The 144,179-nt window shown below is 39.9% G+C and overlaps 1 protein-coding gene across 3 annotated transcripts; it reads left to right on the top strand.

Annotated features, from left to right (window-relative positions):
- Positions 1-77,324: 77,324 nt before the first annotated feature.
- SYT9 (synaptotagmin 9) lies at positions 77,325-142,529 on the top strand. Of its 3 annotated transcripts, XR_008840645.1 has the most exons (9): positions 77,325-77,665; positions 107,077-107,428; positions 110,112-110,658; positions 133,084-133,204; positions 134,204-134,375; positions 134,920-135,049; positions 136,744-140,936; positions 141,202-141,605; positions 141,790-142,529. XR_008840645.1 is itself a non-coding variant. In XM_056493368.1 (7 exons), the coding sequence occupies exons 1-7, from the start codon at positions 77,518-77,520 to the stop codon at positions 135,727-135,729; spliced, it is 1,578 nt and encodes a 525-aa protein (XP_056349343.1). In that variant the 5' UTR covers positions 77,325-77,517; the 3' UTR covers positions 135,730-135,778. The 3 variants fall into 3 exon arrangements, 2 of the variants coding, with proteins under 2 accessions (XP_056349343.1, XP_056349345.1); XM_056493368.1 differs by lacking the exons at positions 136,744-140,936; positions 141,202-141,605; positions 141,790-142,529 and adding an exon at positions 135,622-135,778; XM_056493370.1 differs by lacking the exons at positions 136,744-140,936; positions 141,202-141,605; positions 141,790-142,529 and having other exon boundaries at positions 134,925-135,016.
- Positions 142,530-144,179: the final 1,650 nt, after the last annotated feature.

Below are 144,179 nucleotides of genomic sequence, written 5' to 3'. Positions count from 1 at the left end.
TGTTCTACAGCATTCTTAAAAAAAAAATTTAAAAAAAACAACCAAAAAAAAAAACACCCCCCCAAAAAACCCCCAAAAACCAAAACAAAACAAACCTCCCCAAAAAAAAATTTAAAAAAAGCAAACACATAACTTTATATGAGTTGTAAATCCAAGCTGGATCCCACAAAAACTAAATTATAAAAGGAGGAATTATGTAAAACCCCACGAATCCTGATATGGGCTGTCATTCTGAGGTGGATCAGCTACAGCTTTTTTTTTGCCTGAGATTTCAAAAGTCCTATTTTCATTTGGATCACCCCAGGACAACAGAAATACTTTTTTCTTCTCCTCTGGTTCAACTGTTCCTACTTGTCTTCCCAGAGCTAAACAAAGTGCAAAAACTGGACCTTCCTCATTAAAAATAAACAGGAATTCTCTACAATATTGGAATTTCCCTTAGAATAAAACCAGGAGAGGATTGCTCCTTCCTGTGAGCTGATGCTGCTTTGAGCACCCTGCTCTGGTGGAAGGTGGAGTGAAAAAAAGTGAATTTTTAGGTCTCTTCCAATCCAAGCCATTCTGTGATTCTGCTAAGAATTAGAGAAATGATACACTACATCCATTTCTGGTTTTTTGCCAGCTCTGCTCAGTCTGTGTTTTGACCCTGTATATTTTATAAACATGTGAATTTGTGAGCAAATGTGAATAATTTAATGGTCCAATAGGAACAAAATCAGCCATCCCAAAAAAAAAAAAAAAAAAAAAAAAAAAAAAAAAAAAAAAAAAAAAAAAAAAAAAAAAGGGAAGTGGAAAGAAGAAGGAAGAGAGTCTGAGGTGGTGAAGATGCTCTGCTTTTAGATGATGGAACCACAACAAAAAGTCAACATTTCAGGCCACCCACTCCCTGTCTGTGACCTGCCCTGTGTGACACCAGCCTGCATCTGTGTCAGGATGTATTTTTGAGCTGTCCTAGAATGATGTCATGCAATACCCAGCCCCCTGCAAATATGGTTCTTGGCATCACCAATGAAACAAAATTAGCTTTTATCCCAGACAAGAGCTTTTAACCCAGTGATGTGATCAGAGGGGAAAGGAGAGAATAAATCTTGGGCTCTTCAAATGCAGCACAGGTTGAAGTGCAAATCTTGAGTGCCTTAAAGGCAGAACCACAGCTCATATACTGCTAGAAAAAGAGTTGGGAGGAGGGAGAATTCTTTTCCCAAAACAACATCAGCATGGAGACAGTATTATCCTGGAAAAGGTAATGGGGAAGCACTGAAGGAATGGCTCATGGTTCTATCAAAAAAAAAAAAAAAAAAAAAAAAAAAAAAAAAAAAAAAGGCAGGTAAGTTATTCTTTTGGTGTCAAATCCTGGATGAAACTGGATTCTATCCATTTGTTTCCTGGCATACTCAGTGGGTTCATCTACTTCAGTTTCCATCACTTATAGCAAAATTTTCTCCTCTTGCAAAGAATTCAGGTGCTGCAAGGGCAGGGGGGGAGAAGGGAAGGATTATGCTAAGGGGAGCACAGGAAGTTGTAAAGATTTTATTTTTGTATCCATAGAAGAGCATAAAACAAGCACTGGAAAACACCAGAATCTAAACCACAGGAGCATAAAACAAGCACTGGAAAACACCAGAATCTAAACCACAGCAGCTTTACACACACCCTGGTGTTGTTTCTCCTCTGAGGGTGGTCCTGATGTACTCCTCATCTGCTCCACAGATCATTTTAATTAGAGCAGTCATAGATTTCAGACTGTCAAAGCCAGAGGGTCTACATCCAGCCCCTGTCAAATCCAGAAAAGTGGATTTTGTAGCTGTCAAAAAATACCCAGCTGCTCTGTTGTGTTCCCCCAGCTGCTGTTCCAAGGAAGTTGTGTTTTCTCTCTAACCCTGGAATGTCTCTTGCAGTGCTACAGTACAACATGCTCAGATGATTATTCTCATATTTCCAAGCACATGGGAATCCTCACATTCTGCACATTTCCCCCATTTCCAGCACAATTGGATTTTGGTGGGTGATTCATAGAACAGTGGCTTCAGCTTAACCCCTTTGAGTGCATCCATCATTCTGGGCAGGATCATGAGCAATGGAGCCTCTCAAAACCTAAATAACATCCTTGAGTGAGACACTCATCTGCTGTGTACATGTTTTCCACCCAAATAGCTTCACCTAATAACTCATGAAAGCCTTTAGAAGAGGGAAATGATGAGATTAAACATGATGCTTTTTGATACACTTGCTCCCTCCCATCTCAGAGGAGCAGTATTAGCTGAAGCCATTCGTTTTGTCTAAAGGGATCTCCACAATGCTTCATCTGCTAAACAATTTCATTAAATTCTCCATCTCCTGGGAGAAATGAGGTGCAATTTAAAGCAGCCAGGGAGTTTTAGCTGCCCTTATCACTACAGGGGTGCAGCAAATCCATATGTGCTCAGTCTGCCAGCAGTGGGATGATCTGTGGGTTACAGAACCTCCCAGGATGTGACTCATGAGGTGCAGAACAAAGTGCTGTCCTCTCCCCAGTTCCATTTCTCACAGCACTGGCAAAATGCTGCTGCCACACAAGCACCAGCAATAATTCCAGCTGCATAAATGAAAAACCATTTCAAACCAACAGGGCCATGCCAGCACTGAATCTCCAGCCCCATTACAGGGTTTGCTCTTTTCCAGACACTGGTTCCAGAAGGCTGGGGAAGGGATGAGGCAGCTTTCATCACACCAAGCAAATTAGGGAATATTTCTCCTGCCAAACTGAGAACGTGGAGGTGGAAATCTCTCTGCTGTGGTACTTCCAGAATTCTGGCATCACCAACCTTTTCAGAGCTTTTCAGAGGTTATAATGTTGGGTAAGGAAGGCCCAGGAGGCACTTGCTGATGGTTTTGGGGACAGTGTTAAATACTGAGACTTCCATAGACAACAGGAGTAAACAAGTAACCCTACTCCAAAAATCAAGGTGTGCTGTGCATGCATCAGGAGTTAAATCTTACTTGACTGTGAAGATACTGCATCCTTCAGCTCATAAAGCAGCAGGAAACAAAATGTTCTGGAAAAAAAAAAAAAAAAACAAAAAAACAAACTAAACATTTGTTGGAAACCTGTGTGCCTTGCATAGAATGGGTTCCACAGACACCCATGAGTGCCACAGGCAGGATTTGCACAAACCAGGGGCAGTTTTGGAGTCAGGACAGTTCACACTCCTCTCATCAGATCCTCTCAAGCCAGCTCATTCTCCTGGTGCTCTGTGTGCACCACTTTGGGAGGCAGCAGAGGGATCAGCTCCCCACCAGGACAGAGTAGCTGTGGATCAGAGGAGGGAAAAAAAATAACTCTGCTCCCAAGTTAAAATCCCTGCAGGGTCTAGAGCTGCTCAAATATTCTCATACCATTGCTGCAGGGCCTGTTTTGGGTTTGGGGTTTGCTTTTTTTTTTTTTTTTTTCCCTTTTTTTCTTTCTCTCTGTAAATCAAATGCATGTTTTCATCTCTGCTTCCAGCCTGAAGTGCACAGAAAGTTTTCATGCTGCCCAGACAAACGTTTCCATACTGAATATTTAAATACAAGGAGCTGCACATCCACATCAGTTACTGCAGCAAATCCCTCCTGAGGATGCACAGCACTTTAGAATCCAGCAAACAAAGTTTCTGCCACCTTTTATAAAGGATGGAAATGCCACACCAGAACAGAGAGTGATTTTATTCTAATTCTGTGCCTCAGGGAGAGCACCCACATTTCCCTGAGTGGAGGAACCCCCTCCCATCCAGCCATGGACAAAGATTTCTTGCATTTGAAATGCAATGTGGCTGCACAGCTGAGCAAGAGCCACTCCTGAGAGCTCCTGAAGGTGCTGAAGATAAATAATTCCAAACAGGGATTAGCCATGGAAGCTTCTGTGTGTTTCTCAGTGGCTGAGTACAGCTGGTAAAAAGTAGGTTTGGGGGAGGGGGGAGTAAATCCTGAAATAACAGAATAAGGAAGTCTTTAGAAAGGCTGAAGATATGACTGAAAAGGATTCTGAAAATACTGAAAATAACAGAGTTCAAGGAAAGGGGAACAGCAAGTGTGGTGCCATGCATTTGCACACACATTTTCTTTTTTGGAACCCTCAATCTGGGGAGAAAAAACTATTCTCAGTAAATAGTGTTGACCACTGTCCTGCCCTGATTTTTAGGATGCTGGGTGGAGGTCAGCACTAAGCAGGGCCAAAGGACATCCCCACTGTGCAACTCATGGAATCAAATTTGTAATTCCATGCAACATGTGTTATGATATTATGGTGCCATTTTCTATCTGCAGCACTCCTGGAGCATTATTTGACATAGTTCTCCTTGTTTTTTATCTGTCCAGGATCACTCTCTCTTTCCTCTTTTCCTCATCTTGCAGAATGGGTTTCAGAACCAAATTCTGGTCTCAGCATGGGTGTGTCATTACTCTGTACAGAGCAGAGATGCTGTTTGAGAATAAAGGAATCTGTACCACCTTCATATCCTGACTGATCCTTTTGATCAGGAAAACCTGCAGAAACAGCTTTTCTTATCCAGGTGCTCCTATTTCCCTGAGATCCCATTTCCTGAACCTGACCCACCCCGTCACAAGGATGAGCCCCAAAAACATTCCTGGTCCTACAGGAAACCCTTCCACTCAGCAGCATTTTCTCTCTTGTTTCTGAAAACTTTCAGACCCAAATTCATCCTCCCCACCACCAGACACCACAAATCACCCACCTGAGAAGAGCCAGGGAGCCCAGAAGTGTCCAGCAGGGAACAGGGCATGTTCTGGGATCAGCTCATCCCAAAACCCCCAGCCCTGGAGTGAGGAATGTTCTGCCAAAGGTCACAGAGCCACCAGAGATGCCCTTTCTGCACCATTCCTGCATCCCTGTGCCCAGCCCCTCTCTGGATCTTCTCTTCTGCTGTTTTTAACATCTTCTTGCCTTTCTGCTTTGTTCCTCTCCCATTCTGTGTTTCTGTGTCCAGCTGAAGGAGGAAAAAACCCCCAAAACACTCTGAACCAGGACAGTGTCTTCCAAGCTGTGGGGTGTGTTTTCCTGGACCAGATTTAATTATAAATATAAGATAGTTATAAATATAAGATAGTTATAAATATAAGATAGTTACACGTTTGGTGTAATACAGAAATGAAACACCCCTTCTACTCTTTCTGCTTTCCTTCCCACTCTAGGTGGAGGAAGGAAACTGTTCTGGGGATTTTTTTTTTTTCCTCCTAGAGAAATCCAGGTTCTACCTGCATAATGCTTCTGCCATTTTTTTTTTTTTTTTTTTTTTGGCAGATACTTAAGAGAGCAGAATTAATATCAGCCAAAGTTGAACGAGAATTCAAATTTTCTTATGTGAAAGAATCCCATCCAAATGGAAGCCCACCATGTAAATCTTCAGGGCAGTAGGATTTTAACCTTTTAACCATTTTAAACACTGAGTGTTTTCTGAAAGCTTTCCTCTCCTTGGCCAGAACTCTCAGAAATTGTTGAATTTCCAGAAATGAAGCTAAAACACTTCATTATTCCTCCTGGGCACTGTTCAAACACCAGTATTTACCTCTGAGGCTGTAGCAAAATTGCATCTTTCTGCCCTGGCAGGAGGAACATTCCAGAGTCAATATTCATATTGCTGTAGGGAAACACATTTAATCTCCACACAAGCTCTCTGTGATTTTATTATACTTATTTATAAGACAATGTGTTGGGTAAATAGCAGCAGCTCCATCTATGTGGGGGGCTAGCAGGAAGCTGCTGCACCAAGTTGTTACTTCTCTCACATATTTTTATTTCAATTTTTTCATGTTTTATTTCAAAATATTATTTATTTTAAAAATTATAGAACATAATTTTTACTGAATTCAATATCAACTCCAAGCAAGGATGGGAGGGGGTTTTAATTTAGGAACTGGACAGAGCTGGAAGAAAAGACATTTTTCAGAATTAACCAGGCCAAAAAACCTGGGAAAGAACTGGAGGGAAGAGTGGTGCCACCCAATTCACTCACACAAATGTAAAAAGGTGAAGTTTGCTAATAGTTTTACAGACTTCTCCAGAGAAAACACTGATTTATTGACTCTTCCTGATGGTGATATCATATTAATCATATCCTCCTCCAATTAAAGGTTTTGTATTGCAACAACACTGTAATCACAAGTAAAAAAGAAAAAAAAAAAAATAGAAAATTAAGGCCAGCCTGCTTGGAATGCACAAGAAGATAAGCACTCATTATATCAATTTTATATAGTGGGAGTTATTAATTTGGCAATTCAATTGCTCAGGGGCTGTGTCATTAATAATCAGGGGATTATTATGAAACAAACACTCTCACTTGTGGAGTTACACAATGAAACAGCCCTGAAGTGGAAAAGCAGAATTATAATGTTTATATTTTCCTCAAATTTCTGTGATAAAGTCAGTGTGTGGACTAAACTTTGGTAGTAATTTCTTCTTTTATATCTGTTTCAGATATGCCTGTCTTCACTTTTTATTATTACTGTTAAAACTACATTACAAATAGGACAGAGGAGAAAAAAAGCTGGAAAATTTGATGAAGCACAAATGACATAATTTTGCTTTCAATGTCTTATCCTCTTTAAAGTTAAGCTCTGCCATTAAACTAACAGTGCCCTGTCATTGCACTGCCTTAGAATAATAAAAATATGCAGAGGAGCCATATCTACTTAATTACCCCACTTTCCAAAAAGCAGCCATGGTGAATTTAAAGAGCAGTAAAACTACAGCAGGATTGGTCCCCATACTTAGAGGGATGAGGGATTTTCTCCTGCTGTGATGTCTCAGAGCATCTCTGGTTTGGAAACTCCTCTTTCTTTTCAGATGTGACCAAAAAAAAAAAAAAAGTTGGAAGCCCCAGAGATTCAATGCACTTTCTAAATATGTCAGGTGGAGTATTAAAATATAGAATCTGTCATTAGTCACAAATCCTCAATAAATCAATAAATCTGACCCATCCCTACAGCCTTCCCTGCTCCTGGATCCTTTGACAATATATGAAACAGAAATATTTTATATATATATATTATATACATATATCTATATCTATATCTATATCTATATCTAATATATATCTATATCTATATCTATATCTATATCTATATCTATATCTATATCTATATCTATATCTAATCTATAATTTATTTATTTATTTATTCTCTACTGGTACAGTGAAGGAACACTTTAAAATTCCAGATTAAAATGAAAGAAATCTTAAACAAACTTTTTTTTCCCCCACACATACATAAGGAATTAAAAAATAAACAAAACCAAACCCTAATGAAGAAGCTGAAAGAGCAGTGCCCTATGATATTTTATAATATGTTATAAATATAATCTATGTTATATATATTTCTAATAATACATAAATATAATATCCATATATTTAAATATAATATATTTTATAATATAATATAATGTATATTTATTATATAAATACTTTTTATTAAAAATATAACCTTAAGCTAGCTAAGATTTCAACAAATAATATTAAAATCAAATATATTTATGAGCCTTTTCCATCACTACTGTCTGCCTCTTTCTTTATGGAATAGAGACATATTCTTCCAGTTTAAAAATGCAAAACTTCAAGGGAAACCACTTCAAGAGCAAAACTTCTGGATTTTTGACTTAATTCAGCTCATTTTTACTGGGTAAGGGGCAAAAAGGAGGTGTCCCTCTAGAAAAAAAAAACAAAACAGCCATCTCTTTTTATGTTTTTTCATCTCTTTATTAATAAATCCAGCATAAACTGAGCAGCTCAGCAGAAATTAAAATTTTATACAAAAAAAAAAAAAAAAGTATTTGGATCATAGCTCCAGACTTTTGTCAGATGACAAATGAACCAGTTTCTGCAGCCTGGAAGAGCAGAGGGAAACACAAATGCTGAACAATCCCTGAGACAAAGGAAGCTAAACTCAGATTCCTTCAATTTTCTGAAAGGTTTCAGCAAAGGTTACACAGGATTTCAAATACAGAAAGTAAACAGGACAAGAGCTGGCATTAGTGCTGGCATTTCCAGCATTTGCTAATTTGGGTGTGTAAACACTGGGAAGTCTCTGCATAATTTCACTATTTCAATCCATTGATGGAAGGTGAATTGACATTTTTGGTCAGTCAATTTGCTTTTAGGTCAGAAATAAGGTTTATTCAAATTCTGCTAAGAACTGCAAGGGGAAAAATGGAGGAAGAACAGATGATTTCTGATTCTGCCTTCTGTTGAGCATGGGGGATTTTTTTTTCCTACTCTGAAAGAAAAAGAGAAGATGAAATAATGCTTAGAGCACACAGTGCCAAGGTCCTTTTCCTAAATTTATTTGGTTGGTTTTTTGGGTATTTATTTGTGTTTTTTTTTAGTTTGATTTTGTTTTGTTTGTTTGCTTGTTTGTTTTGTTTTTTGTTTTGTTTTGTTTTTGTTTTTGTTCAGTTTGGTGTTTTAGGTTTTTTGTTTGTCTGGTTTTAGGTTTTGCTTTCATTTTTTGGTTTTTTTTTTTTTTTTTTTTTTTTTTTTTTTTTGTGTTTGTTTGTTTGTGGCCTTGAGCAAGTCACCATTGTGGTGCAGTTCAGATACTTTTTATTCCCATATGAGAGGTCTTAAATAGGGCACCCAAATACAAGAGAACTCTTGGAATAAGAGCTCCAAAACCCCCCAAAATCTATTTGTTTATTACATTATTTCTAAAGGCTATAGCTCACAATACATGAAAACAAAGTGGAACTAAAATTCCCTTGATGCTAAGGAAAAACAGGCAATGCTATTAAATTGTTATTAAAAAAAATAACCCAGCAAAACCAAAATTCTGCCAAACCCTATTACTTATACAGAATGAGGCAAGTTTTGTGAAGTTTGGAGATCAGTTGTGTCAGTAATGCAGAATTCATTGTCTCTCCAGCTCATAATTTAAAAAGATAATTTTTATGATTTCCTTAAGATTGTCCCTCTTTCTGTCAGAGCCTACTGGAAATTTCACTGATGAGATAATTGTAGAATTAATAGATTCAACATGAAACTTGATTAAAAACTGCCCACTGGATTTCAAGAGCAGGAACACAAGAAATACTCATTTGTCTGGATGGAATTCATCTAATTTGAGGGGGATATACTTTGTACCAAGACTCAGGAAATTCTGTTCAGTTCACACAAGGAAATTTCTGTTCAAGGAACCCATGAGAGTCTGGACTGGAGGAAAATCCCAAAAGAGACAGGGTATGTGGAAAAATATAATTTTCAGGCTTTTAGGAAAGGAAAGGAAAGGAAAGGAAAGGAAAGGAAAGGAAAGGAAAGGAAAGGAAAGGAAAGGAAAGGAAAGGAAAGGAAAGGAAAGGAAAGGAAAGGAAAGGAAAGGAAAGGAAAGGAAAGGAAAGGAAAGGAAAGGAAAGGAAAGGAAAGGAAAGGAAAGGAAAGGAAAGGAAAGGAAAGGAAAGGAAAGGAAAGGAAAGGAAAGGAAAGGAAAGGAAAGGAAAGGAAAGGAAAGGAAAGGAAAGGACTAAAATTTGAAGCAATGCCTCTACACTTTCATTCTAATTTGTCAATTATCTTGGCACAAAGCAGATAATAAATCATGACCCAGAAGTTCTTTTTCACTGAAGATGCCTCTTCTGAAGGGCTCTTCCCTTCTGATTAAGGATCTGCAAGTTTCAATTGCCCTGATTACGAGCTGCCAAGGGCACCAGAGCATCCTCCAGAAGTTCATCAGCACAGCCACAACCCTGCAGGAGGTGACAAAGGCATGGGGCAGCAAAACCCAGAAGAGGCAGTGCCCATTTCCCCTCCCACAGCCAAAGGAGCATCTGAGTTAATTCACATTTAGCTTTAAATCACACAGCCTGCTCTTTTCCAGATCATCCCTGTGTGCTCTGTGCAAGCTGGATTCTGTGAGGCAGCTCTGACACTGATGGCAACCAAGACAATAAATCCATTTTTCTTCAAAAAACACTTTTGGGAAAATTAAGAGAGGCTGTTTCTGCTGGCTGCAGCCCCCTGTCCATGAGCTTTTCCCTTCTGCTGGCTCTTTACAGCAGGAATCACACTGGGAGCAGTCTGACTGCTGCAAGTCTGCTCTGCATGTTCATACCAAAAATACAAATTACCATGTGATTCTTCCATACACAATGGAAGCAAATTGCCTGGAAGAAATCCTGCAGCTACCCACTTTACAATTTACTTAAGACAAACATTTATTTCCTGTCAGAAACAACACAGTGATTTTTTGACAAGGGTGACTGTGGGACTGCTGGAATCTGGAAAAAGGAAATGCTGGAACCAAGGAAAACAAACACACATTTACAGAAGGAACCCTGATTTTACAGCTATGTGAATTATGGAGTCTCAGTATCTGGGTTTAAGTGTTGTAATACTTTTGAACCACAGCAACACTTGAAGAAGCCCTGTTTTATTAAGGAAAGAACCAAAATCATTTTAGTCCCTGAAACAAAATTAAAATCCCTTCCCAAGCAAAGTTTTTTTGGAATGAAAAGGAGAACAAAAGGCTCCATAAACCCTCTCAGAGATCCTGTTTCTGCCAGCCTGACTTGCAGAAAAGCCTTCAGACACACCAGGCAGGCACAGACAGCAGAGGGGAGGCAAAGATTAAGGGAGTCCTGGTGAGTTTTCTCCCAGATCCCAGCAGGAAAAGCACAGCACAGTCAGGACATTGTGTGTGCACAGCCACAAGGCTTTGTGCATCTGGTCTTTGATCAAGTAGGTTTACTCTGAGTTCAGACCATTTGAGCCACACAAAAAATAAATTAAAAAAATAAAAATTTAAACCCCAGCCAACCCCAAAACCTTAAAAAAAAACCCACTCAAACTCATTTCATATTTTCACATATGACTCTCCTACTAATAAATACATTTTTAAAGGGACAGTTAGGGTAAATATTACCAACCTTCATCTCTCTATGTGCTGAATCATAGACTCCATTTTTTAGATTGAATTCAAGTGCAGATCTATAAGGGAAAATTGGTAAACACAATTAGCTATACAGAAGCAAAGAGGAAAAGGGGTTACAGTTTACTGTCACATTAGCACCATCTAAGCACAAGCACATTAGGAAAACTCTATTCCATTAGATCCTAAACCCATCCCCTCCTGTCTCCTGCCCCCAGGAATGGGAAAAAAGTTCAATTTCTCCAGCACACCCTGCCAGCCTTGCCTGTGCAACAAAGAAAAGAATAATGGCATTAGCTGGGTTTTCCCTGCACTGAAAAGTGGCATCTTGGCTTTAAAATGGGAATATTATCCCTGGGCTTTAACAGTGCCTGGTTTTTGCATTTCACACCTATCCTCCCATGCATACACTTGGAGCAGGGTCCCAAAGAGATGTGAGCTGTGAGTTGTTAGAACAGAACCCAATTTTTGGATGAAGGTCAGTATCTACTCACAGGCTGAGCTTCAGCTGGAGGTACAAAGGTGTTTAAAATAAAGAGTTGATCAATTCAGCTGTCAGTCTCAGGTTTCAGCCATGTAAAGGTTAGTATGTTAACAAGGGCCAAGTAGTAAAGATGAAACCCCCCTTGCCCAAAAAAAAGCAACATCAGTCTCACTAAACCAGGAGAAAACCCTGCTTTTTCAACTTGCCTGATTCTCTTTGGCTCATTTTCAGTTTTAAGACACTGTAACTGAAATTTATACATCATGTCACATCACTTCATCTCAGGGAACCTGAGAGGAAGAATGAACATTAGGAAGTTTGTGCATTTACTCATGCATCTCTGAAGCACTGAAAAGCTGAACAATTATTGAGATATACACAGGCAGAGGGGTGAATTTTTACTTATTTTCTCCTGCTCACTCATCCCATGGGAATCTCCAGCAAATTACAGATAGGGGGATGGACACACCCCAGCAGGAGAAAAGCTGGAAGCTCAGAAATCAGGGTAATTCTGAACACAACTGGCCAGCACAAGTTTTGCACAGGATGAAAAGTTCCCACCTGCTGAACGAGCCAGCAGCCTGGCCAGGGCTGCTGCTGACAATTCTCAGCAGCAAAAGCAGCTGTTAAATCTTGAATTGGTTTGAAGACAGCCTCATTAAATTCAGAAATGAGCTACAAAGATGTTTTCAAAGAGGATGAGCAAGTGAGTAAATTTTTAATTACTTATCAAGGAGGGGTTTTCAGCAGAGGTCGTCTATGCAACTATGCAAAGCAATAAATAGAACAGATTTACAGCTGGTTTTGTTTTCATGGCAAACACCCAGGATTTGATGGGAGCACAGAGATCAAAAATGGCTTGCTTTGACCAATATTTCTGTAATATTCTGCCTTCAACCACACAGACAGAAAAAGACACGAACATAACATTCTCTCCTTCTTAAAGGAAATAATCCGTGTATTTACATTCAAACAAAAATAACAAGACCTTCTGTTCAGGCCATCTTAAAACTTCACTCCAACCTTAGAAAGACAGGCTTTGATCCAATTCTGGCACTGGCACAGTGAGTTCAACTGCTGGAAGATTCTTCAAGTCATTACTTGTAGCTCTCCTTGTTCATTCTCACATTTAATCTGCTGCATCCACCCAGTGGGTCCATGGGGACAAAGAGATGGACTGAAATCACCACTGGGGCCACCCAGTGCTGCAGGGTCTGCCCTGCCTTGGCCTGGAGTGATGCCTGGAGGGGCTGCCTGGAGCAGAGGGTACACAGAGTTAAAGGAATAAAGCAGGGATTTATTAAAAACCTTCCAAGGATTCACCTTGGGCAGTGCAAGAGCCCAAGATGGACAACCAGCCACAAATTTTTACACTTGTATAAGTTTGGGCCATTCCCATATTTGGGGTTAATTGTCCAATTCCAGGTTCTGCAGTCCCATATTCCCAGATTCTCTCCTCAATTCCCTGCTGTTTGCACTTTTTGGGGCTGGAGCTGCAGTGGTGTTCTTGGTTCTGGGGCTGGGAAAGGATTGTTTTGTGTCACTGAGCTGTGAGGAGAACTTGCTAAAACTTCATATGAAGTTCAGAGTCACATACTAATGCAGAATCTGGAATATGAAAGCTAAAATTTGAGGCATCAGGAGTTCACCCTGCTCTGTAAGCAGAGGGCACTGCCTGGCAGGAGCAGCAGTGCTGGATGAGGCATGAGTGATGTCCACACCACCTCCAGTGAATTTTGGGGTGTGATTTCCTCCTCCCACCACCAGGCAATTCCCCATTTTATGCCATGGACAATCCAGCAATCCTTTACCTCTGAAATCCCACCAGCTGTCTCTGTGATCAGGAGACTTCAATGCACCCTGAAATGCAAATAAAGCACATCACACAAACACCTTCCCTCAAAACTTCAGGTCTGGCTTTATCAAGGGCCTCCAGGACACCACAAATAGCTTTAAATGCATTTTAGTGTGGCCAGAGCAGCCACTAAGCCCTTCACACACTCTTGACCTCCAGCACCAAACCTGCTCTGCACAGGCAGCAGAATAAACCAGACCCAGCACAGGGCAGCCCTGGGTGGCTGCTTTCAGCAGATGACAGGCTGTTTTCATTTCCACTACAGCAGGAAATGGAGATTTTGAGGCTGAGAGAAAGCATGTCAAAATGAGAACCTTTTGCTTCTGAATAACTCTTTCTGCTAAAGCTAGATCAGCTTCAATAACAAATAACCAGGGAAAAGAGACTTCCAGCAAAACCTAGGAAAGATGAGACATGACACCCCAGCAGAGGGAAAGAAGTGATCTGTGAGAGAATGGAGAAGGGAACATTTTACATTATTGCATGTTATTATGGTACACATATTATAAATCCTTATCCTGTTACACAGCTGAGCTCCCTGACTGTGCCAAAGTGTGGTTGAACCCCAAATCTCAGTCCTTCCCTCTTCTGGACATGCAAAGGATTGGAATCTTTACTCCAGAGCATGAGATCTGGGTGCAAATGCACATATTCAGCAGAGAGATTGCAGAACATGTCAGCACCAACAATGTTGTCTGCCACCCTGGTGAAACATCCCTGAATATTCTGAAATGCTCTTCCACGACAGACTGGCTTGGCAGGGCCAAAACCAGTTTAGTTGATTATTTTCAGTATATTCCCCCAGCACTCAAAAGATTTCAAAACCTGACAAGCCTTTACTGAGAAGTATATCCTTTCTGATGGGAAGATCTAAGGCTCTGCATTTGGAATTTTTTTCTGCTTTGCTAAAATTAAAAGCATCGCGAACGAAACATTTCGATTAAGTCAATCCCCAGTTTAACATTTCACATTGTCAATTTTTATACTCTGAACCAAAAAAATGTGACAAAATGACTGAAAAGAAAATAAGAAAATAGTTAACTAGCAGAACTTAGATGTAAATGCCACACCAATATGCAATGCTCCTGTGGCTTGGCAAATATAATCTGTTGTTTAAATTCTCCCTTATGGAGTAGTCTGTCTGAAAAAAAAAATCGTGGGATGATCAATTGAAAAACATATCAATAAATAACTTTAAAAATATTCTAATTTGAAAACTAAGTACTGATCATATTGCTCCTCACTGATAGAAGAAGTTGCCAGAAATCAAACACACTTTTACCCCTTTGAAGGTGAGTTCTGCCATAAAGAAAAGTCATCAGGAGCAATTGTTTTTAATTTTACTCAAGTATTTTTAATATAAAGCCTCAAACTTGGAGTATTTAAAATTCCATTCTAAATGCTTACCAGGATTCTGAGATTTCTGAGTTCAACTTCAAAGACCAGCACCAGTTTTTAAAGCTTTATAAAGCACCATGAAGCTGCATGATTTGGGTGGGTGAGGGAAGACCCCAGTAAAAAACCATCAGCAGCTCCCAGCTGGAATTTCAAATTTCCCAGGTATCTAAACTTGCAGCCTCCCCACATTCCCAGCACTTCGCATTTTTTGGGAAAAGCAACTCGACTATTTCTTGGGAAGCACACAAACAGGGAGCTGAGGCACAGGACTTGCTCAGTCCTGGGGGATGCTTTGAGCAAAACTCTCTCTCTGTAGGATGCATTTTCCCACTTCAGGTCTTTTGATCCTGCCTTGCCGTGAGGACACAGCCCCAAGAGCTGTAACACAAAATTCCTTCCCCAGCCCCTCCATCCCTCCCACTCCTGCAGGTGGTGGAGGGAGGGAGGATTATCTCCAGAGGAGCCTGCTGCTGTTCCACTGCCTGCACCCAGCTCAAACCACCCAGCTGCTACATCAAAGACCATCCCACTCCCTCCACTCTCACTCAATTTATGGAGAGTGCACTCTGTGCACTTTTTAAACACAGACCAAAGGTACCAAGCTCCAGCAGGTGGCACAGAGATATGTGCACTCCCAGAGCACAGAGCCAGGCTCCTGCAGCTCTGATTCCATGGCAATGAGATAATTTTCATTCCTGCTCCCTCTCAACTCGTTCAAAGTCGGTGCTCACAGGCTGCTCTGCGCTCCTGCTGCCTTGAAATGCTCTTCAGATGTGCCTCACCTCATTCTCTTCCACCATCATTTCAGTTCATGTAGAAACCATCTCATAGTCTGTGTTCTAAACCTGCATTCTGGATTGCTTCTACAAGCAACACTTAAATTCAGGATAACCTGGATTTTTATTTTGCCTCGTTTTGTGGTCAGCTCCTAATCCATGTAATATAAAATTCTTAATTTAAAGTACAAGAGAAAAAAAAAAAAAAAAAAAGGCATCTCAGTTAAAAAGAAAATAGTTTACCTATGCTTCTTAAGTAATTCATAAATAACTAATATATGCTGACCAAATAAATAAATAAATAAATAAATAATGCTGTTGTAATTTTTCCAAACGTATCCAGGAATGTGTCGATTCAATTTCTAATCCCAAATCCACCAGGATATTTAAAGAACTGCACTCCAGCGTTGCAGAGCACTCTGGATACAGGAGCCCTTGTGCAGAGACTGTTCATTTAGTTCTGGTTTGGAAGACTCACTGGAGAGAAAAGCAAAGTCATGCCAGGGTGTGGTTGGTTTGATAAACAATGGAAGGAGATTTCCTGTTACAGAGCTCTGTTATTCCTTCAGCATACAGTGCAGCACAGCTGAAAACACAGGGAAATAAGTTTTTCCTGGTGGAGAGACAGGCAGATTGTCTCCTCCAAGGGCAGGACTGAGGTTTGCAGCAGGGCTCACAGTGCCCTGGCCAGCCCTGCACTCCAACACAGCACACAGCTGAGTCATTTCATCTTGAAAAACATTTTTCTTTTTTTCTGATTTCATCTGAAAAACAAACCAATGGGTGAAATGGCATTGCTCTTCTGCAGGCTCTGAGGTTCAGCTGCTTTCAGAGCACCACCCTGCTGGGCAAGGAGCTGGAAAAGGAGTTTTTGATGGGAATGAAATGCATTGAAGACCTTTAAAAACTTTCCTTCATTCAGTTCTGGTTTTGTAACCCCCCCCAGGGTTCAAGCACTTTGTGTTTTGCCAGTTCTACCTCTCCAGCCATCCACCACTGTCACCAGCTTCATTCTTGAGGTGGGGGGTGTGATGGAATCACACACTGGAGCTCTTTGAACAGCTCAGTGTTGTCTGGGTTTCCCTTTGCCATCCATCATCCAGAAATTTATACTGCTTTTCAGATCAATCAAAGGAATTAAAGCTCTTCAGGACATAATTTCTTTCCCTGCAATTTCTTTTCCTGGCAAAAGAAAGAAGGAATTCAATCTGTTTTCACTGAAAGTCCAAAAAAATATTGCACTACATGCTCATGCTCAGACAGCTCAACATAAAGGTGTCTGGCTCTATAAATCTTAATTTTCCTCTGCTGGAATCAAGAACAATTGTTGCATGGATATGGTGTAGCTGTAAAAGCAAGTTCAAAGCCAGCCTGGGCTGAGGCAGAGATCATTTCCTTTTGATGCACTACAATGCAATCAACATCTGTGGGAAACAAAAGCCTCTGTCAGGGCTTACAGAGTTTAAAAAAAGGAGCAGATAATCAGTTTCCACAGAACCCACTGCACCCCTGTTATGGGGATGGGAAGCAGCAGGAATCAGGCTGAAGGGAAATTCCATTTTGGGATTGCTAAATGCAGGACCCCAGGGGGCACACTGCACCCAAAACCTGGTGCCACTTGTCACCTGGGCAGGAAAAGGGCTGAGCAGGCACTGCCAGGTCCCTCCTGTGTCACTTGAGCTGCCACAGAGTCCCCCAGGAGAATCTGGTAGCAGCTAAAAGGACCTGGAGGATGAAAACTGCCTGCAAACTGTAATTTGAAGCATTCCTAAATAATCTCCTGCCTGCTGCCACCTGGGTCTGTCACCAGCCTGGCCTGGTGACACTGATGCCTAAAGAGGACACCTGGAACAGAGGCTGGACAGAGTTAAAGGAATAAAGCAGGGATTTATTGAAAACCCTTCCAAGGATTCACCTTGGGCAGTGCAAGAGCCTGGCCAGGGCTACACCCAAGATGGACCCAACTCATGAATTTTCACACTTTTATAAGTTTTGGTCCATTTCCATATTTGGGGTTAATTGTCCAATTCCAGCTCCAGGTTCTGCAGTCCCATCCTCCCAGATTCTCTCCTCAATTCCCTGCTGTTTGCACTTTTTGGGGCTGAAGCTGCTCCTTGGATCTGGGGCTGGAAAAGGATTGTTTTGTGTCACTGAGCTGTGAGGAGAACTTGCTAAAACTTTCTATGAAGTCCAGAGTCACACACTAATGCAGTGCAGAATCTGGAAAGTATGAAAGCTGAAACTCAAGGCACCAGCACAGGGACAGCAGAAGCAGGGATGGGCAGGGAAGGAGCTGGAAGTGCTGGAGCAGCAGCAGGTGATGGATGGAGAGCACTGAGCCCTGCTGGGAAGAATTCTCCCATCCACAACACCCAAAACCAGCAGGGGAGGGGCAGTGGCAGGCTGGCCCTGCCTTTGGCTCCACAGAAATGCAGCTCTTTGGCCAAAAACTGGAAAAGTAACTTGGAGTACTTTTAATACCCTAACCCAAACTCTATACTAACCCATTTTTTTTTTTTCTCCAAATAGAAAGCTCTGTTCCATCTGAAATGTAGAATTTATCTACAAATCTCATTTTGTCTTTTCACCTTTAAAGCCTAATTTTGGGAGTTTTAAAAATGAAGCACAACTCAAAAGGGAAAAAAAATTGCATCTTTATCCCCATTTGTGAATAATTTTGGTTTAATAACAATGGGTTTTGTTATGACCTAAGCATACCTTGTTTAGTTAACTATTTATCCAAAATAACTTCCCTGGGTCTAGTCCTGGTCCCAGGGTACTTCTGTGCTGTGTAGAGCTCTAAAGTACCATCCTCAGCCTGTCCCAATAGCATCACATCATAAAAACACAAAACTTTCTACTACATTTTCAGTGCTCAGCCATTTTTTCCAAACCATAACATGAAGCATCTTTTATTGCACCAGTCATAAAAGACCTCAGAGATTTGTAACAGATCCAATGTTACTAACCCAGTCTGACATCAGAGGACTGAGGTCTAAAATGTTTCCTCAGAGGAACAAATGTCTGTAAATAACTGTATTGTGTTAGAAGGTCTGAGAGCAACCACTTTATGACCTGTCCAGTGCCTGCTTTGAATGTGCTTCCCTGTAGAGACTCCAACAGCATTTTATATATTTAAGAGTTACTATGAAAAGAGATTTTTATCCTGAAGTAACTGCTGTCTGGAAGTATTTGTTTGGAATATATTTAATTTAAAAAAAAAAAACAAACAGGCTTATGAGAAATAGCCCCATTATATTTCAAACCAAATTATTCCTGTTGTAATTCTGCTGATCTTTACCATGGGTTGCCTTTCACCATGACAAAATCTTCACTCCCCACACTTGGTATTCTCTGTTGCTACCACCAAAGTAATGAAGCATCTGAGATGAAAGACAGAAAAAAATTCAGTCTCACCACTATGGATTCTCTATTCCAGCTGCTTTGCTTCTTGTTTCAAGTCACAATCCTCTGCATAGCCACAATATCCTGAGCAATTGCATCAGAAGTGATTAAGATATTACACAAAAATGAAGGATTGTCAAACTGAGGGAATCCTGGCTGGAGGACAGAGATGAGCAGATGAGTAACTCTGATCCTGCATGGAAAATAAAGAAATAAAATACATGTTCAACGAAATAAACTACCAGCTGTGACACAAATTAGTATTCCTCTCTTGGCTTTCCTGGAGCTATGAAGATTTACATCAGGCAAAGATCAGTTCCATGCTTTTGCCTTGTCATGTATCATCAGTAACTCCTTTGCAAATGATGAGCTGTGTGCTGGAGGCCAATGGTGTCCTGGGGTGCATCAGGGGGAGCAGTGCCAGCAGGTCAGGGAGTGGCTCCAGGGCAGGGGAACAAAGATGGCAAAGGGACAGGAGCATCTTTTATCAGGAAAGGCTGAGGGAGCTGGGTCTGCTCAGCCTGGAGAAGAGAGCAGAGAGGGGACATCATCCCTGTCTGTCAGTGTCTGCAGGGAGGGGCCAGAGGATTGCCTTGGTTTGAAAGACAGGTGTTAAGAAAGGCAGGAGCCTCTCTTGAAATGGGCAGTGTAAACCCCCTCCCTCCAAATTATTATAATTTTGAAATTAAGGGGCTCTCAGGCAAAGATATGGGAAGAGGAATAACAGTTCTTTACTAGGAAAATTAAAATAGAAATGCAGTATTACACAGAACAATCCCAGCCCTGCCAGAGTCAGAATCCAAGCTGACACCCGTCAGTCAGTCAGGGTGTTGGCACAGTCCCATTCAATGGTGGCTGCATCCTCCTGCAGGGGCAGATGTGGTTCAGCTGGAGCAGTGCTCCTGGAGAAGGTGCAGTTTCCTCTGAAGCTCCAGGGATGATGTGGAAAGGTCTGGTTTTCCTCTGGAATCCAGTGGAAAGAAGGTGCCTTGGTGTCCAAAATCTCAGTTTTTATCTGGGTAGGAAAGGCTTGGCTCCTCCCCTGGCTGGAGCATCTCCCAGTGGGATGATGGAATTTTATCAGTCATGCCCTGGGACTCACTGGCCATTAACAGGAGATATCTCCTGGAGGGAGGATGGGCTGTGGGAAGATAAAGATGATTGCCCAGCTGGTTTAAAGATGGCCCATTAGCAGATAATATGTGCCAGGAGATCAGGGTCACTGCCCCACCTGGTTTAAAGATGGTGATAGAACACAAACTTTTGGTTTCATCCTGTGTTGCAAGCCAAGACAAGGATGGACCAGGCACTTCTCAGTGGTGCCCATCAATGGGACACAAAGCAATGAGCAGAAACTGATGCACAGAAGTTCCACCTGAACATGAGGAAGAACTTCTTCCCTTTGCCTTCCAGATTGCCCAGAGAGGAGTGTGGCTCCCTCACTGAGATATCCCAGACCCTCTGGACACAATCCTGTGCTGGGTGCTCTGGGATGGCCCAAGAGAGGCTGGACCTGGTGTCCACTGTGGGCCCTTCCAGCCTGACCCACCTGGGATGATTTTCTGTGTTATTTCAGTTGTCTCTTCACTGCTTCAGCACCAACACTCTTCAACACACACACAGCCTCCTCCCTGACGTCCTCGATTTCAGCCTTATCTCACAGTGACTGTCACAGCAGACAGTCCTCCTCAAAAAACAAAACACTTCCAAAACAGAAGTTATTTAGAGTTGTACCAGTCATTCGCTGAGGATCTGACGTATTTGCTTTAAATAACTGTTCTCCCTCTTCTAAACCATTTTGGGGTTTGACACATTCAGCATTGAATACATTTTCAAAATTCTCAGACTCCAGTTTCAGCCCTTTTACCTTCCTGTGTCTACCAGTTCATGCTGCCACACAATGAGGCTGAAAATGCTCTGAACAGCAAATGACAGCCTTTCATCTCTCTCATGTGGCTACCAGACTTCAGTGTGCTAGCCAAAAAAATGACTGCACATTTACCACACACATTGAACCTTGGCCTGTGTGTTTTTCTCTCCAGGTTGACTGGAGAAACCACAAGGCAAGGAGAGAGGACAGCTGTAAGGTAATAAACAAGGAATTGCTTAAAACTTAGAGATCAAAGTCACCTTTTTTAGTTCACATGTTCAGCATTCTAATCTAAGTAGCTGCCTGCACACACAATCTTCTCAGGAGATCATGCTCCTAAAAATCATCTAACACATGCTAGGGGGACAAGGGGCCACCTTGAAATTTTATACATATTCACTGTGACTGGCACAAAATAATTTTGGTCATCTACCAGCCGGAATTACTCCACGTAGACTTTTGAAAACATGCTTCCTATACTGCCTAAATTGTTGCCAGAATAAATAAAATAAATTAAGTAAGCAAAAGTGACAGAAACTCCCCTGCTCCCTGGTATGAATTTCTGTGCAGAAAGTGTGAGAGGATGAGAAGGAGCAGCAAAGGGAGTCACTTGTGTGCAGTCAGACTGGGCTGGGTTTCTGTAGATTCAAAAAAGTACAACATGATGCTTGGATTGGTTTTCCCCTTGCTTTCCAGCAGGCTGACATGTGCTGAGCTTTATTGCTTCTGAAAGCACCCTTGCAGCCATTCCATGAGACCTCACAGCCTCCAGGGATGCAATCCTCACTGCTCTGGGAGTCTCTGATGTGTGCTTGGCCTGTCTTTGAGCAATGCTAAATGTGGCTAAAAAGTCACTGCAGTGCTGATAGGGACATGGTTCACACCCCAGCTGTACCCACAGACCCTGCCAGGCTGGGCTGGACACTCCAGCCTGGACACCACACTAATGGACAGTGCAGAAGAAACAGGAGGGAGGAAAAATGAAGTTACAAAGCCTTGCTTAAAGCTCAAAACATCTTTGGAATGGTGAGCCAGCACCTTTTACCAAACCTGGTCCCTCAGCCTGCATTGAGCAGATTTCTAGTAGAAATCAAAGCAAGGCATTCCTCAGTGCTGCACCACCTGAACACCCCACATTTTACCATGAAACCCAAATACCACTCAGCAAAAAGCTGCTTTAAATCACACCCCAAAGATTCCTCCAGTGCTTGAGGGCTCTCAGAGCCATTGTCTTGGTTCTGCATCCACCACTTTCAGCCCTCACCAGTGCCAGGTTCTGCAGGGGGACAAACCCAAGGTGCAGCTCATCTCAGAGCCCCTCTGTGAACAGAACCTGCCAAATCCTCCCTGCTCCCACTTGTTTCAGACCCAAAGTGGAAAGCTGGGGAAACTGAAGGTCCATGCTTGTTTTCTTATTTCATTCCTCAGGACCTGAGGAAGTTAATCCACTTCCATTGGGGTAAAGCCACTCACTCAACTGTATCCTGTGATGTTTCATCCACACTTCTGTTTTTAAGGGCAGCAAAATCCCATGATGAAAAAAATGGGTGAGTGCTCCCATCCCATTCTTCCCACTGGAAAACAGAGGCTGACTGAAACACATGGAAAGTAAATTCCTGCATATTATCAGACAAAGCTGAGTCCCACAACAAACAAGCATTAAATCTGCTTCCTTGCTGCCTAAACCCTGAACCTCTGAGAAAGAAATAACAAAAAAAAAAAAAAATATCTAGGTAGGGAATGCTTGGCTCCTCCCCCTGGGTGGAGCATCTCCCAGTGGGATGATATAATTTTATCAGTCATGCCCTGGGACTCAATGGCCCATTAACAGGAGATATCTCTCTAGAGAAGGATGGGCTGTGGAAAGATAAAGCTGAATTACAGCCTGTTTAGAGGCCTACTGTGCAAGGGGCTGCCACACAAATAAATATGATCAAACCTACCCAGAAAATATTTTTTCTCTGTTTTCAGAGTGGGCTGAGGTAAATGAGACTATTTTATCCCGTTCTGAGCTGAAATGACCTGTCTCAACAATTCCTTCAGAAATGTCTTGCTTTTGTCCATTACCTTCACCTGCAGCAGAGCTCCCTCCTACCCATGTTTGCAAGGGAAATGAGGTGTGTTACTGTGGTTTAAAAATGACAGAATTCTGCAATGTCATCACCCCTGATGGAAACTTTGAGGAATTTCTGCCTTTTCCTCCACTGAGCACAATGCTCACATTGTGTGCTGTATGTACATGGCAGTGCTGCCATCCCAAACTCTGAATATTTACTGTGCTTTTGGCTCCCACTTTGGCTGTGTCTTCAACCCCCCACTCATCCACTTCTCAGCAGCTGAGCAGGCAAACACACCCCAGCTCTTCTGGATCATCACTTCAGCCCCCAATTCACCAGCTAGCTCCTCCTGCTGATTTACAGGCTTAAACCTCAGCAACTACCACTGGGTTTGCAATTTCTGAAGCAATCTAATATCAAAGGGAGTCATTACATGGAAAAAAAAAAAACAAAACAAACCTGTGCTTCCTACAAATAAAACCTGAGGTTATTCAAAGGTACATAAATACAAACTTGCTCCTGGAGGAAGCAGAAAATTAATTTCTGATATACACATAGTTTACCTAAGCTGCAGGATGGCAATTTACACTGGTACAAGATTGGACATTCACCCATTATTGTTGCTGCTTCCAGAATCTGATAATTTCCTCCTCAGCTTGTGCTGATGGTATCCATGGCAGCTGAGCATCCCACCAGGGGCCTGCCAAAAACACCCTCCCAGAAGGGACACACAGAAAGTACAGTCAGAGGGCAGAGGAAAGGAAATAACACAGGGTTTGGAAGGCAAAAGGGCTGCACTTTGACATTTAATCAGGAAAAGAAGCGTGTTAATTAGAGATTTCCAGGAGTGAAATAAGTCAGAATACATATCTGTAAGTGATAATTAATGTACCACTAAAATAAATGCTGGAAGGCAAAATGAAAGCAATCCAAACAGTAATTCTGTCAATAATGAGTAAACAGTGAATCCTGCATAGTTTTTATGTCCTTTTCCCTGCATTCTCCTCACATACAGGCAATTAAGATCCAGTCCAAAGGAATTTTGCCACTGCTGCCCAGAAGTGACAAAATCCCAGGTGTTTTTCCCAGAGACTCCTTTCTTTATTCTAGCCACTACCAGCTTTCTCTGAATACATTTCAGTCATACAGAAGGAACACAAAATTTTGCAGAAATGTCACATCAGGGTTCTGCCAGTGAAGCCAATAATTTAAAAGTCAATATCTCATGTAGGGACACAGGGGTCAGGGCTGGCTGGGAGCAAGGGGCAAGGCCAGACTTCAAGCATCACAAAATTGAGGATTTTTTAAATCTAAGGAAATCCTACTATGTGCAACTAAAACATTTAACAATAGCATGTAAAACTCCCAGGGACATTTCTAGTACAAATCAAAACAAGGCATTCCTCAGTGCTGCACCACCTGAACACCTGTGCTATTCATGCTAAAGGATAAAAAGCTTTCCCTAAAACTAAATTTTATCATGAAACCCAAATACTCTTCTCCTAAACCTCCTCTTGCAGAAAAATCTAGTGGAAGTAAAATCTAGCCATCTAATAAAAGGCCATTCAAAACCTTCCTTTAAAACCTTTAAAGTTTAGGTTCAAAAAAACATTTTAAACCCTGCCTAGTTCATAGAAAGAGTCCTATGGATTAGAATATGTGATTGATCAGGGCCTAAACCAAAGCCTTGTAGGGATATTTCTGCCAGACATCTATTTTTAAATTTTCCACTGGAATAAACTGCAATGGGAAAATTCAAGTTCTGCATTTCACATATGAGGTGATTGAGGAGTTCCAATCAACAAAACCCTTAAAAACCACTGAAAACTTGCCACTAACTGGGAACTTCTGAGAAAATAAAACTGGGTACAGCAATTACTGGTGCCACTACTCAGATGCAAAGCAGGAATTTATTGGAGATTATTAATAACAAAACAAAGCAAACATGTTATCACAATGTTTGAGGGAGTGAATTTCTCTCCACTGTCTTATTTCTATTAATAAACAAGACCAGAGAGAAAAATGCACTGTTTGAGAAATTATCCTGATCATCCAGCTACTTTTAAACTCTGAAGAAAAATGCAGTTCTTCTCATCAATGCTAATTAATTTTCTGTAGCAAATCTCAACAGATCTATGGGATCCAGGAGCAACTTGAACCTTTTGAGCTGGGGCAGGCTGTAAACCCAAATTCTTGTCAAATTCTTGTTCTGGAAACCCCCACATCCACCCAGGGATGGATCTGGTGCAGTCCCAAGGTCCAGGAGTCCTTGAGTCCTGCTCTTCTTTCCATTTCATTAGAAAATGTTAATCCTATTTATGGGGAGGCAGCAAAGTAAAAGGAGAGCCATTACTTTGCTGCTTCCAACAGCTTTACTACTAATTTTTGCATTCCCTTTTCTCCTATTTTATTTTTATCTGTTTTGAATTGCCCATGATTAAAGCAGTGAGATCTAAAAAAAAAAAAAAAAAACCAAAAACTTAATTCTGTTACAGAAAACAAACAAACAAAAAAATTCACAGCTCAAGCAAACAAAAATAAACCCTTGCCTGAGAGGAAAACTTAGAACTTTTTACTTCTGCTTGGTAACTCTTGGAATACAGTAGATGATTAGCCATTAATTATCCATCAATAACAAAATCTTTTTATCATCTTAAGTGGGATGGGTGCTTAAACTTGGGAAAAACAGAAAGTTTGGGTTTGCAATTTATAACTTATTAAACTAAGGCCAGATTTTCTGCACTCAAAATGAGAGAAAATAGATTTTTTTTGTTCCCCCTGTTATTTCAGATTCTGAGATTGTAGCTCCTCTTTTATCTAAAGCTCTCCCTTCAATATTTGAATGGGCAGGGCTTTGGCCTGCTTGGAGTATAAACCAATCAATAGCAATGTTTCTGCACCTTAACCAGAAAAGAAAAAACTCCACAGTGAAGCCCCTAGGGCAAAAATCCAGTATAAAGCAAATTTTAAATCCACTCCCATTAGGGCTGAATGTACAAGCCAAAAAGTTCCTTTTCTATGAGCTTTTCTGACTGAGCTGAAATGTTCAATGAGTGTGGACACATAAGAATATGTTGAAACAAACTTATTTTGAATTCAGACAGATGAACAAAACCCTGAATCTTATGTGGCTTTTTCCTACCTGATTTGTGCCCCAAGAAGTTCAAGCCTCCTGGGAGAGGAGATCTTTAATAAATTAAACTTGAGTAATTCATGTCTCTGAAACATCTAGAAATTATTATGCAACAAACTGAGCTGCATCCTTAGGTTAAGTTACTTGGATTGTATTTAATATTAAAAAGCAGCACAGCTGGAGTTATTGCAGCCTGAGGTAACAGATAAACAATCAGTATTTCACCTAAACAAATGTACTCTGCTAGAATTACTGAAATTACAGGTTCTTTGGAGAGAACTTTACTGCTAGAGAAAATCTTTTTTACACAAGCACTGCCTTGTCTATAAAGTTAACACAAACAGCCTGCTCAAATACATCACCAAATATTTTAATCAGATTCTCCAGCAAACACCCCCTCAGCCATGTACATTATACCCAGAGACAGCACTGATAAGTGCTCATCACAAAATGCTAATTGCTTTCCATTAAAAATACTCAATCAGCCTATATGGTTGCAAATACTGCATGCCATTTTCTCTCTAATTGGTCTAAAAGGAATATTTTCCTTTACCTTTGGTTTCCATGTGAACTTCAGAATTGTTCTGGAACTTGACAAAGACAAACACTTTGATGTTTCTTTGCACTAGGAAAATCTTTACCCAATAAATTACAATTATGTAAATATTAGCCCCCCTGGGGTATAAGTTCCTCTTTGAGGCATAAGATGATTAGAGCAGAAAAATTATTAGATTTGTCCATGACCACACTATACTTTCCTTCCTCAGGAAATTCTGTTATCAAAGACTTTAATCCTATTCCCACTAAAGCAAGTAAATTTGACCACGGAGTTAAATGGAAAAAGAATTAATTTCACCCATTCAGGCAGTCCCCTAAAAGCCTGGATGATAGTAACATCCCCAGCATGAATATTCAGCTCCAGTTTTTAACACTGTGCTTCCACAGTCCTGAATGATTCCACTCATTCTCCTTTGTACTGACAGGAAATCTCAAGTTTTTCCAAAAAAAACTGCAGAATGCTGCTGGAGGCAGCTGGAGAGGCAGCAGGGAACAATCCCATCCCTTGGGAGGAGCAGGGGGATTGCACACAGCACTGCTTTTGGCATGAGCTGGTTGGGGGATGGCCTGGAGGGAAACAGGCTGGTTCCTGCAACCCTGGTTACATTCACAGCATCACAGAATCACATAATTCACAGAATTCACAGAATTCACAGAATTCACAGCATCACAGAATTTACAGAATCCACAGAATGCTCAGAATCATAGAATTCACAGAATCACAGAATCACAAAATCACAGAATTCTCAGAATTTTCAGAATCACAGAATTCACAGCATCACAGAATTCACAGAGTTCACAGAATTCTCAGAATTTTCAGAATCACAGAATTCACAGAACCCACAGAATCCACAGAATTCACAGCATCACAGAATTCACAGAATGCTCAGAATCACAGAATCTCAGAAGCACAGAATTCACAGAATCCACAGAATTCACAGAATTCACAGTATTCACAGAATCCACAGAATTCACAGCATTCACAGAATTCACAGACTCACAGCATCACAGCATCCACAGAATCCACAGAATTCACAGCATTACAGAATCACAGAATTCACAGAATTCACAGAATTCACAGAATTCACAGAATCACAGAATGACTGGGTTGGAAGAGACCTTTAAGACCAGAGTCCTAACCCCTCAATAAACCATGGCACTGAGTGCCACATCCAGGGTTTTTTAAACACATCCAGGGGTGGTGACTCCACCACCTCCCTGGGCAGACAATTCCAGTACTTTATCACCCTTTCCATAAAAACCAACCCTCACCTGCTGGAACCCAGGAACTGGGAGTTTGGAGCTTTTGACCCCCAGGAGAACACTGCTCTTGACTTAAAGACTTAGAGAAGGCTTCCAAATTTGAGTGATGGAATTAAAATCACAGGTGTGCAGTGTCACATGGTGAAGGGTTTGGAATTATGGAGTTTTTAATAAATATGGAACATCATGGAAGTGATTGGGTGTTGCCCCATCTTCCTTTTCTTGTTCCTTGTTCTTTCTTCTTCACAAGTTTCCAGCAGTAATTTTTATTTAAATAATTAGTATTGCACTGTGAGTTACAAGTGTTGAGTTATTGGATCAAAAGTAGAATTAACATAAGTGTTAGCTCTTTATTAGACAGTTTAACTTTAAAGGACCATATAACTAACTAAATTCACCTCACTTTTAGCTGGCAGTGTTGCAAAACTCTCTGTATTTTAAATAAGATTTTAAAACAACCAAGTCCAAATGAAAAATTTTTCTGCTTCACATTTCTAATCCTGACCCTAAGTAAAGACAAAAAAAAAATGAAAACAAGCCACTAATAAGTGGTGCAAATAAACCACCACAAGTCTCCAGGAATGCAAAGGAGGACAGAGCCTCTTACCAGCAAGTGGATTTGGGATGGATTGTGACACACCAGGCTCCAGTGAGGGGAGGAGGAAGCATTATCTAAAATTTAAGGATTTATATTCAGAACCCAAGGCCAGAGAATACAGCCTCCTGAATTATTCACACATGAATGTTCTGAAACACATTTAGGAGAATGCATTAGGCTAGAGATCAGGGTGCAATTTTTAAGAAAGCTTTTTTTTTTTTTTTTTTTTCCTATACATAGAATAAAAGAGAAAGAGAATGGTGTTTCAAGTTCATGTTATAACACAGAGCATACCCACTGTGCCAAAGGGTAACTGGAGTGTCTGGCACAGAAATTAAACAACATCCAGATCCCAAACATGTTGAGAAGCTTTTGAACTATTTTCCAGGAGGGAGATTTCTATCCCATAGGTCTGAGGCCTTGTCACCTGCTCTCAGCCCATAGCACCTGCTTAAAATACTTTTATACATACAAGCCTGCATGAAAACAACATATTTCTTTAAAAAAAAAAAAAATCTAGAACTTTGGGCAGTGCTGATGGGCCTAGAAAAAGCATAAATTGTTATGGGAGTTGGGTTTTTTTGTTTTTACTACATCTGTCTTATGCTACACACACACACACACTAATTTGTGTATATTTGTGTTTATTAGGCTACAGAAAGGTTAATCTTGTTTCCCCCATTGCTGTATTATTTTTATACACAAAATTGGTATTTCTGAAGCTAATTAGAGCTCACCAATACTCACATGAGAAGATTAAGCCAGTGGTGTCTGCTGACTTTAAATGCAAGCCCTGGAACCTGGAACTCACCATTCCTATTACCTGAACAGAAAGTTACAAGTTTTGTCCTGGTTTTTTTGGGGAAAATTCCCTTTCAGCAGAGAGGGATAGCTGGACTCCCAGGGCTGCAGGATATTCAGGAGCAAGGATATTCTCCTGCTGCCAGTGATGGGCAGCTCTGGCTCTGCCCCAGCCCACAAGCTCAAGTGCCCATTGTGACTGATCCATGCTCTTGAGTACAAAGGAGATTAAATTTTCTTTCTGGTCTACTGAATATGACTCAGTCTCTCAGCTTCTTCTTATTTTTTTTTTTTTTTTTTTTTTAAGGTTTTGAAGAGAAGGAGTACAAAAGCTCTGCCAATCATGTTTGCTTTATCTTATGCCATACCCTCCTTTATACAAGAGAAGCTGCAGAATATCCTTTTCAGCTTGTTTACCTGAAGTTTCACAAAACCCAGACCATCTTGAAAGCCTAAAAAGCATTTAAGGAGAATTTCTTTGTACAGCATTGCTAAGAATGCAAATAAACTTGCACAGTGGCCTGTAAGTACCTTCCTTTACCAGGTAATGTTAGCATGACAAGTATGTTACAAAATTTGATTTCTTAGGTTTTTCACCTTTCCTGTGCTACAGAGGGAAAACACTATTCAACAGAACTCTTCTAACTTTGAGAAACATCCTGTAGGTACACTCAGACATTCATACACCATTCACACAGAGAATTTGTTCACTCTTATTACAGAGTGATAAATCTCTGACTGAGATTACAGCTCCAGACTTTGGCCCAATCAGCCCAGCACAGCAGAGAAATCCATTCCATGCACTAAAATAAACTCCACAATTGCTGCTGCAGCTTAACTCCATTCTGACTGAGGGTAATTCATTATTCTGTGACTGGTTTCAGCCCATTCCAGTGTGGCCATTGTATGTTAAGGCACATTTCAACAGGGTTAGGGGGAGAAAAATGAGGATCTGCTACTTATTTTGTGCCCTTCATTAGCATCTCAAAGAGAAGCAAAACAAAATGAGCAGCTCTAGCAAAATAAAATGTTTGAAAGTGTTTTTGTTCCTCCCATTTCTTCTGCTTGATGGGCATTGCACTCTAACTGCTTGAACATGGCCTCTATTAACAAACTGCCATTAATTTTAACTTTCTCAGCAATACTATCACATTTCTAAATTGCTTTGGAGGCTCTCCAGCTGATTTGAATGGTATCTGATCTTAATCAACTTTTCTTACCCTTATTCAAAGAATTGGTATTGCACCAATGTAAAAATTTGCAAATATTGTGGCAGCTGTTTGGACTTTTACAAAGAAGAAAAGGATGCAAATAGCCAGCACATATTTCTAATTTATGGTCTTCATCAAATCAGCTTCAAAAAATGCTAGTACAAAATCAAAATAAATAAAAATCAATGATCTCCTTTATGGCTATTCATCATTCCTAAGAAGTTACATCCTCACTTATCACTCACAAGGTTTGGGACCTACCTTCTAAATGTCAAGGCCATTCCTCCATAATTTTCCTCTCAGCACTGCAACTTTCCCTCTGGTGGTGATTTTCAGGTACAATTTCAAAACTACAAAACTAAGAACAGCTGGTTCAGACTCTCTTTTCCTCTTTACAGACAACAGAAGTTTGACTTACAGACAATTTTCTCTATCCTTATGTATCTAGTAGGAAATCTTTGTTACTATAATTATCTCAAGACAACTGACCAGTGTAGGGTAATGAAAGAAATAATTTAAGATCCTGCTGCAAGCAGACAAAACTCAATTCCCCAGTGCAGGCAGGTAGCTAAAAACCTGATAAATCCCAGCTGTATCACATATCTTTCTTAAAATTGGAAGAGAATGGAGCAAAAGCAGCACTAAGAGGGTTGTTGTGGTGCATGAGTTGGAAGGCAAAATAACTACATTAGAAATGTTCCAGATCCTATTCAGCAGTGGAAATTAATGGAACATTGTCAATTAGCCTGAAACACTTAGCTTAATGTATTTGGAATTTGCATGATGGATGGTTTATGTAACTCCATAACAAAGCTCAGCACGAGAAAATTGGTTTCTTCAGCTTCTGAAACTGTGCTCCTCACAAAGTGAAAAAAAAAAAAAAAATCCATATTTCCCAGGGGTAAAGTTGGGCATTTCCTCCTGCATTTAGGCTTTCAAATGTTATCCAGAAGTAAAGCCCAGGCTGAAAGCCCAAAGGAACAATGTGAGGAGCAGTTTCACCTCCCAGGTTTGCCTTACCCGGGTTGTAGGAGTCTGGGGAGTGGATTCCTGATTTCAGAGCTCCACACCTGGTGAGCTGCAGGTGCCCTCTGGCCATCACCATCCTGCTCTCTTCAGGCAGGGCAACAAGCTGCACTGGGGCTGCAGCCACTGGGCAAAGGGCCAGCATCCCACCCAGGAGCTGATCTGGAAAAGAAAGGAGAAAATTCCCCGTGCTTATAACCCTCCCTGAAAAACTGCAATAAGAGCCCACTTGGTGGTGGCTTCTCCTGGGCTAAAAATTGGTTTGTGCAAAGAAAACCACTTGTGAGTTTATGAAGAACATCTCATGACCCAAATGCAAACACCTCAACAGAGAGTTGTTTTGTTTTGTTTTGTTTTTTAAAAAATTTAGGATACAGGGAGCTTTAAAGAAATCCCTAATCATTGTAGCATCTCTAGATGAATTTAATATCAGCATATTCCCCTGATGCAAGTTCAGCCATCTGTCAAACTCCTCATGGAGTAGGATGTCAAATGTATAGAACATTTTAAAAGTACAAACTATTCATCAAGGCAAGACCTCCCTCAGGTTGCTCATTAGAAGCCTCACACTGGTACAGTTATAGAGTGGTAACTGCATGCCTTGTCTCCACTTTGTCAGGATTTACTTTAGCAAAAGATTAATTGGAATTAAACCAAAATTGCATTATTACACTTACTCCTGCTTCCTGTTGAAAAAAAAAAAAAAAAACACTTTCTTCTCTGACCTGAGCTTTATCACCTTTATCAAATCAAACTTATTGAGCATTTGGCATTTCTCACTGGTATAGCTCCTCCCTTTTTCATTAATCCTGTGTTAAGGGTAAGATGAATTCTGTGCAGTTTGTCCAGCTCAGACCTCCCCCACCAAAAGTGATCAGTGACCTGGAAAAATATTAGAAAACCTAGAGAGAGCTACAGATGGCATTTCTGTGGCAGTCCAAAGTGTTTAAAATCACCCTCCTGCCAGAGCCAAACCCAAAAAATTGAATAAAGCATCAGATGCCATTGCATCCATTGGAGCTGCACACTCAGTTTTCCACCTGTATTGATAAAACTGAGTCACAGTCAGCACTGGGAGTGTGTGGGGGGAAAGGGGCAAACACTGAACTCCAGCCAGCTTCAAATTCAAACATACAATCCTCTGTTCTTTTTATTTTCTTATCTGAATACAATTAAAACATCAATCATCTCACGTCCAAGGGAACTTCAGAATCATGGCTTACTCTGGACAAGAGCTTCCAAAGGTATTTAGACCAACATAAATTTGGGATGGCTGCTGAAAAATTCATTTTTATAAAACTTCACTCCATAACAAACATTCATAATGCACTCCTTCCAAATGGGCCCAAAGATGATGATGGTACTGTTTTCTCAGCTGTGGTTTTGAATTCCATATTTAATAGTGACATTTATTAAATATTAATTGGAAATTGCATAATTTATACCAGTGGCTGGCCTAGGTGAATAGTTCTGTCACTCATGACCTGCCCATTCTCACTTAGGTGAAGGTTTAATTTTATCTCTTCATTGTGCCCCAATTGATTTAACTCCCACTCATGCTGGCAATCAATTGGTGCCACTCTGACCTCACCTGGAAACCACCCAGAGCCCAGGGCAGAGGGAAACCTGCCTCTCCCATCCTTGGAGACTGAGTAGAGCAATGGAAAAACCTGCAGAAATTCATGGCTGAGCAGCAGTAAGAACAGTTTTTATTACAGAATTAACCAGAACTGGTTTTATGAATGCCCCAGGCCCATTTCTGTGCTGAGCCAGGCTGAACCATCATTGACAATAATTTATTTTAATCTATTTGATGCTGCACTGACAATGGTCACTCTGACAGCAGCTAACAAAGGAGTTGAAAAACTAGTTTTGCTTGAGCCAATTATTTCTTCTCACTTTGCAGTTACTGAGGTGTAGAAGACAATATGGGACATGGATTTTAGAAAGGAATTACCAGGAGGAGAATATGTAAGAATTGACTGGTGCAAAAGCACTTATTGAGCTGCAGATGTGCATCAGTAAGCCCAGAGCATTAACCTGAACAAAACAAGAGAGATCTGTGAGCAGCCTGGCCAGCAGGATCAGAGCAGTGCAGAAAATTCCCTGGCCTGCACAGACCCTGAATAACTGAGAGCTCCTGCCTTAGGTCCTATACACTAGAATAGAATAGAATAGAATAGAATAGAATAGAATAGAATAGAATAGAATAGAATAGAATAGAATAGAATAGAATAGAATAGAATAGAATAGAATAGAATAGAATAGAATAGAATAGAATAGAATAGAATAGAATAGAATAGAATAGAATAGAATAGAATAGAATAGAATAGAATAGAAATAATAAGTATAATACAATACAATACAATATAATATATACAATATTTGGTCTATAATCTATAATCTATAATATAATGACAAAGACAATATTATTTCCTTACATTAGCAGTTGATGCACAACATTCATATTTGATTGATGACTGAAGTCAATGTGAATTAAGAATTTCCAGTGTTTCATTAGGGTAAGATAACCTGAACATGTTGATTAAAATCTCATCTTTATAGTCTTGAGTGTATATATATATATGCAGCTCAAATACCAGAGAGTAACTGCCAAATGACCAGATTAAAATTGCACATTTTCCTCATTTAATCCCTTTCCTACAACAATCAAGGAAAACACCAGGAAAAAGCCCAGCAGCAGAGTTTCATTTACAATTCCCAGCCTTCAAACTCTGGTACCACAGACACATAACAAATCTCAAAAAGGGCCTGATTAATAACAAATTGTTGAAGTTTTCACATTTCAAATGTTGCTATCTCCCAACTGTAAGGGAATTATAAAAGGCAACTGAGAATATCTTTGCAAACACTGACATAAAACCAATGCAGTGCCCCTGAAATCAATTAAATTTGGTGGGCACAAAGTTGGAGAAGAATCACAATGCCAATGTCCAAAAGTTAGTATGAGTCTTCTTATCATCTTGTTCAGCAAATATCAATACCTTAAACCCTTTTGATTTCCATTTCCAAAATTTTTAAAATACTCTGTAGCATGTGGGAAATGATCAGCTACAAGAGCCTTGTTCCCAAGAAGCCAAACAGTTCAATTTCATAAACTCCTTCATTCAAAATTAACTATCAGTGAAAATGAATGTGTATTCTTAAATTCAACTGTCATAGAAAAATTCCTGTAATATCCACATCCAATGTTCTGGGGTCAGAAGGATTTGCTGGTGATTTCAGAGTCTCTTTCTTCAAGCTGAAATTGGAAAACCCCCAATAGCACCAATTTCCTTCTATTTTCTGTCTATAAAAGATTTCCATCAATACTGGATCAAGAAAATAATTAAAGTACATCCACAGTAAACCCTAAACTAGCTGAAATATGCAAATGAGTGCACAAGATAAAAACAATTTTCTTTTAGAGAGTGTCTGAATATGCTCCTTTAATTCCTATTCAACCCTTTTGAAACATCACAATTCTGAACTTCTGGCCTGTAGATTTTGGCCTGAATATTGGGCAAGACTTCTCAGAAAACTGAGAGCAGAAGGTGAGAGCAAGAGTTCAATATCCTCTTCCACTTCTGTCCTCTACATTACTAAGATACAAATAATAAAATTAAATATTTTGCTGAACAGTATGTAACAAGCAGAAATGGGTCCACCATCTCTGACATAATATTCCATAAACCTCCATAAATCTTCTCATCTAACACACAAAATATGTAATAGGCAAATGTAATAAGTGATGAAGATCAAGGGAATAGTAATTAGATTTTAGTGGAGATTATCTGCATGTAAAATTCCCAAGCAGAATGATCCTGGTGTTGAGTAGTATACAACATTTATTTGGAAATACAGACAGTATTGCTTTAGTCATGAAGGAGAAAGAAGAAGAGAAGAGAAGAGAAGAGAAGAGAAGAGAAGAGAAGAGAAGAGAAGAGAAGAGAAGAGAAGAGAAGAGAAGAGAAGAGAAGAGAAGAGAAGAGAAGAGAAGAGAAGAGAAGAGAAGAGAAGAGAAGAGAAGAGAAGAGAAGAGAAGAGAGAAGAGCTGTGTAAGTTTTCAGAATTTATGTCACCTTATTGGAAAGGTTTCCACTGCCTGATGACACAGGTGAAGAACACAGCAGTAAAAATGAAGATTAAGTTTCTACTGTGGGCTTATCTTCTCTGAGCATTCCTTCTGTGCCCTGATCATCTATCAGTTTTACTCTCTAGCTTATTAATTCTGATGTATTTGAAAAAAAAAATAAAATTATTATTCACCTTCTTTCCCCCTTCCCTCTCTTGCTCTTTCACATTTAACCTGCTGGAGTCCACCAGCCATAGTATCTTCCCCTTTGAACACAGGCTCACCTCTTGGCAGGGTATTTTCCTGCTTCTTACAGCCCCCTTATTCTGCTCTTTAACAATAACACTTTATTTTTTTTTTTTTTTTTTGCTTTTCAAAACATTTTGATAAGTAGGTTAACTCTGTTTTTCTGTTTCAGCCTCCTTGGATAGTCCCCATTCTGCCTACAAGATATTTACTTTGTTTTAAAAACACTTCCACATCCTTTTAACTGTTAAGTGTCAGCATTTTAATCACTTTTTTGAATTCAGATAAGCCTGTCCCTCCTGTGTAGACTCCCACCCCTCCAGGCAGTTCTTTAACCTGGATGAAATTGTTCCCCTCACCCTTGTGGGCTCCCTCCCACATTCCCAGCTGTACATGGAGTTTTTCCTGCTTCATCTCCTCACCTGTCTTTACTTCCAAAGGGAACCACAGGCTGAACTCTGCAGGAAAAAAGCCAAGTCCAGCATGGAAATCTCATTTCAATGCTCAAGGGGCCTGTGATTACAGGGATGATCCCAGATTAATCACCCCAGTGCAGAATTAGCATCATTTGGGTGAGTTTGGTCAAGCCACTGCACCAAGAATTGTGAACCTGTTAGTGAAAATTTCTGCCTGCCTTTGGAAGATTTGGAAGCAAATCTTAATCCTTGGTTTTTTTTTTAACCACCAAGCCACAACACCTTTATCTCAAAGGACTCAAAAGTCCAACAAATATGACACTGCCAACATCTCAACCTACCAGTTCTATGGGGAAAAAAAAGATAAAGCAGAGTAAAGAGCAGTTTGATGCCTTTAGAAACAAATCACACTCTGATTTACAGTTCATGCAACAATTTAATCATCAGGGAACATGATAAAATTAAGCCCCATGTGAATAAATATTAAGCAATCTTCCATTTTTTTCAAAACAGTGGCTTTACCATCACTTTTATAGAAGCAGATCATTATTAAAAATATTGCTCTGTATTTCTTTAAAACTTTAAAAATACACAGTGCTACAGGACTGGTCTAAAAAATATATTTTCTCACCTCTACACTATGAATTTTAGACATCCTCATCAACACTTTGTGCTGATTCAGCTGTTCCTAAACCAGAAGCTATCCCAAACTCATCCTGCAGCTTTGAACAGCATCTTCATATTAATATTCATTTCAAATGAGCTTTCCTTAAGCAATCATTACAAATGAAGGAAAAGATGGAAGAAAAGTTCAAGCTCTCACTGATTTTGATTTGATGTGCTAGAAAGTCTCTCAGGATACAGACAGTGTGTGAGGATCAGAACTGGAGTAAATTCTCCCAGCCAGATGCAACATTTGGGAGATACTGAAATGGCATTTGTGAGGTAGCACTATCAGAACAAAACACACACAAAGGAAAAAATGGGGGGAAATACATCAGGGTCCCTGCACTCAAAGTAATTCAATATATTTGTCCTCTCCATCTGCTTTACTACAGCAACAAGTAGCTGAGGAGGCAGAACTGTGCTGTGCTGCTCTTATCCTATTTTATTGTATATTTTATTTATTTTGCTGTGATTTAAAGGTCTCAGTTAGTGCACACAAGTAGCAGCAATGCCAGTAACACTTCCTGCCTGGTTTTAGTCCTGTCAAACAAGAAAATTCTTATAGTGGGTGCTCCAGATTTCCAAAACATTAAATTATGCTGAGTCTGTGCACAGCAGTGCCTTTCCCTCCATCCTCTCATGAGTTTCACAGCATCATTTTTGGAACATTTTTGTTACTATCAAGAGATTCACATTATTTTTCTGGAATAATACCAATAATACAGAAAGAATTCAAAATATCCTAAACCCAAAAGGACTTCTACAATGCTCAAAGAAATTCCACTTCCTAAAATTTACTTAGGCAGTTCTCAACAACATTAAAGGAATATAAAGGAAGCACAAGCAGATGTTGTGCTGGATTTTAGGATTCTGCAACAAATAAAATTTAAAATACCCAAAAATCAAAGATTAGATCATGTACAGCAAAATGCACTGCAGAAATAAGGACTCAGGTATTACACCCTAAATTAGAAGAGTAATCTTTGAGCTATTAATCCACTTAATGCCAAGTCTACTTTCTTGTTTTGTAATTTTTCCTGAACAAAATTCCTGTTGCCCCAATAAATCAAATAGCTTTGAGTCTGTTTTAATTCAGAACATTTTTTGCCTGTTTTTTTGATTCATACCTCAAGAAAACAGGTTTATTTTCATCATGAGGGCTAACAGCAGTCCCAAATAACTCAGCCTTTTATAGGCTAAATACAACTCTCTGCTGCCATTCAATATTATCTGTTCATTTCAAATAATGAATATAGCTCACCTAATGCTGAACAACTTTAAAATATTTTATTTCTCTAAAGGGTTTTGCAATGCACTTAGGAAAAAAAAATTAGAGTGGTAAAAATACATATATATATAAATGTGATGCTCCTTTCAATATGTATTTCTATTTAACAATTCCAATACTTCTAGCAGAAGAAACCCTTGATTATTTAATTAATAATAACTCAGAAAGTCAAAGCATTTTTATATGATAATATGTGCCATGCTGAAAAGATGATTAAGAAATTATTTCTCTTGCTCACCCTAATGGTTTCCATTGGAGATTCAGTCACACCTGCAGGTATTTTATTTATTTATAGAAAATATCAGCATGTAGTGGCATTGCACACAAAATGCATTTACATTTCTCTCTTTCTTAAAAAAAAAAAATATCAAAAAATAAAGATTCCTCCTGGACCTTTATCTTCTCCTTCTTTAGCTCTCTAACTCCACGGGATTTTAATATCAGGTTATTTACAGAAACAAGGTTTAATTGCTTTTCACCCAAACATTAAGAAAGCAAAACTGTTAATGAACAACAGGTTGAACAATTTTTATTATTCATAAGTAATATTCTTGAATATTGCACGTATTTGAGGCATAGGTAGGCTGTAATAGATCTGCTTCAAGTTAATAAAAGTGAGGGAAGCAGATGTCTTTGAGATTTTTGCAGATTTCCACTTCACTAATGCAACAATTAAGGCACAGCAGGGAACTCATGGGATAGGAGAATACTGTAAAATTAAATTTCAAGTGCCTACAAACTAATCATGCATTTAAAGCATACTCCACCAATCTAGTATTGAAATCATTGTTCTGGCTTTTTTTTTTTTTTTTTTTTTTTTTTTTTTCCAAAGAAAATACAGATATCTGATGAAGAGAGTTTTAATTAAAAAATCTTGGCAAGGCACCAAGGCTTAATCCTTCAAAAGAGTATTCTTTAAAATCTCAGTCTCAGGCCAAAAATGTCAGCACAGAAGGAAAAGAGCATACAAAGCTCTTAATATTTTAGGGAGAATCTGTGGGTGAAAGTGGGGAGTATTTTTAAAAAGCCCAAATTAAAAACGTGTTGTCTATGGGAGAGAAGCAGTCAGCAGTTCTCATATTCAGAGACCATTCAAAAATTCTACATTCAGAGCAGCCTTTGCTTTAAAAAACAATGCAAACAGTTGAAGATCCAGCAGTCTGATAGCAGAGCATCCCTGTTTTCTAGGAAAAAAACCAAACAAAAAGTCACTTTTGGGTCTGCTCTGCACTCCCAGCAGAGCTGTCAGTGGTGCTGAACTCATTTTCCCAAAAACTCTGGATCTCCAGTTGTCAAAATGAACTGAACTTCTACATGGGTCTCAACATAAAAAAAAAAAAAAAAAACAACAAAAAAAGTTGTCTTCAGATAATTTTGTCTCTCAGATGCTGGGAGCTTGTCAAGAGACTGGTTTCTTCTACACTAATGGACTTTCATCAACAGGATTATGCTGCCTGTTAATATTATAGAAAAAAAAAAAAAAAAGTCATATGGAGAATCACAACAGCCTTCTATAAATCCAGCATTTTGAGGATCACAAAGCCATGCAGCACTTCCATCAGAAATCTCCAGGAAAAAGAGCTAATTTAGCTAATTTCATTATAGGCTATGGGCACAGGAATTGGAATAACTGTATTTTACTTCAGTCTTCCATTTTGGATGCCATTCTTAAAGGGGAAATTGTCTTAGGAAGAATTCTTAAATGAATTTAAAATAAAATTCACCAAATGAGCTTTGTTGATATTCCTAAAAGAATTCCTAAACTGCCCAAAAGAAACCCCCAATGATCACTATCACCAAACATATAAAGAGCAATAACTAAGGGGATATTACCTGAATTAAAACCAACACCTCAATACAGGCCAGCACAGCCCTTCCTAAATGTTCTTTGGCACATTCCCCTGTTTCTGCCTTTATAACACATTGATTAACATAGTAGCTACTTTTATATTTCTGTTTAAAGCAAAACCCTTTGCACAATTTTAAACAAATGAGGCTCTACCTGAGCAGCAGGATTTGTTGCAGTGACAGTAATTGCTACTGCCATTTAAAGGAATCAGGCTCAGCTGGTGCTTTCTATTAAACTCTTACAAAAGAAAATCTTTTTCCCATTTAACCTTTAGCTCTTAAGGCACAGTGAAATTTGTTTCTTAGCCAGATCTTTTAAGGAAATGGGATTTATGCATTGAAACTGCATGACTTATCCATCTGCAATTTTTCCTTAAATGCAATGGAGATGTAAAAATCCCCAGGTGTTGGAAGTGTTTAAAAACTACATCACATGCTCAGGGAGAGAGACCTTTGCAGTCCCACTGATGGCAGGGAAGGCTGCACAATGAACTTGGCTCTCCAAAAACATGAGTTTAGTTTTCACACAGAAATTCTACAGAAATTAAGAAAGAAATTGTGTTTTTAAACTTACTGACCCTAAAAACTTCCATCACCAGATGAAAGGCTTAAAGAACATCACGTTTTACCACTCAGTCAGCAATTGAAACACAGCCTTCATTATTAATTCCAGGTATTTCCTGGAAGCAGCTATCCAAAAGTGTTCTGGCTGCCTGCCTGAGCAGCACTCATGGCTCCAGTTCAGCTCTCAAACTGCAGATTTCTGTCCTCAGTTAAACGTGGAACATCAATTCCCTTTGCTGCAGAGTGCTGAGGGGACCCAAATAAACTCACAGTTTTGTTAAATTCTATAGGTTAAAAGTTGTATATGGACCACCCAGAGCTTAGAGTGATCCACCAGGTATTTTTCTGGACAATCAGAAGACTTTTGCCTCCAAAGCTCCTTGCCCACCCCATCCATGAGCACTGGATGTATTTCATAGAAAGTTTCACCACCTTTGCAAACAGCCCAAGCTGAAACTTGAACAGGAGAGCAGGTCTCACATTTGAGGTAATTTCATCACAAGGAAGAAAATAAATGTTTAGTTGAATCAGGAATCCAGGGATCTACCCAGGTCCAAATCATCACCAGAAAGAAAATGTGGATCTCTTAAACAGCTGGATGCACTCTTCACCAAATAACCTCTTTACTATTTTTTTTTAAAGAATATAACTGAAATACCAATTTCCTTCAAATTCATCTTTGAGTAGAGTGAACAAATTCTGTCACAGACTGTACAAAGAAAAATCCCTTCAGTTTGCCCTCAAAAGTCAGAGGAATAAATGTGTGTTTTCACACGTGCACCCAGTACCAACACAAACACAAAATGGGAAAATGAAGACAAGAACCATCAGAACTGGTAAAGCAGCTCTTTGAATTTGCTTTGATTGCAGCACAGGTTAATTCATGGATGCCCACTTCTCAGTGGCTTCTCAGGATCCAAAAATCTGAACCTAAACATGCTGTAACACCTGCTGCCAAACCTGCTCTGCAGCAAAGCCACATCCAGCATGGCCATTTCCCCCCAGAAAATGCTGTCCCAAGCCCAAATGTCTTTGGAAAAGGAATTTAACATCCATATTGAGATTTTCAAAGGGATTTTTTTCCATTACAACCAGTAAAGAACAGACTTCAGAGTAAAAATAGCTGTGAGCATAATGAAGCCTGGAAGAATCACATTTTCTATAATATTGCAAGAATCACATTTTTTATAACATTCCCATACAGTAACTCACACTGCAATAGAGACTGAAATTGTATACTTAATGCAAATCTGCCTCCTAGAGTTATCAGTATCAATATTCAGGTTATTAATAATGTTCACAAGCTTCTGCTGACTCCTGATTTCCCCAGGAGCACTCACCATGGCAGCTCTGCATGCACAGGTTTGGATTTAGGCACATTAAACCTCAAATTAAGCAAATATTCCTGTACCACAAACTGCACCCCAGGGCAAAGTTCCCCACAAAAACTAGTTTTTGTTCTTAAGTAGCCTAGCACAGAAATAGAGAAGTTTGAGGCTTTAATTTCAAACACTTAGAGCTTTTCCTGTTCCATCAGCACTTCTAGATGATAACAAATATTTAGTTAATAAATAAATCTTGGAGGTCATCTATAAAAAGATTATATATGACACAGTGCAAATACATCTAATGGTTAAAGTTTCTTATGAATTGATAAAACTCGAAGAAATATAATTTACTTTAAAAAAAAATTAATAACAAAAATATTTCTGCAGCAGCAGCAAGGATTCAAAGGCTTAATACAGAAAAAATAAATGTTCAATATATCTGAAGCCAGGAACATTTACTGCAGGGTCGTTCAGAATACAAATTTAAAAATATATTCCTAGCAGCACTCCTTTAAGCCTAGACACTGTATTTTGCTCACTCTCTCTCACACAATTAACCTGAGAAAACATTAGTGGTTTTATAATCCACCACGGTTTCTTTATGTCCCAATCTATTTCTTGCTATTGGCAGTGTGTGAGGCCAGTAATGCATGTTCAAAGGAATAAAAGCTAAATTTAGAAGCCCAAAGGAACAAACTGACAAGGGGAAAAGCTGCAGCTACAAGAGAACTCACAAGAACATATGCAATGTGCAACAACAGAGGTCATCCTTGCTGGAGTGAGTGGTAAAGAGGAGAGCAGAGCTTCTAAGAAATTTGATGCCTCAAGTTTCAGCTTTTGTGTTTTCCAGATTCTGCCCTGCATTGGTGTGAGACTCTGAACTTTGTAGAAAGTGTTAAAAGTTCTCTTCAGCTCAGTCACACAAAACAATCCTTTTCCAGCCCCAAAAAGTGCAAACAGCAGGAAACTGAGGAGAGAATCTGCAGAACCTGGAGCTGGAATTGGACAATGAACCCCAAATATGGGAATGGACCAAAACTTATAACAGTGTGAAAATTCATGAGTTGGGTCCATCTTGGGTGTAGCCTTGGCCAAGGTGAATCCTTTTAGGGTTTTTGATAAATCTCTGCTTTATTCCTTTAATTCTGTCCCAGGCATCCACTAATTCCAGGGAACATGCAGACTGAGCTGCAAGATATCCATTTTTCACTTTTGGAAGTTTTACACACATCACAGGATTTTTAAAATTAATTCCCTTATTTCAAGCTGTTCTCCACAGCTCATTTTGATGCCTAACTACCACCTCTCTTTAGTTTTCTTTTCTGTTTTCAGGTGATTTCTTGAAACATCCTCAGTTCAATTTAATTTGATTTCTGCTTTATATTCTCTTCATTTTCATACTAATACCACATCTCTGTATTTACTCTTCCCCCAGCTGCCTACATTATCTCTTTTATCATGGAATTTATCTCTTCATCCCTAAATCTACTGATTTTCTCTCTAGCTGAATTCCTTTTTGCTTTCTGTGATGCAGCCTGACTCTTTTATCAGCTATGCCATCACTTTTCTATCATTCTTCTCTCTCTAAAATGACTCCTGAGGGGCTGCAGACCTGAAACAGAGATCCCCTGAAGATGATCAGTGTCTGGAAAAGAGAGAAATTGCATTTTTTGACATCAAAAAACATCCTGTTTCAAGGCTCTTCCCTCTTACAGAACCAAAAGTTTCCCAGCACCTTGACAGTGCTCTGCTGTCACATTTGATATTCTTTTGGGGGATGTGAGGACTTGAAAATCTAAGCAGTTAAATGATGAGGGGTGACTCCTTAGCCTGTCACAGGGCACAGGAGGATCACAGGAGGCTGGAAGAATAAGGAAGGACTCAAAGAAAGAATCCTCCAAAGGCAGGCTGCATGGACATGTGAAAACCTGCCACTCAAATGGGCATGAGGGATGTTAAACATGAGCTGAGAGTGGAATTGCAGTGCACAGCCATGTGAAAAGTGTTCCCAGCTACAACAAAGCCAAAATCCAATAACAAGCCTCACAAGTGCCTTTAAAGAGAGCACATATCTGAGATCACAGTGAGTTATGGCTATAGCCAAAGTACAGAGAGAACCTCTTTTGATGACTTAAGGTACATATTAAATTATAAATCTATGGATGTCAATGAATATTTTCAGAAAATACCTTCAGTATCAATCAAAGCAGTGCTGCCATTCTGAAGGGATGTTATTTCTCAGCACTGAGAAGAAAATCACTCTTAATCCCCACCAAAAGCTTCCACAGCTCAGCTGTTAATCACTGTGTTGTGACATACATCTCTCTATATGAAAGGCTGAAGTGTTGAAAGAAAACAAAATAAAAATCACAGTTAAATGCATAGCTGAGCAGAGATCTGCTTTGAAATATCCCCACTTGAGGTCTAAACACAACTGCATTTGTCAGTCAGCTTTTTTCTCTTGTTTCATGGCACATAATAGCTAAGAATCCAATCCTTTCAGTTTCTCCTCTGGCTGTTCACTGTAAAATATTTCAAAATGTCACTCATAGTGAACTAGGGGTACCAAGGTATCACTTGCTGCAGGGCCCAAAATACCATTTGGCTATTTTCAACTTCAAAGCAGATTCATCTTGGGCACTGGGAACTCTTACCAAAAAGTTAGGGGCCATTTTTAGTTATTATAAAACCAGGAAACCTAAAAATCAAGTGAAATGTTCACCCAAATGTGCTGGGGAGAATGAGGCTCTCCCAAAGCCAGAGCTTGCCAAGGAGCCTGGAAAGGAAAGAAAGCCTTAAAAATATAATCACAGGCTTTGTTGTACACCATGGAGTCTGGTACATCAGGCAGAAAAAAAGAGAATTCCTCTCCAAAAAAACAGAGATTCAACTCCACTTAGAGCTCCACAGTCTGAAACATCATCCAGTCTACCCCAAAAGCCATTGAAAGTGAATTTTAATGATGCTCACACACACAAAAATTAAACAGCCTTAAAATAAAAGCCCCATTAAAACTGCTTTCTCTAAACTTGTGAAGACAAACAGTTGCTAATACTTCCTTTATTCTATTAAACATCATCCTTAGTTTCTTCATCTTCCAAAATCTGACCCAGACCTTTCAGGTTATTCCACAATGGAATAAGGCAAAGCACCCACAGCACATCATGTCCACACCATGAAGTTGTCACTGTTAAATACTACTGACATTACACTGCTGGTCACACAAATATTAATTATTGAATGAGAAAATGCATGGATTTTATGGTATATGGTTACTATTTGCTTCAAATAAATGTTTTAGTATTGAGTGTTTCAGAAAAGGAAAATATGTAATGCTACTCTAACGTAATTTAGGATATGGGATTAACATATTACCTAGAAAAAAACCTTATTTCAGGAGTTTTTGCAGCAATTCCTGTCCCCAGGATCCATACCATGATTCTGGTTTTGCCTCTCAGGCTGCAGGGTGCTTTTAAACACCCTGTGAATTGGGAGAAAAGTTTCTACTGACTATTCTTTCAAACAGATGAAAACAATTCCTGCTAGAAGACAATTTTTGATCCATGCATAATTACCCACAGCACTCCCAAGGGGTCGAGTCTCTAACACTAACAAAAAAAAATTACATCTGTTTGCTAATATTGATTGAGTGCATACATTGATTTTTGGGTTGATTAACTGACAAACTGTTGGGTTAGACAATGGAGAAAAACACTGCAGCTATTTTTCTACAACAATTGAGCAGCTACAATCCTATAATTTCTATCCATAAATTTATCAGGATTAAGAATAATTATCTTGCAACATCTTGACACGATTTCCCCACTGTGCAGACAATCTTGGCACACTTGCAGCTAAAACATCTCTTCTCACGTGGACTTCTGTGTCACCACCTGTTTTGCAGCTAAACCAAGGAAAAAGAAAATGGTTATTTACATGAAAAGCCTCCTTGAAGTCTCATGATGAATAAGAGGAAGATGGTGTTGCTTCTTTTTTTTTCCCTCTTTGCATTCAAGCTCCTTAAGGTATCGTGTTTTGAAGAGGCTTTTAACCTTCAGCTGGGGTTTCATTTCTCAATTCTCTCAAAATATTCTATTTATTCATGCATTATTGCATCCTCTGAACACACAGAGCTCCTGACCCAGTGATCAGCTACAACAGAGCTAAAAGGACTGTAAAAACTCCCTGTAAAGCTGCCTGAAAATTTCACAAGGATTCCCTGTGCTCCCTCCTGGAGGAATATCTCCAGATACAACATTGTGGTGAGCAGAGCTTGTAGCACAAATCATTCCAGCTGCAGCGCTTAAAAAGTACACACAAAAAGGAAAAATCAAAAACCTGCCACCAAATTTCAAACATGAAAAACTGGAAGGTGTGAAACTGGAAGAATTAAGGGTAGGGATAGAGAAATCCACTGTATCTGGGATTTAAGGCTGGCAGAGCACCCAGGGAAGCTGCAGTAGCTGTGACAGAGAAATATCAGCACACTAACCACTAAAACTTAAATTATTTTACCTGTATCCTTTCTCACCTACAGCACTGAACTACTCATCCAGCATAAAACCATGGTGCAGCTTAGGAATTTTTTTCCTACTTTTCCCTATCAGCCTCCCAAAGAAAGAAGCATAACCCCCTAAAAGCATGGTTTTTGTACATTCATAAATACTGAAAAGTTGATTTCTACCCTTGGGGCTGCCAAGAGATTTCAAGTGTGTGGTGCCTCTCTCACTTCATTTCACTTCTTTCATTTCATTTTACAGCATTACCTGTTCTCAGAGTGTCTCTTAAAGGTATTTAAGTTTCAGCATGCTTTGCCACAGCCAAGTGACAGCCTGGCAGAGGATTAGCTGTTCTCTCTGCTGGTTCTTTCTCCTCCTTGCAGCCCTCCTGGACCCATCTGACACAGGAATTCAAACACTGCACAGCAATGCAGGAAGCCATCTGCCCCTTCCTACCCCTAAACAAAGGACATGATCATTTTCAAAAAGCCCTTTCCCAAACCTGCCTGGCTGCTGGATGAGCAATCAGTGATGGGGAACTTCTGGATGCTCACAAAAGCATCAGAGAGCTGCAGAGTTCTGTGTGAAGCCCATAATTAAGCAAGTTAATGATCTGAGATGATGATCCATGGCAGAGCTGGCTTGACTTTATTTTGAACTGGCTTTAGGATTTGCAAAGAAATGTTTTCCATTAGTGGATAAAAGGCCCTGGTAAGTAATTTGTGCTTGCTGATAGATGTTAAATGGCCCTCAGAAAGCATATAAGAAGTCCCTGAAATGCTACAGATTATTACAGCCAGCACTTCTTCCAGCTCTTCCAACCAACAGCAAAAACCAGAGAATAATTTTAAGCTTGAAAGGGACCTTTGGGCTTTCTCTGATCAAACCCCTTACTTCAAAGCAAACAAAAGTTTGTCAGTCAGGACCCTGGAGCAGCATTTTCACTCCAGCCACATTCTGGCAGGACTGCAAACAGTGATGTGCACAAATCTCAACCATGGGCTTAAAGGCATGAGATTTTCAAACCCTAAAAGGGCTTTGCCACATTTTGTGTAGCCCTTACAGCCAAAAAACAGGATGTGGAGAGCAGCTGACATTTTTGCTCACACATTTAGCATCACTCAGAACTTCTAAAAGTCTTGAAAAGTCCCAGCTGTACCTCAGCCTCCCCCTGGGAGGTGAACTGTGCCTGTCCCAGGTTAAAAACCAACACAGCCACACTGCACCCACCCAGCAAAAATATCTGTTCTTTCCAAGGATTCATTTCTGTGCAGCATTTCTGCAGTGAACAAACACTCCTGATGGAAACTGTGTCAATGGTGCTGTTGAAAAATATTAGACCTGATTTTCCAACTCCTTTATGTTCTTTTTCTACAAAAAAAAAAAAAAAAAAAAAAAAAGAGCAGCTGTCAGGATTTATTTGCCATCTGATTGTTACCTCTGTGTTAATTTTTACTCCTTATTTGGCTTAGTTTTAAATTTTTGTTTCCACCTATTCTAGGTGGAAACATTGCCCTTTGAATAGTTATAATCCTGAGGCAGAATATAAAATAATGTTTTTTCTACCATCTCCCTTTCCCACCTGGATTCTCCTAAGCAGCCTTTACTTCCATTAGAATATTCATGGGGTATAAATAATAAAAAAAGCATGAAAGCTGCTGAGTGTAGGTAGAAAATTTACTCTCCTTGCTGGTTCTTAACTTTCACCTAACTTCCTTACAGCTGGTACAATAACTTGAAGCAAAATCTGTCCTTTGAGAGGAACTTCTAAGCAGCTAACAATGTACTCCATCTTCTAAATCCACACACTGCCACAGGATATTAATGCAACACTCCCATCTCTGATAATGTACACTGCTGCCTGTAAAGAGCAGCTAAAGAAATGTTTTTCAAAATTAAGCAAAGGAATTTTTTTTTTTTGTGCTTAAGCAGATAGGATGCACAGAAATTTTTAAAACAAACTTATTTCCAGGCTCTCCCAGGACAGTTCTCTCCCCACCAAACATAACCTATTTTCCAAAAGATCTTTCTCATTTACCTTTCATTAACTGAGTAGTTTTCCACAGGCTCTTTAATTTCCTTTGAGCCTCTACAGATATTGTGCATGTAGCAGACAAAGTCTTGAGTTAAAAAACCCAAAATCACAACAGCAAGAAATTAATATTTATGTTCTAAAAGCTGTGGCTCATTATTAGACAGTGTTTCCCCCCAAACTGTTGAGGTTTATTTTAGTAACTAATCAGCAGACATATATTGCCTCATAAAGCATAATTAATCTGCATAATTAATAGTATACACTGCATTCCTGAAAAAGAACAACCCAAGGTGCATTCACTAACATTCTGTGAACCATTTAAGCATAGACCCTTTTTCATTGTAGGTTTGCTATTTATAGAAACAGGAATTGAAATAACACAGCTTTGTTTGAAGTTTAATGGCTCTGGCTCCTCTACTAGCCACAGAGTTTTCAAAGCAGCTACCAAACACTTTAATGAAGATCTGAAAGAACTGGAATATTTCAAAATTCCTCTTTCTGAACTTATTTTGCTTCATGAAACTTTGATCAATGTACCCTCTTCAAAGTCCCAAAGCCTGGCTTTCAGAAGTAGCTGTTAGCAATTTACTGAGGTTTTTTATGTTGTGGATATTCTTCCTGGGAGATTTTGGAAGTTGACTGTACATCTAATTCACAAAACTTCCTTTGCAAGGCTGCTGGTGAATGTTTTTGCCACGTTTGACTCTTGCCTGGCAGATCCAGCACAGCAGGACATGCTGTTTAGTAAGTTAGTCATCTTGAACATCTTTGCCTTCCAGAGCACAGAACATTAAGCTAAACTGAGCTTGCACTGAAAAAGACACCAGGGTTTCACCAAAAGAGTTTTATAAGATGCAGTCAACACTTCACATCATTTGTCCTTTCTTCAGCTCATGTTTTCACACTATATTGCTACAACACAATCAGTCACCCACACCTATTTTTAAGCCACCCAGGTTTAGAACCAAATGACTCTTCCATTTCTACAGACTCTCTTAAACATAGCAACAAGCAAGTGTATTATTAATTCATTCCAATAAAACAAATCTGCTTTCAAAGCAGTGACCCAAATTAATCGGGTAAATGGGAGAGAATGGTAAAAAAAAAAAAAAAAGAGAAACCAAAACCACAAGATCTGCAATGGGTTTGTCACTTCTTCTAAATGCTTTGGGCCAGCCATGAGGCCTTGTCTGACCCAACTGGGCTGATTAAAGTCCCCAAGGCACTGAATTTGACAGATTTAGCACAATTCTGGCAGCTCTGCTATGCCCCAAAGCACTCCAAGATGCCCCAGGTTCAGGTTAATATCCATCTGGAGAGAACCATCCAGCTATCCTGCTCCATGCCACCCAAGAAAGAAAGGCAACAAACCCCAACCATCCTTGTTAGCAAGGTTTTGGGTTGTGTTTAAGTGTTAGAGCTAAAATATTTCATTTTGTAGAGTCCCAAACCCATCACTTATTGTGGGTTGTGTTGGCAAGTCCAGGTTGCTCACAGTCCCATCTCCTTGTTCCTGTTTTTCACCCCCCTCATTGTACAAAATTTCCTCTTCCAGTTTGAAACCATCACCCCTTGTCCCAACACAACATGCAGCCCTAAAATATCTGTGCCCACCTTTCAGCCACCCCTTAGGTACTGAAAGGTTTACTGAAATTGAGTTGGGATCCTACATTTGTACTGCAGTACAAACACACATCATTGCTAAACCTTCAAAAACACATTATTTGAAGTAAAGCTGCAGTTTGTAATTAATATGAGCACTTACATCAACAAAAACACATAGAAGGCAATGAGAAAAATCCAACAGACAAAAGACTGAGCAGCTTTTTCCTCTTGGGCTTAGTCTTTAATAAGAGAACCAGTCAATCATTCTTTGAAATTCTGCTATCAGGACGAACAGAGCATGTCTCCAGGAAATTTAGGATGATGGTGTCTGGAAAACAAACAAAAAAAAAGAGCATTTCCAAAGCATTCATATCTCCATCCAGCATTTAACAGATGCCTTTACAAGCCTTGAGCTGCAAGGATGGAACAAGATGCTCTGTGCATTATTCCCTCACCTCTCCTGTTGAAATCCCTGCCTGTGTTCATACAGGTAACACAGATTTTATGTTCTTACACTGAAACAAAGGGGTTGAAATACAATGGTAGCTTCTGCAATGTTTATACCTCAGAGGAAGTTCTGCTGCCTTGAGGCAGAAGCAGAAGTAAAATGTGGTTTAACAACATTTAGTATTTGCTGACCATTAAACCATTCCACCCACCACAAATTCATATTTTTGAGACTTGGGCCCAGTGTCCTCATCGGTTTCAGCACCAAAAGTGGGCTGTGCACAAGTAAAAATATACAAAAAATATGAATTACTAAATTATTCCTAGTCACATTATAAAGTTTTAATGGTTTTTGATGGTTCAGCAGGTCATTGTTGGACTCTAAAGACACTGAAGATTCCTGTGCAAGTCAGCCTCAAAGGCAAATCTTCCTTGCTAATCCAAGTGAAAATAGTGAGGGGCAAGAAGAGACAGAAATTTCAATGTAGAACAGAGGACAGTGTAGAATAGAATGGACAAGACTCCATAACATAGTTCTAATTATATTTATTCAGAAATAATGCAGGTATTTAGAGTGATAACAAAATTACAAAGGCAGCACATTGCAAAAAGCATTTCCACAGCTATTGCAGTGTTCCTTCCCAAGATGAATTAACATTGGCATCGCATTTCTGAAGTCAGGGATGTGGAATCATGAATTCACCACCACCAAGACAAGAGATGCTGCACACATTTTCAAGGAACAGTGTTAAAATTGTGGCCAAAAAAGCAGCAGCATCTCTTGTTTGCTATTTTGAAGTTTTGCCTCATCCTATCAAGGAAGAGCAACACATGATTTTATTTCCTCCTAACCCAGGCAGCTCAAACTTGCAATGAGAAACCCTGTCATGGCTTATTTACAGGTGGGCTGCACAGAATTTCCCCTGCCAAAATTATCCAGCAGGTAAGTGAATAATTTGGAAAAGCATCTGGCTCAAAGTCAGCAGGTTTGGCAGGCTGATGTCAAATCACTCCTAAACACATCAGGGTGTTTCAAAATAAGGCAGAGCAGTGGGCAAACTGTTCCAGCTCAGCCAGCTGTGGCAGATGGCAGCATGCAGGATGTCTGCAGCCTGCCAGATCTGTGCCTTCATCTGGAGAGGCGTGGCACAAAACCATTATTTCCTTCCCCATCACCATCCTTTTCTCTTTATTCTTTCCACATCCAAATCCAGTAAGGGTTAAACACATTGAGGTGTGAAAAAAGACCCAGCCAGATAGTTAAATACCTCAGTACAGAGTTATAATACGTATTTTCATCATTCTCCAACAGAGATAGAGCATCTTTGAGGGGAAAAAATTTACAAAAACCAAGGTGGGTTTTCTTGTCTAGGACAACTTGCTTCTGGAAATCTGCTTTTGGAAGCCTTTTGAATTTCAGCCTAGGGTTTTAAATTTACTTTCTGAACTCCTAGTTCTGTTCCCTATTGCATCCTGCAAAAGAAAATTAATTGTTTTAGAGGAAAACCAAAACAAAACATCCCCAAGAGCTCAAAACTTTTTGTTGCAACAGCATTGCCCAGAAATTTGATAGCAAAACCCAGGAAAAGCAGCACTGCCACACACACACACACACACACAAAAAGTATTATAAATTAACACAGAACTTCTCAAATTGGAAGGATCATCAGGCCAAACTCCCTGCTGCTTTCAGAACCACACAAAACTAAACCACAAAAGTCAGAGCAGCCCAGACACTGAATTCTGGTTTTATTCCACATTTACACTGCACATCTGTACAGAACTACTTCAGCCTTGAGCAGAGGACAAAAAACTCCAGATATTGACTCCAGAGACAGAAACTTTGTAGCTAGAGCCCAAAAATTATGCTCTTTTCCAATTTTAATTGTATTTTTCCCCACATGCACTCAAATGATGCATATTTCTAAAATAAATACTGTAAGATTCCAGCACAGCACTGATGTATTAAAAAAACCCCACACTTAGAACCTTTTAGGTTCTCATTCCATGGTTCAGTATATTGCAGTACAGATTAAAAATTATAGAATTAAGAGGGATAATAAAGAAAGAAAAAAATTCAGTCAGCATTGAGTAGTTACCTCCCAGCAGAGATTTTCAGCTTGCATCCCACACAGCTGGTGCCAACAGCTCAAGAGGGACTTGGGTAAAATGAAATTTTTCCAAGGATTTGTGTACTTTGATGTTAACACAGCTGTAATATTCTAATTCTTCATTCCTTCTTTTGAATGTCTGGGAGCAGCCACTTCTGTTTGATTCAGAAATTGCCTTAAAGAAAGAGGGAAAAATACAAAAAAAATAAAAAGAGACTAATTTCATTGTAATGGAGAGCAGCACTTCAATCTGATGACTTTCAACTTTCACCACCCATTTACTGCACACTGCACCCAACTGCATGGGGAGGTTTAATCTTGATTTTACAGCATATCTCATGAATATGTCCTTTTTTAATGAATTAAAAAAACAGTAAATTGTCCAAGTATTTTAGGTATTTCTCCTGACTCTTCAGGAAATGCTGTAATATTTGATTACTTTTCATATTTATGTTTTCCTAATGGTGGTTTATCTGCATATAAATCTCTACTGGGGGTCTTCTATTGGGTTCCAGGCATGCAACTGCTCAGATTTGGTCTAAGTAAAACCCAAATAACATCATCCAAAGGACATTTCTCATCTAATGATTCCTGACTAGTCATGATAAATTATAAAAAGTCACAAAACAAACTGACTCTAGGAGATTGGTGTCAAACAGCAACATTAACTGCACTTGTTGCCACATTTATTTGGCAAGGCAAAAGAAGAAGCTGGATGCTATGTTCTCAACATCCTCTTGAACATTTGTTGTGTCTTTCCCCCATAAAAATAAAAGCAATAATAAAATTATTATAAATAAATAAAACTAAATAAATAAATAAATAAATAAAATTTATTTAATTTATCTAAATAAAAGTAGAATCAGCACTTCCATTGCCTCCCACAACTTAATCTAGCACTTTTATTACCCAAAAAATGGATTCCAGCAAACAGCACCAATATCCTAATGCAGCCAACATTCCAATTTCTCTTTTTAAACCATCAAGAAAGATAAATCTAATATTTCTAAGACCTAGAATGTTTTTCAAGTTTCTGTAAAACTTACAAAATCAATAGGTCAATAGGATATGCAAAAATTAGGAGTAAATTAGTAAATTATCTTCTGGTAATTATCTTCTGGTAGTAAAATTAAAGTAAATTATTAGTTAGTAAATTATCTTCTGGTATTTCAGTAGCAACAACAAATAAACTGAAAGAATTACAAAATGAGTTGTTTTGTTTGGAAAACCACCCCAGTGGAGTCCTGGTTTCCCCAGTAACCTAACAAAATTCTATTTGTACAAAGACATTGTTTAAAAAACAGATTTTTCTTAGAATTTAACAGACTGTACAGCATTAAGTGATGGAACTGAGTGAGAGGGGATGACTAGAATAATATAAATACATTTCTTTCAGACAATATTAAAACTTCATCCCTATCCCTCAGGGCCATATTAAAAATACTCAGGAGACCTTTAATCTACAAATAGTTTATCAAAGTCACCAAGTTTCAACAGAGTAAAAACCTTTCCACAGAACAAGCCCCAGTCTGCCTTTCCTACACACTTATATCTGTTACACAGGAAACATGAGCAGTTCTGCACCAAATTTTACATTCTAATTAATTCCAGCTGTATTCACCTCCAGCATTTTGGAAAGCAAGCTCACTTGCAGTCTCCTGGAAAAGCTTTTTAGAGATATGCAAAGTCTCTCAAAACCTAAGTGTTGGGCTAATCCAATAAAACACCCAAAGCATCCCAACTAAACAAAAAAAAAAAAAAAAAAAAAAAGAGTTTCACGCTGAAAATTCCACCTTGCTGATAAACAGCTAAATTTGACTTGTGTCAATAATTCACAGCATTATGCAGGAAATAGTTTAAAAGTTCCAGGGTTTTTATAAACTCCAAAGAAAACTATGCCTTAGTATTAGAACAAAATGTTTGCTTTTATTTTTCAGCCTCTTTTCCCAGTTCCCTCTGGGTGGGATAAAAATATTTCAAGCCAAGCTGCAGTTAGTAACTAATAGAACTGTGCACAGCAAAGAAAAACAGAATCATTAAAATACATCTAGCTGTAGAGATCCTCCAGAAAGCAAGGATCTATCAAGAGTCAGAAAGTTCTGACTTCAAAATGAAAGCAGAGCTGCTTTACACAAACTTTATCTTCAGCAGAAATCCAAACTATCATTGCAATACTCCACTTTTTAATTCTATTATTAATGCTGCTTTCTTTGTGCTGTTGAACACTCACACCAGAACCATGGACACAAACTGGAAATTGTGATAAAAAATTTAAGTGCATGAAGCTGGAGTTTTTCTGGAAGTGGCTTTATGAACCCATCTCAGCTCTCAGGGCTATTCCCAACAGGCTAAAATACTGTCAGTATTAGTCAGAAAAATTAAATTAGTCTTTACAAAACCACTTTGATATAAGTTATTCCAGGGCTCATTAGCTAAATCCTGAACCATTAAAATGCTTTAGTAATGACAGGGAAGGAGAGAGACAATTCACAATTGATTTCCATGCAAGCTAAATTAAATTACATGGAGTTATATGTCTAGTTCAAAAAGGGCAACAACAAGTCAGTCCTGTCTGCTTTAAAAAAAATAAAAATTCTGTAATCTCCACTTCCTACAACAGTTTTCCAGTTTCCATAGAGAAAATTCCAACTGATTTGGTCAGGCACCTAGGGCATTGATAGAAGTTTGTAGAGATGGTTTTTTGGGGTTTTTTTTTCCAGCATCCATGCACTTGGCTGCCTTGAGATTTGTTACTTTTGAAAATATTTCCCTGACAGTGCTGGATCCCAGAAATCTGGGATTTTTTTTTTTTTTTTTTGAGCTTTTTGTGCTTTTTTGCACTGACCCCCAGCAGAACACTGCTTTTGACCTGAGGCTTTGGAGAAACTTCCAAATTTGAGTGATGGAGTTAAAACCACAGGTGTGTAGTTAAATAGAAGTGTGTGATTTCACATGGTGAAGGGTTTTAAATCTGAGGTTTTTATAATATAGTAATGGGTATGGGACAAGATGGAGAATTTTGGTTGATGCCTGTTTCTGTCTTCTTCCTTCTTCTTCATAATTTCAGGCAGTAGTTTCTGTACAGTGCTGCACTGAGGGTCACAGGAGTTTGGTTATTGGGTCAAAAGTATAAATAATACAGGTGTTAATTCTCTATTGGATTGTTTAGCTTTAAAAACCTTTATAACTAGCTAGTTTTTGCTTGCTTTTAGCTGGTAGCTAAAAGTGTGGCAGAACTCTGTACTTTAGATAAAATTAATAAACAACCAAGCCTGAACATGAGAAAATTCATCTCCTTTGTGTTTTTAATCCTGATTCTGAGTGAAGGCAGAAGTAAGGGCCAGGAGCTGCTCTTTGGATATAGTTGTAGATCCCTTTCAATTCAGAATATTCCATGAGAATAAAAATTGGGAAATGTTTTAGACAGGGGTATCTTTCTACATTTAGTGCTGATCAATATCTTATCCCTTTTTAAAAGTCAGGAAGAAGCAGTAGTAGCTTTTTATATAAATGATAAAAGACCATCCCTGTGCACAATTTACTCATTCTCTCCCATTTCTGTCACTTTGGAGCTCACTAATGTTTAACCACAGGAAAATACTGCAGAACATTAAAAGCTAATAGAAACTCAAGTCCATTTCTCCATGGCTAAGTTTACCTGAACACAAAGAAATCCCTTAACAAGTTTGGCTTTGCACAAAAAAACCACACAAAATAGTTATTTCATATTTTTATTTCAAATTACAGAAGGCTTCCCTTCAGGAGAATCAGTGTAGCACTGAAAGTTGGGCTCCAGTCACTGTTTATCAGAACACCTAAAAATTACCAAAAGCAGGTCCTGAGCTGGGAAGTGACAGAAATAACATGTATGCAAACTATTGCAATGCCAAAACAATGACTTGCCATCTAACATGTGCCACACAACTCAACACCCAAACTCCCTTCCAGACCCAGCTTTCCATCAAACCATTTCTAGCTCTACAGCAACCTGCCCCCAGCAGAACTCACCAATGCAAAGTCTGAACTTCTAAAATTCAGTGGACACAGCCACAAGATGTTGGATGATGAGCTGCTGTTGGTTGGCATGGGCACAGGAAAAAGTCTGCTGGTCAGGAAAAATCAGAAGAAAGAGAATCAGGAAAAGAGAATGCTGCTGGGATCAGGGTGTCTCCAACTCTGCCATCACCAGCAGCCCCCAAGAGCCCAGAAAAATTAAGGGCATACAACAAGAGTGGAAAGGAAACACACACTGTACCAGTGAGACAATTCTTGCCAATTTTCAGTAGCTCAGAAATTTAGCAGAACAGAGCAGCCTCAGAGACTGAATTTTGCACAAGAGACAATTTGGACTGCATGTTGCACTAATTACAAAACTGTTATTAGCACTGGAGAAATAATCTGCCAGTTGGACAGCCTAAGCCCACAATAAAGTGCAAATGTGTGAAATAGTCAGCTCCAGAGCACAAGGGGCAGCATAAACATTGCTGCTGTTCTGGAATGGTGCAGCACACTCCTGGAAATTAAACTGACTAGAGAAAACATTCAGCCATCCATCTGAAGGAAAAAAAAAAAAGAAAATATGTCCTTTCCCACAGAGATGTGTGACTTTGTTCTCCAGGAGGATTTTCAGACTGTCTTAGCTTGTGATTAATCTGAGCAGATTAATTTGATACTAGGTTTTTGATCACCTGGAATCTCCTCAAGCCAAAGTCTGCACACAATGCACTGCTCTGCTCAGTCCTGAAAATGGATTTGTTCTGGTACTCATAATAGTTGAGTACAGAAGCAAACCTGGTGCCTTCCCCTCCACAAACAAAGTAGGGTTCAGAGGAAATTAGGAGTCAAGAAGCTCAAGCTTTTGCTGTAACCTATGTGACACCCCATAAGTGTCATCTGGAGAGGAATCAGAGATGCATCCCAAGATGAAAAAGTGAATTTTTGGCATGGCAGGAGCAATTCCATACTTTAGAGTGCATTTATTACACTGTATGTTTACATACTATACTGAAGAAAGTTCCTATTACACTCTCATCTTTCTAATGCCTGGAGCCAAACCATAAGGTCAATAGCTGTGATACAGATCAAACCCAATTAGGCTCCCTGCAGGTGGTGATTTTCCCTGCAATGTACAAGAAACAGTCCTGTAAATAAAGATGCTTTGAGACAGAATCTCCTAAGAGCACATCTGTCCAGCTGCTGCTTTTTACCACAACTCCCTTAAGTAAAAAAATCACTTGGCACACTACATCTTTCTTTTTAAGCAAATATATTTCTTTATTTAATCTGCTAAAAGCATTTCTGACCTACAGTTAGTGGGCTCTTTGCACTTTTCCATGTTCCTTCTCCTTCCAGTGCAGCACCAGTAACTCCATAATAACACCTGCTTCAGTGACACAGATTAACAATTATCTCTTCACCAACAGAAGCCAAATTTTTATAGGAAGAACATATTCCACAAGGCTTTTATTTAAAGCACTGGCATAGAAATAACCTTGCACTGATGAGAAAACTGGACAAAAGACAAACTCCACAAAGTGTCAGGAGTAAGAGGTGAGGGAACAACTTGCAATGCTTTGATTTCTAATTAGAATGCAAGATGCTTGCAGCAAATTGTACAACTGAGATGGTCAATTAAGAGTGCTGTTATTGTTCTTCCACTGTAAGACCCCCTCAACCTTGCAAAAGACAGAAAATCATTACAAAATTGTTAATGCTTCAGTGTCTAGGTAGCTCTCCTTTGGAGAAGAAAAAGCTTATTTATATCAAAATACAGATACAACTAGAGTTATTTTATCTTCTGGTTTCCAAGGAGACAAGTGACCTCTATAGACTTCTCCTAACAAGTGCATCAAAGTCACATCATACAAGCAAAGCCATGAAAGCCACAGAAAGTAGCTCAATGCAGAGAAAATCTGCTGCTCAAACCTGAAGTTTAACAACTTGGGTAGTTTGCCAACACAGCCCCAAGGTTCATTTTAACAGAGCATTCTCTGTAACAGACACCACCAATCTCTACCTCAAGGGAAAATAACAGGCAGGAAAGGCTCCAGTATGGAACAACCAACAGCAGGGGCAATAATTTAACTCTAGCAAATGGGGCAAACCTTCCTGAGATCCAAAATCCATCCTTGCCCAGCCCTTCAGCAGCACCTCAAACAACATTTATGTTGTATCAGCAATTCTCTATTTAAGCATTGCAGAATCTCAGGAGGATTCTGCTTTCTTCCTCAGCCAAGCTCAGGAAACCTCCTGGAGCCCACAGTACGTATAATCACATTTTCAATGCCTTCCTAATCTACAAAAAGCAGATTTGTTTTGGCAAAGTGCACAGTTAAAGAGATTCACTGTCTTTCCCCCCGTCCCTATTGAGTGTTATCAACACACTGGGGAAACACTGAACCAGATTTTTCTTGGAAAAACTGCTTCAAGTTCCTCCAGTTGAAGTTTAACACCCAGCCCCAAGCACCTCACACATTTTGGCTTCCCTGTGTGGCTCACTCTCATTTTCCTGCTGTTGTTCTTCCATGGATTCACTTGAGGCAGGATTCTGTAGAGCTGACATGGAGATGGTGAGCTGCAGGAGCAAACAGCAAGCCTGGGGTAACTTATGACTAATTTCAGCCTGTCCTAATCTAGCTCAGCTGGCAGCAATAAAATCAAGTAAAAATAAATTTAAAAATCATTACAATATGTGAAAACCCTAGACAGCAGTTCTGCATTGCAATTGTGCAGCAGATTAATGGGCTCTTTGTGGTATTTCCAAAATCAGCTTTAGAGCCCTGTATTACTAGTGGGGTAGGTCTGGGAAAGTGGCCTTGAGAGACTCATAACTGTTGATAGCAAGTTCCTAAAATCTACCTGGGCACAGGCTAACCAAAAATTCAAGAAAGGTGATGAGAAAAAGTTTTGATTCAGGAGATAGAAAAATAAAAAAAAAGCTGGAGGAAACTGTTATTTTAGACCTGACTAATGAAGTGTTTGAGAATATAAATGTGTGAAGGTGTTTTGAATGAGATCATGAGAGACAGTGCCAATGATTCTGCAGGAAATAAGAAGTGAGAAAAGCTGAACAGGAGCAAGACAGCTCCAGGTCAAACTCACAGGTGCATCAGACAAAGCTCAATGCTGACAAACAGGGGAAAAAAAAATGTGTAATGCCAGAATTGGGGGTTGCAGTGTGAAATGGATTTGTGGAAAGACACAAATAGCAACAAGAAACATAAAAAACTAGATCTAGGCAAATCCAGGATTTCTCCAATAACACAAATTGCAAATGCAAAACTCCCCAAACACTTTCAATACCTGTTTTGCTTCATCTTCAAAGAAGTCTAAGAGATCAGATATTGAGCACAGCTGGTGATAAGAGAAAACAAAATAAGGGAAAGAGTTTAAAATAAAACCAGCAAAATCCCAACACCACACAAAACTCCAACACACACAATGGTATGGGTATCTTGCTGGAAAACAGATCTAGTTGTTCTACTCCCCTTGATCCCACAGCTGAAAAAACAAACAGAAGAGGAAGGAACAGAGAAAACCCACAAGGCAGGAGCCTGGTGAATGCTCAGGTGCAGAGTTTTCAGCCCCTACCAACTCCACAGCAGAATTGTCACTCAGGTTTCTTATTCACTGCTATTTGTGATGAGTTTTAGGCCACCAGCTGTAATCCAGGCTTCTTTCTGCTACAGAATTCTACATTTTCACATCCTTTTGTTGCCATATACATACTGCTCTATCATATTCTACCCCATGACCAGTCAAGCATGTCTTACACTCTCATTTGGTTAGTAATTCTCTCCTTCCCAACTGTTTGCATGAAGGGGTCCTTCACTTTGTATAGGACAAATAGAATCAGCACTCACAGAAATTTATTTTTAGAGAAAAAAGTGCTGAAGTTACCACTTTTGTGCTTCCCTGCCTCAGAGGTTCTCTGGGAAATTTGCACAGCTCATTCACAGAGCATCTCCCTGTATCTCATCACAGGGATAGAAAAGAAACTGAATCAGAAATCAAGTGTTGAGCACTGCCAGCCCTGTGCTGGCTCTCCCTTCTCCAGCCTCACCAAATCACCAGGCACAAGGTGGCACAGGCATGCAGCATCCCTCCACAAGCAAGATGAGAGGGGATTCTCCAGAATTTCTGTGCTGATGAGCATTTGAGGATACAGAAGGTTACATAAATAGAGAGATGGAGGTAGATAAGAACAGATGTGACAGAGATTGACAAACACATTTTGGGGTACAAGTCTCACAGCACAGGCAGCAGAAAGCCCTAGGCTAGACTTTATTAAAGTAAATCACACAGCATGGAGAAAGGCTAAGCAGGGTTATCAAACCTTCTCCTTTCATCACCAAAAAAAAATAAAAAGACTGCAGCTTACAATTTAAAGAAAGGTCTGACTATTATGAACCTTAGCCATGGAATTCTCACTAAAACTGCTGCTGTTACAAAAGGTCTTCTCCTTCCTGCTGGCAAACAAAGCATCAGACTGGGTTCAAAAGTCCTCAAACTAAAAGCAAAGTAACCACAGTGTGTCATAGAGCTAGAAATCAAAAAGCTGCAGTATAATTTGGCTGAGCTCTTCAGGCCCATGCCCTGTGTGATTTATCAATAAACAGGTGAGTTCTATTTGCATCTCAATTTGAGGGAAGTAAAGGACCTACTTTAGCTGCCATAATGTAAATTTATGATGGAATTGGCTATTTTATCTCTCATCTGTCATAGGACAGCTCAGGATCCCTGCAGCAGAAAGTCTTCCAGTGCCTCACAGCTGCTGGGTGTAAGCACTTAGCTTGACATCACTGAGCAGCATCTTCCTCAAACACCAACCTGCTGATCTTCCAAGGCACCAGGATGCTGGCAAAGCATCAGCACTCAGAACATCTGGAGCACTCCAGGAATCTCAGGTGTTGCCAGCTTTCTTTTACCCTTCTCCTTGTACCTTTTAGAAAAGAGTTTAAAGCTGACAATAACCAGGTGCCTGCAGTTAGCCTTGATATAAAGCATTTCCTGAAATCTCCTAATAAAACCAACACAAAGGTCATGCAATTCTGGTAAGATCTCATTCTGCTGAAAGCTCAAGATCTTAAAACTGATCCTGAATTTTCCATTGCTGGTGTTGTATTAGCAAACCGTTTATAGATCTACTCTAATCTGGGTTTTCTGCTCCCAATCTACTCTGAGAACATCGACTTTCCAACCTAAATTCTGCTATTTACAGGTAGGATATTGCCTTAAATTCACAAAATTGATAAACTTAGTTTTTTCAAGAGAGAACATATTTTATAAATATCCTTCACCATCAAAAGGGATAAATATTTTTAAAATTCTACCATTCAAATTGTTGAAGAAACACACTTTGGGCAGCTGCCTAGAAAAATCACTTCCTGAGAAGTGTTTGCACCAGTGGAAATGTGCTTGGAGTGTATTTAATCTGCCTGAAGAATCATGTGTGCAGCTCTTTGGATGAGCTGGTGGTGAGGAAGGCTTCACCACACACATCCATCCTGGCTCACTGGGATGGGAGCCAGGCTTTCCAAGAGATCCATGGGGAGATCATAGCAGGCTGACACATTTTTCCAGAGAGCACAGCACACAAAGTACTCCCTGTGCTGCTCCTAAAAAGAGGTTTTCCTTGAAAAAATCTAACCCAAAGGGAAGGTGGGGGTGGGTGGAGAGCTTGGACCTTTCTCCTTACACTCTGAAAATGTAATTGCACAGGGAAAGGCTGCACACAAACACTGCTAGTGCTATTAGTGAATAGGACATCCTTCTGTCAAATAATAACCATCCAAAATGTGTGCATGTAGATTGAGTTGCTTATGTAAATTGGGTTTTCCAATCAAAATTTTAGTTATGATTTCTCCTGCTGAGGTATAAACTTGATTTATCTACCAAAGTAAGCACAGCATATAGAAAGCACAGAAATTAACAGTTATATAATTCAGGTCAAAGGTGTCAAGCAGGAAATCAGAAGTCCAGAAAACAGAGTAAAGAACTAAATTCAGTAATCCACACACAACTGCCTGAAGGCTGTGAGGAAGAGCAGGTGGACTAAATACTACTAAGGATCACCACAGGAAGGCCTGTAAACCTAGAATTGTTTTTGGATTGGACCTCTATTTTGGACAAAAATTACTTGGCTGGCTACCTAGAGGATCAGATTGGTATCACCTGGTTAGGCTTATTATTTGGAATAAGGCTCAGGCTATGTACAGGGACCAGGAAAGCAGGGACTAAAGCCCTAAGATGATGCTTGACTCTAGCAATGATAAATGAGAAAAAAAGCTCTCTTTATATAGGAATTCAGAGCATATTTAAGCATTGCTCCAGCTGGATATCTTACAGAGGATGGTATTCTGAAATGTAACTCAAATACTCAGTTTCAACCAGAGTAAGAGATATATCTTTCTTCCATCTGACACATTTATGGTGTAAGCACAAGTTAATGATTTATTAATGATTTATAATTTAAATGGAAAGTGCTAGTCATGTGGCCAGGGATATATTAAAGGATGAGGGGAAAAAAAAGTCTTCAGGACTAGATCTAAAAAGAGTTTCTAGCATAGGAAGACAAATAACAGCCCAATGGCCATAGCTGAGACTGTAGTCAGGGATGGCTCAAGGAAGGAGAACTCATGAACTTGAATCATGAAAGACAAGCAAGACCACAGGTAACAATATGATAAAAATATATAAGTAAGGCAGAAACTATACCTGAAATATGTATTTTTGTATTTTAGCCCTGTTAAAAAATCCAGCAGGATTGAGCCTCTCCCAGCCCCTGCAGAATGGACTGTGCCTTCCTGCCCTGTCCACAGCACTCACTTCATCCCTCCAAGATCCAGCCCTACCTTCAGTCCTGCTCCCAAAATGAGAGCTGGAGGAAGCAGGGCTGAGTGAGCTGTCACTCCAGTTCAGCCCTGCAAGTGCATCTGCTCCATCCCCACACTGGGGTGCAGCTTTGAGGAGAGCAGAGAGCAGGAGTGAGGTGAGTGCTGCAGGCTGAGAGCCTTGCAGGTGACCTTGCAAACAAGCAAGCCCCACTGCCGGGCTGGGAGATGGAATTTGGGATGAGGATAGAGCCAGGAAAAGGAGAGCATATGCAGCTGAGTGACAGAGCTTGACATGCTCACACAGCTAAAATAGGAGCTTGGAGAAGCAGGAAGAAATGTAATGTCACTCCTAAAGCTGGTGTGAGACTTGTGGGTACAGCTTGGGCTGTGGCTGGGCAGGTACAGAGAAACTCTAAAAAAAAATTTGCCAAAAATGGCAAATTAATTATGGCAAACCATAGAGGAATTACTACTCCTGCTATAGCAGGTACAGAGCCTTCAGGAATAACCCAGAGGAGAGATTAGGCTAGTTTAAAGTTAGGAATGCAGGGCTGGAAAACTGAAATTGATGGTGATTGTCTAAAACCTCACTTGGAAAAAAAAAAAAAATGAAGACTGGAGGGGGGAGAGGGAATAAATCTATCACCATGTTTAAAACAGATAAAAATTTATGGTAGTAAAAAGGCTGGATTTAGAAATAAGAGCCCCCAGAAGGCTCCTATTGCTCTTTGAGTGCTGAGCACAGCTAATTCAGTTTGCACTTGTCCAACAGCATAGGCTCTGCCTTCCCAAAAATCAAGTACAGTGGGAAAGGTCTAAAGGCGCAACAGAAATTTCTGCCATAGAAGACTAAACATCAGACTCAAGTAATGCTCCACACAAAATCAGTGCTTCATAAAAGAGCAAGTAATAGTCAGCAGTCTCCAATAAAGTGCTCTTCTTTTTACCAGCTAGCAGAGGTCTTCTTGCACCATAAGCAGTGCAGATGATAGAAAAACAGATTTCAAGTATTACCTCTCTGGAATTTTTAAGCATCTCTTGAAAGGCAGACCTTGTGAGGTTGAAGTAGTTACAGGATTGGACTGGGAAGAAAGAAAGGAACTGCTTGCTTGGAAGGGAAAACCCCTCCATTCTCTCCCATTTTTGTTTTAGGCAGGGGTCACTGTTAAAGGAGGTCTGGCATTAAGATCTGCAGGAAAGTTGCTGTAATCTTAGGACTCTGTGAACTGCTGTCTCTGGAAATGCAGATTTTTTTTTTTTTTTTTTTTTTGGTGCTTTGCAATGGGAAGGAAAAAATCATGGCACTTGTAGCACTTTACATTTCAGAGAAAATTTCTACAATTTTTTGTGGGGAAAAAGAAGGAATTACAGAATTTCCTTAGAAAGAAAGCTGTCAGAACCCTTTAGATTTCCACATGCAGAAGCAGACACACAGATGACAATCACATTCTAAACTTTCACTCATTAATCTGACACCACATGAGGATGTTGTGGTATTATGATGTTTCAGTCCTTTCTCTTGGCATTTTCAGCTCTTCTGATGATCCACCCACCTCCTCTTCCCCCAAACCCCTAAGTAGCAGTGTCCACATTGGTTTATAATTTGATCTGCTGTAGTGTAGTTAAATACATCTCACTGTTTTTAATTTCATAGCAGTTTATTTCATAGCTCCAATGCTCTTAGACTCACAGTGTATTTCTCTGTGTTGCCCTGCACACTCTCTGTTCTTGCTGATTTTATTCAGAGCTGCTCAGCATCTTTCAGAACATAATCTCACTTTATAGGCACAGGCTCTAATGCCTCCTTAGGGTTTGTCTGGTTATGGCTGTTTGAGTGCTGCTCACAGAGCCCCTGATGTGGCACCACGGGCTCTCTCCTGCAGCAGCTCCACCTGCAGAGAGGAGAAATGGCAATAACCAGAGGAGGGGCAGCTTGTCACCCCCTCCACCCCATGACACACAACATCTGCTGGGCTGTACACCACTGGGAATTAGCCCTTCAGCAGCTCCTGAAAGGAGACTACAGGACATACAATTTACCCATACCTCCAATTATCTTTGCTGTGTCCAAAGTAGAACTGTATTCCCCAGTCTCTCCTGAGTTCAGCTTGCCCTGAGTTTAGGAACCTCTCCCAAAATAGCCAGAGTGCTATTTCTCCTAACCTCTCTTCTTTATGCTGCTGGGAGATACCAGAGATGGCTTTGAGAGAATAGATTTCAGTGTTAAGGGCAGGGTTGTGCAGATCTGAGATGGAGAAGCACAGTTTTGGTAACAAGAACCACACTGCATCATCTTGATAGCAAGTATTCTCTCTGGCAAGTCTGCAACATCAACTGACATGGAGAAAAGAAGTCCATACATTATTTCAAGAAAGAGAGATACATTGCCATTGTTAGGCTCACAACTTAATTGTAAGAAAACTATTTTATGGCTGTCCATAGTCAAACATAAAATGCATTAGAGTCTGACAATCTCACCAGGTGCAATCAATGAAAGACAAAATACTGAAAACCACCCCTTTCCTGCTGCCATATAAAGATATCATGAGCAAGACAAAGAATGCTAGAAACTATAAAAGTAGGGCATAAAAAGATATTTGAAACTGTTTCATTTGCAACCCTGCACTTCTCATTTTTTTTCTAGGGTAACAAATGTCATCACACTCCAGGGCTTCCATTCAAAACAAAGAAGCAAAAACTGCAAAGTGCACAATACTTATTTTGTTGCCTCAGATCTACAAGGTATATCAGAAAGCCACAAACTCCACAAGGAAATCATAGTGTAAGTTCACATGGAGAGGAGAAGAACAGCAAGCACAATGTGTGCTGAAATGAATCCTCACTTGTATCTGCTAGAGTAAAGCAAGGTGTATTGAAAGAGGCCTCCCTGTTATGCTGTATTTCTTCCCCTGACAAAAATAATGAAGGTGATCTTCTCCACACTTAGGGAATTGTAAAGAATTGGTCTGGCTGGTGTCTTAGAATATTTAATCCCTTTACATCAGCAAAGGGATTCGCTTGCAGAGAAAGCACACAGCAGAGTGAATGCTGTAATCTTATTCTTTAAAAACATGGCTGGCACAGAAATTGTCCATTTTACTCAGGAGGATGCAATTACATTTCAGCTTTCATGTAAAGCTGCTTCATGAAATTGAAAAGCCTGCGCATGAACAGAAACTGAACAGCAGGGAAAAAACAAAGACTGTGGCTGGCTATGGATCATTTCTCCTTTTCCACATGGTTTGAGGGAAAAATAGCTGGCTGCCCTGGGTGAAGACAATCTGCAGTAAGCAGGCTGGTACCAGTCTGATGACCTCATGGCAACAAGGAGTCTGGGACTGAAGAGCTCAGATTCCTGGGGAAAGCAGATAATCCAACCCCTTGTCTCTGTGAGTAAAGACTTTATGAGCTACACAAGAGAAAAAAAAAACAACCACAGGAAAAAAACAACAAAAGATACAGAGAAATGGGAAGTGATCTTAGGTCTCAAGGGAGAAAGAAGAATCTTGTTAGTCAACCCTAATCCAGATATTTGGACCAAAATAGAGAAGTCCCACTCATTGCTTGCTCTGACAAAGCCTTCGAGACACAGCAACACAAACTGCCAGGAATGCTTTCACTGAACAGGTTTCTGTAAGGAAATGCCAGTGTGCTCATTTGGTTCAGGAATGTCAGTAAGAAAAAAAAAACGTTCTGGGAAAGTCAAGGAGAAAAGAATTTAAAAGGTGAGTCTTAGTTCCTTCCTCCCAGCTGGATCCTGGACAGTCACATTCTTCTCAAGATATCTTTGGTTCAGTGAAGACAGTCCCACTTTTATCAACAAAACCAAAAAACTCCAAAACACTCTGAAAAAAGCATGTTTTCTGCCCATGCTAAAACAGGAGCTACATGAAAGTCCTCCAAATTTCAAATAATCAGAAAGGCATTTCTCATCCTTCTCTGGCTGCATGATAATGAACAAAAGGAAAGTTTAAATTCAGGTACAAACTGTAAATATAACTCTCAGGTCAGTAACTCTCAGCTTAAGAAATTACACTGATTATGTAAGGCTACAGTAAGTTAATTAACATTTATTAATCAATGTTAATTTCAATGTGAAAAGCAGCAAATCCAGTCAGAAGACACTGTTTCTACATTCACACAAATATGGCTTATGTTGAGAGACATAACTCAGTGTAAATCTTGACCCGGTAATTATCAAGGTTTTTACTGTGTAGTTTTAGATACTTTGATCAAAGGTTAAAAAACTCCTGTGAGAGACAGATGAGCATTTGGAAAAAACACAGGGATCATATTTCATTATAATTTCTCCTTGTTTTCTGAGTATCAAATTGTTGGACAGAACAAAAAGTTCCAAGATCGTTTGATGAATATCTTAAAAATGTCTAGTTGCTATCAATAACAAGATTAGATTCCTGTCCCTTTGATATTTGGCATGTCTGCCAAGGAAGAGCAAAGTTATTACCAATAACGTCTTTGTTATGTAACATAGAGACATAATTGACAGTTCAGTCAGGAGAACTATCAATAAAAAAATCATATCACACATTCCTAAGTTTGCTCACATCTGTACTTTGATAAAGTATACACTGAGAAGTAGACATACCTGTCTGGTTTAATAATTTTGTATTTTTGGAGTGAAAGTGAAAAAAGAGCAAGTGTGATAAGTTAAGTCAACTGTGTGATTCAGAAGAAAGAACTGTAAAGGTTTCATCTCCTAATCCTTTGGTTCTATGCAACACTGTAGTGCTGAAGTGAAGCCACAATTCACAAAAACCTAAGATGTAGAGGACAGGATGAGATCCATCTTGAACTAAAATCCCCAGACCCCACACAGACAAAGAAATGTCAGAACTGACTGCTGCAAGGTACTGAAATGCATTAACACAGGCACCACCACAGATCACTTTGCTTTTACCCAGCTTGAGGAGTAAAGGCTGTTGTACAGTGTGGAGAAAGTCACCACTTTGAGTATATTTTAATATATATATTCAAATATTGAAGGATTTGAGATGGGCAGCATTTGGAACAATTGAAACAACCTTTTATGTTTTCTCTAAACTTAATACACAGTCAACAGCAACTGCAAAAGGCATGTTTATTTACTCAAGAAAAAATATTTTAAATCAAAATAAATTTTTGCTAAGCTAAACCACTTTTAAGACATCAATGGAAAATGCTTTTACACGATTTTCATTTGAGACAAAAATGCATTCTCACTTAAATTCTTTTCTTATCTGGTTAGATCACCTTCTATTGCACAGAAAACTGCATTTACTTTCCTACATGTTGTGTTGATTATATTTTGACCCATTTTTCTATGTAATCATACTCAATTTCTTTTTGAAGAAGCCAGAAAACCTGGCCAGAAAACCAACAATTTTTCTACCATTATAACATCATTCTCTTTTTGAAAAGCTTATGAAACCTATTTCTTTTAGCTTTTTCTCACAGGCAAAGCTTACAAACCATCATTTTGTAAGATTATTTTTTTGTTGCTCTTTTCTGGAGACTCTTCAACTCGTCTATATCAGAAATTGCAGTATCCAAAATTTGTGTTAGCTGAAGCTTCAGCATTTTCAAATCAGGATAATTACACCCTTTGTCTTTCATGCAATATTCCTCACCACAAACTGCAGAGTCACATTTGTCTCTTTTTGCAATAGCTTCACATTGTCAGCTCACTCTGTTTGTTTTTCCCCATGAGCCTAAGCTTGTGTTCCAAACCCTGCTCTAGCCAGCACAAGTACAGGGTGGATAATGCATTCTTCACCTTTTATTTTCTAATATGGGGGAAAAAGAGCCACTGACTTTAACCTACAAATCATGGAGTCAGGCACACACCTCAGCAAAATTCAAATGAGCTCTGCTACTGACCAAGGAGCTTTCTGGCATGAACTCACTCCAAGCACCACTGCAGAGACAGCCCAAGGGAATACTGGGACCAGCACCACACTTGACACCTCCCCTCTTCCCTCCAGACTGAAAGCTGGGCTCCATCAGCCCCCCAGAACACTGCTCAGAATCCTCTCCCAAAGGCAGGCACTGCTCCAGGAGGGTTAAAATCAAAACCCATAGTAGCCAAAACAGCAGGATTTCAGTATAACAGCACCTTGTGTAGATCACATTAGAAAAGGTGGGGCCAGGAGTCATTTCATCACAGAAAATATTTTTTGTCCCACAGGTTCTGGCTCACAGAACAACTTAACTTATAGATGTTCCCTCTGGCTTGCTAAAGCTTAACTCTTCTGGCTGCAGAGATATGACTGTGTTGAAAAGAACTGAAAATCTCAGTGCCTAAAGAAGAATGAACATAGCTCTGAAAGCTAACAGCAGCTGACACAGGCTGGAGAACATTTCTCTGACAGCTTCAATATTTAACCAAAAAAGTATGGAACACGAATCTCAATTTCCTATGTGGTGTTTTGGTGTGGCCTTTAGCTCCTGGAGTAATTAATGGCAAAAGAAACCCTTCTCACATGGTGAACTAGGTGCTTACCTAGTTTCTTAGCAAGCAACTCATGTTTTCCAGACAGTCATCATTTGTGAGAATTTATTTTTAACATAAATTCTGCTGTAATATGAAAGTCCAACTGCTACCGATTGTCAGTTTTCCCTAGATTTAGGCAACAATGTATTTTGGGAGTATGACTCAGGAAAACATTCACATGACCGAGTAAAGCAGGTGGCCAGGACCTACCACACAGCATCAGCTTCATCAGAACATCCTCAGAGAGGGAAAAATAGCTCCTAGCTGTTTGGGGAGATGATCACAGGGTGGAAGAAAAAACTCTTCTAAGGTATAGGTTATAATTATTACAACAGGGAAAGCAAACTGCAGTCTTTTGCCTCAGCTTCACAAAGAGATACATTTCTAAAAAACACTGTTCTGCTGATGGAAGTGTTTATATTGTGCTGCCAGGAAGTCTTGAAAAAACTCATTTACACAAGGGACCTCAGTCATAAGTTTAAATTATGCCTCTGCCAAAGAAACAGCTTACCTCTTCTCCTCCAAAGTATCTCACAAAGAGCACAGATCATTTATTCCCCCAATGTTTCAACTGCAGTGGGGAGAGGAGCTGTTTGTCTGTTGGGGAGGGAGATGCCCAAGATCCCATAAAAATCTCCCTGTCCTGTGCAGATGGATGCCCAGCACTGGGTCCTGTGGCTGCACAGGTTATTCCTGTCATTCCCTTGATGTGCTGGTTTTGGATTCATTTATTTTTTGGTAAGGTCAGAAAGGAACCAGAAATAATTCCCTGTAAGGACCTTGGCAGCTTCTTTTAGACCTGACAAAAAACAATCAGTGGTTGATTTTTAATATTGATGTATTGTTACACTAAAGAAAAAGAGATGTTCCTTTGTGAATGTACATGTAAAGACAAAAAAAAAAAAAAACAACCAAAAACAAAACAGAAATCCCTCTTTTCTTTCCCAATGACAACATACAGAAATGAATCAGTTTACCATCTCCAAAAGAGTCTTTCTCCAGTTTACTTATGAGACAAAATTTTGGGTGTTGTCTCAGTGATCTTCTTTCTTCTTCATAATTTCAGGTAGTAGTTTTTGGTTGGACAGTCAGTGCTGCACTGAGGGCAGGAATTTGATTATGGGATTAAAAGTATAAACAATATAGGTGTTATTTCTATAATGGACTGTTTAGCTTTAAGAGACCTTGTAGTTAGCTGGATTAATCTTCCATTTTGCTCACTTCTAGCTGGTAGCTAGAAGTGTTGCTGAACGTTCTGTACTTTTAATTAGATTTAATAAACAAGCAAGCCAGAACATGAGAAAATCCGATTTCTTCTTGTATTCTTTAATCCTAGCTCTGAGTAAAGACAGAAAAAACTCCAGACAAACCACTAAATAAGTGGTGCAAACCACACCACCTTTCCAGGGCTGTTCCCTTTAACTAGAACCAGAAGTATTCTGGTATTTGAAACAGCCTGCATGCATGTGCTTCAACTCCAATTTGAATTCCTACTCATGGCAAAAGGCATTTCACACCCAACCTCTGCCTTGAGCCCAGAACAGACACCATTTGTACATTTCCTACCTCAAAAATACCTCACAGAAATCATATTCTTGGCTATTTTTAACCAATACTGTCTTCTGGATAGATTCTAGTTTATTTGATTATATGTTAATCAGAATGAAAGATAGATCTAAAAGGAATAAAAATTTTCATCCATCCACAAGGAGATTTGTGGATTCTTTTACTTGCAAGCAGAGCCCTTCTGACCTGTCACTTAATTTTAAAAATTTTCTAGATTTAGCTATCTTTCAAAGAAGTTCATGACTACAGAAACACTAGTGATACCTGTAAGTCACAAAGCACTAATTTACCATGAATAAAAAATGAGGGGTTGTTCCTTGGAATTTTGTTTGGGTTTTGGTTTATTTTTTTCCCTTTTTTAGAGACCATATCCTCCTCACTGAAAGTCACTTCCTTAGCATTCTCTCACAAATTGATCAAAAAACCACCCAACATTTTTTTTTTTTTTTTTTTTTTTTTTTTTTTTTTTTTTTGTTGGTTTGTTTTTTTGTTTAGGGAATGTTACTGTGCAGAGCTTTCCTGCAGTCCACATTATGACTGAGCTCAGATATTTACTCATATGAACTATATCACTCAGTGAGATTGTCAATAAGAATTAATTATAGAGAAGTTCTACTAGACAGTGTGATAACAATTTTCAGACTATTTTTTCCCAGATGATTCTGCTTTTTGAACCTGGAAAAAGGATGCTTTAGAGGCAATAACATTTACTTTATTCAGTGGCTTTAAGAAATGAAGAGCATGGTTCAGGTTTTATGTAGAGTCCTGAATACTGGCTAGACTCTTACAATTATAGTATTTTTCTGGGCACACTACTTTCAGTGACAGGTATTGCATCATCACTCCAGCTTGCAGGAAATGGGCTCTATATTTTATGCATGCACAAATTCTCAAATTATATTAACCTGGGGTTTTTTACTAATTGGTTGCCAATGCATAAGACACAGGATTAGCTCCTATTGTTATTGTCTGGCTCTCACTAGCATGCTCATATAAATAACAAATTTCAGGGTGAGTTAAGACACCCCATTTTCAAGAGGCTCTTTTTTGATATCAAACTTTCTTCTTCATTAAGAATTTGGATATTCCAGCACATGAGGAGTAGGAAGAGTGCCTCATACTTAGCATGATGACTCCATCAACTTTCACTGGACTATCTTCACCATTCAGGCCCAAAGTTAAATTCTGATTTATTAGTGTGGCAGCCTATCTATGGCTCCCCTTGGAAGCAGGAAGGTCCTTCAATGGTTCTTGTGTGTTTATTGGCAAGAACACAGAGCTGGTGTTCAGGGATGGAAAGCCAGATAAAATTGCAGAATCCAGAGGGGAGATAAAAACCACTGACTGCAGAGCAGGACTTTAAATCCATGTGAGCAGTCAATAACAAAAACCACAAACCACAGACTTGGGAATTCAACAATTCTCCTCAAGCTCAATTCACTCTCAAGGCTGAATTATTCAGTACACTCCTTTTTTTTTCTCCCAGTCGAGTTTGCAAAAGCTGTCAAGGAAGAGATTGTCAAATTAGAAGGCAAATCAGAAGAGATGTGTTTTCCTCCCTCTTTCTCAACTTTTAAGGAAGCCTTCTTAAACTAGATTAAAATTGCATGTGACAAGCTACAGTACCCAGAGTACTCTCTATTAACAATGTGAATAGTATAAAAATCAAGCAAAAAGTGGTAATTTGTTATAAAGAGGTCATGAAAGTTGTCATCATAGCAAAGAGCTTGTATTCTGGTTTTTATGTAAGCTGTTTGCAGTCTTCTGGGCAGGATCTCCTACTCAGAGCTTGCAACTTTTCCTTAGGCAGTAAAGTTTTGTCCAATGGCAACATGGGGATAAGAACAACTGAACAAGAAAAAAAAAGGAACAAAAAATCCCACTGATGAGCTGCAGTCTTGTTTGTGCTCATAACCTTCATCCAGACAACTCATTCATTATCCACATCCCTTCAGCTCACTGCAAAATGCAGCTGAGCCCCAGTTGTATCAGGACATTGGCTGTCAGATGTACACTCCTGATCCTCTGGTACAGCACAGCTTCTGGTGACACCTCAGAGCTCTGACACACTTTTGCTCTGCTCAGGAGGGACACTTTGCTCTTCCTTCAGGAGCTGCTGTGAGGAAGCTCCCTGCCATCACTCAGAAAAGCCCCAAATGACATTTTACTCATTCTGACATGGGAACAGCTCACAGGCCTCCTGCAGAGCAAAGTACAAAGAGCAGTACTATCCTAGCATTTAACACTGGTTTCATGCATTACAGTTTAAAAATGTGAGCAGATGTCAATAAATGACACATGAGTACAAATAAAAAGCCCTAAGATTTTATAAAAACCACACTACTATCCCTTCTTTCATCAGAGCATGTAATTCTGATCTCAAAATCTTCAAATGACTCCATTGTACTCAAGGAGAGCTACTGTCTAATGTCAGCATCATCAAAGTGGTGGCACCACCTTCCCTTTAGTTAACACTAACCTGTTTCCATATGACCTCTAGAAGCCAATGATGAGGGAAAGCCCAAATGGGCACATAGCTATTTTCTAACTAACCTCCCCTTAAAAGCATTCCTAATACCTTCTGTGAAGAACTAACTCAAGAATGACACTGCTCAGAAAAATCATCATCTCAAAAAAAACCCCAGTTGTAATCATTCAGATTTCCATTTCTTCTATGTTTACCCAAACATTTTCTACTTTTCAGCAGCAGATGTATCCATTAATAATAGAAGGTAACTGTATATAAAAGGGGGAGTGAGGCAGAAAGTCTGGCACAGCCAATATAAGATTTTTGATAGATGTATCAATCTTTGAGCCTACAATGGCATTTCTTCCTCCAGCCTGGACTGCAGGTGACTGCCTTTGGTGAAATGGGCTCCTTTATCCACAGCAATGTTCTCCTTGCTTTCAGTCATTTCATCCTCCTATTTAACTACAGATTCACAAATTTTGATTTCTTGGAGTGAACAATAAATTTTGCTGCTTGTGACTTAATCAGTCTGTGTTTTCTTGATTTCCTGAAATACCCCTGGCCTCCCTTCTCCCCTTTTTTTAAAGAAAAAGGTACTCCCACGATGAGCTATGCAAATGTAAGTCCAGCAATTATAAACACTCAACACAAATACTTGGTAAGTTCTGGTTGCAGCATAACAAAAATTTCTTATGCAAGCTGCCTTACTTGCTTCCAGAAATGCATTTGTTTCATGAAGGTGACTTCATGGCCAGCAATCCTTGTGTTGCTGCCAGAACACTGGGGAAAAGCTTTTTTTCAAGGAAAGAAAGACAAATGTGTCAATTGATGATGACAGAACTGTTGTAGGTCAAACAGTTAAACTTATTCTGAGTGTGTAGCAGGCTTGGGGATGTTTTTCCTTACTTCTGAGCACACTGCATTGTGTGAGGGCAGCTCTGAGCTAGACAGAAAACAAAACAGACTTACTGTGGTCAGTATGGATTGTAACTCTCAGGATAAGGTTAATAAGAGCATCCCACTGCATCATTCAATTACTTTCTAGGACCAAAGCTAATTAGTGCAGCATTCATTAGGGATGTAACATGGTCCCCTTGATTGGGGAAATCTGCAGCTGACACAGGAGTAAACTAGGAGTGCCTGCAAGAAGACAAACATGCAATCAGTGATAACAAAATGGCAGATATAATATAACCCAGCTCTCACAGGAAAGATCAGGAAGGAAATGTTGCACTTGCTTTGAGACACAGCTGATTACATTTACTGCTGTTATCTCCAGAGACATGGGCATTGGCTCACACAGTGCACTTAGAGCTCAGAGCTTTGGAGAATAGATGCCTTTGTTTACAAGCAGTGATGTCCAAATAGTTTCTCTCCTCCATCAGAGTGAAAAATTTCCATCTCCAAGCACCTGTATTACAAACATCTCAGCACCTTCAAATTGCTGCTATTTAAAAAAGCACAAAGCAAGATTTTAGTTACAAGAGAAGGATAAAGAAATTACTGCTTCATCACCAGGCTGTCCAGAGCTCACTCTGCAGCAAGCCTGAATCCCAAACTAGCCATGAGCTTGTGGTCCCACAGGATAAAAACCACACTCTGGTAAATGCATTAATATCACTTTGCAGTTGATGTATTTGTCTGTCCTGGACAGAGGTCAAGCTATAGAACAGCACAGCTGTCTTGGTCACTGCCAAACTACCAAACTATAGCTAAATAATATGTAAAATAATACGAAAATGATGGTCAAATTGTATGCAGTAATTCAAAATCTGGTCACACATTATCACTGGACTTTGTATTTTACACATATCTCTGTCAGTTGTCTTTGATAGCTCCTCTGTCCTCCCTCCTCATCACCAGCATTGACCTGGACTTGATTTTGTGTGACAAATCAGAAAGTTTCTGCCTCTAGAGAGTTTACATACATATGAATAATTTGATAGCCCTCCTGAGCCTGTTTTTCCCTTAAAGATATTCTGGTACCTCTAGCTCTACCAAGTTCTTTAAAATTTGCCCCTTCTTCAGTGCAGTAGGTTAAGCAGCAGGACTGCTGAAGCCTGATCCTTAGCTTCAGAGAAAGAGCTGTGACTGACAGCACCTCTTACAAATTGTCTTTCTCCCTGCACGCCTGGAGAAACAAACGACATTGGTTTTTCCAGCACCAGGATGAGTATTTGTGCAGCATTTATTGAGGCTAGTAGAGAGTTTCACACGATTAGATGTGAAAACATACACTGATGCCATCAAAATCTCTGTCCCTCAAAAATATGATTACAGTGGTAACAACTGTAACAGCCACACACTATTTTATTATCTATTATTAATGCTTAACAACGACAAGGCAGCTGAGTGAGCTGCCTGATTACTGGTGGAATTATGCCTGGCTTATACAATCGTGTTTTACAGACATCACTTTTCTATTAAAAAGGGGGGATGGAGGGGGGAATGCCTTTCAGACATAAGCAATGTCTCCAAAGCACTCGGAGGCAAGTAAACAACTTTTCTCATTAATACCCTCTCCTTTCCCAAAATGCATCTCATTCCGATGATATACTTTTTGCTTCAAGAAGAAAAAAATAAAAAAGCTTCTACTAGAAGATGCTGCTATTTCTAGAACCGTTATCAGCAGCCTTTAAACAGGAGGCTGAACATCCACACCGGCCTGAACTTTCTGAGCTCACCGCGGCCTTTGATATTTGCCTAAACTATTATAAAAGGGAGAGAGAAAGAGAGAGGGGAAAAAAAAAAAAAAAAAAAAGAAGTTAAATGGAGCAGCCAGTTCTCAGCTTCTCCCCTCATGACACCCACCCAGCCTCCCAGCCTACAAGCCCAGAAAGCGAAGCAGCACCTTACGGATCTCCTACTCGGCAGGATAAACATGCCTAATGGCAGACATCTCCTCAGCCCCCACCTCCTCCAAGGCTCCTGCCCTCCCCTCCAGCTACGGCTGCCTCTCCGCCGCCTGAGCTTTCCCAGCCGCGCTTTTAACTCCTTTTAACCCGCCAACATGAATGTGCCGAAGCCAGACCGGGCTGCAGCTCCAACATTTTCCCCTCACGACTGCGAGGGCGCGCGTTCCGGATAGCGAGGAGCGGCCAAGCAGCACAGCCAGCGGGATCGCTGCTGGGCGGGATCGCTCCCCAGAGGGGCCGGGATCGCTGCTGGGCGGGATCGCTCCCCAGAGGGGCCGGGATCGCTGCTGGGCGGGATTGTTCCCCAGAGGAGCCGGGATCGCTGCTGGGCGGGATCGCTCCCGGGGCACAGGGCGCACGGCCCGGGACGAGCGCGCTGAGGGCCGGGCCTGCCCGCCATGGGGAGGCGGCGGTCGGGGCGCTGTCCCTCAGCCCCCGCGCTCCGCCAGCCGCTGCTCCGCCTCTGAAGTTCCCGGGCGTGTGCCGGGGCGGCGGCGGCGGGGCAGTCCCTGCCCCCGGGGCGGAGAGGGGCGCGGCGGCCCCCGCCCGCTCCGCTCCGCTCCGCTCCGCCGGCAGCGCTGCGCCAGCGCGGCTGGGCGGCCGCGGCGCCGGCGCTCCCGGGCCTCGCGTTCAACTGGTGGGACCCCGCTGCGGCCCCGGCCCGGCCCGGCTCGGCACGGCCCGGCTGAGGAGGATGCGGGCGGCGGCGCGGCGGCCGCAGGCGGGCGGCGGGCAGCGGCGCGGCGCCTGAGCGCAGGGCTCCGCTCCGCTCCCGAGGATGCTGCGGGGCGATGCCCGGCGACAGGGAGGACGAGATCTGCCAGAAAGCGCTGCAGCTGCTGGCCGAGCTGTGCTCCGTCGGGGCGGTGGAGAACGAGAACTGCCGGGATTTCATCTACTACCTGCGGGACAGAGCGCGGCCCCGCCTCAGCGACTCAGGTACGGCCGCTGCCCCCGGCGGCCTCTCCGCGGGCCCGGCTGCGGGCGGAGGGCGAGCAGCCCGGGCGGGCGGGGAGCGGCCTGCGGGCGGCGGGGGGGATGCCCCGGGGTTTGCTGGTGCTGCTGCCAGGCTCGGTTTTAGAGATGCGGAGCCCGAGCCCTCGGCGGCTGCAACTTTGCGCGGCCTCTGCCCGGCCGGAGCCGCCCCGGCCGGAGCCGCTCCCTCAGGGCCGGGGGGATCCGGGGCTGCCCCGCTGCTCCCCCGGCCCTCGGGGTTCAGCCCATTTTAACTAGAGCGCGGTTTAACCCAGCTCCGTATGCCACGAGCTAAAAAAGACTGTTCCTCGCCTTCCTGCAGCAGATGTGCGGGCTGTAGGTCGGACAGGATGTACGCTGGGTTGGTTTCTGTGTGTTGTTTCCGCATCGTGGCATAGCACTCCTGCTTAAAAACTTTAACTTAAGGATGCTTTCTCATAAGGAAGCTGAGCTCCTTGTGCACAAAAACATGAAAAGATTGAGGGTCTGTCTCTGGGCGCAAAACTGCAGTTTGGAGTAGGAGCTTATCGCAGTTATTTTTACATCATCGAGTTTGCTCAGTGTGAGGAGAAATGTAGTGAGCTAAGACAGAAGTTGATAAACGTTTGCAGCGCTGTTACAGCACAGTGTTCATTGCTTCAATATTCTCTGGGATAAATCAGTCCGTTTAGCATAGGACAGTCTAATGACACTCTGCTCTTAAATACTTTTCTGTAATTTGGTAACCTGAAGTAACACTCAGCGTGCAACGTCCTGACAAATCCTTGGATGTGCTGGAGGCCTGGAGAAAACAAGTGAAACTAAGTAAATAAAGACTCAATGGAGGGAAAAGATGTGCTGTCACAATAAATGAATAAGGAATTTTCCATCATTCAGTTTGCTTGCAGCCATTCTGGCTTTTCGCTACTTAAAATATTCAAATTGGCGTGATTCATGCAGTGTTTGATAGGGATTCTTTAAAAGTAGGCAAATTTAATTGTTTGGTTCATACAGGCAGATTTAATTACTTTGTTCATATAAGCAGTAATTTCTATGACAGACACCTGTGATTTTCTGTAATTTCCATTTACTAAAAGATCAGTCATGTATTTGTGTATCAGGTCATGGTTCTGAAGCTTTCTGCTTAAAGCAGTGCTTGCTGTGGATACGAAACTACTTGAAATGCACATGGAGACTTTAACCTCTGCCACTTGGATAACAGCTTTTCAGATTTCTTTCAGAAGCTACCTGCTTTTTTTTTTTCTTTTTTTTTTTTTTTTGTTCATCAGCCTCGGGCAAAAAGAGTACCTGACATCTGTTCGGGAGTGATTTTAAAACATGGTGTGCTCAGTAAAAATTTATCACCTCTGCCTAAAGATAAAAAAAAAAAAAGAAGTGTGTTTATTTCTACCTGTTTTGCTTGAACTGTTATTACACAACAGCCTTCCGGTGTTGTTGCAAACCTGCTCAATTACACAGAGCAGCAGTCCCTAACCTTTGCCAGCCAATGTATAACAACACTGAGCAATTATGCTGCAGGCAGCATCTTCCCATTGGCCTCAAGCTGAACGTTTTTATTTTTTGCAGCTGCAGCCAGTCTCAGAGGGTCTAGCAGGCAACATGTTACCCAGAAACCCTGACCTGGGAAATACTTCAGTGAGGTAGTCATGTCAGGAATTTGTAAATTTATTTAATCTCGCATTTCTTTGATTAAAATGTATTTATTATCCCAGTATGGCTTGTTTAGCTGGTCCTTAGTTGTGGTGCTGTGGGCTGCAGGAGCACACGACTTCCAGAATGAAACAACACGAGTCACTGAGAAAGGGCAGTAAACACACTGACCAAACTTGCTTTATGTAGTGAGTCTCACTGACTTAACAAGGGCAGAATGGCCTTAAAAAGCCCTGACAGCTTTTATCCGTATCCACATCCATTCTCTTTCCAGCCACTAGAGGCCTAGGTAGGGATGTGGACAGAAGTGGTGCTGAAGGACAGCGTCTCCTTATCAGACCTGGGCAAGGCATGAGCTGTCCTTGCTCCAGTTTCCTGCTCCTCGAGGGAGGAGGAGATGTGCTTTATCTGAGTAACTGGCTCTTAGGCCACCCAAAACAGTGATCTAAACAGATCTACAGCTTCAGATTGGAGAAAAGTGCATGATTAAGTGTCTGATGAGGTCCATGATTAGGTGTTGTACAGGAATTGGTGCATGGGGACATGCTTTGAAAAGTGTTTCTGAAATGAAACATGCCTAAACCCGGTGGCATGGTGGGTACAGACAATTCTGCAGCACCTTTGGCTGAAGCCATGCATGGATGTTGGCTCTGTGCTCTGTCAGGACTCGTTAGAAAAACCCAGCCCTGTGTTTGTGTCCAAGCTCAGCCTCCCAGTGCCCCTCAGCCCCACATCCCTGGAGATCCCCTCCTCTCTTGCCTGGCACCTGATGCACTTGGCTGTGTGGCTCCCTGCTGTCTGTGGGACTCAGGCCAGGAGGGGACTGCATGCTTTTGGTGCATGCCACATTTTTACTTTACAGTTTTTCAGTGTATTTCAGTGTTTTTTCCCTGTTGTGGGGGGTGCTGCACATGCTTTGAGCACGAGTTGAAGGGCTAATGAGATCTGGGTTTAACATGCTGGTCCACTGGATTTCAGGGGTGACACGAGTGAGTCAGATTTTAAAGCTTTTTAGAAAACTAAAAATGCAAATTAGGCATTTAGTGAAAAATCTTCAATTAGTTCAATAAGAGTTATATGTCAGAGCAACCTTGAAAATCCCAAGAGGCATCCTTAAGCATTTAGATACCTTAATAAGCTGACTCGTTTTCTGTTCCATTGTAAAATGTCAATAATATTTCTGTATCACAGAAGGGCTTTATGAGGGTGAATTGCAAAGTCTGAACACATCAAGTAGGTAATACATTCATAAAGGAGAGTCAGATGGACCTCTCAGAGATATTCAAGGAAAAACAATGCTTGTCATATGGGCAGTTGAAAACAATCACTCAAGATTGTGGAATATCACCCCATGATACATGATAAAGCAAATATTGTAGAGGAGGAATGAGCTGAAGAAGTCCTTCAATGTGTAAAAAAAGAAAAACCCAGTAAACCAAAACAACAACAACATCATGAAAGTGGAAAGTCTTGATAGAGACACTGACCATTAAAAGAGGAATTAAGAGAAAAAAAGCTGCTTATGAAGATAAGGGTTCTAACAAAAGTCCAGGCCATCTATCATAGTGAATTGTCATTAATTTTGTAGTAGAAAAATGAATATAAATAAAAAAATAAAGCTTTCATTTTTGTTGCTTTGGATTGCACATTTTGAGGATGAGCCATCAAGGTTCTTAATTATGTTCTTTAAAATTGACTAATAGAGGCTGAAACAGAACACATGATGAAAATTGTGAGCATAGTCATGGCCATTAGGCATAAAGTGTTTTACAGGTCATAAGTATGAGATTTTTCACATGACAGAAAGCCAGATTTTAGTACCTGATGGAGGTAGAGATAGCTGACATTAAAAAAAATTTAAAAATCTGGAAATGGGATGGATGTTGAAGACAGGGAAACTGCAATTATGGTATGGCAGTAGAATTTCAGCATTTTATGAATCAGTACTTTATTTTTTAATGTTTATTTTCAACCTCAGGACAGAGAAAAGCACGAAGAAACAAAAAGCCAATGAGGCATGAATGTGGCCTCCCAGACCTCCTTGGAATGTGAGTCAAGATTTTCTGTAGAGAGGGTTGTTCCAATAGACTGTTCATTCCCTAGATCTGGGTTCAAAAACAAAACCTGTTTCAGAAAGTAGTTTGATTCCTTAAAAAAGGTATTTTAAAATTTTTATACTTTAAATTGTTTCCTGATTTATTCCCTTCTCACTCCCCAAATCTTCTAGGAGCATATCAATCTGCAGAGTTTCACTGAGACCCTAAGCACATCTAGATTTATCTGGATAAATGCAAAAAGCATTTACAAGTTTTAAAGACATGAAAAGCATTTGAGTGGGTGAAATAACTTCCAGCATCTTTTTTTCTTTGTATTTTCCTCACTATGAGCTGTTGTTTTCCATATTTTTTTAAATTTTCTTTTCCTAATAGTGTCCTGCTAGTGCAAGGTTTTGCAGGATAGAGGACAAGTGCAAATCATATTTCCTTCTTGAGGTCAAATGAATGAACATGTGTGAGGCCCAACTTCCTTTGGGTTTTGAGAACCAAAATGCTCTTTCCAGAGTTGAAAAAAATAGTGATGATATGTATTTTAGACTAAAGATTTTCTCTCTTGAAAAGTCAGGAATAAGATTGAAGAAGGCAAAACCAATTATTTCCTGTTGCTTCAATTCTAAAATGCTGTGCTGTTTAATTCCCTCTAAACAAAGAGGCTCTCAGAAACTTTCCTGTCATATTGGAGGAGGTTTTTTTCCTTGGAAAAGGCTCTGTTTTTTCTGTTTTAAACAGATTGCTCAATTTTGAAACGAATTGTAGAAAAGAGCAAATCGTGTTCAAAGTAAATGAACTACCTGTACACTTAATAATGGCTTGAAACTATAATTAAGGTAAATCAATTTAAATAAAAGTAAAGATTTCAATTTATCATAACCACATACAACATTTTCCTGGAATGCATTTTTGGGTTTTTTTGCAAGTAACCTAAAGAATTATAGGTGTTTAAGTTACAATTTACTCTTCAGAACTAGAGAAAAGGATGACTACAAAGATTTTCCTCAGGATAAAACCCAGCTTTGATCAGGCTGGAACACAGTCATGTTAAATACTCTTCAGATATGAAAGAGCCCTGCTCTGCTGAGATCACTTTGTGTTTTCCAGACAGTGTAGCAGCACTGGGACTTGAGAAGCCAAACATGAGGAGTTGTCCTGCAGTCCCTGTGACCAGAGCTCACTCCTGGACACTGTGGGGAGCAGAAATGTTTCAGTCTGTGAGAAAAAGGCAAGAGGAAGGTGCCTTCCAACCCTTCTTGGGCTCTGCATCCAGTGTGGAATGTAGGAGCTTTGTGGGGTTTCCATTGCCATTTTGGTTTTAGGATTTTGCCAAATGTTTGTTGTTTATGGTCTGCCCTTATACCCTGAAACTATAGCAAAGTATTCAACAGGAAAAAAATGTTTTTACTCAGATACAAAAATAATACAAAAATACTCATATATGAAAAGTCATTGCAAGCCCATTTGTGAAGTGATTCTATAAGTTAATGTGCCAACTGAATCAGAAATCAGTGTTCTCTACAGCCACACAGTCTCTTCCAAGTGTGCAGTGAACAAAATATCCATCACTGCAAACAGCCTGAAGAGTAATGACCTTTGAAAATTAGGATGCCTGGATAGCACACAGTCTGTCTTACACCTGGATTCCTCTCCCAAGTGCCAGTTGTGCTGATGAAGAGCAATAGGTTAATTTAGCCCTTGTACATACAAACTGGTTTTGCCACTAAATCTTGATCACTGCATTTGTCAATAGCTCCTCTTTCAATGGGATTTGCACACTCCTTGTAGTGAGGAAAGAATTTTCTAATTATGCTTTCCTTAGAGTTACCCATTATCTTTGTGCAGGCCACGAAATTTGTCACAAAAAGCTCTGATTGCCTAAGCAGAGGTGTTACTAGAACAGATTTAGGGATTATTAATTCCTAAAAACCCCATGAAGTTGTGTTACAATAATGACATTTTTAGAATTTTATTATGGTAGAATACTGAATTGTTAGATATTTGTGTGATCAACAGATTTAGTGACCCAACTACAAATGATCAGCCACACATTCCCCTGGATAGCTTTCTGGAAAATTCCTTTCCAAACTAATTTGTGTGAGTTTAATTACAGTGACAATTCAGAGACCTAGAAATGTAAGTCCAAAATTATTGCTGTCATAACAGCAGATCTGCTTAAACTCAGTCTCGAGGCTGTGCAGCTCTGCACCAACTTTGATGTGCAATATGTAGAGGCTGAGCACAAACTGCAATTTATGTATTTTTGTTTAAAACCACATTTCTAGGGTTTAGCTCTTCCCCTGCTGAAAATAATGATCATTGTTGATGCAGTGCAAAGCTGTACTTAAGAACATTGCACTGTATGTCTTTTGCTATATTCTGTCATTCATTTAAGCTCTTCTGTGGCTTTATTTAGACCAGAGAGATAAAGAGAGATTATTTTGACCTAAAGCTTTATGTCCCTTTCATATTGCTAACAAAATTTTAGTCCAAGGGATAAGAATTTAGAATAATTAATTACAGATGCTGTCAGTTGCAGCTGCATCTCTTAAAGTTCATCACTTTACAGGCTCAATCTTTTTTTGCATGCTTTGTAGTACTGTGAGGTAGAGAGTACTTGATACATTTATTTGGAGAGTACAAAAAGTAAGTGTAATATATAACAGGTGGTGGTTTGCACATTTCTTACATTTGCTATAGTCACACTGGGTATTGTGTGGCTTAAGCTGCTCAAGACATTCAGCTGCCTCTCTGTTTTGGATTTAGCATTCATTAGCCAAGTGAGATCACTTTGGTTTCCTTTGGCAGGCGTGCACACTGCAGGATTTGATCCTGTGTGCCTCCCAAGGTTAGCTGGAATTCAGAAATACAGTAGATGCAGTCAAAACTGGCATGTGTGTATGTGTGTTTTAAGCCAATTTACAGCTGATGTGTGTCTACCAAAGATAAATGTTGGAGGAGTCTCTAATCTGTCAGAAAAAGCTTTCAGATTATTGCTGTAAATCCACTATCCTAAAGAACAAACAAACAAACAAAAAAAGCCAGGCACTGATGATTTTGGAGTTAAAACTTTCAAAAACCTTCCAGATTTCTTTTTAAAATAAAAAGACTGAAGTTTTGAACTGGGATAGTTCTGCCAGGATACTTTTCACTTTCTTTTTGTTGAGTTTCACATGCACGCAAAAAGAAAGACTTACTGACTTCCCTTGGATATAAATTTCTTCAGTTTGTTACATGTCCATCAGGGATTTGTTTAGAATATCCTACTTCTATCTTACAGTCTGTGAAACTCCCTAAATACTTCCTTTCCCCCTGTGATGGACCTTTCCTGTGTGATATTTAGAATTTTGTGTAAACATACTAAATATTTGTCTTTGAAAATTTCTTCTGGTAAACCAGTCTTCATCATTCCCATCCAGGTTGCTTTGTGCCTGGTTTCTCCATCTCTTTTCTAAATTAAATGTGTATTTACACCAGTGTTCCACATGTTTGCCCATTGGGGTGTTCCCACTCCCTTTCTCAAGCAGCATCATTTTATTTGCTGCCCCATTTTTAATCTCTTAAATTCATCTCTGTTTTAGTTCTCTGACTTCAGCCATATAGTTTGTTTTCTTCTCACATATAGTGAAATTTCAGAATGCAGTAAGAGTTTCAGTAGCTGTGTCATCAGTCAGTACATAAAGTTTGACCCTTTAGTCTTCCACACTTGTCTCACTGGGTATCTCTCTGCAGCCATATAAAATTCCTTTAGAACTCCCTTTTCAAACTTTCTGCTTCTTTTGTCATTTGCAAGAGGTTCATGGCTATGGAGTTCATGCTTTCACCAGTACATATTAAGACATTCCAAAAGCTGTTTCTCACATCTACCCAATTTTATAAATAATTACAACTTGTAATTCCATACAAATTACCCAACTATTATAGAAAGGAATGTACAATGCAAATTAGAAAATGATCAATGACACCAACAGTCTTATGATCTTCTGTTGCCATTTGTAGCAGATGTTTTACCCATTTAGAAGAGGAGTTTATTTTTTTCCCCTAGAGAAATGAAATGGATAAGATTAATGCCTAGTTATTCCATCTCTTTTTGGGAAGCCTACCCTAAATAGGCTGATCTCAAGTATTCATTATGCTAAGTTCTCTCTGCACAGCAGAAAGGAAAAGAGCTTCCTGAGCCTGGCTGCAGGGAAATGCAGCAGGTATTGAGTTGTTCTTGCTGAGTGCTGTCCTATTCCCTGTAGTAGGGCTGATGTAGGTTATGTCTAGCTGTGGCATTACCTGCTGTAAAGAGATTTTAGGTCCATTAGCAACTAAATACAAGAGAAAACTGATCTGGCATTGCTTCAAAAATTCTCTTATCGGTACAATTCTATTTTTTTTGAGCTATACCAGTTTACTCAGGGTAGTACAAGACACAAATCTAAACTAGTTGCTCAAATTTTGTTTATTTCTGTGATTGTGCTCTCTCCTGCAATAGATCATGCCACCAAGAAAGGTTCCTGTTTCTCCAGATGCCACTAAGGCATCCATGATAACAAAAATCTAGTGGAAACTTTTCCTCCTTTTTGTTTTCATTTTAAGTTCCCAAATATTAAAGATGACTAATGTAAAGTTAAAAAGAGGCAGAGGTGAGAAATTAGGCATAGCAGGCAAGCAGAAGGTGAGGGGCTGACCCAGTTTTGTCCATTTGTTTTGTTTGTTCTGAGTTCACAGGTGTTTCACAAACAGAGAGTGGTGAAACCTCGAGGTGCAGCAGGCACGAGCTTGGTGCCTGTCACTTGTTCTGCTCAGGAGATGGACTGAGGAGCAGAACAGGCAGAGAGAGATAAAACTCCCATTCCTGAGGGACCAAAAGGCACCAAGCACACTTGCTGTCACTTGGAAATTAGAATTAGCAGAGCTGAGGCCTGGGGTTCTGAGCACCTGTCTGTGGGGACAGTGAACAGGAAGGGCTGTGGGTGTACCATGTTATACCTCTGTTGTAAGAATTTCTATTTCTGTTTTATATTACACCAAAACTTGCCTCTTTTTTTTTTGGTCCTGATTTTTGAAGCCTTTTGAGCTTTTTTGTGGAGTTTGCTGTAGAAAAAAACAATAGATAAAGCAGGTCTGTCCAAATTCTTTGTATGTCTTGGAGTCCTATCACAAGTTTGTGCATTGATGGTGGTTTTTTTGTGGGTTCAATAGCTTTCTAACCCAGCCTGAGAAATCATGATTTGATGCTGACATTTGGGCTGGGCTAATCATGAAGGAGAAAGCTTGGCCATTGTGGCTTCCCTTAGTATGGAAAAGCTGTCACCTTGAGCCTTCTCTGTGCAGCAGCACCACTGTTCCTGCCAGCTTCTCTTAGCTGCAGAAGGTGTAAGATTTTTATATCTGCTCTCATTCTCAAGTTAATGTCTTGTTCCTGCCTACCTTATTCGTTCTGTACCTGTCTCTTGTTCTGTTGTCATTGTGTTATAAAGAGAGAATTGACTAGTCAAGATGATTTCTTTCCTGCTGCTGCTAGGAGCCAGTGATGATAAAATAGCTAAAAGCAGTTCCCAGAATAGCAGTGCACAGGTATAGGTTTGCCAGAGTGATTTGATAGTGATTGCTCTATCAGTCCTTCTGTAGTGTTACCAGTCAGACCCAGCACTGTGAACAAAACCGCTCTTTCTTCCTTTGATGGATTTTTCTTCCTTCTTTTCTCTTTTTCTTGGGACCTGGAAACCAGAACAGACCTTAATAGCAACAGGACCAGCAGCATCTTCAACTTTTCTTTCCTTCCCAGATTAGAGGGAAGCAGGGGATTCACTTCTTATCCTAAAGGCTCTGCACACCGAGAGGTGAAGCAGGAATTTTGTTAAAATGGAAGGCTTGGCATTTAACATTTCTGGTTGTTTGGCAGTTTTACCTCCCTTTTTCCTGTACCCCTCCCTGTGTGGAAGATTTCCAGTGGTAGTTGTTGCCATGGCACTAAGCAGGACGAGGTGTCTACTCCGCTCTCAAAACTGGATGTTTACGGCCGTATTGTGAAAAATGATCCCTTCTGACAACTCGGGGTTGTTTATGCAGAATTAACACACCACTCCTCTTCTTCCAAAGTGGAGAGAGGCTCTTCAGGTCATTCCCTGTGTGTCAAGACAAATGTGAGCTTCAGCAGTGCTGGAAAAGCCTTGGAATTAGCTCTGTCCTTCCACTCCCTCGTTAGCTGTTCAAATGAACAAGCGCTTCACGCCCTGCCGAGCAGCTGATTGGCCTTGGAGGGAAGAAGCATCTGAAGCAGTATTAATGTTTCATTCAAAATCATGAGAGCCAGGGAGGAGGGGAATTGGGGAATTCAAAACCCCAAATCAGTCCTGCCTTTTATTTCTCCAGGTCCCGTTCTCTTGAGCAGCATCCCTAATTTTCTTCCACACTTGATTTCCTCTCAGGACAGTCTTGCTGCCTTTGTGAGATGTTTTTGCCTTTGTTTTTCTTTCTCCATTGTCTGCTTCTCTTCTCCAGCCCTGTTGACAGTATCTGCTATGACACATGCTGTACAGGAGATGGAGAGGCAAAGAAACTGTGCAGTCCCTCCATCCTCTACTCTTTCCCTTTCTTAAGTCTTCATTGCTGCATCAAGGCTGGTGAAAATCCCTTTTTTATTTGCTCACCAAGCAAAGCGGATCAGAAAGCTGAAAATTAGTGCCTTAAAATTCTATCTCAAAGATATTTGAGCAAACTGGATGTGATAAAGCAATCAGTAAAGGAGTGTGGTGGATTGCATGACAGCAAGAACAGCCAGCTGCATCTGGGAAATATGTAAGTCCTTGGACTCCAGCAGTAAAAAACTTCCCAAGCTGTAAAAGAAGAGCAATTCTTTCTTTTTTGTGGCAGTCCTAGCAGTTTGAAACATGGTTGGCAACTAATAATTGCAATCATAGAATCATTGTTGAAAGAAGCATCACCTCACAATGATATCCATGTAGGATCTTGGATTCGTTGTACATAGTATAGCACGTCCTGGGGTTGCTAGATTTGCAGATGTTGCTAATAAATAAAAATAGTTTTATTAGGACAGGAATAGAAACAAATGTTAGAAGTGTTGCATAACCAGCTCTGATGAGCAGGGAGGCACCCCTTTTGCAGCATTTCTAGAAGTACTGTTCCCAGTAACTGACAGCAAATAGATCCTAAATCCCTAGGCCATCCTGAGATAAATATTAATACTGTTTGTTTTAAATGTTTCTTAATCTTTTACCTGTTTGGAAAAAAATCAGGGGAAGAAGCAAGCTTTGACAGAGTATTTCCTGACTCAGCAGTTGAGTGAAAGTGATGATGCTGATGCACTTGGTTCAAGGTAATGGAAGGACTTTACCTCAGCAGGGGAGGACTGTGAACACACCAAACAGCCTGCCTGTAAATCCTGCTAACCAAATATTACTCAACAATATGTTAATACAAAAGTGTTTGACTCAGGAATGTTTTTTAGAGACAGGAGTCATGTTTTAGTTGGCTACAATAGGTTGGGGGCTGTGAAAACTAAGGCTGTTTTTTTAATTGTGCACTTGAGATATGATCATGTAGAAATCTGTCAGTGCTGTTTTTCCCCGCCCTTTCAGCTGCTTTTTCAGTAAAAAATTCCATCTAATGCCATGTCTGTAATCAGCAGAGAAAGCAGGGCATGTCTCAAGTGTGATGTCAGTAAAGCACTGAGCAGAAAACAGCCTAAAAAGCAGCCAGGAGAAAACAGTGGGCCCAAGGATTTAGGTGGAAAGTAGCCTGCCTGAGTATGGCTCACTCTATTTTCATAGCAAACACAAAATAAGAGCCTGGGCTTTGTTGGGGCCTCTCAGCACTTTACTCTTATAAATAATAAACAGAATACATTTTCCTCCTGTGTGGGTTAGCAAATAGAAATGTGCCTCTGTTATCAGCAAGGAAGCCATAATTGAGAGGCAGTGATTTTGTGGAATGCACATTGAAATGGGACTAACTAAAAGCATGAGGAGCATTTCAAAGCTTCTATTTCTATGCTGGGTTTCATATGTTTAGCTGTGGAGTTTATTCATTATACCTTTTTGGATTGGATTTACATTCTCAGACTCAAATCCTGCCACTCACTCCAGCCCATATCTGACACAACCACAGCTCCAACAGGGTAACTTTAGTTAATCTTTTGCATATCCCAGCATTTTGCCATTTACTACCCCATTTTCAGCATAATTTCAGAGTTTTGAGTGTTTGCTTTCATGGCCTGGCTTGGATTGCATGTGCCCATCTTGATCTGACATAATTTGAGACTGAAACTGAAAGGAATATGGTCATGGTAATCCTGCTCACATTATTGTAGCAGAAATGCAGAATAACATATTTTTCTTGGAGAGGGACATGTTTTTAATGTCCCCCATTTCCAGTTTGTGTCCCTCTCACATTTGGGATTAAAGAGTATATTTTAATGGCTCTATTTCCTTGTTTTAAGGCTATCTATTTGTTTATTCATTTCAGTATACCCTAATGTATGTTGTGCTCATGTTTAGGAAACTTACAGAATTAATTCCCCACCCCTTACATGAAAGTCCTCTAGAAAATTTCAATGGGTAACTCTACTCAACAACCCACTAACAGCACAACTTTCACAAGTCTGGCAGTTTGGAACAGGCAGTTCTTGGAAGGGCTTGGTCCTTTTCCCTTTTTCTTCTTTCTTGTCAGTTTTTTTCTTAATGAATGTAGTCTCATGCTTATGAAATTTTTTCTATTTTCTTAACATTCACATTTAGTAATTCAAAAAATTACTCCTTTTTTGCCCTACAATAATCTGAGTCAGCTCAATGGTGGGAATGGTTTTGATTTTAAGGACATAGGATCACAGGGACTTCTGAGAAAAGGATGTGTACAAGCACCTGAGTCTGAAGAAAAGATTTAAATTAATGTTCATGTAATTCAGTTTTGATTATGCTTTTTTCTAATAGTATCAAGCTGTCAGACAAGTGATTTTATTTTATTCTTTCAACCTCTTTTTTTTTTTTTATTTATTTTTGGGGCTTTGTGAAGCCGGGAGAAGAAGTAGATATTGGTGGGTGCCTTATCTACCTGTGTTGGATGACAAAGAAAAAAGTACCCAGTTCTCAAAAAATTATTCTAAAATCATTCCACTGAAGTGGCTGAAAAGTTAGCAGATCCCATCAGTGTATTCCAGCTAGCAAGAAAAGTGGGATGTAGCTGTCTCTGGAGAAATGAGAGCCCCCATTACTATTTTCAGGGACCAGAAGATGAAAAAACTGTGGCTATAAATTTCCCATCCACTGTGTTTGGTTTTCCCTTAGAAGCAGCAGAACATTTTAAGTTCTTCAAAGGCAAGGAATCCCCCAGATTTGAGAGCAAATCTTGGGGGAGGAGAGAGAAGATGTGGAAGCTCAGTGTTCCCACTGTTCTCTTCAGTATCCCCCAGCAGTGGTGTTCTGGTTTCTCTGACATCTCCTTTCCACTCCCTGTCATTCTGGGAGGGAGATGAGGACAGCAGGGCTTCTCCCCTTGGAACAGGCCCCAGGAAGAGCAGGATAATCTGCAGGAAGGTGGTTTCAAGGCTGATATTCCCTTCTCTACATCCCATTTGTTTGTGTGCACCCACCTGGAGAGCCTGGTGCATGCATCACGTGGAAAGTGTATCATTGATTATAATTGAACTCATCTCAAAAAAACTCTGCCCTACCCCATGATTATAATTTCTATCTCTGGTAAGGTTGTTTATCTTCTCCTGTTTGTTGCTCAAGTGAAGCTAGCACATTTGGAATTCTGTTTTAGAAGAAGTAGGATGCTGTGCAACTGGTGGTGTTTCACTGCAGAATAACCCTCAGAGGGATTTGTAATCCCCTGGTACTCTCATCCAATACCGAGCCAAATTGAATAATAAGCTCACTGCTATGAATTCAGCCTGATACTCAGCCTCAGTCTGCATTGGTTAGCATTGCCTAGAAATTAATTATTACTCTGTGTTTATGCTATCAATGACATCCAGGGGCTGGCCTAAACACACTGGAGCTGCTGGCAGCAGCAGCAGCAATATATGTACATGCAGATATTTTGTTCTCCCTCTATAAATATGTGCTGTAGACTGGCTTTTAAATGAGTTGTTTCTGCATCTTCCCCACAGCTAAAGCCAACCAGACAGTACATGCTGGACATCAGTCAAAGATGCACAATGACACATAGTTTTGCTATTAATGTTTACAGGATTTGGAATGCTGTAATTGATTTTGGCACCGAAAGTGCAGTCTGGTAAATTGCTTGTCACCCTTGTTTCATCCCCAGCCTCGTTGAGAATCTCATATGCAATTAACTGAAATTGCTATACTGTATTTATTCTAAAGCGCACAGCACGTTGCTGGGTTGTTGTTTGCTTCTCCAAAATGGGGAGTTAATTGCTTGCAAAAACACAGCTCAAAATAAGGGCACCTTTGTGGTGAGGGACTGTTCTTCAGAGTGGAAAACTATGGCCCTCCTTGTGCTTGAAATCTCCCTGACTTCAGGGACAGTGACTCCTGCAAAAAGGCACAAACCAATCTCCATTCCCAGCCTGAGGGGCACAGCAAGAGGAGCTGGATTCTCTGCCCACCAGGGTGGTCATGGACTGAAGTGAGCAAGAGCAATTCCTTCTGCATGTGGAGCTGGACAGGAATTCTTTAAGGAATGTGTTTGCTCCACATCCCCTAGGTCACAAGGTAGAAGCAGCACTGAATGGCTCACATGAATTCCTCTGCCAGTTTATCCTGGCAATATTTTCTATTTAAACAGCCAAGGCTCCAGAATTAGCATGGACTGTCTAGAAACCTCAGTAAAACAAAGAGCTTTGCCAAGAAACAATCTAGGACAGCAAAAAAATTTAAAAAAAAAAAAAAAAAATAAAGGTGAAGCCCTTCTCTCAGATCAACAACAGGAATCTGCAGAATTTTCCTTCCCAGGAATGAAGAGCTGCATTGTGTCCTGCTGTGTCACCCAGGGGCTGGGTGCTGGAGGACAGGTTCTCAAGTTTAGAGTGAGAGCACCTGCCCTTTTCATGGGGTAGAGATTATTCAAGGAAGACTCAATCAGAGATTTCCTTGCTGTCCTTGCTAAAGCAGAGGATACTCTTCACTTCCTCGTGTTAAGAAACTAGCTGCTCTGATTTTTTCTGGAGAAAATAATTTCAGGAGATAAGATACAGATCGAGCTAAATTAACTTAATTAAAGAAAATGCAAATCCAGTAGAATACATTTTCTAGTAGAGAGTGTAGATTCTACTTGCTGCAAGCACAAAATATCTCCAAGAGTCTGGATATGATAAATGGTGGCAGTAATTGTATGTCTAAAACATTAAAAATATCTTCTATCAGAATGCTGGATGAAAAGAGGAATTTTTAATTTATTTTTTTTTTTAACTCTTGCAAATTAAAAAACAAGCCTAAATACCATGGACTTATTTCCAGAATATTCAAACCAGTTTAGATCTTACTTTTAATCCAGTTAATTATTTTGCTATTCTCCATTAAATTAATTATCAGATTAAGGTTCTTATGTAATATGTAAAATGGCCTTTTGATAATAAAAGATTATAAAAGAAATGCTGCAGTTTGCCTCAGAAGAATGTGCAGCAAGATTGAAATCTGCAGAATTCCAACTTGAAAGAGGCTATTAATTTGATAGCAGTTGCATCTACCATTACAATTGCATATTCCACCAGAAAATGGGGTGCATCACTTGGGGCATGAAAGACAGCTACAAATCTTTAGTGTAGGAATCATTTAAGATAATACCATAATTAAATACCATTCCTTGGATTTTCTGCTTAGATCTTCCAGAATTGCTACAAATATCAAAACCTCTATTTCAGTTTGGGTTTTTTGTTTGTTTTGTTTTGGTTTTTTTTATTACAGATATTGATTATAATTAATTTGGAACTTTGTAGTTGCACAGGAAGGACGTTAACCAGAGAAAAGCCAACAAGATGATTGGAGAGATGGAGCATCTCTCCTGCAAGGAAAAGCTGAGAAAATTGGGTTTGGTCAGCCCAGAAAAGAGAAGGTGACCTATTTATGGTCTTCCAGTGCCTGCAGGGAGCCCACAAGAAAGATGGAGAGGGACTTTTTACAAAGTGACAGGACAGAGGGAAATGGCTTCACACTGGAAGAGAGTAGGTTTAGATTAGATTTAGGAAAAATGTCTTTGCTGTGAGGGTGGTGAGGCCCAGAGAAGTTGTGGGTGACTCATCCCTGGAAGTGTCCCAGGCCAGGCTGGAGGGAGCTCTGAGCAACCTGGTCTGTTGGAAAGTGTCCCTGCCCCTGGCAGGTGCTTTGGAAGTAGATGACTTTTAAGGTCCCTTCCAACCCAAACCATTCTATGATTCGTGGTATTTCAGTCTTCCTGGAATAAACTCTGGGTAAAAAAAAGAAATTCTTCTGTTTTACAACCTAAGGACTGATGCTCAGCATGAGTTTTTTCACTCTGCAGGGTTGGTGACGTGGCTTTTCAGCTGCCTGTATCACTTTCCTTCTCCAAAATCTGTTCATCCTCTCAGTCCTTCACGTGCTGGCCGTGTGCCTGCCACCTCCCAGAAAGCATTTGGAGAGATGACAGCTTTCTCAGGACTCAGTTATTTCATTAACTCCTTTTTAACTGGATTATTTGAAGAAGCTATCCCATCTGTCCAGTGGTCAATACTTGCTTGTGTGCTAAGCAATGCTTGTCAAACTCCCTGTGTCCCTTCTACTCAGTTGCATCACCCTTCTGTAGAAGCAACTGGAAAGTTTGTAGACTCACTGTGAGGAGTGAGAAGATCCAGGTTGCATTTTTAACTTTTCCAACTGTTTTACAAAGGCTCACCTTGAGAACTGTGCTGCATCTTGCTCCTATTTCTATAAAGACATTTAAGTAAGTTTGACATTTATAAAGGGAAAAGCTACTTAGTGATAAACAGTTAATTTTAACAGCTTTGTTCTGCAGTCTGCTTGGTATTGTGAATAGAAAAACAAACAATTCTTCAAATATCCACTAGGATTTCTGAACACATTTCTGTGCTGTTTACATTCCACTAACATTCTTCAGATACAGATTTACTCACAGTACCTTAAACTGCATATGTCCAGGCACATTTTAATGTTTTCTCACAGCTTTTATGAGTCAATCTTGATTAAAAAAAAAAAAAAAAAAAAAAAAAAAAGACCCTATCAACAATGTCAGATTCATTGATTATTTAAATGAGGACAGAAGGTTGTCACTTATGTCTCAGATATGTGGCTATATGGCAGAGGTCACTAAACTTAAATAAAGACTGCAAAAAATAGCTTGCAAATTGCTCTTTGAAACACTATAAATTACATCTTTCCAATTAAAAATCTGGGTTTTCATGTATTTTCCTATTCATATGATATATGAAAGGAGAAAAATATTTTTAATGGACCTGCATGTCATAATCCAGGAGATCAAGAGGCATATTGTAAGTTGATGACATGAATAAAATAACTGGGCATCAGAGAGGTGGTCTGGAGACTGGGACAAGAAAGATGTCAACTCCTTCTCTTGATCACTCCTGAAGAGTAATTAAATGACTCCTTAAATCAGAATTTATACAGGTCTATCCTACTCACCATTAGTAATTTTTTAGACCACCAAAGCCCTACAGGCCACATCGTTTATTAAGCTTATGTTAGTGATCAATTTATATGTGTTTAATGCATATTTCAGAATTTTATTTTTCCACCTATGCTGATGTATCTTAAACTTGGGATGGTCGTGTGTGAGTGTGTATGTCAGAGAAGACAAAGGAGTTGTGGCTCACAGTGATTATAAATATCTGAAATAAAAACACCTCCTGATTTTCTTAGGTGCAAAATCCACCACAAGGCCCCTTGCAGCTTTTGAAACTTCCTGACACATGCAAGGCTAATGTGTTTGGTGAAGTTGCTATCAGCCTTAAAAGCCTAAAAAAATGCTGAAGCATTACTATCTTGACCTTTATGTCAACATGAATGAGAAATAAATTAACTTCTGAGACAACAGGCCATTCTGCAGGACTGTATTTATTGGGAAATGTCTGCTTTTAAATAGAGGTAGAAGGGCAAAAATAGGCTGGTTTTCATCTTAATCTTGATATTTGCCAGAATTTCTAGACTTGATGAACTGGTTATTGATACTGTTGTGAGGCATTTCTGTTTTATTCTCCTATGGGTACAAAGCTATGGGTGTTGCTAACAGGGAGGTACAAGAGGGATCAGTAAATGTGAAAGTTGACAGCACATGGGGTTATATCATCTTTGTCCCACCTGTCTCCTAAAGATTTGTTTTCCTTATGAATCCAGCAGTTTCTCAGCAGCTCCTGACCTTTTCACAGTAAGTGATTTGTTGAGTGTGGGCCAGGGCCATGTTTCTCCAGGTTCAGGTGCAGAATTTGACTCAGGGAATTTAAGGGCATGTTAATCTTCCTGAGTCACTGGCAGAAGTTTTGCATCCCACCCGTGAACTTTGACATTTATGTTGGAGAGCAGCAATCCCAGGGTTGCTTCACTGATGCTGAAGTGCTTGGCTCAGATTTGTTATCATATTGATTTTTTTTCCCCTCTTTTAAATCTATCATAGCTCAATCAAAGTACTTAAATCAGCAGCTGTAGAGAGTAAAGCCTTGAATTCATCCCTCAGTGAGCTACAGCACCTTCAGTTTGCTGTTCCCTGAGAAAGCTGCACATTGAGATGTCTCCTGCCCACTGTAGGGTGAGAAATACAAAAAGAAAAACCCCTCAAGGTGTCCAGTTTCAATTTTACATTCACAGCTAAGTACAACATGAAACAATTCAGTTAATAAGAAATTGCTCAGTTTGTAAGAATTGTAGCTACTTGTTCTTTCTACAGATTTCTTTTAATAAAAGGTCTTGCATAGCTGGACAATTAAACCCAGGAAGAAAAGAACCAGATATATTCAAATGTTACTCAAAGTATAAATTCTTTAGTATATGCTTTGCAAAAATAAGCAAGTTAAAGTTCTTTTCTGTATTCAAATTTGCCAAAATTAGGAAGGCTTCCAAGAGCATCTCAGCTTTAAAATAATCCATGTCTAGGAATGAAAAAGCAGAAGAGCAGTCTGAATGGTAATTTTACAAAATCTGTTTCTCAGTTCTGTTCTTTAGCTGCTACATTCCTAAGATGTTTCACTTTAGATTTCCCTTGATTTTCTCTGTTTTCATATCTGTTCTGCAGTTTTCTCTTAGACAGTGCTGGCGACAGACGAGACATTTGGACTTGATCTTAAGGATCTTTTCCAAGCCAAATGATTCTATGATTTTATGACTTCTAGAATTACCCACTCATAAGTCTGAAAGTCTTAAGCTATTTCTTCTGCTCTCTAGTAATGGAGTATGAATGGAAAAAAATAAGTTGGTTTTTTTTCTAACAGTGAATTTATAGTAGACATGATTTGATGGTAAATTATTAATTCATTATCTTTCATAGTAGTAAATATCCCTGCCAGTCATGCTTCCATCACACCCTAATTCTTATGGATCATTCCAAAAACCTTCCTTTTATAAAGTGGGAACCCTAAGTTCACAAAGAACCAGAGACACAGAATACATTTGCCATGGCTGAGATACTTTTTAAAAGAAGTCAATGTGAGCATTGCAGTGCATCTGGCTCCTCATCTGAGAAAGAGAAATGCTTTCAAGGCTGCCTTTTTTTCCCTTTGTGCCAGCAACTCCTACCTAAAAGGAAAATCAGGCTATTTAATCAGCTTAAGATGTTAGTGATTTGTGATGGTAATAAGCAGTAAATTTCCTCTGTATCCGTATCTATGCAGGCAACTTTCTTGAAGTCCCTTGTGAGGTTTCCACAGTTGTGACAACCTTTTTATGATCTGCCAATATAGAGAAAGCAAATGAATTTTGGCTCTTCCTGAAGTGCAAAGCAAGTGTTGTAAATATTGAACCACTGTGAAGTGCCAAACTCCCATAATGTAGGCTTAGAGTAGTTGATTCTGAAAAGGAAGCTAATGAAATAATTGACCTCGTTTCCATTGCAAGCAGTCTGACTTTAAAGAGAAGCTTGCACTTGCACTCTCTGTAAATTGTCCAGAATTCTTCTTTCTTATGTATTTATTTTAACAAAAACAACAACCCAAAACAAAAATACCCTAACAAATTAAGAAAGGTTCAAAAATAGATATTTTTCATTAGATTATTCAAAATCAGAAAGGCTGAGGGTTTCCACTAGACTTAATAAGATTATAGAGAAGGAGAGACCACTGGTATGTGAAATTCAGTGCTTCTAGTAGGAAAAAGATTGAAAGCTTGAAAGAAAAATGCAGATTTTGACTAGAGCTGTATGAGCAATGCAACTCTTATTAACCATTTGGCTGTCTCTGTGAAAATATCTTTTAATCATATTCATCACGTTATAGAATTTTGTGTATATATTTAATCTTTAGGTATTAATATGAAACTCAAATTTTGCTAAAACTCAAACAACCCTTCATACTCTTTAGTGCTCTGTCCTCATCTCCCAGTCCTTTGTATTAATTTAATTTCACAAATTTTGGAAGGTGTCCCTGCCTGTGGCACAGGGGTTGGAACAGGATGATCTTTAAGGTCCTTCCCAGCCCAAACCATTCTATGATTTTATGATCTCTCTGGCTGTTGTTTTGAGCACTTTGGTGGAATATTGCTGTACAGTTTTATACAAATGGGAAATGAAATGCTGCTCTGTCATTTCCTGCAGTACTCTAAAACACTTTACTATTATTGCAACTTACTGGGCTTTCAAGGACCATAATGGAACTTGGAGCTTATTGGCATGGTTCAAATAAGTTGTTTGTTCTTCCATAACCTGTGGACTTCCTGCTGCTGGCTATCTAGTGCAGAAATAAATGTCAATTTCTCTTCATTATTATTCATAGGGTCATAATATTCAAGATTAATGTGTGCTCGGATGGCTTAGTCATTAAAATATTCACAAATCTCGATGGTTTCATAATTTTTTGCACACACTATTTGTCAAAAAAAAAAAAAAAAATTCTGCTCCAAAATTTCTCCTAGGTTATTCTTTATTCATTCTCCATCGTTCATTTTGCTATTAAAACCTTTCATTCTGCTAATGAGGCAACATACACAGTATTTGCCAAAAGTGACTAGTCATTTTGCATGACTAGATGAGAAGTTAAATTCTTCAATTACTGCATGAACTTCTATTTCTATAGTGTAAAAAAGCCAGGATAAACCCTTGCAAAGCATTAATTAACAGCTCCCCTCACTTTGTGAAAGATCCTGCAAAAGAAAGAAAAGTCTAAGTGTATCCTGTTAATTGTTAGTGTATCCTATTAATTGTTTTCTTGGAATAAATAATCTGGTTCTGTGATTTAAAGCATGCAGAGAAGACACAGAAAAGTCACAGGAACTTTATTCCTACAAAACAAAACTCACTGTGAAGGACCTCACAGGCCTGATGGTGACAGGAATTTGCAGTGTGAGTGTCCTTCCCCAAAATGTCTTTCCCACAGGTAATATCACCAGCTTTCCCTTTCAGCTGAGACACAAGCATGCCTCAAATGCCAAATGGCTTTTAGAAGATTTTTGTGGTCCTTCGCTCCAGCTACTTTTCCTGTCCTGCAAATGTATCACTCTCCATGATTCTGCCTAAGAGGGTAAAACAGAACCATTAAAGCCATCTCTGCACTGAGTACTTGAAAACCTGGCAACAATTTAGACCTGCTGTCCTCTTTTCTGTTATGTTTTCATTTATGGATTTTTTTTTCCTTCCCAGTTTATCATATTTTACACTGGGTGTTAGAAAACATAAAGTAGTTTTGCACATTTTATCAGCTGTGTGAAATGTGCATTGAAAGAGAATTTAGTAATAAGCAAAAAGGACCAAGAATGAGGCATGGCAACCTGGGAAAATCTTACTGCAGTCGTGTATATGCAGACATGAAAAATTCTTTTTTCTCCTGCACTTTGTGTCTGTGTCACTTGTGGAGCAGAAGCTTTAGTTCCCACCTGAGGAACAGCATCATTCTTTGTCAGTAGATCCTGCTGCAGGATGGCAGGGAGGAATGCAAGCCCTTGGACACACAGCTCCTCTCAAGTGTGTCTTAAAAATCACTGCTCAGTGGTTCAGCCAGCTGTCTGATTAGTGAAGGCTTTTTTGTCACTTACAAACTGGAGCACAGTATTATGTGTCCGCTGTGTGTCAGCTAAGCTGTCAAAGAAATTCACATTAATGCAGACCAAGTGTATTAGAGATCAGGTGTGCAAACAGTAATAAATTCTTCTTAGAACAAGTTCACATACAATTTTTATTGTAATTAATCAGCTATCTAGGTGTGAAGTGACCTTACCTGAATTACAGACAAGACATTCTGCTTATATAACTTTTCTTCTTAATAAGTGAAACTTTCTTTTTGCAAAACAAACAAAAAAAAAAGTGTAATTTACTATGTTTTGAGTACTTTTTCCTTGTTATTTAATATCCATGAACAATTTGCTTCATGTTTTGTTGGCTTGGTTTCTTTGTTTTGCTTAAAGCTTTAGTTTTGTGATCTTATCAATAAACTAGTGTGTCAATCTATGTCAGTTTTGAGTTGTATCACAGTGATTCCTGCTAGAAAAATACTCTGCACAAGCAAATCACTTACTGCTTTTGCACTTGTTATTGTGAGAATCTTGTATGGCCTTTTAGTTATTCTGATCTCATATTGAAGTTGTGCTGGGAAATTTATGTAGATTGAAACTAATTGACAAGTACCTTGGTGAAGTCCTAGGATTACATTTGGCAGATTTAGTTAATGTTAAGCAATATGTGGAAAAAGCATTAAACAAATTTGTAACTGAAGCAAAGCAGATGAAGAGAAAGCAGATACTGATAAAATAGAATTTGTAACACTTTTCAGGAAGAAAAAGACATGCAAACCACTCAGAGGATTAGAACAGTGTCTTAACCAACACAAGAGCTTTACATACCCTAAAGCCTACCTAGAAGATGTAGAACACACAACCAGGGAATAAAAAAAAATCACTAAAAGCTAATAACAGCCTCAAATACCAGTGAGACCCAGCTACAAATACATTTTCAGAGCATGGAGAATGTTCCTACCTTGTGAAGCCCTGACACTGATGTCATTTAGGCCTGTTTTGTTGGTCCACATTCCTAAATTTTGGGATCAGACACAGTTGGAGCACATATGTGTTATAAAATGAATATAATTTGAGATTCATTCCCTTGGTTTTCAGCTGCCTTCCTTTAAAGAATTGCACTGAAAGATTCTAAACACAGTATTAAGGATAATTAACAGATTTTCAGAGAAGAATCCATTAGCTGAGAATTATTCCTCTGTCCCAGGAGTCTTTGCCAAGGGACACCTTCCATCCTGAACAAGTGCCAGTTGTGTTAATTAAAGAAAACTTGTGAAGCACAGAGGAAACTGCAGTGCAATACCAGGTTAAAACTGCTTTGGATACTTGATCCCAAGAACATTTCTCCTCTGGAAAACTTTGGTTCTTAGACTTCTGGGTTTGAAAAAAACCTCCTGTTACTCCCTAAGTACAACTACTGAGCTGAATGATGGCTGCCAACCCTCCATGGATGTATTTGCACAAAAGAAAAACAATTTAGATTGTCAAAAGCACAGCTAGGATTTAAGCAATAGGCACTTATGTTTTCATTGTTTTTCAAGAAACTGGACTTCTAGGATTTAAGCAATTGGCACCTATGTTTTTATTGTATTTCAAGAAACTGGACTTCTAAACATACTCCTAAAAATCTCCCCCCAGACAACAAAAAAGTAATGGAAGGTGGAATTTTTTTTCTCCATCAGGAAATGGCAGATTGAAATTTCCACTGAATTTAGACAGAATCCTATTCACAAAGATTGATCTGTCCCAATATAACCTATAGCCTAGTAATATGATTATTCAGAAACAAAAATTACTTTCTTATTTTATTTGAATGCCTTTTGAAAATTGTTGGGTATAAATAGGGGAAGATTGCTTCTTTTGGACTAAAAATATCTGTTTTGTAAGATTGTGAATTGCTAAGATTTGTTTCACCACTTGCTAGTAACCTTCACCCAGCAGATCAACTGTATATTACAATACTGCTGGAATATTGGAATAGTTATTTTAATAAAAGCAGCAGAGAGAAGAAAGCTTGTTTTACTTTGGTAAGAATGCGTAAAGAATTCTCCCAGTTAGGATTCCCAGTAAAACTCATTCAACCTCAGGTTAAACCAAGTGACAGCAGTTTGTTGTAAAGGAGTTCATTTGGTAGAGCACCAGTTACATCCAGGCAACCAACAACTTGATTGACTAAATAATTACATTATTGGTCAGCAGTGCTTTTGATAAATGACCTCTCTGTGCCTGGATGATGAGAAATTCCCAGTTCAGTTGTTTTTTATTTCTCATATGCTGGCTCTTATTTGAATCTCTTGGAGTTAGATGAATCTAAACAGTATAATCTGTACTTTTTTACTCCATAACTCATTGCATGTCTAGACACATAAATTGATCTGCATTAGCTATTGGCCTTTCCCATTGCTGGCTAATTTAGATGTTTTATTTTGTATAATATTTAGCAATCCAAATGGTAACTTAATAAATACAAGAAGGGGAAAAATACTTTAATCCTTGCTTCCTATTTGAAAAGACAAAGCCACCACATTTCTGTATTTTGCTTGTCTAATTTTTTTGTGAGATTTTACAGCATCAGACTTTTAGAGGATAAAGCACAACCATTTATCCCAGAAAAAAAAAAGTCACAGGCTTTCTGTATGGTACTGTCAGTATTAGAATGGAATCATTATACATTTATCTTTGGTCTTACAGCCTTCCATAGTGAACAACACTCATGCAACATGTATGTAAAAATTCAAGACTATTCAAATTCTTCTAGAACCATCTATGATTTTATTCAAAGTCAATACAAAAGTTTATGTTCAGTGGATCTATACTAAAATTTTAAATCTGAATAGAAAGTGGAGTTATATCGTACAATGTTGCTGAAATTTTGCTTATTGTGATGTAAAAAATGTTACCCACTTAGTATTTTATCTACTTGGACCTACTTGGTGGTTCTCAAACCTTGGAATAGGTCTGGGGAGGTCTCCATCTTTGGAGAAATTTCATCTGGGTGTATTCTGTGTGAGGTGACCTTGACTGGGTAGAGTGTTGAACTGAGTGGTCTGAAAGTTCCCTTCTCCAAAGGTTCTGTGATTCTCTTTCATAGGGGAATCTGAAGAGAAGGTCGTTTGTATTCCTGCCATACAATCTCTTAACATAAAAAATGGGATTTTTCTTTCCTGTGTAACAGATCTATTTTAAAATGTAAGTAAAAAAATTCAAAGATATTCAGCAATAACCAAACTGAGTCTTTTTGATGAAAGGACTGAGGGTTTTTTAATCTCACTGATTGTAATAAAATCTGTCAGAGACAGAAAGGCCATGTTCATCTCTCCAGGCTGTGGAGATCTGATGGTGTGATCCATAGGTAGACAACTCCATTTCACTTGCTATTTCCACATCATTTTTAACCTTGTGATTGCTACAAAAGAAAAAAAAACTGGTCAAAAATTGATTATTGTATCAGAATATCTGTAAGATAATGCCTTAAGCAGAATATTCAGAGAACCTGTGTCCTTCCTGGAAACCATGGCTGAATTCCTTGGATTACAGCATGGAAATAACAGCAGTGCCTCCTGAGCCCTCTAACAATGGGGTCACATGTTACAAACATGTTATGATGCTGTAATCAATATGCTATAATCCAAGTATTCTGACATGCTGGAATTTGGGAGCTCAGCTCTTAGTGCTGCCACGATGAAAAAGGTAGAATTATGAAATTTTGGCTTGGATTCATATCAGGATGCTTGGCTGGTGTCATGGCATTAACAGAGGGAGTTTAGAAGCAGCTGGATTTCTGAGGAACACTTTCTGTGCTGCAGATCTCATTTCTGTGAGGACAAAAAAAGTAAAGACTTACCCTGCTCTCATTACAAAGCAGAGGAAATCATTGGCATCAGATGAGTACTCCTACCACAGGAGAATACAGATAAACAGGCTTAGAAAAAGTGAGACATCTGGAAAGATGGCTTAAAATTATACAGAAAATACAGTATGTAACAGTACAAGTGGTAATAGAAAAGCAGCTCTGGGATGCAGCCAAAAAAATCTCTTGACATGGGACTGTGCTCACCTATTCACAATGGAACTGCACTGTTGTTGAAAATTGCCAGCCAGGCATGCAGGGTGTGAAAATTGCTGTCTGATGGAAGGGAAAAGCTTAGAGCACTACCCTTAAGTCTGCTGTCTTCCACAAAAGTAAGGCAGATACATGATGGTCCCTTTTCTACCCACAGAAACAAAAATCCCATTCTAAAACTTCTCTCTGGCACAAAGGAGTCAGGAAGAAGGAACCCCAAGATGATGGATAAACACTCCCCTCTCATGCTGTGGCCTGCACTGTTCACCCATCTTCTCTGCAGGCAAGCTGTGATATAATGGTGTTATATATGTTATTAGAGCCCCCCAAAGTCTCCAAATGAAAAAGTGTTCATATCACCCTCACATGTTTTCTCTCATGGTCTGTTCTCTAGAAAACTTCTTCTGCTAAAGTCATCTTCAAGGTAGGACAGGGGACTGCTGGTCTGCTTTTCAAATTGTTCCTCACCTTTGTATTCACACACCCTTATCATTGGGCAGTCTTCTGTTCTCACTTTGTAATCTTCTGGTTGCTTCTGATAGCCCCAAATTTCTCATTTCTTTCAATGCTGGATCATTTACTTGAATCAGTTCTTTAAAAGAAATGGCCTTTTTGCAGACCTCTGATGGATTTCTTGCTTCTTCTCCAAGGAATCCAAGACAAATTGCTTTATTCTAAAGGATTTCTTTCACTTCTAAATCCTTGATCCTCAGCTTTTTAATCAAAAAGAGGTTGTGCTCTACCTCCACTGCCAGATTTGTTTACCAATAAATACTCAAAAATTATCAAGGACTACCATTCTGCTCTCTCCCAAATTCCCTTTTATGCACGGGAAGAATTTCTTTAATTAATTTCAGCTCTGAAAAAACTCTTTGCTGTAATTCCAAGCAGCTGCTGTGCTGTCCCCACTCTTAATGAGCTTTGTCTTCATATGACTCGGAGAAGGACAGAAAGGACCATGCTGGCTAAAATTGTTTGAAATTGGTTTGCAGCATGCAAAATAATCTGGACAGCTCCTGTGTGAAATGGATTGCAGTGTCACTCCCCCCACTGTGGAAATTTAATCTGTCTGGCTGGTGAGAATGAGACTCACAGCAGGGGCAGAAGGTATTGACTTTTCCACTTTTTTTTTTTTAGAAAAAGTTATTTTTATTTTGGAATGGACTGGGGCTGTTTCATCTGAATTGTCATTCTTAAATAATTGTCTTAGTAGAAGCAGTACATTTCAACCCTCTGCCATCCCTTGAGAATTCAGGCTAGCTGTTTGCTTAGAGAGATGCAGCCTGACACTCTGAACCTACACACAGTGTGAAAAATTGCTTTGATCAGCTTGTGTTTATAATTTAAGGCAGTAAAATAGAATCCTCACTAATTGTGTTTAAGGCATGATGTATTGTGTAATCCACAGAGAGATTCGTTTCAAAAACACTGTAACCACAAAAACATCTGTTCCACTGAGTCATTTTCCCAACGTGCAACTTAAAGCAAAACAGAGCAAAACTCACTCCCAGTTGTAACTTATTTGTGTTGATGGAGTAGGATAATGCTGGAAATGTGGGGGAGAACAACAGAAAACTCATCTCCACATCCCTTTTTATACCAGAAATTCAGAAAAAGAAAAGAAAGAGCCTCAGTTTTGAAGAGATATTGGTATCCTAATTAAATTATGAAGAGCAAGCTATTCATTGATAATTAAAAATAATTTCCAAAGGTAGGAATGAGTTTAAAATTAGATGGAATGGAATTAAAATAACAAACTAAGATACACAGAGGTGCTTGTGTGCATATTTTCATGGTGTTTAAGTCCAATACAGGCTCTGGAAGAGAATCTAGTAAGAACTGGCAAAACAGGTGGAGGAAACTGCACTACATGAAATAAAAGAAAGAAAAAGATAAAATGTACTGCAGGCAGTACTCTTTCATCAGTAAGAAGCTGAGTGAGCAAGTGAACAACCACCCTTTCATATTTAGAATAATGTGAAATTTCATCCCACCCAGCTTTCGGGGGGAAATTTTAAGCTAGATTCAGGTTTTATACCGAATTGCAAACTTTTTCTTTTCCCTTGGGGGGATGGAAGTTAGAACTTAGGCCCCTAACTCTGAGCTCTTAGGCTCTTACTTGTCGGGTAATCTTAAATAAGCAAAGCAGCTAATAGTTTAAAAGTTTGTTTATTACAAAGCACATCTTATTACACAGCACATCAGTCTCAGTAGGCAATAACAAAAGCAATGGCAAGCAATGGCAAAAGCAGCAGCAACAAGGAAATGGCTAGAAGCCAGAATGGCTAAAGCAAGTGGCTAGAAGCTGAATAGCTAAAACAGCAATTCTCCTAATACATACTGTTATATAGGATTTCTCCAACAAGCTAAGATGCAAATTCAGACCACTACTCTTTAACCTATTAGAATTCTAGTTTCTTAGCACACCAGGTTACGTATAGCACTATGCATACACTCTATTGTGTTCTATCTAAGAAATGTAAGCAATATTCTTACATATATTCTTATATAGCTCTGTTATGTCTAAGTCCTGTCTACAGCTGTGGTTCTGGAGCCTCTACTGAAGATATCAAAATGTTTGCAGCCTTCAGCAGAACACTCTCTGCTACTGTGGTATTTGAGGTCCTTTACTTACTAAAAGCATCAGAATGCACTCTAAGACTTACTCAATTGCAGGAGTCTCCGGATTCTTTGTGTCGGGGTAGATGGTGTAAGACAAAACTCAAGCGCTCTGTTGAAGCTAAAGGTTACAGTTGCAGTTTATTATAAAAGATGCTGCTAGGGGCTGCCCGGCAAAGCCCCAAATAAGATAAAGAGATAAAAAAGGGTGGAGAGAGAGAGAGAGAAGAGGGAGGGTAAAGAGAGAGAGTAAGAAAGGGAGTAAAAGAGAGAGAAGAGAGCAGGAAGGAGGGAGAGAGGGAGAGAAAGGAAAGGCAGGAAGGAGAATAAAGAGAGTAAAGAGAGAGTAAAAAAAGACCAACTTCCCATTTACAATAAATCTTCTTCCATGATGAATACTCTAATTTCCATTAACGAATGTAATACAAAATACAAATTCTATAGCATTTACATGCAGCCTATAGGAATCCTTATATTAGCATAGTGTGTTACATTTTAAACTCTAAGATCTAATCTTTGGACCCTAGCAAGTCTTTTTGTGACCTTTGGTCTTGCTCTCTGGCAGAGGGCATTGTTTAATCAAAACAAGATTAACTTCAGCGGGCCATCCTATTGTTTCATGGTTATTTAGTAACTAAAGCTTAGCATCTCAAATGTGGCTTTCATTTCAATTTCGTTCATAGTTTCTATATTCCCAAAATCTGAGCATTCATATTTGCAAAATTCCTCTGTTTCATCTTTTCCAAGATGAAGAGTTCAGAGAGACCCTAACTCACTGACTCCAGCATCACTTTCAGTAAGTTAGTGTTTTCTGGCCGCTGCCATCGGTTTGGAGGTGTTTGCCTGCCCAGCCCCGACGCGGCCGCTCCTCTCTCTCCGCAGACATCTCCGTAAGCCTGCTGTCCCTGGTGGTCACAGCCTGCGGGCTGGCTCTGTTCGGCGTGTCCCTCTTCGTGTCCTGGAAGCTGTGCTGGATCCCGTGGCGGGAGCGGGGCCTGCCCTTCGGCAGCAAGGACAGCAAGCAGGAGCCGCTGCGGTACGCGGAGGCGGAGGCCGATGGCCGTGAGTACAGCCAGGATTTCCTGGGGCAGCCCGCCGCCTTCCCCGAGGCCTCCATGAAGATCAGCCACACCTCGCCGGACCTGCCGCTGGACAGCCAGGCTGGGGCCAGGGAGAACTGCCTGCCCAACGCGCGCGTGCAGCGCCAGGTCACCGAGCCCACCGCGTCTGCACGGTCAGTAACCCCAGTCATCCTCCCTCTTCTTCATCAGTGCACCCAGCAGGCACAGCTCACTCAGTGTCATAGATCTCATGCACCATCTGCTTGCCACAATCCTTTTAAAAGATAAAATATACAAAAGTTACCCATTGAGGATAACCTCATAGGTTGAAGCGACAGCGTCACAATCCTGTTCCACTCTTCTCTCAACCAGTGCTTTGTTGGGGTTACCTAAAAACAGAGGCCAGACAATATTAAGGGAATAAAAAGCAGTTATGTTTATTAGAGGGCCTTCAGGTATGTTTTGGGCAGACAAAGCCCCCAAAAGCTACACCCAAAATGGACGGTGGGTCAAGGGTTTTCACACTTTTATAACTTTTACAGGTTGATCTCCCAATTACAGCTTCAGGTAATGAAGTTATTTACCCCAAGTTTGCTCTCCCCCAACTCACTTTTGTTTACATTTCTGGGGCCTGTGGCAGTGAGGTGTCCTTGATTCCCAGGCCTGGAGAGGAATTGTTGTGTCTGACCAAACTGGTAGCTAACACTCTAAATGGAGTTTAGAGTTGTGCACTAAAGAATTGCAGGATTACAAATATGTGGAAAATACAGAAGCTGAGAAACCCTAAGGCATCACAACTACTGTCTCATTGGTGCTTTTCCCTCAGGAGCTGGATAACACAGAGCCCTGCATCCCTTAAAAGCACCAGGACAGGCTAGATTTAGCTTGTAAAGCATATTCATTTGCACTTAACACTGGTGCTGAACACTCAGTAATATCTCCTCAAAGATTTTTCCAAAGAAGAAAAGTAGGGCAAGCTAATGAAACTCTTGCAAGAGTTAGAAATAGGATTTTAAAAATTGTAGATTTTAGCCACAATCATGCCTAAATTGTGGGGGGAAGTGTGCCTGAACAAGAGCCAGTGAAGTCTCCAAGAGAACTGGAGAACCAGTACACGAGGGAAGAGGAAAGGGGCAGGCTGAGAATGTGTGCAGGGCAGGTATAAAAGGATCATGTTTCATACACCAAGAATAAGGATCAGCATGTGAAGAGCCAGTAAATATCTGAGTCAAAGCAGGTGCACTTCAGCTGTAGAAGGTACAGCACTAGCCCAATAGCTCTTTGCTAGCCTCTTCTTTTTATTCCTCCACAGGATATTCTGCACCTCTCACTGCCATGAGAAGCATCAGAGTTAAATTTCTAATTTTTTTCCCTTCGGTGACATGATAATATTTTATACTGGAAATGACTAATGTAGAGCCATAAGATTATGTATTTATTATGCAACATGAGAAAAAAAATTAGGATGGCACATAAGAGGCTGTTCCTGCTTTAAGCATGGGTAAACAGATATTTACCAGGAATGAATGAACAATTATAGCAGAGGAACTACTGCTGATTACATTCCATATAAATAGCTTTGGATTAATCCTGTGCTGGCATTTTCCATGTGCTCTTTCTAAGTTCAACCTGAGCTCCTGGTGCTCCAATACACTGAGTGATTGCTGCATATGAGTAGGACAATAAAATATAACTCATAAAAGATTAGGGTTTTACCTAATCCAGCTTTCACTTTCACATCTCCCTACCTCAACAGGGATGGCAAATTTGATTTTTGTTACCATCCATGAAGGAGAAATTTCAGTCACAGTGAGTAGGAATTATTAAATTTCAATGGACTGACACTAAAAGCAGCTAATGAAAGTAAAGGAGCTTCTCAGTCAAAGTACCACAGAGTTTATTAGATCAGATGTGAGAGAAAGAAAGAAAACAATTGTTGGGGTGGTCAGCTAACCATATGTCCTGGTTTGAAGGACAGGTATCTGCCAATAATGGCAGAAGTTTCTCTTTGAAATGGAGAATGTAAACCTCCTCCCTCCAAATTATTATAGTTTTGAAATTAAGGGGCTCTCAGGCAAAGATATGGGAATTAGGAATAACAGTTCTTTCCTAGGAAAATTAAAATAGAAATGCAGTATTACACAGAACAATCCCAGCCCTGCCAGAGTCAGAATCCAAGCTGACACCCGTCAGTCAGTCAGGGTGTTGGCACAGTCCCATTCAATGGTGGCTGCATCCTCCTGCAGGGGCAGATGTGGTTCAGCTGGAGCAGTGCTCCTGGAGAAGGTGCAGTTTCCTCTGAAGCTCCAGGGATGATGTGGAAAGGTCCAGCTTTCCTCTGGAATCCAGTGGAAAGAAAGTAACTTGCTGTCCAAAATGTCAGTTTTTACCTGGGTAGGAAGGGCTTGCCTCCTCCCTCTGGGTGGAGCATCTCCCAGTGGGATGATGGAATTGTATCAGTCATGCACTGGGACTCAACGGCCCAGCAGCAGATGATATCTTCCTGGAGGGAGGATGGGCTGTGGAAAAGATAAAGATGATTGCCTTACCTTATCTTAAAGATGGCCCATTAGCAGATAGTATGTGCCACGGAGATAAGGAATCACTGCCCACCCAGTTTTAACAGGTGGTGATAGAATCTACATTTCTGGCCACATCAACCCAACACATCATGGGAGACATGGGAACAGAAAATGATGTGACATTAGCAGTGTGATGACACTAATGTTATACCTCAGGGTTCATCCCTTGGTTAAAAATCCGACCCCGCTGTACATTACAGAAAGGCACCAAACACCAACAGGATCTGTAGTGTGTGTGCACAGCCTGTTCCAATTCTTTCCTTTCCTCTCCAAGGCACAACTCACTGCGGAGACAGCTCAACCTGTCCAACCCTGACTTCAACATCCAGCAGGTGCAGAAGCAGGAGCAGCTGACGGGCATCGGCCGCATCAAGCCCGAGCTGTACAAGCAGAGATCGCTGGACACGGACGACGGCCGCAGGAGCAACAGCAAAGCCTGTGGGAAACTCAACTTCATCCTCAAGTACGACTGTGACCTGGAGCAGCTGATTGTGAAGATCCACAAGGCTGTCAACCTGCCAGCAAAGGACTTCTCTGGGACTTCAGATCCCTACGTGAAGATCTACCTGCTCCCCGACAGGAAAACAAAACACCAGACTAAAGTGCACAGAAAGACCCTGAATCCGGTGTTTGATGAGGTTTTTTTATTTACTGTGCCGTACAATGATCTCAACACAAGGAAACTCCATTTCTCTGTCTATGACTTTGACAGGTTCTCCAGGCACGACTTGATTGGCCAAGTGGTAGTGGATAATTTTTTAGATTTGGCAGATTTTCCCAGGGAATGTAATATTTGGAAGGATATTGAATATGTCACCAATGTAAGTATTATAATTTTATTCTTTGAGGTTTATTTGTTTCTGACTTTATTTCCCTAATCTGATTATAATTGAAATTCTCTGTTGAATTTGTGAAGGGAAGTAACTCTATTCTCTCTCTTTCTCAAGCTTTGACCTTAATCCAGGGAAATTGACAGTGCATTTTCAGTCCTCATTTCATGTTCTTTGGATATATTGAAGAATGTTTTATGTAGGAGACAGTGGGTTTAGTCATTTCCCTGCTGATAGGGCAGAAATGCTGGAAAATGTTTTAATCTTACTTAATCTGAAATTTACTTAAGGAAATATTACTTTCCTTATTTTGCCTGTCTTCCTGTTTTGCATGATTTTTTAATGTAACTCACAGCACACTAATCAGCCAGAACTGCAGATTCAACATTTCTTATGTAGCAATCTTCAGTTCTTCAAAAGACTGTTCCCATAAAGTCAGAAAACCCCCCAGCTACAATCTAGCCAAACAGAGTTCAGTCAATGCTGTTCCATGGAAGCAGTGAAACTCAGTGAATTGGTTTAACTCTTTATCTGGCATTGGTGTGTTCCTGGGAAAATGGGGAATGGATTTTTAGAAGTCTTTATTTCAATTCTCCCAAAGTCTCTGTTATCGAGTTCTATGCAGAAAGCCAAACAGTGATTAGGGATAAAATCATGGAAATTATTTCCAAAAAAGAAGGAGCTTTCTACTCAGAGCAGGAGCCAACCTCCTTGTAATGCCATTAGAGATGGATCCCATGCATCCTTGGGAGGACAGACCTTCAGTGAGAATGATACATAACAGAAATCCACAGGGTGAAGGCACCAGTGCCAAGTGTCAGGAGATATTTCATTTGCTATGTCAAACCATACTCCAGAGGAGTGCACATTTTAGAGTCAAATAAACCAGACATCATTAGCAGTGAGATCAAAGGGTGAGTTTGTTAGACCTCGGTTCAGGAAAGCACTGAAGCATCTGCTTAGTTGAGAATAAGAAGTCATTGAAAAGTAAAGGCTGTTCTGAGCCAAATAACTTGCTTAAATTCAGACCCTCACCTTATACCTATGTGGTTTGGTTACATGCTTTTTTTTCCCTTGGAAAATTCCTTATGAAAACAGATATTTTCCTACTTTTAAGGTGAATTCTCTGCACAATGCTCCCACACGAGGATGGAAGTGCAGCAGCAGCAGCACAAGCAGTTCTCAGTCAGGGTACAGGCAGGGGCATGGACACTTGGTGTCAGGGAGGATAAACCTGCCTTTTGTAGAAGTTACTGCTTTTCAGCTGCAAGGCAGAAGTAAGGATGTGACAGAGCAGCTGACAGTCATTCCAAGTGAAAGGCTGCCTTCATACAGCATTAAGTGTCCAAAGATCAAGGTCATTTTTTACAGCCAACTGCAAGTGGAACGTGCATGCACACTGGAGCTGCTTTGATGTGACCAGGTCCTTTCCCCTGCTTTAACTTAGGCAGAAGATTGGCTCTGGTATTCTCCTTTGATTCACTCCTTCCAAATTTCAGAAGTGTTGCAGCATATCATTTGTATTCAGATTTTCTGTAATATCTGGAATGAAATTCAGGACTGAAACATGAGTCATTTGTTAATTCCTCCTGACACCAATTCTCCATGAAGTGTAGCCCTGTTTATCCAAACAGAACACATGACCTGCCATCCAGACTTGTCACTGGCTTTCCAGCCAGCAGAGGCCTTTTCAAATCAAGTGACTCATGGTACATGGGAGACACATCCAATTTTGGGTAATGTGAGCTCTGAGATAAGAGTATCAGATAAATGAAAGTGTGGAGTACTCATCTTACCAATTAACATTTCCAAAATTCAGAGGTTGGAATTCATTCTGCGAGGTTATGAGAAATACTCCATGCACCATTTAAATATCCAAGCTTCAGCCTGTTCTCTTTCCTGGGATATCTCCCAGCCTGACAGCAGAAGCTGTCCTGATCCAGGGCTGCTCTGAGTTTGCTGCAGTGAATACTCCTGTGGCAGGCAGCATTAGTGAAACAGAAAGAAATTCTGGCAAAGTTTGGAGCCCTGTTGGGCAGCTTATTGTTGGAAACCAGAACTCTTATCAACTGCAACAGGTTTTCAGTAATTTGTATTTGAACGTTGTTCTGTTTCAGATCATAATTAGAGAACAGAAAAATGATGGGCAAAGTCACTGAAGGGAATTCACTTTATGTAGGTCAACAAAAAGTGCACACAGGAAGGATAAACCTAGGAAATGAATGAGAAAAAGAGAAGCTCCACACAAACTGCACATGACAAGTTTGTCATACTTCTGAAGAGTACAATTCATTTTAATTCCTCGTGCATCTTATTACACTGCCTAACCAGTGAGCCCAAAGGCCTTTGTTTTACATTCTCCATTTTATTATGTTCTAATCCAATTTGACACAGCAGTATAAAAGAATGTATCCTTCTCTGCCCAGCAAAATGTCCTGCTTCAAGTGAGCACTGCAGATTGTGCCTGAAATGTCAGCTTTACTGCAAATAATGCCATTAAACTGATATATTATGCCATGTTTTCTAATAGCACTAGAAGGTTTTTTTATCCTAAACAAGCAGTTTTCATTCTTTGGACTGTAACATCCCAGAGTTTGAAGTTATTTTGTAGCACAGACACGTGTCAGCATAAAAATTTTTTATATGCTTAAAAGCAGTCTGGTGCCAAAGACAAATCTCCAATATCAAAATGATTGTTCTTCTAATCCCAGGTCCTCTGAGCATAAAATATCTCTCCTGTAACACTGACACGTTTTCCAAGGAGGAAAAAAGCAGCAGTGGTCTGTATAATGGTAGAAATAATTAAGTGGATCAACTTTAGCATGAAATGAACTAGATAAGCGTTTTTTTTTTTTTTTTTTTTTTTAATCTACCAGTCAGATCACACTGGTTTCTGGTTTATCAAGAAAAAAAGATGCTTTTTATTTTTAGCCTGGGTTTCTGTTGTTGGAATGTTTTGTTTTATAGCATCTAAAACATAATCAGGGTTTGAGGTGGGGCTTTTTGTTCATGAACTGGTGGCATGTTTGAAGAGAAAAAACAAGTGGTTGATACTTCCTTGGCTTCCATCTTCAAACTCAAATGGGATCAAGCAAAAACACATGGCTTTGTCTCAAGATAAAATGGAAAGCCATGAAAGAAGAAGGTGTCAGATATGAAACAGGAAGGTGTCAGATGGTCCATTTGAGATAAAGGAAAACCTTCTCTTTCAGAATGTGCCAAGTATCCTCTTACATAACTTGCTGTGCCCCTGGAAAGGAAAACCCTTTTAGAATTGCTTGTTAAACATCACGAGGCTGGTGCAGGGCACAGAGAGCAGCTGGAAATACAGCTCTGGTTCATCCTGCCTCTTGGGATTCTCAGTGCTCAGCACTTGATAAGCAGGTGAACTTTCTTGAGGAGTTTTCTCAACTTAGATGAGGGGGATAACAGAGTAAGGAAGTCATTTTAGCAGGGAAATTTGTGGTTTTGTCCTTTTTGAGTGTATAGCTTCTGCCACTGATGCTATTTTTCAGCTGTCAAATATAGTTATGTTTAATATCTAGGCATGGAACAACCAAAACTGCTCTTTCTTCTGAATGTTTAAGTTCATATATACACTTTTTTTAAAAAATCCTATTCCTAGCACCTCATTGGCATCTTTCTCTCATCTCAAAAAAACCCAATAGATCAGGGTGCAAAAGGAAATGGAAACATAGGGAAATATTCCTGAATCTAAGAGAGAAGAGAGTACAGAAACAAGACCCTGGGTAATGCAAATAGAATTTAAGAAGTAAAATGCCACAGACTTAAAGGAATGTGTTTACTAAAACCCAAAAAAGAGTTATGGATAGTTCAAAGCTATGAAGAGACATGAGCTGTATATCAAGTTTTTCACATTGACATACAGAAAGAGCCAGCAAAGAATTCAAGAAATTGATTTCATCTGTTTGTAAGAATCTTCAAGCTCTCTTAGGGTCTGGGTAAAAAATACAACAGTATATCAGATAATGCTGAATTCCTTTTGCACAGATTCAGGAATTAATGCATATTGAAAAAAAATAATTAATTGAAGATGCATGTTAGTGTTTTGACAAGGAGAGAGTTAAAAATTAGGGAGGTTGTAAATATTTGAAATTCTGCATCCTGAAAATGCTAATTGTTCACTGATGTTGTTCTTGAGTTTGTCTGAGCAAGAAAGATTTGAGAATTTGTGGTTTTAGGGAATTATGTTGTATAATTGAGATGCAACTGGAATCATAACATCACCAGAAGGAAGTTTCAAGTTCCCTGTTTCAGAGATGTTAATGCCAACCACAGTATGTGTAGAAGAGAGACAAAATGAGGCTAAATTTTTCAGTCAGTTGTTCATGACAAGCATCATAAAAATATAAAATACTGAAATCTGAGTAAGCTGAAAAAAACTTCCTCAAAGGCTGCATTGCTCAGGTCCATCCTGCTGAGAGCTGTGAGCAGCTCAGCATCTGCCAAATGCACAGGAATAGGTGCAGGTCACAGGGCTTATACCCTCAAAAGGAAAATAAACATTCTTTGAAAGAAATAGGTAAATCCTGCCCCTAGCTCACCTCCAGATGAACAGGCTGGGCCAGCAAAGATGTGGCTTGCTGAGGATCCAGGGCTGCTGATGGCAGAGATGAGAGCAGGTCCAGGATCTGCAGATTCCTGGCACCAGCTTTAATCCACTCTGCTTGCACTGCTTATCTCCCTCGACAGTGTGCAGACTCTGGAGCTGGCAGCAAGTCAGCTAAGTCCACCTACTCCAGTTCTAAAAACTGTTTAGCTTGTCAAGATGTTTTAGCTAGTATTTCTGAAATCCCTCTTCTGGCAACTTGCAGGGTTTGGAAAAGTGATGGCATTGAGCAAGAGCTCAGAAAAGCTTTTAAAATATTTACAGTGGTTAACAAAACTTTTGAATTTGAGGAGGAACAGAAACAAACCAAGTCTCTGTCTCTGCATCCAAGCCATCAGTGCCAAGTGCCATATCTACTTTTTTGTGTCAGTAAAAGGGAAACAAAGGTTGATTTTATTTATTTATTTATTTATTTATTTATTTATTTATTTATTTATTTTTAATACAGAAAACCTATCCTGTATTAACCTGGTGCTCTATTTCTTTAGGCTTTGGCATCAGGGAAGCAACCAGTTATGGTTGTGGAGATGCACCTATTTAATTGATTTGCAAATGCAAGCCTCTTTACAAGAGACAGATTTGCAAACCCATGAATCTTCCCTGTTTTAAAACATGGCAAAAGCATAGCAGAAAAAACAACTATATCATGGCTATTTTAAGGCAGTAAACACAAGGGATAAGGTTTACATTGTTTAATAATTTTGTTTAAAAATTAAAATTTAAAAAAAAAAATCAAAACCAGATGTACTCAAAAAAACACAAAACCAGAAGGCATAATTGCCTGTGAGAGCAGTCCCATGGATATTCATCTTCTTCTGAGTCACAAGGTCACCCTTTGTTGCATGATTTTTTCTGTCTATTCTTAATCAGCTGATCAGAAAAAAATGAAAGTGCATGTGTAATGAATCGTTTCATACCAAAAGATGCTGGAAAGTCATAGATCTTTAATCCTTCTAATTCCTAAGGGTCACCACAGTAAGGATGAAATAGAAATTAATTAGGCTTCAGCATCAGCACAACAGGTATAGTACTTAGTGTACAGTAGAGAGCAGCTGCAGCCAGTGGTTTTTTTTTTAATACCTTTTTAACTACTATTTAAATGTATTCATTTTCAAAACTGAACTTTTCCTTTTGTCTATTGGTTTGTTTTTTTTTCTTTGTAAATTTAATGATTGTAATAATGACTTTTGTAGGAGAAGATCTGTCAGGAATGCCATACATTTAAATGATTAGGGGCCAGCACTCAGCATGGCTAAACAATGACAGACATGGTTGGGTACAATCACCCAGGGCAGAGATAAAATATTAACAGGTTCTCAGAAAATTAAAGGCAACTTATGCCTAATTCTGCTGGACCAACTGAGTAGTGGTGAGAATAATAAACAACAAAACTTGGGAAGGGTCAGGAGTAAAAAAAAAATTCAAATGCCTTGGAGAGCAGTGGTTTGAGGTGGAATTTTTTTCTGTTGATTCTGAGTCAGTGGCAAAGCACTGCAAGCTTGGCTCTAAAGGGTGAAGACTGTTTCATGGAAGGGATTTCCCAACAGCCTTGTAATTCCACAGGCATGGCCAGAAACAGGATGGATCCTGTAACATCACTGAGGCTTCAGCTGCCATTGGGGGCTTGGGAGCAGTTTGAGGAAATAATAATTCAGAGAGTTGTGTCTGTGTGTTTGCAACATGTGAAGTTTACAGAGCTCAGGAGCGTGGCCATCAGAATTTCCAAGGGAGCTTTTTCAGGATAGATATTCCTCTGCAAAAAAACCAACCCATACCTACAACCAAGCAAACAAAAGAAACTAAAGCAGTTAAGAGAATAAAAACAAAACCTGTGTAATAGAAATGGCATCATCTCAGTTAAAAATTTTAGTAGAAAAGAAGGTATTTCAAAGTTAGTATGTTGAGACAACTGACATTTCAAAATAAGATATTTTGATTTCTCACTTGGAATGCCCTTCTATGACTATGTTTTAAAATATTTTGAAAGCAAATTGTTTCGAGTCAAGCTGTGGGTACCCTGCTTCAAAATGGAAATAACTTGAAATTCCTCACCAAATTAGAAGGCTGCTTTCTAAACTGATACCTTCCCTGCCCATCAGTGCTGCATCTTGTTGAGTTCACCCTGGTCCCTGCATCCTCCATGTTTCCCTGAACAGCCCCAGAACAGCAGTAGTGTATGAAGAATATTTTAATATTTTCTCCACACATTAGCTGCATGCTGAAAAAGGTCAGGCACCATCTTCAATTCCTGTAAGTGTCTCTAAGTGTCCCTGTTCCACACGTCCCCCTTCTCCTTTCTTCTCACCCTCCTCTGCCAATCCTTTTTTTTCCCAGAAATCTCTCTCAACCAAGGCTCTGGGAGAGAAAAAGCTCCCAGCAACACTGACTGCACAGAAACCAAAGTCAAAATGTGATCCTGGTCAGCCAAGCCTGTCCTTCAATTATACCATACAAAATTGTCAGTGGGAGCTGCAAATACCCCAAAAAATCTTGCTCCAGTATATTACAATTCATAGGCAGCAAGTCTTGAAGACAAGCAAAGAGCATTTGCACAGTGCTAAGACTAAAATAGCTGTATTAAAGGGATCTTGGTTGTAACCATTCTGCACATAATTCAGGATTAGGCTGCCATAGCCTTTTTTTCTACAGGGTTATATAACTTTCAATTTAAACATGTATTTAGCCAGGCAGAGGGAAAAAAAATCGCTTCAAACACACATTTAATTATTGAACAGTTTTGGGAATGCTTACTCTGTCTTTTTTTTTCTAGCAGAGGTCACAAAAAGCATTTCAATAGCTTATGGATTTATCAAAATTTCTGCAAAATCCTACTCTTTAAATTAAGTTTCAATATTTGGAGCCAAACTTGAAAGTATTCTTCCCTCTGAACATACTGTGCTTATGTGAAAAGCCTCAAGCCATTTTTAGCCTTTAATCCCCACTAGATATCACAGCCATCAGGCATCTTTCTGCCCAAACAGGGCATTGCAGAGTTTTACAGCTCCCTCTCTGTGCAGTCTGTTTACCCAATTCTCATCTTATTTTCCCAGGGCCTTTTATTTAAGAGTAAGTGGACTTTTTCTGTTACAGTTTCCTTAGGAATTCAGTGTAACTGTACCCTGAACTCACAGCAGGATATCCTGGTTATCGGGGCAGGGCTCTTTGGGGATCACACCATATCTGACAGGCTGGCATCCTGACACAGCCTGAAATGTGGACAAAATATCATCTGTATAGAAAGGAAGGAATTGCTGGATCATAATTAGTGCTAGGAGGCATGGGATTAAATTATGGATCTTGCCAAAATTATACCAGTCTGTACCATTTGCTAAATAATCATGTGAGGATTGTCTTCAGACCTCTCCACTGCCTTTGTAGGGGAAAACATTAGAAGCTGCAGCCAAAGTGGGAGCTGACCTGTGGAGAAGGACATATTATTCCTATATTATATGTATCTACAGCTGCTCCAGCTTTTCTCCTCATCCAGGAAACTCTGAACTCCCATAAATGGCAGCAGAAAAACTTCAAAGGACACACAAAGCATTTTCCCAAAGGTTTAGTGCAAGCTGAGCTCCACTGGTGCAGATAACACCAAGGTTGTGGGTTCAATTCCTGTAAGGGCTGTTCACTGAAGGGTTGAGCTGCATGCTGCTTGTGGGCTCCTTCCAGCTCAGGATATTCTGCCATGCTGTAATTCCAGATGTTGTGGAGGCCCTGTTTGTCCCTGGGGGTCAGGAGATGTGGCAGCTTTTCTGTGTTCAGTCCCAGCCCCTCGGAGCTCTGGAGAGAGCCTTGCTCAGGTCACTGCAGAAAGATCCACAGCTCTGCTCCTCCACTCCCTCACTTGGTGAAAAATAAGCAGCCAAACCATCCAGGGGAAGAGGGGTGGAATGGCATCACTCTTTTGTGCTAAGTGAGCTGTTTTTCCTGTTTTTCTGAGAGCAGAGCTAAAGGAACAATGGCAAAGCTGAGGATCTGACTGAAAGCTTTTTCATTGAGATTTATCAGCCCCAGGTTTATGACATTGTTGCAGCAGAGATCTTCATTTTAACTCACTGTTTCATTTCATTTCCTGTCATGTACTCTCATTTCTCTAAACATTCTGAATACATGGGTATCAGGAACAACATAAAAAGTGTGATATTTCCTGCAAAAAATCCAAGAGGCCACAGCAACATCACTTTATGATTGCCTGGGGAAGATTAAGTGGCAGAAACACACAAATCTCTGAATTCTCCTCTGCTTCTCACAAAGGCTCAATGCATGCTCCAATTCTAAAATCAGGGATATTATGACTCCTGTAGCTAGTCTTGCTGAAGTTACTGGAAGTATTCACAGGGGTAAATGAGGCAGAGAGGTTTTTGCAGTGCTGAGCCTTCCTGTGGCTCCCTAACAGAGATTTAGAGTGAGCATTTCACACCATGTACTCTGCAGAAGTGACAGGCTCAAATGATGGGAATGCATTAGCAGTGTCTGTGCTATCATGACATTTGAGATTTGTGTAGCTACATTCTCCTGGCCCTTCATTGCTTGATTAAACACCTTGCTCTATTTACTCAAGAAAACAGGAGTCACAAGCTACCTCTTACCTTTGTGAGTGCTTAATCATTCACTGCTCCCTTCACCAGGCAAACTCCAAATTAAAGCTATGAACACCATCTGGAAGAAGATCCCTGTCTAGTGATGGGATCTTGCTTGTGATGGGCAGGGAAGCAGAAAACAACTGCCAGCTGGAGCTTTTCACAGTCCATTATATGAACTATTGGGGGGAAAATCCCTCACTCAGATATTTGGGGCAAATCTGGCATCTGAAAAATAGCAGTTTATCACAATATCAGGAAACATCACCTTGCTTGCCAGGCAACCAATTACTGACACCCTCAGAACTTGAAGTCATTGCTCCTCCTACCTAACATCTCTTGTTTCCTGCAGAAAAATTATTTGGAAAGGAGCAGTGAATAGGAGAAACTTTGAAGGTTAACTCCAAAGAACAAAAGAAAAATTCTGTGTACTGTATTTTGTACATCTGTTTTTGGAATTCATTGAGGTCTATATGTGCTTTCTCTTTAAAAGCATGCTGGGGTTTTATGAGTATTTTTAAAAGCCAGCTGTGATTTAATCAACCATCTGATCTGCATTATGATAACTCTTCTGAATAACCCCAACAATAAAATAAATATGTATGCAGTAAAGTAAAACAAAGGTGTGCAGAAATGATAGAAAAAAACAGCAGACTTTGGTTTTAAGCACCCTAGAGAGTTATTTATGATCATCAGGAAGAAAGGAAGCACTTTAAAATAATGAAATCCTTTCAATATCTGTACTCCACTGAGCACAGAATCTTACAGGAAAGTCTAATTTAACTATAAACTTCTCTCTGTTGAGACCACAACATTTTGTGCAGGTAAAAATCAGTTGTGCTCAGGATTAGATCCTGACTCTACTGTAAAGTCAGGGAAATAATTCCCACTGGAGCTCAGATTTCATGCACATCCTCTTGGTATAGTCTGGAGATAGCATCTTGTAAACACTACAAAAAAAGCCAAATGAAATCATGTACAGAGGTAACCTGAGATACACACCAGGAGATGCAACAGAACAGAACACACAATTACCACCCTTTTATTCCTCTCTGCAAAAGAAATACCTGACAGTGACCTACTCTGCAAGGATTTGAAGGTACTCCTCCCCCCAGGTCTGATGATTAAAATGTGAGCTCTCAACTTTGGTTATGAAGGAAGCAGAAGGAGATCTCTCCATCAGAAATTACCTGAGTTCTACATCTGCTTCTTCACTTTCTGGCTGGCTGCTGCCATCCTAAGGGAATGAAGACACATTATTTTCCCCCAAGGTTTATGCTGTGAGCACTCTGACCTTTTGGTAGCTCAGCATTGTTTCTCATTTTCCAGCTCCTTTTCCAAATCCTTCACTTTACTTCATGTATGGAGCACCAGCGTTCTTGGGAAAGCCATGAAAACTCTTCATTGGACACCAAACTTTCATCATAAAAGGACACATAAAAAGCTTCTCATCCCATCTGTCACAATAATACTTTTTTTGTTACAATAGAGATATTTTTAAACACAAATATCTGTGTGGCATTAGATGCTCACTGTCTTCATCCCCATCATCGTGTTCTTCTCAAAAGTTACTTATTTTAGGAAACCTTTCAGTGCTAAATCAGCACACACACCCTTCTTTTCTGACACTTCTGAGTCAGGATGGTCAGAGGTAACTACACTAACTTCTTGCAAAATCATACTTCCAAAAAATTGAAGTTGGGCCCTCTTAAGGTATCAGATCAAGTACCCAAAATCAGATTAACTGAATTCTCATATACTCATCATTTAGTTCAAGCCAGTTAAACAACTCTGATTTAATCTAAAAAAAAAAACCAAAAAAACCTAAGTTACAAAACTAATCCAACTGATTTAACTAACTAAACTTGAGAAGGCATCTCAGTGACCATGAGATTTTAAATCACAGGCTGCCTAACAGTGCTGCTTTTTTTCCCTACCCACAAGTGAGTATGTAGTGAATAATACCATTTATTCTGAATACAATAATAAGCATATCTGAGTCTGGGCAGCTCAGCACACTCATCTCATAATTCCATGAGGAAGAACAGAACAAGCTGCAGAAAACAGTCATTTTCTTCTCTAGGTGTGTTTCACAGGTAGCATGTGTAAGGTAAAACAGGGAGGGAGTTCTCTTGACTCATCTTTACAGACTTAGAGCACTAAAGCACTTCTGTATTTAGTGCTCTCTTTATCTCACATCTTACACTACCCTCAGTGCATTCTTTAGGAGAAAAAACATGCTCACTGAAGTGGCCCTAAAATTGCCTCCAGTGCACATCTAAATGTAACAGGGAGGCACAAACACATCTGATGGAGAGCAAGTGTTACAGAAGAGCTGTTATCACACCCTGCACAATCACATCTTCCCTGCTCACACTAGACACCTGGATGGATGATACACTTGATTTCACAGGCTGCATTTTCTAACATGGATTCTGTCTTCTGTCTTCACCTTCCTTCAGGTTCCTCAGAATCTTTTGTTTCACTTTAAAGATCTTTTTTTTTTCTGTTAAATAGATGTAGTGCTGGGTTGCTAAACTACCTAGCAGGTTCATGATTAAAATATTCTCTGTCTTTGTAAGGTAGGTGGATGACACACAGCAACAGCATAAGTTCTCCATGACCAGATCCATATATATCTACACCTCAAAAAACCATCACCAAAACCCCAGGATCTCTCCTGATTCAAATGTGCAATTTCCTTTTTAGCATGGTTTGAGAACCAAAGGATGAAAACTGTCCTCTTGTCCACACTTCTGGATGCTGTCTGGTTATCATGAATTTTATCATCATCCTCTTTCTTCCTCCCTCTACTGCTTTAATTCCTTTTGTATTTTGGGAACCAGAGAGATTCTAAGATATAAAATGAGATAATTTTGCAGGTGTGAGGATGCAGGAGCTTCATCCATATTGACATATTTAATAACTGGGTTTTATAGGATTAAAGTCCATGAGTCTGTTCTTCCATTTAAGTTGCAATTGAAATGGAATGGCTGTGGAAGGACACTCAACTGCACACCTTAGCACCCCATCCATTAACAGAACTCTGCCAGCAGTCAAATATTCTCTTTACCTTGGCTGCTTCACTTGGAAATTTGCAGAAATTTAAAATCTTCTTTTCTGTATCACTCACATAAAGAAGTAAATGAAACTTCTCTGTTTTTATAAGTGGGCAGTTGTATAGAGGAGTGTTACTAGTAAAATGCATGTTGTGAAATTGAGGTGTTCCATTTGTTCCAATGGAAGTTTACATGGAATGCTCTCAGAGTTGGTTTTAAGTCAAAATGATCCCTTTTCACCTTTTCTCTGGAGAAGGAAACTTTCTGTGGATGGTGCATTGGAGCCTGGCACTGCTAGTATTATACAACTGTTACTGTTACACAAGTGACAGATCAGAAAATGGTTTTTTTTCGTATTTAGTGGCACCACTTAATAGCAACCAACTCAACAGTAACAGAATTTCAGCATCAGGGAGCTCTAGAGATGAAGTTGCTTTGTGGCAGCAAACACCTGAAGTATTCTCACTGTTGCCTGATCTGAGACATGACAAATTTGTCTCCAGAGAAACAAAACACATGGAGAAATTTCAGCAGAAAGACACTTGATTCTTGGCTTTAGAATCACAAGGATGCCTATTGTAATTGTATTGTATTGCCTATTGTATGTATTGTATTTACCTGGTGTAAAGAAAAGGGAAAAAAAATCCAACCTTGTAATAGCAATGAAGAAAATCACTTTGTAACTCATAGGAAAAAAAAGTAGGAGAAATAGATTCATAAGCCCTTGCTTTTTTCCCCACCTGCTAAATTGACATTGAACTTAAAAGGAGCTGTTCACAGAAAATATAGATTTTGAAAAGTCCAACTTAGGTAAAAATACTTGTATTACTTTTTAGTGGGATGAGAAGCCAGAAAGGATCAGAGAGAGACAGAGAAAAGGCACACCAGGGGTTTCATTGAACGTGAATTTGATATCCAGTTATCACAGAATCACAGGGTTGTTTAGGTTGGAAAAGACTCTTCAGATCACAGAGTCCAGCCATTAACCCAGCACTGCCAGGGCCACCACAAACCCTGAGTGCCACATCTCCACATCTTCCAAATCCTTCCAGGGCTGGGTGACTCCACCACTTCCCTGGGCAGCCTGTTCCACTCAGAATTTTTCAGTGATCAGGCAGGGTTTGGATTAATGGCACCAAAGTTATTTTTGTGGTCTGTGAAGGGAGCACTGGGGTCAGGGTCTAGGGGCAAAGTGCTGATTTGTGCCTGCTTGCAGAGAACAAGGCATGTGTGCTTCTCCAGCTCCTGCATTCTTTACATCTTCCTTCCACCTGGAGTGGGATTCCACTGCAGATGGAAAAATCTGTCAAGAAACATCTGAATAAATAAAAAAATTAAATGTATCTCAGAGAAAATTTCTAGAATGGCAGGCTACTGCAGCACAGAATTTGACATTAGCTTTATATATTTCATGCATGATACTATTTGGACTTCTATCTTTTTTGTATCAATTTCTGCAAAATTGTAGAGAAGACTAATAATAGTAGATTCAGATTGGTGAAAATGGCCTTTCCTTATTACCCATTTTGTGAACACCCTGTGCTAAGCCTGAGCAGCAAAGTCAGCACAGCACACCTAATGTGAGTGTAATGAACAGCCACAACACATTATAGGTGCTTCTGCAGACTGAAATAACATTTTTTTTCTTGATAGTGTGACTTTCTCCATCTTTTTTCAGCATAACCCAGCTACTTAGTTTCTCTCCTTCTCAGAGTGACATGCTCAGAATACAGGATGTAGCAGACAGCTGCTTTGCACAGCACAAAATGCCTGCACTGAGAATGACATTGATATTTTAGTGGAACTGTAAGTTCACATGCAGCCATTGTAACTCAAGGTAGAGTAAAAGGCCAATCCATTCATTTGCATATAGATCTAGTTTAAATTGACATTTTCATTTTAACACACTAGAGGGGAAAAAAATTAACAGGCAAGACATTTTAGATTAAAACATTTTGATTAGTTAACTTCCCTTTAGAACCAGCTTCCTCCCTTGCAAGTTTTCTTGGATGTATTTGAAATTTTCATTATTAGTGGTATATGGAGATAATTGAATATATCTTTCAACTTATGTCAGAATGGAAGCAAGAGGTAACTGGCAAATAATTTGTGGTAGAAATAATTTTATGCATTAGAATGGATTTGCTGCTTCATTTTCTTCAAGCTCATGTTTGCCTAGAGATACTGAACACCTAACACATAATTTAGCCTCCCCTTCATCCAAACCAGCCTTTAGCCTTGACACCATGGGGGTTTATTTTCTCATCTCCTTCTGTCTCTGTGATGTTCACCAAAAGTTTTCTTTTAAATCTGCAAGGTTGCCCCCCCCAGGTTAAATTGCTTTAAGGCAGTGCATTCTACAATGCCATTAACCTCTGCTTCACTTTGATCTTTTCAGTCTCACTGTTTCACAAAAAATAGAGGTCTAATCCAAATCAGTGACAGCCTGTAGAAAAACTACTGGGTTTCACATGACAGATGCTGATGGTCATTCATAAAAACTTTTGTCCCCAGTTTAGGCAGTGAATGCTTCACAACAAACCCAGTTAGTACCCTAATTTTCCAGGTTGCACCGTGACCCTGCCCTCTGTGAAACATTCCCTGTCTGCCTGACCCACCTGTCCTTCCATTCCTACCTTCACCTGCCATCAAAACTCTTATTTGTCCCAGTGGAAACTCCCTCCTCATTTCCTTTTGAGAAAGCTCTTGCCCTCCAAACACATATTCCTATCTAGGGCAATTTGCATTTCATTGCTATTCCCAAGCTTGTCAACATTTCTGAAGCAGCCACTTCCTTCCCTGCAGAGGGAAAGGTCTGAGTCAGCTCTGTGCCTGTGCTCCCCCTTAAAGCTTTAGCAGTGGGAAATCAAACCCACCCTCAGGAGATTCTGGAAATGTCATTCCAAAGGTGGCAAGGAGGGAGCACTGGCAAGGAGGGAGAAAAGGAGAAGCCAGTTCCTCCAGAGCACCTTGCTTGTAAAGTCACATCTCACAGGTTATGGCATTTTCATACATTCCATCAGGAAGCTGCAGTTATTTCCTCTACTTTTCAAGCCTTCCCTGTCCCCCACACACCCACAACACACACACATGCACCCCCTGCCTCCCAACACCAACCAAAATTATCCAAGGCAGCCTGCAATGCCTGGAAAACAAGGGCCAAGGCAGATTTTTTTTTATTATTAAATCTATACTGAACTTTCCATTTTCTAGAAAATGACAAGTCATACAATAATTAAAAAAAAAAAAAAAAAAAAAAAGGCAGTAACAATTCAAGGAACTAAAATATCTTTCAGAGGAATAGTTTAATTTGCAAAGAGAAACTTAAACTTCAATTAACTTTTCTGTCTGGCCAACAATGCCATCTAGCAAGCCTTCAGAGCCAACTCTGCACTCATTCTTTCCTTAATCACTGATGAGGGAGTTAAAAATTACTTCTCTTAACTTTCTACAAAAGTTTCACTTTCAGAAATCCTCATTTCTGGTTTTCCAATGAAATCAGTTTCTGACACAGGCACACACACATAAACAGGACAAGTACTCCAGCTTTTCCAGTCATTCTCTGCTTATTTTCATTAGCTCAATTCAGACCATCTCTGCAGTTCATCAATTGAGTTTGGTGCAAATTAAGACATTATTTCTGTCTCAACAGCAGGATAATTCATTAGATTCACTGTTAGGCCCAGGTTCTGCAAACCACTGGAGTTGTGAATTGAAAATCTGCATCAAAGATCCAAAGCCAGTAAAATCTATAGGATTGAAGCACATGTTTAAGAACAAGTATGGGATAAAGTTTATCTGTACCAAATGGAGGCTTTTTTAAAAGGATCTAAATACAGAATAATTTATCAAGTCTTCAATGACTCTGAGAACAAATATATCCTGTAAATGCATCCCAAGGATGGTATGCAGTTCACCAATTGGAGAGTTTCAGTTAATCACTGCCACCCTATTTCTAGGATATAAATGATGGCAGTGGAGATGTTGGGTCTTTAGGGAGGTGAGTGCATTGACTGCCCACAGGAAAAGGCCTCTGGCCTTGGTTCTGCTAAGGATACTGTGGCAAGAGAAAGTCATGACTATGTTCTCCTCAAGGACACTGACTGGATTTGCTTATGGATTCATGAACTGAAAGGCTCCTATTTTGGCTCCCACTACCCTCATTTCTGAGACATCTTGAATGACTGGCACAGCACAAAGTTTTGGATGGAGAATCCTTCTTATGTGGCCTGGATTAAAGAAAAGTAGTCACAAAGATAATGGAATCAAGAGAAGAAAAAACCTAACAAACCTCAAAACACAGTCTCTAAAAATCCTTGTTAAAAGTTCTTTACACTTTGAAGACAGAGGATATGGTATTGACTTTGTTTTTGATACTGCTTTTATAGAGAAGTTCCCAAAATGCTCAGGAAACTATGAGTGCAAAATCCAGAGTGAATTAGATGCAAACACTTCAGTTTTCTCATATTCCTTCACTGCAATGAAACCAAGCTTCTGAATTGTTTGTTCATGTTCTTTCCCAGTAAGTGAAATCAGACATACCAGGCTTCTATACTTACTTGCTCTTATTTTTTAAGAAAATCATAAAGAAAAGAAATAGAGACAATGAATTATAAAAAAATAGAAAATAAAGTGAGAAAATGGTACCACTTGAAAATTAACTTAAAACACGAAATATAGCCTGACACTGATGTATTGAAAGAATAATTCTAAAAGATAGGCCATTCCCATTTTCCACTTACTTCACTTAATCACATCTCTGTAGATAAGGATTGATCCAGGCATTAATAAATATCTACTTTGCAAGAGTTCATTTCTTTGATTTAAGATGTCATGAAAATAGAATATTCCAGTCATATCTTTTCTATTCATCTCAAAATGTGTAATGGGAAGCAACTGGCAGTCTTCTAGTCACATGCAAATTCAATTAAAATCCAACATTTCAAAAGAGTTTTTATCGATATCTATTTCTCATAGATATAACCCAAAATGACTCTATGACAAAATTATAAAAAATGTAGAGCTAACTTCACAAATTCTTCATGTTAGATACTTAAGACTTACTATCATTCCCAAACAGATTATAGTCTATGGGATTTGCATAATATTTTTGTCCTGAACATGTTCCTCAGCAGAATTAATATCTTATCATTCAAATCTTATTCCAGGCTGATGAGCAATTTAATAAATGTATATCCCAAAAAGCTGATAACACTTCTTAAAGCATGTTTAAGTCATTTGGGCTTAACACATATACCTAGTATAGTTAACTCATCCTTGTCTTAGCTGAGTGAACCTCCTCTGAAATAAATCCTTGCAAAAGTCAAATCCCCACATTAGCAAGTGTTAGAGTGATGTACAGTGAAACTTATCTTGAGCTGTAGCAGTATAATTCCCTTAATTCCAGGAAAGATTTGGAAGTAATCAGGGATAATTTTTTATTGTTTAACATGCTACTAATGCTCCTCAGCTTGGAGGGGTGAAGAAAGAGAGATTTTATTAAAGTAGGGGCAGTCTGTCCTTTCTGTGCTTCAGAAACTCAGATGATACCATCTCCTTCCACGAGACCTCTGCTCTGTTTGTTTTCTGTGTCCTTTGCAGAGACAGTCCAACTGCTAAAGCAGGCAGCAGGAATTCAGCAAATCTCTAAAACCACTTCTGCCTCAAAAACCTCTCTCCAGAGTTACTAACTTAATAGGAAATAAGCAAGGGCATCAGTGCCTGCTAAGTGCTCCAGTTAATGTTAGGTTGGTGAGATGCATAAAAATATGTGTGGGCACCTCACAACCCATAATTAGTTTTGCAACATAGCAGAAAAGTGGAAAAAGTAGTGTCTGAAAAAGTAGTGTCTGTCTTTTTATAGCTGGAGAGCTGAGGAAGCTGGTGTAATTGAGACATATGCTTTGATTAGAGTGGCACAGGCACAGCTCCCCTGCTCCAGAAATACAGAGCTCAAGGTGCCAAAGAAATGGGCACAAACCTTAGAATTGCCTGACTGGGGCACAGCAAACCTCCCAGATCAGAGGCAGGAGCAGAGGATATAACCTATAAACTGTCTTGTTTTCTTCCACCCCCTGCTGCCTGCTTTACATACCCATTTTCTGCACTCCAATGTGTTTGTGAGAAGGAAGAGGAGAGCTCTGATCCCAAAAGCCATTCCCATTTTGTCAGAATACCCCTAACAAGCAGGTGACTTAGAGGTTTCACTGGGAAGGTTTGATCCAGCCTGAGCTGCTTCATGCAGCCTCAAAGGCATCAAAGGTGAGGCCATTTGGGGACCCTTAGCCACCATCCTGTGTGAGGTTACACCTCTCCCTGTTTAATATGCTGAGTTCTGCTCACCAAGCAACAGCATGGAGCTGCTGACACAGTACTGGGGAGTGATTTATCCTGCAGGCTAATCTCCAGCAAAATGGAATAATTTTTAAAACTATAAGTACTGTGTGATTATAGACTAAAAGCCTGCTGATGTTACTATTACAGTTCAGCATTTTCAAAGGTGTATCTGTTTTTGGTTAGTTTTACAGTGGGAAAAACCTGAAATGTTTTTTGGGAAAAGAAGGAATGATAACCCTTTCAGTAGAAGCCACTGAAAATCATTCCAAAAATATGATTTTTATAATGTATCAAGTACTTCCAGCAGAAAGGAAGCATAATATGAGAGGGGGGCATGTCTCTATGCTCCTAACAGCAATCTTATTTAGCTTGAGGTTTCATGGATTATGGGATTCATCTTCTTGGCAGTTTTCAGGCAAACCTTGTGATTTACACCTTTGGTTTGAACTCTCCCAAGTAACACTGGGACATTTTCAAGGAGGAAGCTTCCTGTCTTGCTGCATTAAAAAAAGAACTGCATGAGCACAGCAAGGGCTCAGAGACAAATCCAGGTGGGATTATCAGAGCTCCCTGTAAGGCACAGCTCACAACATCAAGGCACTCAGCCTGGGGCACTGGAAAAGCAAAGCCAATCCCAATCTTGTTTTGCCTTTTTGAGAACACAGGAACAGGCAGGTTAAAGATTAAAAAAAAAAAGGCTGTGTTTCTACCTCTGAACCTGGGCAGTTTTTGGGGAAAATGGGAGAGCAGTATGTTTGTTAGGGGATATTTACTCACTTATACTTTCAAACCAAAAGAAAACTAATACAACTTACATATAAGTAAATTATAATTGCAATTTCGTTATATTCTGATTATTTTCTTTTGAGTTATTAATAAAACTGACCAGCCCTTTGTTCTGGTTAGATTAGGGCTGTCATGGTTGCACTGCAACATGCCCAGTATGGCATTACCACCACACTGGATGAGGTTTGGAAAGCATAACATGCATGACTTGATAACCTGCAGAACTGATGAAATCTTTTCCTAAGCAGGAATTCCAGAATGTCTCAGGCAGTGCAATGCCTGCAGTGGAGCATACCCAGTAATGCCTAAGCACTCAGTCTGAGCAGGAACTAATCCTTGCAGGAGATCCTGCCCTCTGCTTGTTAATTCTGTTCCTCGAAGCGATTTCTTGCTAATGCAGCACACCTTTAGTGACAATCCATGGCTTAAGCCATGTAGCTCAGTGATTTTAAACTTGTGAAGATGTGCACTAATCCTCTCTGTGCTCTGACACATTGGCTTTGCTTTGTTAAAAAAGCTGAATTTGTAGAAAGGCTTGTGTTTGCTGGGTGTGAGGGTCGTGCCTGTGACAACCCAGGGGTAAGACAGGGAGGAATAGGCAGAGCATTCTCTGTTATAAAAATTCTTCCCAAACTTTAGAAAACCTTTACAAGTAGCCAATATGATGGAGTAGTCATTAATTCCCTACACTTTAAAATGAAAGTATTTAAAAAGACAAGGCTTCTTTTTAAGACTGAGAGAAGGATTTGCATGGCAAAAGGTTTCTGTCCCCTGCTGCTGCCTGCAAGCTTCCATTCAGTCATTCTCAGGCACTGGCTTGTGAACAGACAATCTCATAATCATCCAACTTCTAGAACTGGAAAAGACTAAAGAAATCACAAGCTCTGTTTCCTGTGTAACTCCTTTTTTCCCCATAAAATTCCCAGTGCAGTTTTTTCAGAAAGCATTAGCAAAAAATTGCCATCACAGCATTTGCTAAAAAAAAAAAAAAAACAAAAAACAAAAAAACAAAAAAACCTATAAAAATTGGATAAAAGGTTTTTTTAAATGTTCATTCAGGATGATGATGAAGTCTGGAATGGAAACTTTTTGTATTTGGTAGTGGCAGTACTCAGTACTCACACAACGAATTCCTAGTCACCACGTGGAGCACTGGAGTTGAAAACAAAGTGACTTTGCACAGCTAACAGTATTGAAGGAGTCAAAATACATGGTTAAAACAACAGATGCCTGATGGGCTTCTTTGTGGTCAGGGAAAACCTGACTGATTCAACAATGCTGTCTTCTACAGGAAGAATTCAGGAAAATTCAGGCAAATTAACCTATCAATATTTGTGAGGGTGACAAATTCCCAAAAGCTGGCTTCAGTCAAGAATATCTTTCAATGCCTGATGAAATTCTGGTCCCTCAGAGCTGCAGCACAAGAGAGGATTTCACAGCTACAAATCTCAGCCCCTGGGAGCTGGGGAAGTACATTTGCATGTTGGAAGTTGCTCTCACAGTGGGAAGGACAAGTGAAAACTTTGCTTCCTGTTTTCCTGATTATAGCTATCAAGCTCCAGCTGATCACTGGGAAAATGTCAGAGATCAGCTATTTTCCTGTAATGTCAAGGGCAGGTATCAGCCAAGGGAAATAAATTTCTCCTGGATGAGCTGACACCTCTTGAACCTGTGGGACTTCTCATAGCATCCCAAGCAGCACTTTGATCCTCCCACCAAGTGAATCAGTGACACAGTTTGCTGCAGCAGGTTTGCTTCCAAGTGGGAGCTATCAAGAGGCACTAAACAGTCTGAGTCAGAGCATCCACCTCGGTTTTGTCCCAGCCTTTATTACCTTTCAGCCACCCTGAAACACTGATCTTTAGAATGGACAGGGTGAGAGGGTTAAAAGCTGGTTATTCCTGACAAATGGCCCATAATATCAGCCTTTTCCTCCTCTGACTGCATCTCTTAACTAACACCAGAAGGAAAGGAGCTGCTTTTGAATGACTGTGCATGTTTGGTTTTTTCTTTGAATGAGCTGTGAGCTGAAGCAAAGATACCACTCTTGAGCAAGTGACCTCTAGAATTCCCTTCTGAATTTTCCTACACTCTGTGCCACCAATGCTCTCTGTCCTTCTTATGTCCCCTGCTAACTCCTGAAGTGACATAAAGTGACTGCACAGGCTCTGGGCAGCAGCTGCCTCAGAGAAACCTGTGCTAAGGGCTCTTCCCAGGTGTTTTCCCTCTCCTTCTGTGTCACCCACCACCCTTCAGCTTTTGGTGACTGGCAGAGAAGGAACCAGCTTGGGAAAGATGAGAAGCTGTTGCACAAAACTAAGCAAGATAAACATACTCTACATCAGCTGCATTTCCCATCCCTGTAACACCTGGAATGTGGCCTTGAAATTGCTAATTTCAAGGATCAGGTAAGTTTTTGCTATTTTTTTCCAGTCAAGAATGAAATATTAAGTTACAGGAAGCAGGTCTATGAAAGTGTAAATTCACTACTCAAAAAAAAAAAATGCAAATCAAAGAAATAATTTGATACAATCCTTCCTTTGATATTTTTTAATGAAAGAGCTGTATTTCCTTCTTAAAAAAAATAGTAATGGCTTTGTAACTGCAAAACAGGGTTTGCAAATTTTCAAGTGCTTTTCTGGAACCTTGATGCCATCAACACAGGAATGGGTTGTAAATCACTCTATCAATGGAACAGATGGATAAGCCTACTTAAGGGAGTTTGTCTGTGTGATGCACAGGAAATTGTTATAATTGTTAGTATTATGATTAACAATTAATAATAACCCTTACTCTGCTTCTGGTGGAGACTGTCCCATTGCCATAGACACTTCAGACTTGACACTTGTGACTCCAATTTTGTGTGCACATGGATGGCTTGTTTTTTCAGATATGTTTCAGAATGAGAATTCAGCTTTAACTGCATAACTGTAAAACCCCAAAGGTATTTTTTTATCTTTAAATCCTGCTAAGAGTAGAAAAACCATTATTATTGCTTCACATGATCTTTCTTTTCTTGGAACAGGATAACGTGGATCTTGGTGACCTTATGTTTTCACTCTGCTACCTTCCAACAGCTGGTAGACTAACTATTACAATAATAAAGGCAAGAAATTTAAAGGCAATGGATATCACAGGAGCATCAGGTAGGAATGAATTTAATGCTCAGTGTGGATTTCTGCCCCATTTTCCTCTTGAGACACAGAATTCAACACTGTCAAATCCCAGAATGATTTTTGAGAGGGGGGTTGTTATACTGTGAGCTCTACTTGAGTGCAGGAGTTTATGAGAAATAAATATAGTTTGCTTAGTTCCAAGCAACAGTTTAAAATAGGTTGCTCTCTCAAAAAGACTGCAAGATTATTATTTCCAATGCCACTGTAATTCACAGTAAAACAAACTGGCCAAAATGCATTCCCAACACTGGGAATTTGTGCAGCAGACTGTTACAGCTGTGACACAGAGGCAGACTGGCCCTTTCTGACAGTCCCCAAGAGCCACAGAGCCAGTTCTACTGTTGCTGCCATATGGAGAAAGCAGTGATCATCCCAGAATCCTTTCAGCAGCCCTTTCAAAATCCCACAATAAAAATTATAGTCATAAATAAGATTTCATAGATGACTTTTAAATACTAGCAGGGAGTTGTAGAGCACTCAGAAAGGAGTTACAAATAAATAACTTTCTTTTTTACAACATTCAGGAGTTTAAAAATAATTATAATTCTCTTGAGAAATATAAGCCACTAATAGTTACACTTTGAATTGTATTTAACCATACATCAGTAAATCCTGTTGTGAAAAACATTGTCATCTTCTGTCTGTCCTACAGATCTAACAGGTAATTAGGCTGCTATAAATAGGCTGATACACAGGCTGTTGTATAAAATAGTCATGTACAACACACTTCAGTGGATATTTTAATATTCTTTGAGAAGCTGATGCACAACAGGGAGCTTCTTGAACCTAAAAAGTTCATTATAAGCAGTCAACCAGGTAAAGCTTTCAAAGCTGCACTGCCTCCATGGTAACAGAGAAGCTCAAATTCCAGGAGATTAGTCCTGCAAGCAGGTATGGGCACACAAGAATCTCCCTTCACTTTCCATTTGCATTGGTCAAAAATCAGCATTGTTCTTCTGACCCACACAGATCCCTACGTGAAGGTTTCTTTAATGTGTGAAGGAAGGCGGCTAAAGAAAAGGAAAACTTCCACCAAGAGGAACACCCTAAATCCTGTTTACAATGAAGCCATAGTCTTTGATGTCCCTCCAGAAAACATTGACCAAATTAACCTGTCCATAGCTGTTATGGATTATGACCGGTGAGATGCCAGTAGCTATCAAATGTTGGCTAGAAAGAAAGTTATTATTATTTTTTTTCCATATAAGTGGGGAATTAATGTCGTGTTGAGCTTGCTAGAAGTCTCCAATTTTTTTTTTTTTTATTTTGTTAGACAGAAATTCCTTCCTAAATTTCAAAGTGCAGATTTGCATCCATAACTGGTATCATTAAGCTGCATATGTGTTTAGCAGGGCTGAGGTAACTGGGCATTAAATCAGAGAGGCCATGCACTGATGTTCTGTTGGCACATTTATGCTAAGCCTTTACAAGCTCCATATATAAAGTTGTGTTTTAGAGCCTGTTGGCCTTTGCAGCTAATTACAGGACACAGGCATGCTACAAGGGGGGAAATACCAAATTGTTCAGCAGTGGGAAACATGAAGAGCAAACCTAGCACGTTATATTCTCCAGGCAAGAATTAACCCTAAAAACCCCACTATTAACGTTTCTGATGAAATATGCAAATGGTGTGTGGTTCCAAAGGTAAAATTTTAAGGAAAAAATATTATGGACCATTTTCACAGTGTAGGTCACAATGAGGTCATTGGAGTTTGTCAAGTAGGCAACGATGCAGAGAGCCTAGGTCGAGACCACTGGAACGAAATGCTCTCGTACCCTCGGAAGCCCATCGCTCACTGGCATCCTCTTGTGGAGGTAAGGCTTTGATTTATTGCTTCCCCCTTGCAATAATCATGAATACCCTCCCACATGGCCTTAGAAGTTGGATAACATTTTATGAGCAAGCCCAAGATCAGCACTCATGAAGTAAAGCCTAGAAAAGGGTTTTGAAATGCTTTAAAACCGAAACAAACACCCAAGTTAAGTCTGCTCCTTTCAATTTTAGGGAGGCAGAAGGTGATTGTTGTCTGTAATTTAAAACACCAAACATTTTACACTCCATTGAGGGTTTGGTTTTGCTTTTTAAATAAGATCTTGGGTAACTTTCATGTTAATTGATATAAAGAAATGGACCTTGTTTACAGAACAATCAAAACCTTTTTTTTTTTTTTTTTAATATACAACAACCTAATTTGACTTCTTTTCTTGTAACAATATATCATCCATGGCACTAGCACATCTCAAAGGATGCCTAACTGCACTGAAAAAAATATGTTTAAGTGTTTCTGGAGATCTGAGGCGCTGATAAGAAGCGACACAATCAGAAAAGCTTTTCAAGGTTCCTATGGCTTTTTTTTGTTTTGTTTTGTTTTGTTTTTTGTCTTTAGGGCCCTATTCAGCAGGAATGTTATGCAGGTCTTCTGCGCTTGGATGGCTGCCGAAGAGGCTTCCTCACCCTTTTAACCTATTCAGCAGAAATTTGGCATTCCTGTTGAACTCTTTCTTAGCCATATCCTCAGGGGCTATTCCACAGAGTCCAGTGGGGTAAAGATGTCCTTTTAATCCCTCTGTCTAATCCTCTCCTCAATACAGGGAACACTAATCCTGATTCATGAGACACAGAAATTCATCAAAGATTGAACTAAATTGCTTCCTAAAGTTTCCATGAGTTATTACCATTGCTGCTCTCACTGGCTGAGTCAGGCAGTAGTCCCAATCAAAGGGAATTATCTTGTTCATGAGCAGCCCCAGAGTAATCCTCAATGTTGAAAGACCAGGAAAGAGCACAGTACCCATATGAAGCCAGGAATGATGCTGTGGGCACTAATACTTGTAGTCAGGCAGTTCACAACCCCTCTGAGTTTACTTTCTTTACCACAGTGCAGCTGTGTTACCACAGTGCCACTCAAGATTTCCCTACTTGGTTGTGAGCCATAGGCAGTTCCAGAAAAGATTGTCAGGCATTATGAAGATGCAAGCTGGGAAGAATCCCACAGTCATGTCTGCAAGGAATTGCATTTCCTGGTGCCTGAGCACCACAGCAGCACAGTTTGAGCAGGGAGTGCCCACGGGCTGTGTGGCAGGAGGAAGGCACAGGTGCTGCCAGCATTGGGCAGCTCTGCCCAGGTGTTTGTGCCCCCAGTGACAGGGTAGATGCTGGCTGAAGTGCCACACTTGAAATGCTGCCCTGGGAGCTCTCAGCTGTAGCCAGGTGTTGATAGGAGTGTCCTGGCACAGCACACGAGGTGCAGTCTAAGGGTTACTACTGCCCAGAGCACAACAAGTGTCTCTTAGCACAAGTTGTCTACATCCTTATATCCAACCTGTCTTCCCTCTTTGATAAATTTCATTGCAGCCAGAGCCCACAATTAGGTTTTGACAGCTCTTCCCTTTTCACAGGCATCCTGTTCTTTTCATACATGCCTGGCTAACTTCTTTAGATTTCATTACTGTGGATTGCTTTTCATGTCACTGAAAGCTAAACAGAGACATATTTTTTTCCTTCCCAGGAATCAAGTGGGGGAGGGTGTCCAGCGCATCCAGGCTGTGCAGAGAAATATATACACAGCATATCATTTTGGTTCCTGAATCAGGATTAGACTCAGCGAGAGCTTCTGGAACCTCTGTGGCCACAGCCATAGGACCCTGAATATTTGCTGAATAGGACCCTCAGTCTCCTACTGTGTGAAGAGCTATTGGTTTCAAACAGTGTGATGTTACCCACTTGTAGCATTAATTCTCCAGCTGAAACTACTGCTGCTGATAGTTTTTTTGTATGGTCGTAAGCATTACCCAAATTCAAGTCATCGTTTCTGTTCAGTAGAATAACCCAGGTTTTACAAGCAAAATGATAGCAGTGTAAACCAACAAATATGGGAAGCAGCAACAACTATTGTCCTTGTATTTGCAAAAAAGGTGCAGTATTGTGAATGGTTAGCTTTCTGAGTAATTTTTTTTCAAGAATGATTGCCACCGGATATTTATTTTTTGATGACAAGTTGCGTCCTCAGTCTCAGCTGGTGCCTCCTTTCACCTGACATGAAAACAAATTAAAATGGTTCCTTGAAGAAATCCTTCAAATCTGAAAAACTGTAAAAAAAGTTCTGCTGGGTGAGAACAAGATGCATATGGTATTTGTAATGACAGCATGTTCTTTGAGAAAGGAGATAACCATCTGTATAACATGGAGGTTGTTAATCCTTAACCTTTGTGGATGATTTTCCAGTCAACGTTTCTGAGTCGTGTCCACGACACTGCAGACTGTTGGAAGTGTGTCCCAGGTGGCAAGGCTGGATCATCCAAACAAACACACACCCCCCATGTTGTTTGAAAATGCTGTTCCAAGTATATAGTGCCTGTGAAGACTTCCTTTATTATTTGTGGTAGAATTAGCAGGGCTGTTTTACATGGTGGTATATTGTAAATTCTGACAAATTCTGACCATTAAAAGAAAATGAATCAAAGCATTGCATTCTGTCACGTAATGAAATTTGTGCCCCAAAGCAGGAGACCCTGGGATAAATTTTTCACCACTTATTTAGCCAGACATGGACTTCTCTCATCCTCCAGTGTTTTCTACTCACGTCTTTACAGGGGAATTTTTTGTTTAAAAGATGCAAATGCAAAGTATGGGTGTTTTACCCAACACAGCTGTCTGCCATGTACTTACAGAGAGAAGGAGGCCTGACTGTTAAATACAGTTCAGATAAGTTTATGTGCACAAGCATTGCTTCACATCTTGTATGTGATGAATGTTCACCAAGTGTTTTGGATCTGCAACTCTGCTGACACAAATATGCATGCACAGATTGAAGAAATAGCTAAAATTTCGGCCTCAAGTCTGAAAAAATAATTTTACAACCTATCAATGAGGATCTTCCACAAAATCAGAATTATTTGTGGGTAAAGAATATCTTGGAACCTGCAGGAGATTTTGGATCTTTTGTAAATGTATGCTGCAGGTATAAATCAGAATTCCTGTAAGCACAGATGTTCTGAAAAATCTCTTGCCATTCTGTGGAGAATACAGCTTTACCTGATAAAGTAAACAGCACTTCCAAACCTGCCCAAGCACAATTTCAGGAAGGTAACCACTGGGCATTTCCAAAAGAATGAAAATAATGTTGCCATGGCAAAGCTGCTTCACTGCACCTTCAGCTTTCCATCCAGTGGTACATGACAATGTGCATATCTGTTCATGCATGAGCCCCCCCTCGGGCAGAATGCTGTGCTCCTTACCCAGGCTCATCTCCCAGGAGCTCTTCCTTTGGAGTGCAGTTCTCTGATTTCCTGGACAAACCATTCCATTGTATATCTACCTGGAATGCAGAGAATGCTTCCCACTGCAATACTGGCAACAGAAACTGCTGGGAAGGGGAAAACACTACACAGCAGCTCAATGGTGTCCATGGAAAAGTGCTGGAGCTTTTCTAGGATTTGTCCCCAGCAGCTCAAAGGGACATCAGCTGAAGAGTGGTATCATTATAACTGCCAGTGGGTTGCAGTTCTTTTATTTTATTACCCTGCTCAGTTTATTTAATGCTCAGGAGTCTGGCATCAAAAGAATTATTTTGAACAGAGTTCTACTAAAACAGGGAAAGAAATCTCTCTGACAGTGAGCATTTAAAGTGGAATCCAGCAGACTTCAAAGGCTTAGAGATGAGGAAAATCCCCTAAATTTATTGAATTCTCCTAATTTTTGCTCATGACTTGCAAACTGTTACTCAGGCTGTGGCATTACTATGTGCTTTTACAAATACCTGCCTTATCATAGTAGTGCATCTGTGGAATGATAGATATTTTCTATATTTGGATACTTCACTCTTCACCTTTATACTCCACTTAACCAGTGATATTCCCTAGACCCAGAATATTTTTAAGTGTTCTGGTTCTGGTTGGCCAGTAGAATTCTGCTGTCTTCAGACTGCTTTACAATGATACCACAGCCTGGTGGAAGGACCAAAGGATAGATAATTCTGCTACCAACTCAGCTAGAAACCCAGGGAAAGCTGTGGTCCCAATGCTGCTCAGCCTTTCTTTTCTGAACTGTGATTCTCAGTGGTAAATTAGCAGTAGACTCACAAGAATGATTTCAAAGCTTAAACCCTTGTTTTCTTACTTGCTGTGAATGCATTACACTGTATGACAAGTATCATAACTCTAAAATAGGAGAGAAAATCGCTTCGAAATGCATCTCAGCAAGATTTTAATCCCATTTTGCTCTTTAACAATGTGCCATTAAATTGTTACTTTTAGTTTTCCACAACAAGCCTCTATGTCAGGTGCTGTTCTGGGAAAAAGCAGGGAGTGGCAATGGGAAAACATTCCAAGTTGCTGACAGTGAGGCTGAGTACCATGGACAGTGGCCTGATAGTCCCGTGACAAAACACTCCCAGCCCAACTCCTCTGCAGCTGAGTGCTCAAATATTTCTTTATCTGCTTCTACTGAAATCACAAGACATTAAAAGCACTGCTGTTTTCTTTTATTTCACTTTTCCCTGCAAATAGCCCTGGTAGTGGATAAGAAAACATTCAGCCCAGTCTGGGGAAGTGCGGACTACCAAAACAGAAAACCAATATGTAGCATAAAAGACCCAATGTTAAAACTGTTCTCACCAGCCATTGCATGGCTCAGTTTTCCATGCCAGCAGATCCATAAAACACAGAAGGAGCACATGTGAGGCACTTTTTACACAGAGATCTCATAAAACTGCTGATAGGGGAGCTCCTGGATCAATACAAAATGAAACATCAGCAAAGAGCAATGCAAAAGAATGAAAAAAGAGATTTTTTCAGTCCACCCTTCTTGGCTTGAGGGGATGGTTGTTGTGGGGGCTTTTGGGTTGTTTGTATTTTTTGTTTTGGTTTGGTTTCATTCATGTATTTTGAACATGAAGCGTGGTATGTAGCTATGTTAACAAGGGCACCCAAAGCCAGAGACACAAGACATATATTGATTTATGTACTTATCACCTAGCAACATTCAAGTACTGAGGGGACCTGTCTGCAACTGAAATAAAAAACGGATGAAAACTGTTTTGGCTTAAAAGTAACAAACAGTAAACGGAGATCAGGAAATTCAGCTGAAAAGTCTGCTTGACCCAGCTAGAAATCCATCTTAAATGACTTTGCTGTTAATACATTTTGCTTGAACAGAATGAAGTGAAAAAAATGGATCAGGTGACTCCATCTGAAGTGTTGTCAATGAAATGCTTTTCCCCCTTAAGAACAGTCCATTGCCAAATGATTACATCTCAGCATCAAGAGAGAAAACAATGGATTTCTTATCTAGTACAAAAAAAAGCACATAGAGAAAATAATCCACAAGACTGTAGAATTTAACAGAGGTGCCAACAAAAGGTTTACTGGGGGTGAAGGGATGAAGAAAAAAAGAGTCCCAAGCACTGCTGTGGACTGGGTTAAATACAGAGGCAAATCAATGGGTGGGTACAAACAGATAACCAATAAGGAATCCTTAGAGAAGGAGTGGAGAGCAGGGTCTTGCAAAGTGCAAACCAATGGGGGAAGCAGGGGAAGAAGAAAGGGTCACATGGGCCAATGGGGCATCGAGTAACAGGGGATTTCCAAGGGGAGGAGCAACCAGGGATTGGCCCAGGGTGGGAATGACAGGGAAGGTTCCAGAACAAGGGGCGGGGTTACAATGATGGACAGGGAAGGTTCCAGAACAAGGGGCAGGGTTACAGTGATGGACAGGGAAGGTTCCAGAACAAGGGGCAGGGTTACAATGATGGACAGGGAAGAACTGGAACAAGGGGCAGGGTTACAGTGATGGACAGGGAAGAACTGGAACAAGGGGCAGGGTTACAGTGATGGACAGGGAAGGTTCCAGAACAAGGGGCAGGGTTACAATGATGGACAGGGAAGAACTGGAATAAGGGGCAGGGTTACAATGATGGACAGGGAATATTCCAGAACAAGGGGCAGGGTTACAATGATGGACAGGGAAGGTTCCAGAACAAGGGGCAGGGTTACAGTGATGGACAGGGAAGGTTCCAGAACAAGGGGCAGGGTTACAGTGATGGACAGGGAAGGAACTGGAACAAGGGGCAGGGTTACAATGATGGACAGGGAAGGTTCCAGAACAAGGGGCAGGGTTACAATGATGGACAAGGAATGAACTGGAACAAGGGGCAGGGTTACAATGATGGACAGGGAAGGTTCCAGAACAAGGGGCAGGGTTACAGTGATGGACAGGGAATATTCCAGAACAAGGGGCAGGGTTACAATGATGGACAGGGAAGGGACTGGAACAAGGGGCAGGGTTACAGTGATGGACAGGGAAGGTTCCAGAACAAGGGGCAGGGTTACAATGATGGACAGGGAAGGTTCCAGAACAAGGGGCAGGGTTACAGTGATGGACAGGGAAGGTTCCAGAACAAGGGGCAGGGTTACAATGATGGACATGGAATATTCCAGAACAAGGGGCAAGGTTACAATGATGGACAGAGAAGGTTCCAGAACAAGGGGAAGGGTTACAATAACAGACAAGGAAAGGACTAGAACAAGGGGCAGGGTTGCAGTGATGGACAGGGAAGGTTCCAGAACAAGGGGCAGGGTTACAGTGATGGACAAGGAATGAACTGGAACAAGGGGCAGGGTTACAGTGATGGACAAGGAATGAACTGGAACAAGGGGATTGGAATGCCAGGGCAGTTTCAGGGTTGGATACAACTTAGGAACAAACCAACTTGGGGAAAACACAGGGGCTAACTGGAACAAACCATTATGAACTTAATAAAACAAACACATACCACAACAGGGAAGGTGATGGGAGGATCTGGGCTCTTCATCTGTTCCTTTGTTCTGTCTGGGCTCTTTAGTTCCCTCTCCTTTTTGCTCAAACGTAGACATTGTAAAACGGAGATGTTTTACTCGGTTGCATGCTGGCCATCTTCGCTACCCATCGCCAAAGGTGCGTGAAGAGAGGTGTGTTGTTTTTGGTATTCTTTCGGTTTTGATAACACATGAACATTGTACTATACTTTATTATTTCTTGTTCAATAAATAGTCCTGGTATCTCTATGTTTCATGTCTAATTTTGGAGAGTAGGGCCATACCTGTATCAAGGCTCTCTCAATTAGGTGGGCATTTTGTTTGTTTAGTAGAAATAATGCATGATTCCTTTCGCAGTGATGGTTTGAGGGACAAAAAAATTCTTAATTTTGTAATATGTATTACAATCTTCTAAACACAAGTAAAAATGTACTGTGATTTATTTATATAAATCTAGTCTGAACAAATAAGTTTTGATCTTAATAAAAACTGTAAGAAATTGTGCAATTGTAATTTATTACTATTTTGTATTTAATAAATATTAAAGTTCAATTCATTATTCAGAAAGCCAGCAAACACTTTGGAAATGTTTTTGCTCACTTTTTCTCCACAGGTAATGTGCTTTGATAAAATACTTGAGGCCAGAGAGAAGAAGCTTTTAACTTTGCAATACTCACACAACTTAGGAGTTTGGATACTGAAACCTCCTTGTGTCTCATCCCATGTCCACAGTCACCATGGAAGAAAGATCATTTGACATGGCACTGGTGAATCTCATCTATGTTTCATATTAAGAAGGAAATCAAGAAGCTACATCGAGTGACATAGTGTTAAATTACCAAAATTAGTATTTAGCGTGGCATGCTGGCAAAATTAGCAATCCTCCTGTCAACACCTGACATGTAGCTCCAGGAAATTCCAAAGGGTCCCTTGGCAGAGCCAAGAAACAAATGGAAAAGAGCAAAAATATATCTGATATGACCACACAAACTGCACCCCAAAAGGCAACACTCTTGTTCTTTTTCTTCTCTTTTTCACCAATTGAACTTGCACATCCATCAGCAGGAGCCTGACATGTGCATGACTTCTAATTAAGTAAGAGCCTCTCTGTCTTTAGGGATAAGCTCAGTCTCTCATTTGGAAGGTCTGGCCTGCTTGTCCATTAATAAAGGGCTGCTGACATGTGATGTAAGGCAAAAAACAACATTTCATACCACTAAGAAATGAATTTCCTTCTGCTCTCTTCTTGGGAATGTTTGCTATCACAGAGGCATGGAAAAGAAATGAGAACTGTAGTTTTGAATTAGGTACTGTCCTTAGTAATGGGAACACCTTTAGGCCCTGGGTTCACTCCTGATTTTCCAGTGGTATGCTGGAGTACTGGGAGATGGAAGATTGACAAGGGGCACATCTCTAGGCATTTTGTCCTGGCAGTGAATGTAGTGCTAATTGTCCCTCTCTGTCCCATAAATCACCATAAAATACACCTCAGCAGAGGAGGAGCATGAACTTCAAAATGGTTTTTAATGTCTTTCACTAATACTGGTTTGCATGTCTCTATTTCTCTGTTAATAAGCCAGCAAAAGCCTCTTTCTCTGTCAAAACAGGCCCACACATCTTTCAAGATACTTTTCCAGCAGAATCATCCTTAAAGCCTTTACATGTAGCAGGCTTGGGAAAAAAAAAATTCACCTCTGGCAATATTGTCACTGAAATTTGTCTTTGTGGGCCCCAGCAGAGGTATCTCATGTAAGCAGCACGTTTTTTTATCTCTGATTGGTATTCTTATAATGCCATTTAAACAGAATCACATCATTCTCTGGGTGCACTTTATCTTTCCCATATTAATTAACCACACACTTCAGTCTAGCCCACCACACCATCCTAGAGGTCATGGCCTTAAACCACTTAATAACATGCCAAAAAACATTCAGTGAATCCATGTCCCAATCCAGCACATGTAGGAAAATCTGTCAGTGTTCCAAGACATCAGAAGTGCCTGAACAGTCTGGTTCAAGGAGCTTGACTAAAGCTGTCTAATTTTAAAGAGTCATTTAGAAGTGTCAGAAATGTCAATAAGCTAACTAGATCCTCACCCAAAGATAAAACTGTCAATAAAAATATTTTTTGTTGGAGAAGCCATTCTTAATAA

The sequence above is a fragment of the Oenanthe melanoleuca genome, chromosome 5, assembly GCF_029582105.1.
Source record: "Oenanthe melanoleuca isolate GR-GAL-2019-014 chromosome 5, OMel1.0, whole genome shotgun sequence".
Lineage (NCBI taxonomy): Eukaryota > Metazoa > Chordata > Aves > Passeriformes > Muscicapidae > Oenanthe > Oenanthe melanoleuca.
This window is presented reverse-complemented; position numbering and strand designations above follow the sequence as displayed.

Excerpts from the sequence above, each read along its gene's own strand:
- SYT9 (XM_056493368.1), top strand. The coding sequence starts at position 77,518 with ATGCCCGGCGACAGGGAGGACGAGATCTGCCAGAAAGCGCTGCAGCTG. Across the intron at positions 77,666-107,076 it reads GCCCCGCCTCAGCGACTCAG|ACATCTCCGTAAGCCTGCTG; the intron begins GTACGGCCGCTG and ends CTCTCTCCGCAG. Across the intron at positions 135,050-135,621 it reads ACTGGCATCCTCTTGTGGAG|GGCCCTATTCAGCAGGAATG; the intron begins GTAAGGCTTTGA and ends TTTTGTCTTTAG.